At 39.1% G+C, this 144,179-nt stretch overlaps 7 long non-coding RNA genes across 8 annotated transcripts; all 7 read right to left on the bottom strand.

Moving 5' to 3' along the window:
* Positions 1-49,868: 49,868 nt before the first annotated feature.
* On the bottom strand, positions 49,869-60,677 carry LOC119719363. Of its 2 annotated transcripts, none has more exons than XR_005269910.1 (3): positions 60,421-60,677; positions 51,586-51,665; positions 49,869-49,921 (listed from the first exon to the last, which is right to left on the bottom strand). It is a non-coding gene; the product is annotated as an uncharacterized LOC119719363 (long non-coding RNA). The 2 variants fall into 2 exon arrangements; XR_005269913.1 differs by having other exon boundaries at positions 60,429-60,677.
* A 6,720-nt stretch (positions 60,678-67,397) lies between these two features.
* On the bottom strand, positions 67,398-70,845 carry LOC119719356. Its single transcript, XR_005269907.1, has 4 exons — positions 70,776-70,845; positions 70,273-70,335; positions 67,648-67,778; positions 67,398-67,466 (listed from the first exon to the last, which is right to left on the bottom strand). It is a non-coding gene; the product is annotated as an uncharacterized LOC119719356 (long non-coding RNA).
* A 10,906-nt stretch (positions 70,846-81,751) lies between these two features.
* LOC119719352 lies at positions 81,752-87,034 on the bottom strand. The gene is made up of 5 exons (XR_005269905.1): positions 86,909-87,034; positions 86,509-86,588; positions 85,537-85,596; positions 84,200-84,294; positions 81,752-82,521 (listed from the first exon to the last, which is right to left on the bottom strand). It is a non-coding gene; the product is annotated as an uncharacterized LOC119719352 (long non-coding RNA).
* A 3,227-nt stretch (positions 87,035-90,261) lies between these two features.
* Positions 90,262-102,177, bottom strand: LOC119719342. Its single transcript, XR_005269903.1, has 5 exons — positions 102,052-102,177; positions 101,664-101,743; positions 100,691-100,750; positions 99,352-99,446; positions 90,262-90,298 (listed from the first exon to the last, which is right to left on the bottom strand). It is a non-coding gene; the product is annotated as an uncharacterized LOC119719342 (long non-coding RNA).
* Positions 93,326-94,418, bottom strand: LOC119719347. Its single transcript, XR_005269904.1, has 3 exons — positions 94,311-94,418; positions 93,915-93,994; positions 93,326-93,384 (listed from the first exon to the last, which is right to left on the bottom strand). It is a non-coding gene; the product is annotated as an uncharacterized LOC119719347 (long non-coding RNA).
* Positions 102,178-125,993: 23,816 nt separating the features above from the next.
* On the bottom strand, positions 125,994-128,641 carry LOC119719338. The gene is made up of 3 exons (XR_005269902.1): positions 128,604-128,641; positions 126,196-126,335; positions 125,994-126,020 (listed from the first exon to the last, which is right to left on the bottom strand). It is a non-coding gene; the product is annotated as an uncharacterized LOC119719338 (long non-coding RNA).
* Positions 128,642-136,814: 8,173 nt separating this feature from the next.
* On the bottom strand, positions 136,815-140,565 carry LOC119719331. Its single transcript, XR_005269900.1, has 4 exons — positions 140,496-140,565; positions 139,993-140,055; positions 137,362-137,492; positions 136,815-137,181 (listed from the first exon to the last, which is right to left on the bottom strand). It is a non-coding gene; the product is annotated as an uncharacterized LOC119719331 (long non-coding RNA).
* Positions 140,566-144,179: the final 3,614 nt, after the last annotated feature.

Here is a 144,179-nt window from a genome sequence, read left to right as displayed (position 1 = left end):
TCTTCACCCTCTCCTCAAACCATTCTTCTTTTGCTTTTTTGCATTTCCCCTTTATTTCTTTATACTCTGGAGATTTTCTTCTCTTTGTTCGTCTCTGTTCCATCAACTCCAGGATCTCATCTGTCATCCACTTCTGCTTTTTCACTCGTTGCCTCTTCGGAAGAACCTCTTCCATTGCTTCAAGCATACTGTCTCTACCACATTTCCATTTCTCCTCAATGGCCGTTTCTGCTGGTACGTGTTTTTCTCTTTCCACATTAAGAACTGAATTCTTGCTCTGTATAGTACGACTGAACATGCTTCTGATTTCTACATCTCTTAATTTGACAAGGTTTTGGCACTTCTCTTCTACTTATCTTTGGATTTTTCAGTTTCACTGATATTTTCATTACAAGTAACATGTGGTCGGATCCGATGGGTGCACCCTGGTACGTGTGTATTTGTATCGCTGTTTTTATACTTATGGCTTATCATAATTATAATCTGATTACGATTTAAAAAAAAGTTCTTTGAAGACCACATTGACTATAATCTCACAAAACTGGATAAACCTGTTTCCTTTATCTTTCCTTTCACCCAGGCAGTAAATTCAGGCAACGTTCCCCTCCTTCTGTGAACCAACTTTGCAATTCAAATCAGCCATCCTTATCAAAATGTCGGAGTGTTTCACCTGCTTGCAAGTTTCGCCTACCTAGAATTTGTCAATGTCATCCTCTTTATAATCTACTATTGGTGCATAAACCTGTATTATGGCGACATTGAACGGCCTTGCAGCAACTACTGTTTGTAAAACCCTATCTGATATTGGCCAGTAACCTGGTTATATTGCCAACATTATCGCGATAAGTCTATCTGCTGAGCGAGGTGAGGTACACGTTCAATGCCAGAATGTTTCCGTCTGCATCTTGACTCGAGAACTCGCCCATGCATTTGGGACATCTTGCCCGCGACAAAGTGCCTGTGAACTCGGTAACCTTTGAAGTCTGGCGGCATGAAGGGCACGTGAAAACTGATAATTGTAGACCTTTCAGTGACTTCATAAGCTTCTCAGCGACCTGTGATCCATGGACATCATAATAATCTTGTTCTCTCTGGCTCAAGTCGCTCAATGTCCAATAAACGTCGAAGAACTCCAAACCAAGCACCTCGGCGTTTTCAACTCTGAAGAATCCAATATCTGCCCAGTTGTCTCCCCATGAATTCATCAGACGAAGGCATTCGCTGTTGAAACTTGTCAACACGACTGCGTGTCCTTTGAGTTCGGCATTTGGTCTCCTTTTACTGATGTCGAGGTCGCACTTTTTCAGAGTGCCTGTTGGGTTCTTCCGGTAAAACCTTCCGAACTTGGTCCATTCCTCGTCAGTGAGCCGAAACCTTGCCACAACCGGACGCTTAGCTGCTATGGCCTTCTTGACTCCATTGACATCAACCTGTTGACAACGTAATCTGTATCGCGGACAGACTTCCTGTAAAACGCGGAGGGTGTTGGCCCCTTCAACTCCGTACCGGTTTACCATGACGTCTCGAAGCTCATCAAAGTCTGGATACCCACCGTCTCGGCCGCGAATCCTGTGCATGGCGAGATGAAGGACTGCTGCTGAAGCGTTTGCATAGCAGGTGCCACCCACCTGTTGATGTGCTGTGAAACCCGAGTTCTTCTGGTTGATGTAAATATCAAGATCGACAGACACGAGCAAATCGGACAATGAATCCTGGAAACAGATAGCGTTTCGCGCCAAACGGCAGGCATCTTTCAAATGGTCAGGATGATTTACGTGCATAAACAGCTTGGTCTCGTTGTTAGTTATATCAATCTGCCATCCGTGTTTGATGAATATTGCCCTAGTGACAAACTCTGTTGGTATCTTGGAGCTCAGGTCGAACAGGAAATTGGCCCCTTTTTCCCAGCTTTCATCGGCAACGCTGTAAAGTCGCCGGGGTTCAACAGATGATGAGCTGGAAATAAAGCAACTCACTACGGTGACCTTTGCATCTTTGAGCTGCCGTTGAATTCTGCTTATGCAAGATGTATTGCTGCCACCATCTGACGGATAGCCATCAGACATGATAAACAGTAATCTGTGATGGTTTGGGTGTGTTTCCATTGACCCCGATAATATGCCTGCTGCCTCTCTTAATGTTGAATATAATGGTGTGTAACCATAAATGAATGGCTCGACAATCTTCAGTAATTCCCGCGCTCTCTGAGTCGTGAGCTCCCTTTCGTCAATACATCCTCGGATGATATTGGCCGCGTCTTGTACTTTAAATACAGATCTCACACTAACACCTTTCAGCAAAATTTCACTGATCGCTTTTCTGACAACTTCCTCGATGTCTTCAGTAGTAGCCTGGACGAATGAACTAGCGGCGGATGAATACGCACGTTGTACCCCTGAAAAGAAAAAACTTAATACGAATTGGTCGGCACCGCCTCCTACTCGAGGGACTTCCCAGTCACGACAAGCTTTAGGAAGATAATCGTAAACAAACTTTCTTGTAAACTCTTCGTCTGATGTAAGTTTCTCAAGGATTAACTGCGCCTCGTTTTCAGATACTGCCCGCCTTATCGTATCTTTCTCCGCCCATTTTTTTATTGTCCGCGCACCGTGTGACTCCAGTATGCGGAAGACTTCTTCAATGGTCTGGTATTCAGCAGGGCCTCTATCGGCGCCTTCTTCGCTCTGGTGTCTCTGGACCTCCTGAATTGTCCCTAGAATGTCAAATATGTCTTTTCCTTTGCTCGCGCCAAAACCGACTGCAAAAATGCGATTAGCGTTTGATACGTCGTGTTTAACTAGGTCATCAATCACTGTAAATATTGATTGTGCCCACGTCCCGCCCTCTTCATCCACTCCGTCGCCAATGCTGCTCTTCATAGAGCCGGAGACATCTAGCAGAGCTCCGATAAAGGTAGACATTGTGCCCGGCCCTGAAATAAAAATATTAAGATTTTTTTCGGTTTTTTTGATTGGTTATTTGATTCCTTGTGGCAGGGGTTCCGAACCAGTAGGCCGCGATAATATTTCTTGAGGTTGCGAGACTGCACAGGAATAGGTGGGATTCATGTTTTTCGTGGTCGTCGTGGCCTGACTTTCAACACACAGGGTCTCTTTCCAAAAAGGTAAATAACCCCTGCCTGACTTCAGGATTAATATGCAAAATATGGAAAACCACGCAACAGACCACTATGATATGATGTACGTAATATAGGCTATTGGAATTTTAGCGAAGACGCATTTTTATACGTTTTGAGAAGTTAGAAATTCATCTACTTGTTGAACGCACTTTGTATATAAATGTTATGCTCCATCGGAATTTTAGATGTGACCTCATCATTATCGGTATGACACGATAGAGGGAAGTATAATTTACTAAAGAAAATAATATAATTCTTTTCTGAGAAACGCATTCACGTATTTTAATTGTAGGTATATTTAACCCTAAAAGGGCCGGGGGCGGAATCCGCCCCTCCCCTCGACTTTTTCCACGATAGCCTTTAAAAAAAACTTTTTTCGCGACCCGAGCTTTTATAACTTTTTAGCCTCGAGCTTTGCACATCTTTTGACACCAAAAACATAAAAATCGGACGAGGGGTTGTCGCGCAGCGAAAATGTTTCCGGCGCTACGCACCGTGAAAACTGAATTTTCCCAAATACGTCGTGTACACAGACCAGAATTACCATTCATACATATGAATAATTAATTAGCCATAATTCCAAAACCCTTTGACCTTTGGTCATGAAATTTCTTGGGTATGTTTATGAAGAGTTGCTCTATGCATGTACTGAGCATTAAACATTTTCGTCACTCGATGGCTGAGATCTTAGGCCCCCCCCCCCCGGCTGAGAGATGGTCAAAATAACCCGGCCCCTTTAGGGTTAAGCATAACTACTACATACAGTGGGCCGAGTTAAAATAAACCTTGTGGCATATGGACTCAATTCCCGGCCAGATTTAAAACGGACACATTGATTATGGACCCAGTGTGGAGCACCATAAATGACATGGTAAGTAGCACCAGGTGATATCCTACATTATATAACCGACATACAGATCCTTGTCATTTGATCGGTGGAACTCACATCACATGACATTCGTTATTGCTCCCATTCACACCGGGGCTCAAAAAGTTCCATTCCCCCATGTGGAATGGGAAATACTATTGAACAGTTAGGATCATTTTTTTTTCAACTAACGCGGGATTTGTGTGCAAATGCATGCTGGTGTGTGCATTCAGCATTGCGCGTAGTGCGTATTGTTCGAAAGAGCCAGCGCTACAGCGTTGGGCTCAAACATTTCCGTGAAGGTGTAGTTTGGAAGAGAAAAATACATTTTCCACCAATTTTGTATTAAAATAAAAGTTCAAATATATCAAATGACAAGGATCTGTATGTCAGTTATATCAAACAAATATTGGGTGGCCTCCAATTGTGAAATGGGAGGAATATCATCGCTCGGTAAAATTTGGACTTCGCCTCGTGAATGGAAAAATCCAGATTTTACCTTGTGATAATATTCCTCCCATTCCACGCTGAGCCACTCAATATTTGTATACCATAACAATGTTTGTTGAGATGATGCGACGTATGATTTTCACTTACCTACTTTTCGACCAGCGACCCCATCAAATCGTTTTCTTGGGTACGCATTTAATCCAAATCGTCAATATTTTCTGGAGAAAAACGAAAGGAAGCAAAGCTAGGTAAAACGTAGTGTTTCTAAGTTATTTTTCGTGGATGTTAGGTACTTACTTGTCAAGCTTTCTGTGAATTCACGCACGCACAGTACGCTGGTACTCTGAGACCTGTACGCACGAAATGGTAGGAGCCCGGGTTACCCGTATAATCGCATGCGATGCGATAGAGCAAACAGGATAACATTTCTCTCAAGAATTACCATATATTATATGGGTGCAGACCAGTAAATCGGTCCGAAATTGCCTACGCCGGCCAAATCACGATTTGCATGCCCTCAAACCTTCAGTATTTGAGCATGCTGTGGGCCATGAACTTGAGGGTTTGTAAAAAATATGGGTGGAAGCCGTGCACAGGACTGGGAGCTTGCAGTTCTGTGTAATTTGGATGTAATTTGGACCCTAAAGGCGCTCTATTTTGCAATGGAGTGTAGGCATCGTTTTTCAAAATGGCGATGGGCTTCAGGACTATTTTTAGGGGTGATCATCTTCCGATGGAAATTTCTCCTAAAAGTCATCTGTTGACCCCCCGAAAATTGAAAAGAAAATGAAAGATGATGAAATAAGCTTTAATTTGATGTGTGTCTCGAACACCTTGGAGAGTTGTGAGTATTTTCCCCGAATTTTTGAAGTGTGAGCATTTACCATTGGGGTCTATGGAAGTTTATTTACTGGTCTGCTACCATATATATAACACACTTTGGCTTGACATTGTTTTGACCTTTGACCCCATAGCTGTAAGTTAGATGAAGTGCTCACCATGGAAATGCTGTAATGTATCACCAAAGCCAACATGTTAACAGCGCTACTTTCTTAGACAAAGAGGTCATGCACCATTGACATTTCTTTTTAAATATTGAACCAAGGCCAAAATGTTGACAGCGCTACTTTTGTTATTTGAGATTCTTTAAAGTTTGACCTATTTGGACCTTTTACCCCTTAAAGGGAATGTACAACATTTGCTTTTGCTGCACTTTTCAGAAATAAATCGATTCGGAGGATTAGTATGTTATAGTTTTGGCTTGTATATGCTGGAAAAACCAAGACAACAAATCATGTTCTTGTAGTCTGGTTCCCTGACCCTACTTAAGATAAAACGGAGAAATGTAAAGACTTTAGGGAATTGTAAGGTCAAAGAATTAGTCTAGCAGGCTTGTACCCTGGCACAAGTGTGTAATCAATTGCAAAGAAAATACGGAATAACTACATATGAAAAATTAGGAGCAGTTTTTAGAAAAAAAAGCCAGTTTTCTCCAACGTTGGTCGGCCGACCAGAGTTGGAAAAATACAGGTTTTTCTTGAAAATGTCAGCACACCAGGAGCCACCATTTTACAGGATGCTTTAAGACTGTCAATCCCTAGCAATTCAGTAAGGTATTTCGTGATAATTTGATCATTTCTTTTATTGATGTTTGCAAATGTTGTATCTTCCCTTTAACTGTAGATCAGACAAAGAGGTCATGCACCATTGACTTTTTTTTTTATAAATACTAAACCAAGGCCAACATGTTGACAGCGCTACTTTTGTCATTTGAGCTTCTTTGAAATTTGACTTATTTTAACCTTTGACCCCATAACTGTACGTCAGACAATCAGATGTCACCAGGGATATTTTGACTGAGGCCAACATTTTGACAGCGCTACTTTTGTCATTTTAATTGCATTGCATTTCGGTACAGCCCTAGCACGATTTGTAAGTCGTTCGGTAATTATCGTACATGTCCCTAATACAACTTCTTTGAGTGCATTGTTTTAAAAGAAAATTATTTGAAACAGTATTTTTCAAAAAGCGCATATTATCCCCCCAAATGGTTCAATGCGAGATTCCTTTTTACTCTTATTCTTTTCAACAAAACAAATTATTCCAGCGGTTTGTAATTATCACAGTGCTTTTTAGAATCGACTTCCCATCGTAGTGCAGGTTTTATTCTAGTATGATGAATCCATCTGCTTTTTTTCAAAATTTTATTCCCCAGATTTTATAACTTGGACAGGAGAACTGTAAGGCCAAAGAAATAAATAAGTCAGTCTCTGGTCAGTGCGCGTGTCGATTCTAATCAATGTGCGTCAATCTTTTCTTTGTCGAAAATGTTCCGCGGTAGCTCCAACAGCGCCCTCTATTGCCGCACCTTCTCAACTTTTTTTTTTACTAAAAAGCACCAAGGAATGGTAAATTGCACCAAGGCAAATGATTAAAAGCACCAAGGCAAATTATGGAGGACACCGATGCACATGAGGAAAAAGCAAAATAGTACCCCACCTTGTCTGTACAATCCAAGCTTGAAGAAAAAAAAAGAAGCGTCACCGCGTCAATTCCGGAACCTTGGTCTGACCAGAGACCGAATTTTCTTTTTGGGCCTATAAATGGGTGATTTTTTTTTCTTTTTTCTCAGGACATATTTTCGTCAGGATATAAATTCTAATCAATGCCTTGTTTTTATAATACATCTTGATCCAGACAGTGTGTGATCTCAACCTATAAATGAGTTGCTTGTGTAGTCTGCTGGAAATCCCCATGTAGGTTAATACAATGCGGGTATTTCCAAGTAGCCAGCACTCGTTCCGCCAGTGGGAACGAATTCGAATGAGGGCGGTTAGCGCTGCTATTGCGTACCCCTGGAAATCCCCTACTTTTGTCTTGAACCTTTTCAAAGAAATGCCCGCGTCTCTGGTTAACGTGCGGCTGGAAATGCACATTCATACGTGTAGGTTACCATGGGGTATTTCCAAGTAGCCAGGCACTCAGAATGGGACCTCATTCGATTGAGGACAACATGGGAATCTAGACATTGGCGTTGCTATAACTGCGCGTGTCTGGAAATCCCTGCTTTTGTCTCGAGCCTGCGCAGACAAAATGTCAGCGGCTCTAATTACCATGGAGGTATGGAAACACACCCCAGACACTACAACTGAAATGGTGATAACATTTCAGTGACTCAATTTAAGTTTCACAGCAATGTGACTCAACTTCATTCGACTCAACACTGTGACCTTATGGCTCGACTTACTATGAATAACTGATTAAGATCAAAGCATAATTTCTATGGTTGATTGTGGGACTCGCAACCAATAACAATATTCTATTGTTGTCTCTAAGCAACATATATCCAGTTCACTGAATAAGAGCTAGATTTTGGTTGTTCAAAATTTGGAATTTCTCTGCAATTGTTTCATATTTTTATTAGGGTCACTGTGCCATGCAGTATGTTACGTTGGAACTTAACGCTCGAGGTTTGGAAAAACTACTTGATATCAGTGGGGGAAAGGTGAATGCGCGCAACTGTAGGATAAAATGCTTCAGAAAATGTTATTTAATAGTCCCACTAACTGGGTCGCTAGAACTCCTTTTTTGACATATGGGATGTTGGTCTGTCGTACTAGCGACCCACTAAGGAACTATTGTCAATGTAACAATTCATAAAAATCACGCAAAATTACTTAACAAAACTACCTTTGAAAGAACATACTGGCTTCTCCACATGTCAAAGACAAAGTAATGGGGCTTCAATGATACTCACGATTAGTTTTGGGGTTGCAAATCCGTGAAATTCAACCAGACATCATACAGCGATCATTGAATAATGTTTATGGCTTTGATCTATCAACGCATTGTATATGGTAGTCTGGACGTACATAATGTACACTATACAAACACGTACGTGAAGCAGGGGCCGAGACACGTATCGCGACCGCGCGCGGTCTACATGCGGAGTTTGTTTTTGATAAACAAACTCCGCATGTAGATCGCGCGCGGTCGTGTCCCCTATTTATATTTATCGGGTAGTTAATGGGGAATTATAATATCGTACTTACGCGTTCAGAATCAGATGTCAATGTTATTGGTTGGCTGATTGTTCTCCGGTTAACAGTCAGCTATTGCACCGGCACGCATAAAAAGGCCTCGATTGTACAATGAATTTGATCCAGACAGTGTGTGATCCTAAACCTATAGTGAGTTGCCTGTGCTGACAGCGTTGTTACGTGCGGGTGGAAATCCCCTGCCCATTGCATGCTAACTCACTTCTTAAGTTATAGCCCAAAATATGGAGATGTCAAATGTCGATGTCGTTTCCTGCATTATGCACTGTGAACGCTGCCCTCGAAGTAGTCTTCGCTCAAGACGCTAGTGAAAGTGGATCGTGCACAGTGCGCCCTCTGACGGCACAAAAATTAAACCAGCGCGCCTACTCGCAGTGAGAAAAGGTTAAAAAAAAAACACCTTTTTTGCGAGGGCGTACGAGGGCGCTTTTAAAACAATTACTAAATTTCACTATCAATCCCTATAGCATCTTGAGCCAAGACTACCATCGAGTGTTTATCACTATTTTCCCCCATAAGTTTCGGTAACTTAATACAAACTTTTAACACGCTAAATTATTTTACTATCAGCATTGACATTGACAACTTTACACAAAATGACATCGAGCTTCCGATGCTATCAGATAAGGATCCTGATTTTGTTTTTTTATCTCCAGGACAAATTAATCCTTTTTTTCTTTCATGGTTGTCTTGTATTCATTTAAATATAAAAATTTTATTTCCCTATCGTGTGGAGAGAGAAAATGTTTAAAAATGTAAACGGGCTCATGTTGCAAAAACCTTATTTGTATGAGGACAATGTGAAAACCGGACATTCGGCGCTGCTCCCTGCATGCCCCCTTTGTCTCTATATAAATTGGGGGACACTCCTCATTTAGCCTAAGCAGGTCACTTACAATTATGTCTGCGGGGTGCACTAACAAATTTCCTGGGTTAATTTTACCCAAAGGAAGGGTGAAAACTCCACCTTTCCAAACTTAGTTTGTCCTTTACCCAATTGTTCGAGTTAGAATTTCTATTAAATTCAATCAAAACGTGCTGTCATACCAGACTAAATTTAATTTGGTCTTGTATAAATACAAGTTTTGGTTGAATTTAAAAGAAAATCTAACCCAACGATTGGGGTATGGAAGAACAACCCATTTTTTAGGAGTTGCAGTTTTCACCCAACTTCGGGTTAAATTAACCCATGCAACTTTACAGTGTGGGTAACCATGGAGAAATGGAAAAATAGAGAAATGGACATGATTATTACGTTGCTAGGCAACATAATCATAATGCGTGCGTTCGATTACTTCCCCGTGCTTACTCGCGCCTAGCTCCTCGCGTTATGACAGACATGCGCAGTGTAACTAAATAAACGAACGGTTTGGGGTAAGGTTTCGTGCAAGAGCTGGAAAGTTGAACTTTGACATGACACTTAGGTTGCATCTGAATCAACTGTCAAGAGCTAGGTCTAGGTCCACGCCCATTGAAAATACGCGGGGACGGGCTGACAGTAGACGTAGCTGTAGCTCTTGAAGCACACGGCCTGAGGCGCTCAACGGACGTCACGTTGGCAGCCATGCTTATCGCATGGCTTTATGGGATACTGACCCAAGTAACCGGCTCGGTGAGTCGGTTTACTTGGGCCAGGCTCGAGTAAGCGCGAGAAGTCAAGTGAGAGGTAAATCGAACGCTGTCGCGCTTGCACGAGTAAGCGCGGGGGAAGTAATCGAACGCACTCAATGTGATTGGGCATCAGCCTGGTAACCCAAGAATAAGAAATGATATAAAAATATTTAATTGGGTGATCGAGATTAGTGGCTTGCCTACGAGGTATCATCACGGTCAGATTTTTGATCAGCAGTGTAGGAATTACAAAATCCGCAATTCGTTGACTCTTGCGATTGCAACTTTCTAATACGTTCTCGACATAGTACGACAGACTTCTTTTTTTGCAACACGGGGAGACCTATTGGATTAGGAGGCAGATGGTCCACAAGTTTATGGAAAGGAAAAACACAAGCACGCAGCCAACCAGTCAAGCAACCACAGGGAAAAAACACACAAAATAACCATTAACTGCTGTTTACTGTTTGAAACTTGTTGTTGCTTCGCCAAATGTAGGCTAATCTATGGTAGACACGATCTAACTTTTTGAAGCCCATGATGACGCTGAGCAAATGGTTATTAAAACTAGAAACAGTATTGACATAATAACATATGGAGTAGAACGTTATTTTCCCATAAATGTCGACTTCAATTCGGAATCTATTTTTTTTTTTGCGTTGAAAGCATTATGTTGTTTCAGTCGTATTATTTATTTTGTGTTGTTAGACGGTTTTCATCAAATTAAATCTCCTAAAGTTAAACATCACGACAAATCACTGGACGAAATTTCATTTTAATACATCTGATATTTCTCAAGTCATTGCCCGCAAAACCAGAATGTTATTTTTGTTCGATAGTAAGTCATCCTTGTTCAACGCTTTTTCAGTGTGGCGCACCCTGTATTAAAAGAAATTTCAAGTAGACCGTTAGGCACTTTTGTCACCTTGCGGGACCAATGACACAATATTTTGGTTAGCGTGCCTTTTTTCGACTGAACATTTTAATTTACAAAGTTGTAAGGGTAAAATGCCCTTGCAAAATAATGAAACAAACAAACTTCCAATTCAGTAAAACTTGTATTTCTTCATTTTTGCGAGAGGACTGTGTTGCTTTTGTTCCATAGAAAATTACTCACATTCGGTTTATTTTTTTTACTTAAATACCTTCATAGCATTTAATACTAATATTATATTGTGAATAAACAGTAAAGAAACCTTACAACATTGCCTTAATTGCCAATCGTCCGATCAGTGTTCTCTAAAGTTTCCAGGTGTGATTCATTCTTCTGTAGTTGAAAGGAATTCGAGATTGATGGTTGAAGTAAGAAGACGTCTTTTCATAATGAAGAGTTCCTTATCAAATAAGCAAATATACTTGAGTTCCCGTCGTCCTGTCACACGCCATCCCATTACAGTATGCACAAACTTTAATAACAATAGAGAGCGCCATAACTGTCCCAAGGCGGTGAATTTGGCACTAACAATTTCGGCCCCTTAATAGTGCAAGCTCCTGTGGTACAATTACTCCTTTAAACGAAATCCAATTATGAAAAAACAAGACTGATACATTTGCTTTGCCTATGACATAGCTAACATCATCATAACATGTATAACTTTAGAGCTTAATTCTATGCAGTTTCACAAACAATTCCGCAGTAACTTTAAACAACTTTTTCTTTCAGATTTGGAATTTAAATACAATTTCCAGGCGATAACTTTTCACCTAAACTAATAGCAAATACACATGCAGCAGACATTTCATCTAACTCTTCTAACATAACAAATCTTAATTTGTCTGACATTTTCTAGAAATCCAAACTCATAATGAATTATACTAATACTTGTAACCACTGAACATATACTTAGAGAACAGTTAATGTTGGCATCACCTGCATGTCACAATACACAGAGTGACTGAATTGAATTTTAAAAAGAGAGAGTTCTTTTTCTGCGCTTCAATTAAACTGCATGGAATTTGACTCAAATACACTTGATCATATAAACCAAATGTTGATACACAGCCTACGGTTCTTGCAATATATGACTTGCTTACTTACTACTACTGTGTCTTTATATACACTTCCGTTGTGTTGAAAAAGAAATGACATCAACAAATTGTACACACAATGTATGCATAACTTACATTTCTTCTAGATACTTCCACTGAACATGCTCATTGGAAAATCACACTTGTTTAGAGAAATACATTACAAACAATTATTGTCCCCAAAAATACATGTGTACTTTTCCTTTAACAATCACCTCTCTTCAACAAAATCTAATTATGAAACAACAATACAGGTACATTAGTTTTACTTAAAACTACCGCTGGGCGAGTAACTCGATTACTCGAGTACTTGCGATACTTTGACGCTCGTTGCTCTACTCGTGGTTTTTCATCTACTCGAGTACACATCCTGGCACGAGTAGAAGCAGTTACTTAATTTAGGGTTTAGGGTTCACGGCTAAATACGTCTCCTGCAGACAGGGAACCACTCCCTCAACGTCTTTCACCGTGGGATTCCATTTGTCCACAAAACTATATATTCCAATAAATGTCCCAAAATGTCGAACAGTAAGGATATCTCAGTGCTTAAGAATTTGGTGTGACCTGCACGCTATTTGCTTGTAAATAATTACTTCACGTCATGCCAATGTATATCTTGTTTTCTGCTTTTTGGGGGAATTCAATTAATTACTCGCAAGTACTCGACTATTTATGAATAATTTCTTTGTATGTACTAGAGTAGAAAAACCCACTACTCGCCCAGAACTACTTATAACAATAAACGCCATAGTTAACATCATAACATGTATAACTTCTGAGCTTAACTAATGCATTTTCTTAAACAAATCTGCAGAAACTCTAAACAATTTTTCTTTTCAGATTTCGAACTTCAGTACAATTTCCAGGTGATAGCTTTTCATCAAACCAATGAAAAATATACATGGAATATACATTTTTATCTAACTCTTCTGACATAAGAAATCAGATTTTTTTCTGACATTTTCTACAAATCGAAACTCATAATACATTATGCTAAAACTTGTTAACACTGAACACTTTCTTAAAGAACAGTTAATATTGACATCATCTGCATGTCACAATACACATGGTGACTGAATTGATTACAAATGTATTACAAAAGAGAGTCCTTCCTCTGCACTTACATCAAACTGCATGGAATTGCAATTAAGTACACTTGCTCCAATAAACTTAATGTTGATACACAGCCTACGGTACTTGCAATATATGACTTGCTTACTTACTACAACTGTGTCTTTATATACACTTCCGTAGTCTTGAAAAAGAACTGACATTAACAAACTTTACACACAATTTATGCGTAAAACTTACATTTCTACTAGCACGAGTAGAAGCAGGTACTAGCGAGTAGCAATTGAGGGCTTAGGGTTCACGGCTTAATACGTCCCCTGCAGACAGGGAACCACTCCCTCAACGTCTCTCTCCTTGGGATTCCATTTTGTCCACAAAACTATATATTCCAGTAAATGACCCAAAATGCCGAACAGTAGGGATATCTACTTCACGTCATACCAACGTATTCCTGTTTTCTGCTTTTATGGGATTTCGGTAAACTACTCGTAAGTACTCGACTGTTTGTGAGTGATATCTTGTGAGTACTCGAGTAGAAAAATCCATTGCTCGCCCAGAACTACTCACAAAAAATATTCGCCATAGTTAACTTCATGACATGTATAACTTCTGGGCTTAACTTTAAACAATGAAGGTTCACAAACAAATCTGCAGTAACTCTAAACAACTTTTCCTTTACGATTTGGAACTTAATTACAATTTCTAGGTGATAACTTTTCACCTAAACCGATAGCAAATATACATGCAACAGACAGTTCAATCTAACTCTTCAGACATAACAAATCTGAATTTATCAGACATTTTCTACAAATCCAAACCCATAATTCATTAAAATAATAATTGTAACCACTGAACATATTGAAAGAACAATTAATATTGACATCATCTGCACGTCTCAAGCAACACATTACACATAATAACTGAATAGATTATTACAAAAGAGAGTCACTTTTCTGCACTTCCATCAAACTGCATGGAATTGATATTGGTTACACTTGATCCAATATAGCAAATTCTAATGCACAATCTACATTTACTTGCAATATATGGCTTGCTTACTTAATACAACTGTGTTTTCAAAATACACTTTCATAGTCTAAAAAAAGAACAGACATCAAACTTTACATTTAATGTATGCATAACCTGTGCATAACGTCCATTTCTACTATAGATATACTTCCACTGAATATTGTCAAACAAAATTACACTTGCAAATGTTGCCAAGTCTAGAGTAATAAAATACAAGCAATTATGGTCCCAAACAAAATTACATTTTCCCCTTTCTTTTTAAATAACAGTGACTATTAACGTCAATCTTGCAAATTCAACATAATTATGTTTCCATATACAATGCCTTCAATTACCATCATGTCTTCAGACACAAAGGAAAATGTGCTCATTTGAGAATTACAATGTAACTGGACAAATCAATGCGTATTCTATGTAGCAGCACATTAATACAGAACCTTTGTTTACACACATCCATGCTTAAAATCATACGAATCATCAGCATACATGGTACATGTATATATATATTAGCAGCAGATTTCCACCGCACAATTAATCATGGTACACGTAGATGTAAATGCTTTAACAGTCGACATGCTCAAAGTGTAGATTGTGTGGCAATGTTGCAAGAAAAAAAAACACTTGATATCTGGTAAAACTGAGCCACTGAATTATTAGCTTGGTCACCTGATCAATCTCAGATTTAACCTCACACATTATTGTGAACTGTAAAATGGGTCCAAATTTAACCAATGTACTGAATACAATTTTTGTTTTGAAAACTCATTTAAATTCAGTTTCTATTTATTCCAAATCAATAATAATATGTGATCTGTACTCTGTTCGTGATTTGTGATTATATAAACATATTTACAGGTGTTCAATCTGAGCACAAGCAATACAATGCTTCCAGGTTGTTCATGCAATCAGACACATTGATCAAGGATCTGATATTGAGGATACAATCTACCTAACAGCGTACCGTCTGTAAGCTCTCATCAGTCAACGTCTGCTGTTTCCTCGGGGATAAAAGCAGTTTATTCACAGTTCTTATACATGCGCCCTTCCCACTACCGTGGTGGGACCCTCCATGTGGATTGAAAGTCCACCGAACAATAGAGGGCTCTATCATCGTCCTAAGGAGGTAAATCAGTTTAAGCAATTGAACGCGTTTGCCCAATGTTCTTAATCGCGTTAAGTATAGGAGCTTTCCGCTTGCAAGCATGTGAGCAAACAGAGATTTCCATGATGTGCTGCTCTCACAAATCCCTCATACGTCTTGCCGCTCCACCCCAACATGTCTGCTAATATTGTAGCTTTCTTTGTTTTATGTTGTTCATTAGTCTTTTTATGTTTACTTTGACCAGAACATCCTCATTTGTGACTTGATCCTTGTATGTTTTCAGCATATTTCTGTAAAGCCCCACAATGCCAGCGCTTCCAGTCCTTTAATGGATTCTTGATGTATAGTCCAGTAGTCTTAATTTGAGGTTTAAATTTCTAGCTGTAAGTAGAACTTGCATATTCAGAAAGTTCGTTTTCGCTATGCCAATTCTCTTTCTTATCTCTCTTTCACAACGTCCATCTGGTGTGGTTGTATGGCCAAGATTGTTATTTTTGTTTACTTGCTCGATGATACAATCCGTTGATTCGTATTCTAGTATTCTAGGAGTTTGTGTATCTCTGCTTACTACCATATCTTTAGTCTTTCTCAGGTTCATGTGGAGTACTCATGTGTTGCTCGTGCTCGTTCTTTGTTACGATTCATATCAAGAAGTCTTCAGTCTCTGCAACCGATGCAGCATAGCTAGCGGAGGTTATTGATGTTTCTGCCTCCTTTTGTACATCCTGGTAGATCTTGGATCTCTCGAAATATTTGCTCTGTATAAATGTTGAACAGCTTGGGAGATACGACACCCTTACGTACTCCTTTCTTGATAGGAAAGCCTTCGGAGCGACCATCCTCTAACCTCATACATAACATGATGTCTTGTTCCAGTACAGAAACTGTAGGAGATTGGAGTCGTTGCTGTTAATGTTGACGTTTTTCTGCAATTTCACTACTTCTGTTTGGAACACCCGATCAAACAATTTGGTATAATCAAAAGCAGCTGTACACTGGTTTATGAATTGCTAACTGTCTTTGACTGGATAAGCCTTCCCTGGTGCCAATATTAGGTCGAAATCCTGTCTGATTGATGTCTTTGATCATTTTTGTGTAGTAAAACTCGGAGACTCATTAGGGTGATGGTTCTGTAGTCGCCACATTCTGGTACCTTTGCTTTCTTTGGCATGCTAGTAAATGTTGACCTCATTAGGTCTTTTGGTATGTGTCCAGATGAGTGAATGTTGTTGCACAGGTCAGTTAGAGTCTCAATTTTAGAATTACCTTGGGCTTGTAAACATTTCGTTGTGATATTATCCGATCCGAGTGCTTTGTTGCTCTTCATTTTCTAAATCGCATCTTTTATCTCTCCAGCTGTTATCGGCGGGCCTTCTCCATTTTCTCCTTAATGTTTCCTGTTCCTCTTTGTTAGGGTCATCATACAGGTCTTGGATGTACTCTGCCCATCGTTCTTGATTCCTGTTTTCTTGTCGGTGAGTCTCTTGACAATCTGTAGCAGTGACCTCAATTATTGGTTCTTTTCATATAGCTCCAGCTCTTCACCCTCTTCTCAAACCATTCTTCTTTTGCTTCTTTGCATTTCCCCTTTATTTCCTTATCAATTTCTTTATACTCTGGCGATGTTCTTCATTTTGCTCGTCTCTGTTCCATCTACTCAAGGATCTCATCTGTCATCCACTTCTGCTTTTTCACTCGTTGCCTCTTCGGAAGAACCTCTTCCATTGCTTCAAGCATACTGTCTCTACCACCATTCCATTTCTCCTCAATGGCCGTTTCTGCTGGTACGAGTTTTTCTCTTTCCACATTAAGAACTGAATTCTTGATCTGTAATGTACGACTGAACATGCTTCTGATTTCTACATCTCTTAATTTGACAAGGTTTTGGCACTTCTCTTCTACTTATCTTTGGAATTTTTGGTTTCAGTGTTATTTTCATTACAAGTTACATGTGTTCGGATCCGATGGGTGCACCCTGGTACGTCTGTATTTGTATCGCTGTTTTTATACTGATGGCTTATCATCATTATAATCTGATTACGATAAAAAAATATATATCCTGGGCTTGATCACGTGTCTGATGGGAAGTTGTTTGAAGACCACATTGACTATAATCAGCTTATGTTCCTCACAAAACTGGATGAACCTGTTTTCTTTCTCTTTCCTTTCACCCAGGCAGTAAATTCAGGCAACGTTCCCCTCCTTCTGTGAACCAACTCTGCAATTCAAATCAGCCATCCTAATAAAACTGTCGGAGTGTTTCACCTGCTTGCAAGCTTCGCCTGCCTAGAATTGTTCAATGTCTTCCTCTTTATAATCTACTGTTGGTGCATAAACTTGTATTATGGCGACATTGAACGGCCTTGCAGCAACTTCTGTTTGTAAAATCTGATATTGGCCAGTAACCTGGTTATATTCCAACATTATCGCGATAAGTCTATCTGCTGAGTGAGGTGAGGTACACGTTCAATGCCAGAATGTTTCCGTCTGCATCTTGACTCGAGAACTCGCCCATGCATTTGGGACATCTGGCCCGCGACAAAGTGCCTGTGAACTCGGTAACCTTTGAAGTCTGGCGGCATGAAGGGCACGTGAAAACTGATACTTGTAGACCTTTCAGTGACTTCATAAGCTTCTTAGCGACCTGTGATCCATGGACATCGTAATAATCTTTCTCTCTCTGGCTCAAATCGTTCAATGTCCAATAAACGTCGAAGAACTCCAGACCAAGCACCTCATCGTTTTGAACTCTAAAGAATCCAATATCTGCCCAACTATCTCCCCATGAATTCATCAGACGAAGGCATTCGCTGTTGAAACTTGTCAACACGACTGCGTGTCCACTGGGCCTGGCATATGGTCTCCTTTTACTGATGTCGAGGTCGCGCTTTTTCAGAATGCCTGTTGGGTTCTTCCGGTAAAACCTTCGGAACTTGGTCCATTCCTCGTCAGTGAACCGAAACCTTGCCACAACCGGACGCTTTGCTGCTATGGCTTTCTTGGCTCCATTGACATCAACCTGTTGACATCGTAATCTGTATTGCGGACAGACTTCCTGTAAAACGCGGAGGGTGTTGGCCCCTTTAACTCCGTACCGGTTTACCATGACGTCTCGAAGCTCATCAAAGTCTGGATACCCACCGTCTCGGCCGAGAATCCTGAGCATGGCGAGATGAAGGACTGCTGCTGAAGCGTTTGCATAGCAGGTTTCCTCTTCCTGTTCTTGTGCTGTGAAGCCCGAGTTCTTCTTGTTGATGTAAATATCAAGATCGACAGACACGAGCAAATCGGACAATGAATCCTGGAAACAGACAGCGTTTCGCGCCAAGCTACAGGCATCTTTCAAGTGGTCAGGATGATTAACGTGCAAAAACAGCTTGGTCTCGTTGTTAGTTATATCGATCTGCCATCCGTGTTTGATGAAGATTGCCCTTGTGACGAACTCTGTTGGTATCTTGGAGCTCAGATCGAACAGTAATCTGGCCCCTCCCTCCCAGCCTTCATCAACAACGCTGTAAAGTCGCCGGGGTTCAACAGATGATGATCTGCGAATATAGCAACTCACTACGGTGACCTTGGCATCTTGGAGCTGCGATTGCATTCTGGTTATACTGCCATAATCTGTTGGACATCCGTCAGACAGGATAAACAGTAATCTGTGATGGTTTGGGTGTGTGATCACTGACCAGGAAAGTAAGCCTAATGCCTCTCCTAATGCTTCATAAAACGGTGTCCTACCATAAATAAATGGCTCGACAATCTTCAGTAATTCCCGCGCTCTTTCAGTCGTGAGCTCCTTTTCGTCAATACATCCGTGAATTATATTTGCCGCGTCTTGTACTTTAAATACAGATCTCTCACTAACACCTTTCATCAAAATTTCCTTTTGGTCATTGGAGTCATCGTCTGTCATTGAAGTCATAGCCTTTCTGACAATTTCTTTGATGTCTTTAGTAGTAGCTCGGACAAAAAATGTAGCGACGGATGTGTACACATCTTGAAAACTTGCAAATAGGCCTCCCCATCCTTCATTCCAGTCACGACAAGCTGCAGGAAGGTATTCGTCCACGAACGTTCTTCTGAACCGTCCGTCTGATTTAAGTTTCTTAAGGACTAACTGTGCCTCAATTTCAGATGCTCCCCCCCTTAACGTATCTTCGTCCGCCCATTTTCTGATTGTCCGCGCACCGTTTGACTCCAGTATTCGGAAGACCTCTTCAATTGTCTGGTATTTAGCAGGGCCTCTATCGGCGCCTCCTTCGCTCTGGTGTCTCTGGACCTCCCGAATTGTCCCTAGAATGTCTAATATGTTTTGTCCTTTGCTCGCGCCAAAACCGACTGCAAAAACGCCATTATCGTTTGATACGTCGTGTTTAACTAGGTCGTCAATCACTGTAATTATTGATTGTGCCCACGTCCCGCCCTCTTCATCCACTCCGTCGCCAATGCTGTCCTTCATAGAGCCAGAGACATCCAGCAGAGCTCCGATAAAGGTAGACATTATGCCCGGCCCTGAAATAAAAATATGAAGATTTTTCGTTTTCGTGATTGGTTATCTGATTCTTTATGGTTATGGGCGTCGCGAGGGGGGGGGGGGGGGGGGGCGGGGGAGGGGGTTTGCCCCCCCCCCCCCCCGAACCCCCCCTCCCCCAACCCTCAAAAAAAGAAGAAAAAAAAGAGACAAAAAGAGGCGGGAAGTCATAGTGGTGTAAATTTAATGAGTGGGGGGGGGGGGCAAAATGTCCCTGCCCCTCTCTAAACTGAGAAATCAAGAATATGTTGAGGAATACAGGAATTTTCTGGGGGAAAAAAATGTTTTGCCCCCCTCTAGAAAAAAATCCTGGCGACGCCCATGCGTATGGTAGGGGTTCCCAACCGGAAGGTTGCGACCATTTTGTTGAAGATATATAGTGAAACACAAGAGTTCTCGTTCAAAAAAGGCTAATGGCATTCATATTTTGCCGTGGTCGACTTTTAACACACGGGGTCTCCATCAAAAAAGATGAATAACCCCTGCCTGACTTACGGATTAATATATGCAAAATATAGAAAACCACGCAACAGACCACTATGATATGACATACGTAATAGTGGCTATTGGATTTTTGGCGACAACGAATATACGTTTTGAGAAGTTGGAACTTCAACTACTTAATGAATGCACTTTGTATATAAATGTTATGCTCCATCGGAATTTTAGATGTGACCTCATCAACATCGGCATAACATGATAGAGGGAAGTATAATTCACTATAGATAATAATATCTTTCTTTTCTTAATCAAGTTCTTGAGCTGATATCCACAGCAGCTAAAAAAAGGGGAGGAAGAGAAGAGAGGGAAAAAATGCAAAGAGGAGGAAAGGAAAAAGGAAAGAAAGAAAGGACAGCAGGAAAGAAGAAGAAAAAGAAACTAAGAAAGAAAAAGCAAGAAAGGTTGCAAATAACATTTGGTCATTTTGGTACCAGAAACCTGTCACTACGTGGCTCTAATTTCTATAGAAAAAGTGCCCGTTTCAATGAGTACCGTGGAGGATAAAATTTAAGTGATGTAAATAGTCCAAATGCCCAAGGGGCAAAATTGAAAAGGCACCCCGTCGCGCAGCCAACAGTTTATACAGTAGCCAAGACTAAAAAGAAAAAAAGCGGGCCCATGATGAGGAAAAAGGACACACAACAAAAATTGCCGCCAAATATGTGTGCGTATCGCGCGAAACATTTTGTGTTTTTGAGACGGGGAGGAGGTCGAGTTTCACCAGTTGCCTCCCCCTTCGCCCTGCGACTGCGACTGGACGTAGTTAATTGTTCGCATCTGTTGATAAGTTCTGAATGTGACGAATATGATTGATTTTGGTCATTTCTCTTTATTTGATTCCTCTCTCAATACCTGCTATTTCATTCTTACTTCAAAGCGCATATAGGCCTAACAGACGCGAACTGTTTGTATAGGTAAACTACTTTTATAAGGCCACAAACAATTATAAGATTCACGTTCCCAGGGTTTTGTAAACGTGAGGAGGGAGGGAGATTTTATTTTCTATATTTTATTTTTCGCAATGCGAAATTAACAGGAGCCGGGTTATTTTGACCATCTCACAGCTTGGGGGGGGGGGGAAGGGGGGGGGGAGGAATTCCCCGTACCCACCTTCGCTAAATATATATATATATATATATATATATATATATATATATATATATATATATATATATATATATATATATATATATATATTAAGCGTATCCATGCAAATGTTGTATGCCTACATTTTGCAGGGTTCGAAATTAACAAGCCAAATATAGTCGAAACAGCGCTGGCGGGCCAGTCAAAACATTGTTGGTTTACGTGAAGACGTGAAGACGGTATACGGCACCGTCCGTGCGCGCACCCGGGCCGTACCGGTACGCCGAGAGTACAGACAACGAAAACAAACGGGGCGTGATCTAATATTCCGGACCCCTCCGTGACCCTTCTACTGGCATTTTACACGGGGTTGCCCTACACGGGGTTACCCTTTATCTTGCCGTAATTTTTTGACAGAATGATTGCTAACCGTTCTCACCCCCGAGATACGTTATTGTTTGACTTTTTTCTTGGTACTCAACAAGGAAAAAATGATGAGAAATCAGTTGGAATGGGTAAAAACGAATTTTACTTACGACCTATTTTCGCTTTGGTCACCTTCGTTTGGATCACGCTTTAATACAGTTCTTATCAATGGTCAGTTTAGATTTGTTTGTAAATAAAAATAAGTCCTTCACTTGAAAACAATTGTCCGTCCCGAAAGACATTTTATCTCCTGTTTAAGTTTCTACCCATTGACCGAGTGATCAAGTTCCACGAGTCCATACGGAAGTTTTCGGAAGTGAAAGGTCAATTTTAGGCAAAACGATATTTCTTTTCCCATCATGCAAATTTTCAAATTCAACAAATTGAGATGTAAGTAACTATTTCACAAAGGCCTTTTCCGAGGGTGATTTTACACGCTAATTCGAGGGGCCCTGAAGCGCGCCACCAGTGGTCAACTTCAGGCTCTTTACACGCTTTACGTACATTCAAATTGTTGTTTATGAGACACTCAAACGTGCGGGCTGGTGAAAATGCCCGCGGGCTAATTAAGAGTCTGTTTCAGTAGCCCGGCAGGTTAGTGAAAACAAAGTTAAGATCTAACCTTGCTACACTATTAACCCTCGCCTAACTACATGAGCCATTAAAGATTCGATTATGATAAATTATATATCAACGTTGGATCTCCTCTAGCTCTCTAGATCAAAATCGTATAAGCATGCATGATTTTTGCTGAATATGAAAGGAATTGACGCGTTCACACACAGAGTATGTTTCACTTTTATATCACTAAGGTTTTTTTTTTTTTTTTCTCGGGGAGCCGAAACAAATCTTCAATGTTTCACCAACCTTATACACCGGAACTTTGAAGGCCTACTGCTAGCCCGGGAAAAGTAGTATGGTTCACATTTGTTTTACTCAAATTAGCGCAAAGGATGGCCCGACACTCCGCTGGAGCCTTTTGTAGGCTTATTTGAGCATATCTACTACATACAGTGGGCCGAGTTAAAATAAACCTTGTGGCATTTGGACTCAATTCCCGGCCAGAGTTAAAACGGACGTATTGATTATGGACCCGGTGTTGAGCACCACCAGGGCTACAAATGACATGTAAGTAGCACCAGGTGATATCCTACATTATATAACCGACATGCAGATCCTTGTCATTTGATTGGTGGAACTCACATCACATGACATTCGTTATTGCTCCCATTCACGCCTGGGCTCAAAAAGTCCCATTCGCTCATGGGGAATGGGAAATACTATTCAACAGCTAGGATCATTTTTGTTCCACGGACGCGGAATTTGTATGCAAATGCATGCTGCAGGTGTGCGCGTTCAGCATTGCGCGTAGCGCTGAAGGGGTGGTTTGGAAGAGAGAAATACATTTTCCACCGATTTTGTATTGAAATGCAAAAGTGCAAATATGTCAAATGACAAGGATCTATATGTCAGTTATATAAAACAAATATCGAGTGGCTTTAAATTGTGAAATGGGGGGAATATTATTGCTCGGTAAAATCTGGACTTTTCCAGTTGACTCGGCTTCGCCTCGTGAAATGGAAAAGTCCAGATTTTACCTTGTGATAATATTCCTCCCATTCCACGCTGAGCCACTCAATATTTGTATACCATAACAATGTTTGTTGAGATGACGCGACGTATGATTTTCACTTACCTACTTTTCGACCAGCGACCACATCAAATCGTTTCTTGGGTACGAATTTAGTCCAAATCGTCAATATTTTCTGGAAAAAAACACGAAAGGAAGCAAAGCTAGGTTAAACGTAGTGTTTCTAAGTTAGTTTTCGTGGATGTTAGATACTTACTTGTGAAGCTTTCTGTGAATTCACGCACGCACGGTACGCTGGTACTCTGAGACTGGTACGCGCGAAATGGTAGGAGCCCCGGTTACCCGTATAATCGCGTGCGATGCGATGGAGCAAACGGGTTAACTTTTCTCTCAAGAATTACCATACTATATATAAAATACTTTGGCTTGACCTTGTTTTGACCTTTGACCCCATAGTTGTAAGTTAGATGAAGTGTTCACCATGGAAATGCTGAAATGTATGACCAATTAAAAAAAAGCCAACATATGTTAACAGCGCCACTTTCTCAGACGAAGAGGTCACCATGTCCATTTTGAAATGTTTGACGAAGGCCAACGTGTTGACAGCGCGATTTTTGTCATTTAAGCTTCTTTGAAATGTGACATATTTGACTTTTGACCTCATGACCTTTAACCCCTTAACTGTAGATCAGACAAAGAGGTCATGCACAATTGACTTTTTTTTATAAATACTAAACCAAGGCCAACATGTTGACAGCGCTACTTTTGTCATTTGAGCTTCTTTGAAATTTGACTTATTTAACCTTTGACCCCATAATTGTACGTCAGACGAAAATGACACCAGGGACATTTTGACTGAGGCCAACATTTTGACAGCGCTACTTTTGTCATTTTAATTGCATTGCATTTCGGTACAGCCCTAGCACGATTTGTAAGTCGTTCGGTAATTATCGTACATGTCCCTAATACAACTTCTTTGAGTGCATTGTTTTAAAAGAAAATTATTTGAAACAGTATTTTTGAAAAAGCGCATATTATCCCCCCAAATGGTTCAATGCGACATTCCTTTTTACTCTTATTCTTTTCAACAAAACAAATTATTCCAGCGGTTTGCAATTATCACAGTGCTTTTTAGAATCGACTTCCCATCGTAGCGCAGGTTTTATTCTAGTATGATGAATCCATCTGCTTTTTTTTCAAAATTTTATTCCCCAGATTTTATAACTTGGACAGGAGAACTGTAAGGCCAAAGAAATAAATAAGTCAGTCTCTAGTCAGTGCGCGTGTCGATTCTAATCGTGTGCGTCAATCTTTTCTTTGTCCAAAATGTTCCGCGGTTGCTCCAACAGCGCCCTCTATTGCCGCACCTTCTCAACTTTTTTTTACTAAAAAGCACCAAGGAAAAGGAAATTGCACCAAGGCAAATGATTAAAAGCACCAAGGCAAATTATGGAGGACACCGATGCACATGGGGAAAAAGCAAAATAGTACCCCACCTTGTCTGTACAATCCAAGCTTGAAGAAAAAAAGAAGCGTCACCGCGTCAATTCCGGAACCTTGGTCTGACCAGAGACCGAATTTTTTGGGGGGCCTATAAATGGGTGATTTTTTTTCTTTTTTCTCAGGACATATTTTCGTCAGGATAAAAATTCTAATCAATGCCTTGTTTTTATAATACATTTTGATCCATACAGTGTGTGATCTAAACCTATAAATGAGTTGCTTGTGTAGTCTGCTGGAAATCCCCATGTGGGTTACAATGCGGGTATTTCCAAGTAGCCAGCACTCGTTCCGCCAGTGGGAACGAATTCGAATGAGGGCGGTTAGCGCTGCTATTGCGTACCCCTGGAAATCCCCTACTTTTGTCTTGAACATTTTCAAAGAAATGCCCGCGTCTCTGGTTAACGTGCGGCTGGAAATGCACATTCATACGTGTAGGTTACCATGGGGTATTTCCAAGTAGCCAGGCACTCAGAATGGGACCTCATTCGATTGAGGACAACATGGGAATCTAGACATTGGCGTTGCTATAACTGCGTGTGCCTGGAAATCCCCTGCTTTTGTCTCGAGCCTGCGCAGACAAAATGTCAGCGGCTCTAATTACCATGGAGGAATGGAAACACACCCCAGACACTACAACTGAAATGGTGATAACATTTCAGTGACTCAATTTAAGTTTCACAGCAATGTGACTCAACTACATTCGACTCAACACTGTGACCTTATGGCTCGACTTACTATGAATAACTGATTAAGATCAAAGCATAATTTCTATGGTTGATTGTGGGACTCGCAACCAATAACAATATTCTATTGTTGTCTCTAAGCAACATATATCCAGTTCACTGAATAAGAGCTAGATTTTGGTTGTTCATAATTTGGAATTTCTCTGCAATTGTTTCATATTTTTATTAGGGTCACTGTGCCATGCAGTATGTTACGTTGGAACTTAACGCTCGAGGTTTGGAAAAACTACTTGATATCAGTGGGGGAAAGGTGAATGCGCGCAACTGTAGGATAAAATGCTTCAGAAAGTTTATTTAATAGTCCAACTAACTGGGTCGCTAGAAGAACTTTTTTTGACATATGGGATGTTGGTATGTCGTACTAGCGACCCACTAAGGAACTAATGTCAATGTAACAATTTCTAAAAATCACGCAAAATACTTAACAGAACTACCTTTGAAAGCACCTACTGGCTTCTCCACATGTCAAAGACATTGAAGCCCCATTATAATGGGGCTTCAATGACACTCACGAGTATTTTTGGGGTTGCAAATCCGTGAAATTCAACCAGACATCATACAGCGATCATTGAAGAATGTTTATGGCTTTGATCTATCAACGCATTGTATATGGTATTATGGACGTACATCATGTACACATACAAACACGTACGTGAAGCAGGGGCCAGCAGGGGTGCTTATTTACAAAGCACCCGTAAATGTTTGCGTTGCGGGGACCCGTAAGTTGATGTTAAGGGCACGTAAGACTTGCGTTAAGTGGTATTCACGAAGCACCTTAAGAGTTCCCTTAGTGGACCCGCATGTTGCTGACACCCGCAACTAATTGGTTGAACATAACAAAAAACACTGCCAAGACATTTTATCCCATTTCAGAGTTCTTGCTCGTAGAGTCGATTAAAGATTAACTTGTCTTTGTTTTCTTAGCAAACAATCAACACCAATCAAGCATGTCTGTAAGAGTATGTTCTTCCACTCATTTAAAGAAAAAAAAATGAATCACAAACATTTACCAATGCTTTCAGAAGTTATGCATGTGTTACAAACGTAGCCCGTTTCGGGGGCGAAAGGGGGGAGGCTGGACACACCAGATGACGTTAGGGGGCTAACGTCATTCACTTCCGAAAATCGGTCATTCATTTTCGTCTGAATTTGAGAATAGCTCTGAACACGCGTTTCATCCCTTACAGAAATGTCCCATGAACATCCCATGGGATTCCCGTGGGAAACCCATGGGCTCATTAAGAACACCATGTAAGTTAAAATGATCATCATAGGAACCCATGGGAACACCATGGAGATTGCAAGGACAACATGGGAACACCATGGGGATTTTACGAGCTCCATGGGAACACCATGGGAACCCAATGGCGATTTTATGGACACCATGGGAACACCATGGGGATTTTATTGACACCATGGGAACACCATTGGGATTGTATGTCACCATGGGAACACCATGGGGATTTACTGGACACCATGGGAACATTATGGGGATTTTAGACACATGGGTACACCATGAGGATATGGGGATTTTAGATACATGGGTTCACCAAGAGGATTTCATTTCCATTCAATCAATTAAGTGATTGAGCAGCACATTTCGTTTATGCTCGTTCAGATTCGTTTACAAGACTTCCTTTTTGCTTTTAGAGGGCGATTTCAAAAATTAGTCATTTTGTTTCACTTTTAGTTTAATATTATGTGATGTAATCTGCTAAGTTTGAATGAGAAAAACGCACTTTATATTGCACATTCACGAAATTGTATTCCAGAACTCTGCGCGAAAAGGTATGCTCGCGTAAATGAATGCACAGGTAACGTAATTGGCCGTCTGTTTCTCAAAACTGAATGCATGGACAATGAAAACGATTGTACTTTCGTTGAATTGAAATGGGATTAAAGACGTGCATTTAAATTAAGACGAAAATGAACACTTTAGGAAATTGGCCGGGAAAACCTATTATGGGCGCTATTTTGCTTTTGTCGCACAAGGAACTCCTTGTCAAAAGTGCATATGAACAGTACAAACATAACTCCTTCAAAGTTACCCACAAAAAAAAGCTTCGAAAAAAGTAGTGGCGACTGTTAGTGTCAAAACAAGCTGTTTAACATGATAAGCAAGTAAAAAATGGAACTTACTGCAAGAAAATAAAGAAAAATTTGATATATATTTGTACACAAAGCTGTAGAGACACTTCTGCCTTGAATGACATCACGCTTTGGCTCATGAATATGGAACTGTTCTGGGGAGGGGGGGGGTTCATCAGCCAAAAAAAGCTGAAAATAAGTTTTAAAAAATGAATAATTTACGAGGAGCATGAATAAGGCAGTGTTATTTTCAGGTTGTTCCTTTTAGTGTACTTACCCCGCTAGCCTAATAGCCCTAGTTAACAGGTTTGGACATAATGTTCGTCGACATTTAGGTCATTTGATAATTCTATCTTGAAAATGATTATTTGGTAACAGTATATCATCATTGTCAGTAATCAAAGTTAACACTCCTTCTGAGTCAATTTTATGCGCGACGAGGGGTTGTAGTCATTGCATTACGGTAAGAGCGCTACCGCTCACATGGTTTGTCCTCTTGCGAGCGGGCCGTGAAGGAAGCTTAGACCAAGCCAACTCTTGGCTAAAAGTCGCCCACTTTTCTCTCATTTTTGGGGTAAGTTGGATTCTAATTAAGTATTGAGTAGATAATGTAAGGGACATAGAAGAGGTTAGTTGATATGATTATTGTCAAACTGATTTATTTTTTTTATAGTTTTTAGGGTGTTAGTTTTTTGTGAAAATGCCAAAACTTTTCTAGAGTTGAATGACCGTTTTCATACACATTCACTGCACATATACAATTACAATATAATTTTCGTACACATTCACTGCATTATATAATGGCGACATTGAGTTCAGCATTGTGTACATTCAGTACGTAGTATGCGTATGCACAGCACAACGTACGTTGAATCTCGACCACACTGTGGAATAAGACCTATACTCGCTTTATTTTGAAATGTTGTTCGTGTATGTCGCATTGTTTATTGGTGCACGGGACCTTTAATGATAGAAGCCATTTCCTTAAATATGTTCCCCGTGTATGCTATTTGTATTTTTATGTATTTTAATTTATAGCTGAGACTTTGCTGAGACTGTCAAGTCCCAAGCTTTGAAGGTTGAAAGCTGATTCCATGTGGAATGCTCTCAAAAACTCAACAATCAGTTTGTTGGTTTAGACAAGAATGATGTACCTTCAGAGGCTATCGAGGCTCACTTATGGCAGATACATTAACAGTAAAGCAGTTGCAGAAGTTGATTCCAGGACTGTCCCAGTGTAAAGTTGCAATCGCAAAGAAACATGCCACAGAACACGGAAGAGGTACTGAAGTGCTTCCAAGTCATACGCCAACAATGAAGCTAGATACTGCACAGGTAGACCACTTCCTCACGTGTATTACCAGTGGGCACATTGTCCAGGATCTTCCATTTGGAGAAAAGGTTATGAAGCTGTCCACTGAGGAGAGTCTAAAGGTGTCAAATGTTGTCAGAATGATGATCTCTAAAAGAATCATTCAGCACTATGAGCAATACTGTGTTGAAGTTGGATGCAGCCCCCTATTATGCATGCACTTTGCAGGTCAACGCTGAGGGTGATTCTTGGTGAGTGCACAGCATCAATCAGGAAATCTCTCCAAGGAGTGGACTACTTTGTTGTCCAAAGTAAGTTCTATTTTTAATATGCATGCACATTGTAAGTAAACCTACATATATTCAGCAAGTTTGAACTGCTAACTGGTCGATCTTGGCAACGTCAGTGTGGTACTCCAATAATGGTCCTTACCACACTCTGCGTATCGTTAGCTTGACCCCAGAAATGGCATACAAAACAAGAGCTGATATGAAGCGCAGTCAGGCACCGAAAATGTTGTAAGTGCAAACAATCCATTACAAGGGATAAGAGCAAGTACTGGTGGGAGCGAACTGCTCAACAACATGGCAACGAGGTTGAAAGAGGTGAGTCTGCGTCCCGCGTGCCACTCACCCTTGACCTCATATGAAACACAGACACGCCTCTTTTATCTGTTTCCTTTGACTTCATCAAAACAGTACTTCGCCAGTGATTACAAGGTACTTACATTATTTGTTTTATTGGGTACAGATGGTCAACTACTGACTCTTGACCAATGAATACAATAATAGTAACCTACAGTTTGGAGATGGGGTGTAAATGGGGAACCTGGGCAACTTTATGCAAAATTATGTGGAGGGTGTTTGTGTGCATTACCGTCAAATTTGAACAGCGCCCTTATTGGAAGCATGATACCAGCCCCCCCCTCCCCCTTTGATTTTACGAAGGCCAAGTGTCCAGGAAAAGAAAAGAAATTGTCAACACTTTTTTAATGATATAAACAATCTAATGGACCTGACCCCCAGCTGCAAATTTTCCTGGATCCGCCCCTGTGTGGATGCTGCTTTCAATAATTTTCTACATTTTTTTTTATGTACATCAAAGTATTTTTCATAAGTACATGTACCGGTACATGTATTATCCACTTGTAGCCTGACATGGTGCCCTGATTTGTTACTTACCTAGTGGGGCTTCAAATGAAGACTTGTACCTTTGAAAGGAAACATGGTGGCATACTTTTGACTTCAGAATTCACGGGTACCACTTTCAAATAAAGTGTCTTCATTCAATTTTCAGGTATTCCCCCTTGTGAATTGCAGAGAATCGTTGCTTGTTTATGCACCAGCTTCTGAGGATGGTTATTGCATAGAAACTAAATTTCTACCAAATTCCTGTTCCAGGTGCATGTTCAAGACACATCTGCAGTTGCAGATCACTGTATCCGGTGTGCCCGTGGGTGTAGCTCTCTTGCAGAAACCCAACATAAACATGATGCTGCATGCGAAAGATGTGAGGAACTAGCAACTACCATGGCAGGAATTTCTGATGCAGTGAAACATTCTCCTCCATCTTCCAGAGATGTAATCAAAGACTTGACTTTCACAGTTGATATGGCAACCCAGGTTATTACTGCCTACAAGGGCCATCAACTGCGAGACATCAATCAAGACACGGCACGAACTGATGCACTCGCACAAGTAAGCAATGTGTGAATGTTTTTCACACAGGATTGGGCAAAGAAACTTCTACCCAGGAAATACAGAGAGTCACAGACACAATGGTTTGCCAAGCGAGGAATATATCCTGGCACATCACAGCTGTGATACGAAGGAATACTGACAAATGCAGATTTGAAACCCGGACCCTTGTCCATGTGTTCCAACACTGTACACAAGACAGCTCAGTTGTTGCTAGCATAATGAGGCATGCTGTGCAAACCGTCAATGACGATCATCCTAATCTGCAAGGGGTATTCTTCCGCAGTGACAATGCAACCTGTTACCACAGTGCAGTTACCCTTCAAACAGTTCCTCTAATCTGCAGTCGATATGATTTCTCAGAACCTTAAGGTGGAAAGGGACCTTGTGACAGGCTGCAATCATCAACGCTCTCGTTGGTATCTTCATTAATGAAGGCAATGACGTGGAGACAGCTGATGAACAGTTCCAAAAAAACTGTAGAAAGTAATGGCGGCGTATCTAGTGTTCAGGTGTTTCTCTGTGAGACCCAAGGGAAGCTAGGTCACTAGCACCAAAACCATAGAAAACATTACTCAGTTCACCAACTTTGAATAGAAAGAGGATGGCGTTCATGCCTGGAGAGGCTATGGCATTGAACCTACAACAATCAAACCTTCTGATCAGTTCAATAAAGTTGAACCTCCGTCCCTGACAATTCGAAGGAATAGTGGACCTTCCAAGCAGTCGGACATGTTCAAAGAAGTGCATGAGAGACAAAGACAGGTTTTGAAGATTTGATACGGGTCCCGAGACTATACAGAAAAGAACGGACCCATAATGAGAAAATAAGGACCCACATCAATCATTTCTGCCAAAAACGTGTGCATATTGCTTGGATTTTTCCACATAATTAATGTTTCAAAATAACCTTAGTGAAATTGAAAGGAAAATATATGTTATTCCTTGGAACAATGACTGCGATATTTTCCCATCATATTCACCGTACAGGTTATTACCAACATAAAGGTGCAGAGTCTCTCATTATGTTAGTTGATTAAAATTGCCTTTCTTATCGAGGTAAATTTATTAAAGTGACGTAACACATGGATGTGAAAAATGCGGCCGGTGCGCATTACTGAGAAGAAAACGGGTCATTATTTCCTTTTTAAATGAGTTCAAACCAACTTAGCATTTATATAGTACAGGCAACATAAGGTTTGACCTCAAACAAATTGCAACAGAATTTTTTTCACCACAGTGCATTTCTATAAGGTCCCTAAAATGACATACTAAAAGTCTTAAAAAATCGAGATGGTGGAAATATGCCTAATTTGCATAAATCCAAAATGGCCGCATATGTTAGGACTTTCGCATTGATTTGGTCATATTTCTCATACTAGGTGGATTTTAGAGGTACTTTAAACAACAGTTTTAGTCCTTTTACATTGATTTACTCATTATTCAAGCCCTAGGTAAATTCCAAGATCCCTATGTTTCCGAAATTTTCCAAATGCCGTATAATTTGCATAAATGCCGTATATCAATTTGCCTAATTAAAGTTAAAATAATGGATGCCATGTGTGGATATGTACCAATTGAGTGTTCCCTGATAATCCAAGTCAAGTTTCACACCACAGTGCATTGCTAAAAGGTCCCTAAAAAGTTGTTAAAAATCCAAGTGGTGGAAATATGCCTAATTTGCATAAATTCAAAAGGCCGCTAATTACATGATTTTCATATAATTTGGCCATAATAGTATATAGGCCGTTATGTACTTTTGCTTTTTGTTGTTTAAGAAGTAATTTGTGCCATATTTGGAAAGAGTTTACCTCCCTAAGCCGGAAATGCATTGGAGACTTTTTTCCCAGCTACCGTGTGGCGGACATCTTGGATTTCAAAATGGCCGCCATTTCGAGCCTAATTTGTATCATAACTTCGGACTTGATTGTCACATGAAGATTATTTTGATGGCAAACCCCATGTTTTTGATACTAAGGAACCTGATTACATTATTGTTTATGGTGTACTCCAAATGGATGGCAGCCATCTTGGATATTTCAAATATATGGCCGCCATTTTCGGCTTATTTGCATAATAAATTTGGACTCGAATGGCGTACAAAGTCAATTTCGGTGGCAAACTTCATACATTTGATACCAAGTAATCTTAATGACCCATTGCTGATGATCTATCCCAGATGGATGGCAGCCATCTTGGATTTTTTTTCAAAATAGCCGCCATCTTGGATCTTATTTATAATAACATTGCACCTGAATGTCCTATGAAGTCCATGTATTTGAATGAACTCAAGTAAATCACTGTGGACGGGATACTTACAGTTGATGGCAGCCATCTTTGATATTTCATAATTGCCGCCATTCTGAACTATTTGCATTATAAATTTGGACTTCAGTGTCCTATGAAGTCGCTATTGGTGGAGGCAAATCCCATAAATTTGATACCAAGGAATCCAATTAGCACATTTAGGCATCCCAAATGGATGGCAGCCATATTGGATATTCAAAAATAGCGGCCATCTTTGATTTCATTTGAATAATAAGGTGGCACCTGAATGTCGTATGAAGTCCATTTTGGTGGCAAACTGCATATGTTCTTGATACCAAGGAACCCAAGTTAATCATTGTTGATGGGGTACTCCACTGGGAGTATACCCCATCAACAATGATTTTCGTGGGTTCCTTGGTATCAAAAACATGGGGTTTGCCACCAAACTGAACTTCATATGACAATCAGGTCCGAAGTTAGATACAAATTAGGCCCGAAATGGCGGCCATTTTGAATTCCAAGATGACCACCACATGGTAGATAGAAAAAAATGTTACCAATGGATTTCCAGCTTAGGAAGGTAAAGTCTATCCAAATAATTATGAGAAAAATTCCTTCTTTAGCAAAGAAAAATGCAGTGGCCAAAAATATGACATAATATGCTATCTAGTAATAACTCTCGTCCTAAGTTGCTTTTCGGGGTACTTTAAACAACATTTTGTCATTTGACATTGGGGCCATTCAGTGTCAAATCAACCCCCAAAACTGTTCAATTTGAAACCCCAACCTCTTCAAATTGGATCATATTTAGTTTATGGGGTAATTTCGGCTGAAAAGCCGATATTGTAAGTTTTAGCACCATCGGACAAACAGTTTTCGCGCTACCGCCCAGGCAATTTTGGTCAAAATGGACATTGCTGCCATTTTTAAATGACCATATTTCTATCTGTGAGCCAAATTTGTTAATCTTAATTTCTTTTGAAAGGTTACATCATGAGAAATCCAAATTTACCATTGTTTTTTTCACGTCGGGGTTATTTTAAGTATTATGACATTTTGACCTTTAATTTGACCTTGAATTTGACTAGTGGATCACCCGACATTGAGACAAACTTGGATGAAAATTAAACCCCAAGATGTTCGCTACAAAATATCAAAAAATTGGGAAAGATATTTTTGTTCGGTTTTTGGCTCATCTCAAAGTTGGCATACGCGTTGCAAAATGTGATATCCCTATGCAGTGTACTAGTGGATTTAAAGTAGGGATTTTTGGGTGTCACAAGACTGTTAAAATTATTCCTTTTATTTTCTGAGTTAATTCATCAATCACTAATTTTTTTACGGCCGTAAAGTGTTATGTAACTTCGGAGGTGGGTGCTGGGTGAATTATGCAAATCGTAATTCCTTTTTCCTTTGTTGCATACCAATTCCGGGCTTGCACCCGTGTGGGAGGGGTATAAAACCATCGCCCACGTATTTTCGGATTGAGGTTTGCGGTTTTTTGGTTTATTTCTTTCCCGTAATATATAATTTGATTTTTGTGATTTGTAACTCCTGTGTTGAATCCTCTGTTCTCTTGAGTTATTCCTTGATTTTTGGTCTGAGTAGAGCGGCGCAAGGGTTAGCTCTGCGACACAGGGATATCACATCATTCCAACACTTTTACCAACTTTGACAAGAGCTAGAAACCTTAACAAAAAATATTATACCCCATAGGAAACATTGGATCTCAAAAGGTACCTCGGACTGGAATGATGATGAAATCAATGTCAAAGGACAAATTGTTTTTCAAAGTACTCCAAAAAGCAATGCAGGACAAGAGTTATGGCCAAATCAAAAATCATGTAATTAGTGGCCCTTTTGAATTTATGCAAATTAGGCATATTTCCACCACTTGGATTTCTTTCCTTTTTTAAGGAACCTTATAGCAATGCACCATGGTGTGATATTAATTTATGTACATGACTGGACTTGGATTATCAGGGAAAATTTTATTGTGACATGTCCACACATGACAGCCATAATTTTAACTTTAATCTATGCAAATTAATAAATGGCATTTATGCAAATTATTATCGGCATATCGCAAATTTGGGAAACATAGGGATATTGAAACTTACCAAGGTCTAGAATAATGAGTAAATTCGCCTGATGATCGCCACGCAGTGTGCGTGTGCGTGAAACGAATGGTAGCAGAATAGACTGAACCTATATGTTATATATAGATTCATATATATATATCATATTGCAGATAGTATATATATATTACAGCATAATAATTGAATATAAATCATCTACAGATCTTTTCTGAGGTCAATGGGCATCTCAATAATAAATTAAGATCAACTCTCTGTGTTTAGTATTAAATATATTGTTGCAGCATCACTAAATATTCCATTATAAAGTAGCAAAAAAGTGGTACCGGGTGTGGTTAAGAAACACATTAGAAAACTACTTTCCACCACTCGGATTTCTTAAGACTTTTAATATGTTATAGAGGAGATTTTTCTGAGTAATAACCTTTTTAAATGGTTTCTGTTGCAATTTGTTTGAGGCTACCCCTTAATTTTTCACATAATGCCTGTACTAATAGCGATGTCTAGGTAATTAGAATAGCATATAAACAACATCCAGGACTATTCGATCACGCTTATTGTGTTTCTTGCCTAGCAACCAGAGTTGTAATGACTGGAGTCAATGACTCGACTCGAGTCCGACTCGAGTCACATTTTTTGGTGACTCGACTCGACTCGAGTCCCTAAGGGCAAATGACTCGACTCGAATCGAGTCACTGCGAGCAAATGACTCGACTCGAGTCCCTCATCAGAATGAATCGACTCGACTCAAGGAAGACTAATAAGACTCGAGTCCCAAAAATAAAGCAAAACTTATAAATTGCAAACAATATTTGCAATGACTTACGCCTGTGGCGGTTTTTATTTACGTCACGTTAGAATGTTCGCGAATAGTGTATATATATATACATACGTGGTTTGATCAGTTTTCCATCAATTGAATGGCGATCAGCTGGCACCCCCACTTTATTTTTATAAAGAGTCAAATGTGGTGTCGCCACAAGTACTAGCCTGAATGTAAAATTAAAAAAGCCCCCCAAAATGACTTTCACTGTGTATTTATTGTATAGTGTTCAAATTGTGACTCGAATTGACTCGAGCTAAATACGTGACTCGACTCGACTCGACTATACTCTGTGACTCGAATCGACTCGAATCGACTCGACCTTCTTCACCTAATGACTCGACTCGACTCGAGTCACTTCTTTAAAATTACTCGACTCGACTCGAGTCACAAAAATCAGTGACTCGTTACAACTCTGCTAGCAACTGCATCCTCCCTTAGCAACAAACCTTTTTATGACCAGGTGTTTGTGGTTAGTTTTTAAGAAGTGTTACCTTTTGGATTTTCAAATTGGCTATTATTTATGTTATCTGGAGATGGACCTTGACACCAGAATCAAAGACGTGACGTCACGCAAGAACATTAAAAATATGGCTGATGCCCAGCATTGAGGAATCTGCCAATGTTTAAGAATAATTTCCTTTTAAATGAGTTCACATAAATAGAGAAATTTCGCGAAGAGTCGGTATGGGTCCCGAAAACTTTACAGAAAAGAGCGGGCCCAGAAAAAAAGCAAAAAGGACCTCAAAATTAGTTCTGCAAAATGTTTGCGTATCGCACACGTATATGACAATCACCGCCAGCCAACCATACGCCAAGCCAATTTGAATACCCCAAGGTGTAACCTTTCCAAAAAAAAAAATACCCACCAATCACTCGGTCATTTTTTTCAAATAAATGACCCCTGGCTCTTGGACTATTAGGTTTTATAAGTAGACACACACTTGAACAGGCTTTAATAATACAACAGACTTGCAACTAAGGATGCATATGCACTAAAAAATTATTTGTCCATGATGATAAGACTTACCTGTGACGGCAACAGCTAGGGAGGCTTGCAACCGCAAATCAGGAAACGATTGTTAAACTGTACAATAAAACAATGCAAATAAATGTAATTTTACAAACAGCGTCAACAATTAAAACAAAATTAACAATCATTTTGATCCAGACAGTGTTTGATTCTTAACCCTAATGGGCTGACTTGGTAGATTTATTTTAGTTTTACTTAAACAGGGTAGATAGTCTGGTTCCATTGTCCTTGGACTCCAAATATGGGGACAGGTAGCTATGGCGGTGAATCTTGCACATGAATCTTGCCTCCTGAATTAAAAATCACAACGGTAACGTAATATAATATGGCACAACCAGTCTATTGCAAAACTGACAAAGCCGCTTCACGAATGTACAGTTTCAGAAGTGATGAGCTTCGTTAATTGCTAAATTCTAACGTTTCTCTGTTAAACATTAACCCTAAAGGGGCCGGGTTATTTTGACCATCTCTCAGCAGGGAGAGGGGGGGGGTGTATTCCCTCCCCCAAGATCTCGGCCATCGAGTGACGAAAAATTTTGAAACTCGGTACATGCATAGAGCAACTCTTCATGAACGTACCCAAGAAATTTCATATTTCAAATTCATATGTATGAATGGCAATTCTGGTCTGTGTACACAACGTATATGGGAAAATTCAGTTTTCACGGCGCGTGCGCCGGAAATATACGTTCGCTGCGCGACAACCCCTCGTCCGATTTTTATGTTTTTGGTGTCAGAAGATGCGCAAGGCTTGAGGCTAAAAAGTCATAAAAGCTTGGCTCGTGAACAATTTTTTTTAAAGGCTATCGCTGAAAGAGTCGCGGGGGCAGATTCCGCACCGGCCCCTTTAGGGTTAATATAAAGAGAGAATTTACTGTTAAGTATTTAAAACCCATGCATTTGAATGCTTGAAAGCAACCTCGTCTCCCAGGCTGTCGATCAGTACGCGCCCACCACTACTTGCTTTCTCACCCTGGTATTTGATGCTAAAATGTTACAATCTTATCCCGCCAATATGTAATATCATAGTTCATATTAATATGAGCAAATTGAAAATAAAAAGGATGGATGAAAACTGCCACTGCATGATGTCCTGTCATTTGTACCAGAAGGCAGAATAAAAGTAGGGCGCCCTAAGACAACATCGATGCGAACTGTGGAGAAGGAAAGAATGTCACTGGGATGGACATCCTGGAACAAAGCTTAGCCAATCGCCAAAGACAGGGTGCACTGGAGAGAGATCATTGCTGCCTTATTGGCCACTGGGCCCGAAGAGGATAGGTAAGGAAAGGTAAGGAAATGAAAAGAGTATTTTTGGAGAAGGCGTGGACATTGAAAAATGATCGTGAAAACACGTAATACACGTTGGAAATAACTACACCAACTACGAGAGATAAATCCATTACTAACCAATTGCGGTATCGAATCAGGACACAGGAAAAAAAATTCCTATCCAGGTCTTACTTTTGGAAACGAGGTTGGAAATAAAGTAAGCACCGAAGACGAGGTTGGCTTGAAAGTTACTTTCATGGAGACACTGTTGATTTTGCATACTTTTTGTGGCAAGACAAGAGTGTTTTTTTTTATAAATCGTGTGTTGAATCACCGTCCATGCACAAAGCTAAAAGTCAACCAGTGATTGGAAAATAAACAATCATGATGCGCGTGCAGAGGTGATCCAATCAATGGTTGCTATAGCTACTGGTCCCCATAACTATATACGGTTGGGGGGGGGGGGCAGTCTAACTTGGCAGACAGCATCGTTGCGTGTGGCAAGCAAAAACCCTGCACACTTTAAGCAACATCGCTGACGATCCTGCACAAGCAAATATCCGCGTCTCTGGTTACCATGGAGATATGGAAACATACGACAGGCACGTATGTTTCAGCCCCATAGACCGTGCGTGAATTTAGTTGTCTTCTCACGCATGCGCAATGGTTTCCTCCGCGTCGTCGGCTTGCAAACAGCGGAAGCAGACGACGCACTGAACGATTGTCCGGTTTTCATGTCCTAAAGTGTATCCTTTTCAAACGTACTTAAAAGATGATTCAAACCAAAAATTATCAGTAGACCAAGTGAACAAAGATATAAATTGTCTCTACAGTGTGGTAACGGCGCTAAAAACCTTTTCAAATATATATAAAAAAAAACAATAATTATGGACAAAAAACGTACAAAATGAAAAGGAAAAACATCGTTCGCTTTTGAGTTTGGTTTACAAATCTGGACAATTTGCCGGGTTTACCTTAGATCAACCGTAGTACCATCGGAAAGGATGATAGACTATTATCATTTTACAGGTGATTTAATGTAAGAAGGAAACCTGTAGCTTATAAAAATCGTCATTTTTCGAGTAAACCCATTTTGAAAGCTTCGTACACAAATACACTGATCCCAGTGCCCTCTATGATCGTACTTAACTGCATTTCAGGGCCGGGAACCAGTCAGTTGTAAATCGTTTCAGTTAAATGTATACATTTCCAACGCGTCGAAAGATTACAAACGGAGCGCCGCGGCGCGTGGCGCCTGGCTAGCCATGTTTACGGGCCAGATTCCAGGGTCTGTGTACAGGTACGTGCACACTAACGTTACATTCAACGAAAAAAACGTATAACGTGAGACCTTACTTTTCTCATTGAAACGGTTTCCGACTTAAATGATATTTATACATCGCACTTTCCTTGGCTTCCTTTACCATTTTTCAGTGAAGACAAGTTTACAATTACTCGGCAAAAATCGAAAAATTATCCCCTAAACTGTCGCCTGTTTTGAATTTGTGACCCAATACTTTCGTACTACACGACACGGAAAAACAAAAAAAATGCATCAAATACTCTCTGTTTTTTTCCGCTAAGGTTTGCAAAAGTGACTTTGATTTCCTTAAATTCCTGTCCACGTGGAAAGAAAACTTTATCAAAGTACTTCGAGCGTGATGTTGACCGAAACTTCAGTGGGTCAAACTGCGACTGCAGGCATCCGTGTTTGCTGATTATCAGTATTTCATATTTTGAGTGCGCATGCGCGCAAACTAAATGAGCGGCTGAAACATACGTGCAGGGACTACAAATTGCCGAGTAGCCAGGTGCTGGTAGAGAGTGGGACCTCATTCGAATGAGGACAATATGAGAATCTAGACATGGGCGCTGCCATTGCATGTGCCTGGAAATCCCCTGCTTTTGTTTCGAGCCAGCTCAAACAAAATGTCTGCGTCTCTGCAAGGTTACCTTGGAGATATGGAAACATACCCTGGACACTTTACATTTGAATGTAGCCAGGCACTGGTACAGAGTAGGACCTAATTCCAACGAGGAAATAGAAACATGTCCCAAGCACTACAACTGAAATGGCTGCAAAATGTCAGTGATCCTTATTTAGCAGCGATGTGTACGTGACTGAATTTCACTCGACTCGACACTGGTGACATTATGGCTGGAATTATAACTGATTAAGATCAATGCATATTTTTTTTATGTTTAATGAGGGACTCGCTACCATTCACAATATTCATTGGTGTATGGGTCATTCTATAAATTTGGGGTCCAAAGTGTGACATTTTTCCCGTCCCTGTTACCTTGGTACTTTGTAAATTGCCATTCAAGCATCATTAAAAGTGACTTCAAATGATTGTTTATTTGTTGGGTAGGTAGTTTGCTATTCACAATCACTCTTGGAGGATGACTGCATTAAGGAGTGCATCAGAATTATACAATCATAGATGTCAGATGTAACAGGGACGGGAAAAAAAGTGGACCCCAAATTTATAGAATGACCCGTATGTCAATAACATCCCCATTTCATCAACCGAAACGTGCCTTGCGCTTAAATCGAACTGTACAATCGAATTTGGCAAAGTTGGTTTTGCTTTTGGCTTTGCTTTTTTTTCAGGGTGTATATACGGACGGGTTATACCTGATAAGTTGTATTTCCTACTTGCGAATAACAAGTCGTACGTTATAGGTCGTACATCGGGCCAAAAAAAAGTCTCCGGTTTCTGGTATGCGCGCGCGTCGCCGTAGCCATGCACGTCGGCAAATTGAAAAAAAAAAATTCAATAAAAGATGTCTCAAAACCGCCAAACTCACTGGTTTGACTGGAATCTTGCTGCTGCACAATTTTAACGTGTTGTTAGATTGGGTTATGGTCAAGAATAAGCTTTGTGTGGCCTCTCTGGACACCCATATCTTTGCACTAAGTTTAGTCGGGCACCATTTGCAGTCATCAGCCGACATTTGAAGCAGAAAAATCAGGTTAAAAAAAAAAAAAAAGCCGCGTCGCCGCACCACTTTTTTGGGCAAGCTCCATACCAGAAACCGGAGACTTTTTTGGGGGGGCCTTAGCATACGTAAGACAGATTTTCCATCATGTCCCTAATACAGTTTCTTAGAAGTGCATTTTATAAAGGGAAATTCTTTCTAACGCTATTTTTGAAAAAGCACATTATCCCCAATGTAACATTCTTTTGCACTCACATTCTTTTCAACAAAACAAATTATTCCACTGTTTCTTTTTCAGTTATTCCATTGTTTTTTCCCCATAATTTACTTCCCGTCGTAGCTAGCACGGATTTTGTTTTAGTTGATGATGAATCCATGTGCTTCCTTTTAAATGTTAATTCCCCTGCTTTTATAGACAAAAGGACAGGAGAACTGTAACGGATGAATTGTTTTCTCAGCACATATTTTGTCAGTATTTCAATTCTAGAAGAAGTTCAACATTTGCTTTCTAATTTGTGTTTGCCCGCCATATAAACTCACTGGTTAGTTGAGGTAGTGGAACATTTTTGAATTGATCGTACTTACGCGTTCAGATGTCGATGTTAATGTTCAGATGTCGATGTTAAGGTTAAGCTGACTGTTCTCCGGTTGACACACAGCTTTTGCACTTCTACACATCAAAGCCTCCACTGTACAATGAATTTGATCCAGGCAGTGTGTGATCCTAAACCTATATGAGTTGCCTGTGTAGACAGCGTTGTTGCGTGCGGCTGGAAACCCCTGCCCATTTTACGCCAACTCACTCCTTAAAGGGAATGTACATCATTGGCTTTTGTTGTAATTTTCAGAAATGAACTATTAGATGGGTTAGTGTAATGAATCAAATATTTTTACACTAACATGTTTGAAGTTTTGTGTTCGAAAATGCCGGAAAAACCAAGAAAAAACAAAAATGTGCAAGCAGTCTGGTTCCCTGACTCCACTAAAGATGGAATAGATCAATATTTATAGATGCCGGAAAATTGTAAAGTAAGGGAACCTGTCTAGCCTGCCTGCACCCGTTCATGAACAGCAAACTAAATTTGTACTGAAAATAATGGTAAATTTGGATCAGTAGTTGAAAAAAAGTTCCGACCACCGTTGGAAATGTATACAAAAATACTATTTTCTCGAAAATGACTTCACACCAGGTGCCATAATTTTACAGGATGCTTTATACTGTCATTTACCAACATCCTAGTAAAGTACTTCGTAAAAACGTGGTAGTTTTATTTTTCGATGTTTGCATATGTTGTATATTCCCTTTAAAGCCCTAATACGGAGATCTCAAATGTCGATGTCGTTTCATCGAATGCTTTGTGAACGCAGCCCTCTATGTTAATGAATGTTTGGTGGTTCTCCAGCTAAAAAAAATAAGCATCTGTTCATGTCGACTTTGCATTGTGAAATCGATCATGAACATTGTGTAAAACGACATATACCACAATGCAACTGGAACTTCCCCACCCTTTATGAAAAATGGCGATGACATTAATGTCACCTCTGTCGTACAATGCATAATGGCTTTTGAAAATAAAGTAGGAAATGTAGCGTGAACTACCCGATCTATTCGCTCTTTTTCACATTTTCGCCATGGGCATGCAGAGCCTCGATCTGGCAACTTTACACAATAAATATAGCCGGTTCAGTGATTCCTGTGTCGGGGTTCAGATCACTGAACCGGCTATTTGTATTGTGTAAAGTTGCCAGATCGAGGCTGTGCATGCCCAATGGCGGAGTGTGAAAAGAGCGAATTGTGCGCTTTATTTATTGGCCTCTGTCGAATTCTCTGTCAAATTCGCAGGGTATATTTTATGATTGAGAACGTTTTTGCAGTGTTAAGAAGCCTACCTCTGTGCAGGATGGATCCTGAATTTGTAAAGGGGGTTGGCGGAGTGTTGCAGTCTACACAGATGGCCCGAAGCAATACATCGAGTTTTTATGATGAACGTTATTTTCATGAATCTTAGCACTGTATTGGGATTTTTACGAGCCTAATATCTGAACGAAATGATGTTGGTCAGCCAACCACCAACAAGAACCCCCATAATCCACTATTGCGTTATTCAGCATTTTTTTTTCACTTTTGAAACCTGGCACAATTGGTTTCGGTAGAAACAAAACCCCCAAAAAATTGGCCTACAAAATTATTCTTCAGAATGGGCAATAAAGAACTGTTTTTTTGCGGATATAAGTGCAGAATTCAACAATATCAAACTATTCTTTATTATTGCCTCTTTTTCCCATGAAAACCAGCTTTCACTGACGCAAAATTTTGAGAAGAGATTAAATTACTATTTTTCCCCGTTAAGTTTCGATAATTTAACTCAAACTTTTAATAGGCTAAATCATTTCACTCTCAGCACTGAAATTAACAACTTCATACCAAAAGCGGACAACGTGCTTGCTGAATGTTAGCCTATATGTAATTATCATAACGACATATATCTTAATGACATAAAATCCATGGTTGTTCATGTTGTAAACACATAATTCGTATAAGAGACACTATGGAAACCTTCAGCGCTGCTTTTGCCTGCGCCTGGTAATCCATAATTATGTCTGTGTGGTGGGTAACCATAGAGATATGGAAACAAACCGAGACGCGATCATTACGTTACACGTTCACATGGAAATCCCCCGCCCGCCCCGGCCGCCCTTGTGTTACCGAGGGAAAAAAATATTAAAATAACTGTGTATAATGCGTTAAATGTTACTCAACCACAGTGGCGTCGCCAAGGGGGGGAGGGGGGGGGGGGCAGGGGGACATGTGCCCCCCTGGAAAACCTAGTGCCCCCCGAGTCCCCCCCCCCCCCATCAAATGCTGGTGCCCCCCTATCCTCTGCAAACTTCTGCGCGTTGTTAAAATCATTACCTCAAAATTAGCAATTTCTTGAGATATCTTCAGATCGAATTTAGCATCAAATGTGGCACCATTTTGCATCTAGCCCATCCTCCGTATGCGAACATTTTCCAAAGGGGAGGGGGCACCCCCTCTCCTTAGACCCCTCCCCCAGGACGGCGATCCGTATCCACCTAAGTGCGCCCCCCATCAAATATTGGTGCCCCCCCCCCCTGTGCCCCCCAGACTGAAAAGTCTGGTGACGCCACTGCTCAACCAGGCCGGAAAAGGGAGTATGGCTTTGTATTAGGTAAAACGCCGGGATTTACAACTGCTCAGAACCAGGCCGAGTTGGTAGTGACACACCCAGGATTTGGTTGGGGTGGGGGGGGGAGTTAAATTTGTCCACAAAAATGTGCCTAAATGTTTGGCCGCAGAAACAAATGGTGTTTTTTTGTGTGGGGCAGACTATTTTGACGTTGGTGGCGCCACTTACACCCCTATTATACTACTCAAAAAAGGCCACATACATATCACCAAGGTCAAATCGTGGAACTTAAAAAAGAAAATTACAACAACAACAACAACAACAACAACAACAACAAATGACAACCGCTGGGGGAGGGGGGTTTAAGCCCCCCGAGTTCTTCCCCCCCCCCTGTTGTTTTTGGTTTGTTTTAATTTAAAGATTGAATTACAGTTGTAAAATTGCTGAACCCAAGCGAACACAATAATAATATTACTAGGATTTTAAACGGTACAATGGCTTGCACATCCTCAAGACCACTCCCCCTTCTTTCTATGTGGGGGTTATGATAAAAAAAAAAACCTACAAAACTGCACACAGGCCTCCACACACGGATTGTGCACGAAGAGAACGCCCCTTTTACCTTTTCATGACCAATTTTGTTTACGCTTTCTTTTCAAGTATGCACGAGACAAGGGTTTGAAAACACAATAAAAGAACATTGGTGACTATTACAGACAGACGTTTTAAATGAATTCATGGGCGCTGGTACATTCTTTTGCATTCAAGAGTGAATTTATTTTGCCACGGAGCTATATCATTAACAGTACGTTTACGAAAGAGGAATCATCAAATGATGAAAAGGGATAAGAAATAATAGTACGTTCAATTAAAAGCAAATAATTTCAAAGCCCTTTTTGAAGAATTAGATCTTCTTTTAAACAAATTCCATAAAAAACGCTGAGCTTTTGTAGCACAGATGGCTGATTATTTTACAAAACTAAATTGCCGTTTTTAATTGAGTTAGCAATAATAATTTTCAAAGGAACAGTATGCATTCAGATTAAGTCAACAGCGACAAAAAATGAAATCACATGTTAACATCGTTCCTGCTATGCGTTATTAAGCTCCATATGGCAATGGTCCCAACTGTAGTTGGGACAACGTGATATAGTTGGTGCGTAACAGGGTCATTGCATTTAAATGGTGATATACTTTGAACGTATTGAGCAATTTCAGTAATTTTGTTATCTAAACGTAGTTTATGAAATTGGGGTTCTGGTCATTATTATTTTTGGTGCTACATTTTTTTAACATATGAAATATATTTTTGGGGGTTTGGGTTCCCCTTTGTTTTACTCACCCAGTATTTGTGTGTTTTGTCACGGTGCTGTTAATACTGAACGTTTACTGGAATGCAAATAAAACGATCGCCCCCAAATTATGCCAGCTTTATGAACATGTATTGTAATCTGTATAACCTAACAAATAATTTAGTGCCTAAACATGTCATTTTGATTTGAAATTACAATACACAAGTGTTCTTACTAATTAGAAAGGAACCGTCTCGTTTTTCTCTCAGCATTGTGTTCCTCCCAATCAGTTCCAAAAAAGATTCCTCGGATGCAAACGTTTACATATTTCTGCGCTGCTTAAACGATACATGCAGGAAGAATCAGGCCCAGATTACCCAAATAGGCACAGTACTGTGCTTAGGGCCTTCGAAAAATTGGGGCCTACGAAAACATGGAGGGCCTACGAAAACTTGGTGGCCTACGAAAGCTTGGGGCCTACGAAAATACCGCATTGTGCCATAATAGGCCTACTCACGCACACACCCACGGGAAAGAGATTTTTTCATTAACAGACGCAGCTGCATGTACAGCATGTATGCACTGGCCCTACGTATACAATGTACGTGTAAAGTTTGTCGTTCTGAAGCACGCCGCCAACCATGGGCGTCGATCTGTGGGGAAGGGGGGGGGGGACATGTCGTTTCCCAACAATGTTAGTCCCTGAATAAAAAAAAGTTGCGTACATTTGATTCTAAGCTCAAAACAGCTGATCTTATGACTCCAAACTCGAAAAAAGATGTTTAAATGATGATCTTGTGCTAATACTATGGCAATCGTCAGAAATCGTTAGAATTTGTTTCAGGGGCCCATAAGTGGGCTCCGAACCCACGCCATTTTAGGCTTCGCACTCGCATTAGTGCTGATCAAGATTCACATGTACGTACCACCCCCACTTTTGAGAAGCGAATGACACCCTCGGGAATCGGTGTCAACAGGCTGCTGAAGATAGGACCTATCCAGTTTGGCCAGGCTTGATTTGTACAGTGTTTTGTATTGAATTATATTAACATGAATTTTGTGTGCGCAGTGCCTAGGGTGGAGCAGGGCCAACGAAACACCTTTGCCACATAAGGTCACAAAATGCCCCTTCGAGATGAAAATACAACTGCCCTCAAACGCACATGAAAACATTATGATCGCGTTTAAAAAATGATCTCCTCTCTTGTGATGCAAAAGTGCTCCCCCCCAAAAAAGCCAAAAAAAAACTGAACAAAAAACACAAATACCGCTCGCGCATTAACAAGATTGTGAACCTTCTCAAGATGGAAAATCCCTCAAAAACACGAATGACCCCTCTCACAATAAACAATTGTGCCCCTCTCAAAATGGAAAACTGGCCTGTAAAATGTAATGCAAACATTTTTAAAATATATCAAGTATATCAATGCTGGTAGCACATTTTGCTCTGGGTAACATGTATTCCTTGCTATGTAAACGAATATAGATCCACAGTTTTCTCCTCTTTCACACCGGTCGAAGGTGCCTTTTTTCTGAACAGATGCCTCTTTTTGGTGATGCCCCCACTATTAAAAACGTTCCGCCGCCGCCGATAAGAAGTATTACATGTGCTGCACTGGCCGTCATTGCACTCGCGTGGTCACGATTCTCATCATGCCACCGGCTGACGTTAATGTGACATTGTATTATAATGGCATCATTCCCTACACTTAGCGTAAGTACACAAAAGACGAATTTTGGCAAGCTAGCTAAGGTAGCTGAATTAGAATCAGACAAACACATTTCCCTCCAAAATATTTTGTAAACGGGTCAGTAGTTTGATATAAATATAATAAGGTAGGGAAATTTGCTAGAATTTCACTCAATCAGCGCGATATGTCAGTGCCTGCCGAAAGACGCGCGACGCGAAACAATTGAGACAGAATATGATGAGACAGCAAAAAGGACGAGCATGGTGAGGTTAATTGCTCGTAGTGACTCTGAATAGTCATCTGCTTGGTACGTAAGAATGATTGTAGAAAAGAGTTACAATACAGCATTCATGTGTACAGCACGATGCTGATGCATCTTTTGTTCAGCTATGAAACACAAAGTAACTCTCTGTTTTAAACGCAAATAGAAAAGCACCTACTGAAACAGCCTAGTTGTTAAGTTGTCTGACAGCGGACCCAGGGTTAGGGGTTCGAACCCACTTGGTGTCAGTTTTTGGTTTTCGATGCCCGCGCTTCTGTCATTTAAGAGTATTATTTTCCCGTCGTCATTTACCAACAGCAGTTAGCTCGGTCGGTCGGTAAGCTGACTCACAAGTTGGGACTGTCTGCGAAGTCCAGGTTGGCATCTGCGTATAGGTACGGGGTTCTTTTGCTGACTCGGCAGCAAGGCTTAGGGTGCCACCTCGTTTCCTCCCTTTATGGTGCCTGACTTTCGAGTTACATGGATGGACAGGGAAGGAGGTGTGGTGGGCCGGGTACCGAGTCCCGGAAGAGTTCTATATTGGAAGTCGGTAAGGGGCTCATTGAGTTAGGGTCATAAGTCCGACTCCTGAAGACTTGGCTATCGCCACATAACTTTTTGTTTTATTTTCTTTCTTTTCTATCGGAGGACAATTGCAACTTAAATGCAATGATTAATTTGCAATGATTAATTTGTTTTTTTGAAAGCTTGTACTGTAATCGTTTGAAACTAATTTTTGAAATTGCTCGTTTATACAAAATTCAACCCATAATGTTTTTGATTTCATTGTCGCAAAACTGCATGTACATGCTCAGTAGCTTTGCGCATACCTTGTTCAGGCCTGCTCCCTGATCCCAGAATGCAGGGGGGAGGAGGTTCTTTAATTCCTATATAGTGGACTTTTTTATGTGCGAAGCCCTGAAGTTGTGGGATCTGGGGACGTTTAAAGAGCCCCGGGAAATTTGTGGATTGCAGATGCTCTGTGGCGCAAATATCAAAATTGTAGCTCGACTCTATCGAAATATGCCCTCGTTATTTAGAGTTGTCACTAATAAGAATCAGCTCAATTCGTAACTGGCTGCGAGCGAGCACGTGCTTTTGTTTTGCACAGCTGCAGCTGTTAACCACCGTACATGAAGCGACTTCACGCCGCGGCAGCTTGTGCCGACATGATAGAATGTACAATCTTTTGCCATGGATTGCAGAACCTGATTTTAGCTTCGCGGAGTTTTGAGCAGCAGTGTTTATTATTTACATTCTCCACTTTGTTCTTATTCCCTCTTCCTTTCCCCTTCCTTCTCCATTCTTTGGAACACTGATGCCTGGATGCTACGAAACACATAATCTGGGCTTGGGAAGAATGAGTATTATAACCATCACCAGGACTAATCATATCCATGCACCACCGATACCCCAAAACCCAAGAATTACCAAAAAAACAAACATTACAGCGAGGAATAAAATAAACCTGAACACATTTTTTTTTTAAAAGATAACACAGTGGGAATAATATTAAGTCCGTGCTCGAGTTCATAATTCGTGTTATTAAAATAATGAGAAGAATGTATCTTCAAAATTTATTTGTATGCGTTCTGTTGACAATTCAAATGTGCCGATCGTTAAATATTCCTGTAATAACGGATGGATTTAGATTCTTTTTGTGTGATATTTGATTTCAATATCGCTCTTAAAATTCATAATCATGAGCAGCCTTCAGTCGTGAACAGTACTGTAACGGAATCCATGGAACACAAAATGGCTGGAACACGGACCCAGCATTGTTAACAAACAATTAGACAATCTTATCAGAAATTAAGAAACCATAGTTAATGTCCAATATGTTTTACTTATTCCGAATAAAGCCTTGCAGTCGGGTAGCATTTGTCGATCTGCATGGAGATAATAAAAGAAAACAATACACTTTATTTTGTTTTTAAAAACAACAATGGAAACGTTTCAGAGGACCCGTTTAGCCACTAAAATTGTAATGACTGTAAGTATGCATTTAAATGGCGTAAAGAAATGAGGGTTTGCAACACTAGATCTACTTGAGAAAAGATGGGAAAAGACCACTAAATCGATAATGATGGACTTACAATGTTTTAATTCATTCAAGTCCGTTGTCAGTAGTTCTGGTGTTTTGAACTTGAATTACGACGCTCTTGGTGCTACGCCAAGAGGGTTCAATTTAAAACAATATCCCAATGTTTGATGACATACCCCGTAGCGTCCTGGACATTGGGCATTAGATGTGCAAGCTGAAACATAAACCAACATGGATTCAATTCAATAATTCACTTCAATAAAACATTTTTTTCCACTCAGTGGAGGCATCATCACAAAAAGCCGAAGCTTGTGGTGGATGTGCCCAACAACACAAGATAAAACAAGACAAACAACACTAATTATAGAATTTACAAATAATGACAATAGTTTAATGTGAAGCAGCTAAACAAAGCAGACAAGACAATATATAAGCAATAGCGGCTAAATCGGCTTACTGTAGTAATGAATCAAGCACACTGAGAAGGATGTGCTCAACAATACAAAACAAAACAAGACAAACAACACTAATTATAGAATTTACAAATAATGACAATAGCTAAATATGTATAAGCATTTACACGACAATAAACAACATTCCAATAACGGCTGAATCAACTTAACGATATAATAAATCAGGCACTCTGAGAATTAAGTATGAACGATTTCAGTGTATATTTGAATGTATTATTTGAAGGGCAATTAGTTATAGAAGGTGAAAGGTAGTTTCAGGTTTGGGTCCAGAAAAATACTTTTACTTTTTGTCAGACACAAAAACTACTCTCGCTCAAATAACGACATGGATGTAACTGGTACAATCAGAAAAAAAATATGAAATTTCAAAATAAGTTATTCTTACTCGGCATAATTTTAAAGAACAAAGACTGGGCTTTCCAATAGTGATCCAATGTTCTATTTGCTTTTGTCAATTCAGAGATATAATCAATTTAGTGCGATACACAAAAATCGATTTTGTGCCAATTTTATGCATGGGCAGAGTTGTTTCGCCACTGTGGCACAAACTCGATTTTTGTGTTCCGCAGTAAACTGGAGTTATCTCTGATTGACAAAGCAAATGAGATGAAACAAATAGTATTGGAAAGCCTGGTCTTTTTTTTCTTTAATGTGATGCTCAAAACGACTTACTTATGTTGAGATTTGATATTGAAAAAAAAAACGTTTACGATTGTACCATTTTTTTTTTGACAGGCTGTATTTGTGTGGATAACATGTTGAAGGGAACTTTAAAGTCCATGTTCATCCAGGATAAATTGCCGTTATAACCTGAAACTACACTCAACAAAAAAAGAAAGTCCCCCCCCCCTTCCAATACTTTTTTTTGTCTAACTCAAAAACTACTGAGTACCTCTCGCTCAAATAACGACTAATCAGTACAGACATTCCTTAGCAATCCAGCCATACTCTTTATTTGGCCCAAAATAGAGATAATGTGTACGGATTTATGCAATGTATGACAAATGATACGTGCAAGTTGTGGTTCAAACTCACCTTGCACGCATACAACATTGCAACTTTTTTGGGGGTACCATTGGTCATTAATTGCATATTTTGAACATTAATTACGACTGTTGTAGGCAAAAAACTTGGCTGGAAATGAATTTCTGTACTGATCGGTTGTAATTTGAGCAAGATGTGCCCAGTAGTTTTTGAGTTAGACAAACAAATATTAAGGTAGGACTTTCTGTTTTGGTTGAGTGTATTTCTTGTTTTATACAACAAAGAAAAAAGAAAATCGAATCAAAATATATTTACTTTAAACATATACGATAGGCTTAAGGGGCTGTGCTAATTTGGTTATAAGACGACTTCTATGTCGGAACCGTTGAAGGATAATGGAACACTGAACAAATTAACTTACCCTCCGTCTGTGTGAAACACAAGGCACATCCAACGACCATCAGGAGAAGCAGGCACATGTAAACCTTCATTCTGGCTAATCTAGAAAGTGAGGGAGAAAATGACAGACAGTAAGAAACTCTCAATGATGTGGTTGTATTGCCATGCTAGATGTAAACCAATGCGAGCCTTAAACAAAAAAAGTATGTCATATCTTTTTCCCCCGCTGATTAATTCGGCTCAGAAGCAGCAGTAAAAGTACACATAACACGTACATCACTCTCGTTTATGCAATGTAAAGTCATACCAAGGTACATCCCATGACAGATTACCGTAACCCATAAACAAATTTAATAACCAGGACGTTTTTCTTTCCAAGCTACTGACATATCATATCTGGCCACGTTTATCCAAAGCTTACATTTCAGGTTGAAACGGACTTGAAAACCAAAGCAAAGTCAGGAGGCGGAAATGCACTGGATGCTTTCAACTTGCTGTCTACTGAACGAATGCGCCACAACAGCTGCACCGAGTACACTTCTTTGTAGTAGCTGCAGGGTTCAAGTGTCACATGACCGTCATCTATTGCCAGTTTTGTTGAAACACTTACTTTTAAATGAAATACCACGAGATTCCAGGGGCGTTTTTCGTGTTTGTACACATCATGCACATCGTAAACGCAAACAAGAAAAACAAAAACCCAACTCCCCTGGCCCATCCCCCACCATCCTCACCCCAAAAAGAAGATACCTACAGATCTATCAAGGTATGCTCAGATTACAAAGTTTGAACGAGATTGCTAATTTTGTTCATAGCTATACATACAACTGTCCGTGAATATCAAAAACATGTAAGAAAGTAACAGGTGAAATTAATCGAAGAACGATCCATGGACAAACAAGAAAGTAGAGGGGGATTGTTAACTAAAATGGCATAGGCCTACTCCATGTAAAGTTAACTTTTGAATTTTAACCATTTCCCCAAAGGTAAGTTTTAAAAAGTAGGAAAAAGAAAGGTACGGCTAAAAGGAAGAACTTGTGTAACAATAAATCGTTCTTCTAGCTTTATTATTAATAACATTGATAAATTGATCTCAAAATGAAGCCAGTCCAAGCATTTCCGGGGCTGTGCATTCAGAAAAAAAACAGAATCAGCATCTGTGGAGATCAGTATAGACATCACTGCAGTCGTTGGAGTTTATGCAACATAAGGTAATCTAAAAATAAATGTTTTATTGCTTTTTGTCTATGCATGGGCATAATAAAATTCTGCTCTGAGCTAAAGATGATGGTTATACACTATTCTGAGCATTACTTTTCTGCATTTTCTGCATTAAAATATGATAATAAAACTGAGGTCCGGTTGCATCAGTGGCGAACGTAATCAAAAAATGGCCCAGGATATTACATGTAGCATTGAAGGATAAGTGTGATTTAGAACAAAACTATAGCCTTCAGAGCTGATCCCTTGGGAAGTTCTATTTGGGAAAATAGAACGCCCCCGTTGATCACAGACATGACCTTCTTCGTGGCCTATAGCGTATGCACAGAATTGGGTCCAAGCAACATTTTGGGTTTTTTTTTAATTTAATAAGTGCAACTGCACAATAAGCTTAATTAGGCCGTCTAGCTTGCACGAAAGTCTTGCATGAAATCGATCAAAACGATCCCTGCCAGAGCTGAAAAGTGCGACGCCAAAAAAATGCGACGCTGATGGCACACATGCACATTCTTTAAACTTACACCTTAAAACTAGATTCATAAATACCTCAGACAGTTAAGCTATTCCTATTGGTCGAGAGCCCGTCACGTGGCCGGTCTTAAACGGATGATAAAGACATGGCTAGCTGGTCTTAAACACTTTTCCAGTGTCACAATAAAATGTGGACTCCTAAAAATCATGTTCCTCTTACCGTTTCATTGGTTGAACGTTCACAATCCTCACGTAGGCATGCGCAACACTATGATGCGAGTCAGAATTTTATAATTCTAACTTCAAAACGCAACGCCCCAGGTGCGTTCTGCATGACATCGCGCAGAACATGCTACGCGCGCGTCAATCTCCATAAAAGGGTTGTTTACATCTTACTCGCCAGCTGAACACTCCATTATTTTGCTAGAGGGATGTTTCAAAAAGCATGAAGTGAACTTGTTGAACAAAATCGGGATTTTTTGAACGAATTATTTGATATTTTTTACGGATAAGGTATTTATGAATGGGAATCAATATGTGCTCGGTCGGTATTTATCACTCTGTTTACGACCACTTAGAGTCTGGGTGCTGATAATTACCCTCGCCTTCGGCTCGGGTAATTATCAGCACCCAGACTCTAAGCGGTATTAAACAGAGTGATAAAAACCTCTCGAGCACACATTTATTCCCTTATTTATAGCAATTTGTGGAACATACCACGTGACTTTAATAACACTGCACATATTTTGCCTCCCATTACCAACTTTTCATAATATGTTGTTACAAACAATTTTGCTTACTACATATTTTATTAGTTTGCTTTTTTTTAACAATACAAATTTGGTCCTTATATTTTGTGGGAAACTAATGGGCCGTATTTTGGTCAATTTTCAGGGACAGACAGACCGACCACCAAGTGACATGAAGAAGCTCATGTAAGAGCTTAAACACGAAGCCTCTCTTGGGTATTGCTAGGGGTGCCCATTAGAATGATATGACGTCATCATGACTTGTTTTGTATTTAGCGTCCCCCACAGAAGGTCTTATTATTATTGTTTTTATTATAGAGAAAATGCTTCAGTTGGTAGGTTATAATTATTCATTAGTCCTCTTTGGAAATCCTGCAAGTATGTCAAAGGCAACATTAGCAGGTAGCCCCATAAATGTGGCCAATTTACTGGACTACCTCCGTAAACATAGGCCACACGTCCACCATGTACAAAAAATGTGGAACTTTGTCAAATTTTGATTTTCACTTTTAGGCTTAATTTGTAGTTTCACGAAAATTAGACATCTGAAAAAAGGCAGCACTTTATGATTAGCCTATAAAGAGGGTGAGTATGCTTCTAAAGCAAAAATGACAACAAACTAAGCCTGAATGTGAATATCAAAATTTGACAAAGTTCGACATGTTTTTGTACATGGTGGAAGTGTGGCCTTTATTTACGGAGGTAGTCCAGTAAATTGGCCACATTTATGGGGCTAATAAGTAGGGTACTCATTTCAGCCCAAAAGTTGCTGATTACAGTATCCTGTCAATTTGTGTCCTTCAATCTCTTGAAATTTAGTACATGTAGATGATAACGCACAACAATGTCCACATTTTGGACAAGGGTAACTGTTCGGAGGAAATTCCGTTTGTTCTAATTGTAAAGAGTGTTGGACTGTATTCCTAAGAATAAATGGTTGAACACTACACGGTTTCGGACTCGACTCCTGTGTTTTATTCTGACATGATATACACCGTCTCTTTTCGAGAAGCGAAATGCTAGGTTATAGTTATGGAGGGCGCCATCTGTTGGCGGAACATGTGTACATATTCAATGAGGATATGTTACGCTAATATTGACGCTTCTTTCCATATTTAATTCGCCTAACTTTGACCTTCCAGTAACACCGCGCCGGAAGTGATAGGTCAAAGTAGCACGAACATGTTAAACAACGGTTTGAATCACAAAAGTGTGAACATGATTCATCTTTTAGTACATGAACTATAATTGAAACAACTCAAATTGTTTGTGTTGAAATCTTATGATACATGGTGACTTTATTATAATACAATACACATTGTATGTGCATTGTTGTATCAAGTGTGTGCGATTAAACTTACGAACACTGTGAACGGGCGACACTTCTTGCTTATCTCGTCTACATTAGGGCGACACGTACGCCTTATCGGGGCGACATATTGGTGTCGCCCTATTGTTGAAATATCCCCAAGGAGAAGGAATTTTATAACCGCTAACCATCTAGATCGGTCCAAAACATAATTAAACGGAAGGGTTACGTGTGACCCAGTTTGACCGAGTTAATGGCGGACACGCCTATAGCAACAGTTGTTTAGTCACCTGACCATGGGCGTCAGCAGGCCTTTTTCTAGAGGGGGGCATTTGCCCGCTCCCAACCCATTAAATTAACAAAAATATGACTTCGCACCTCTTTTTCCCCCCTTTTTTCCCTTCTCTTTTATCTATTTGTTTTGCTTGTCCGGGGGTGGGGATGAGAAGGGGGGGGGGGGTTCCCCTCGTGATGCCCATGCACCTGACCCAAAGTCGTTATCTCATTGGTCAGTACTCACCTTTGGATTGACAGGCCGGTTCGCAGTTCGTTTGACTCTTGCCACTGCAGACTAGTCTGCCACAGACCTCAGTGATTATTACGCGCACTTCCCAAAATTAGGAAAAAAAACTCACAACTCTCCAAGGTGTTTGAGACACACAAAAAATTATAGCCTATTTCATCATCTTTCATTTTCTGTTCAATTTTTTTGGAGGTTAAGCGACTTTTCGGAGAGAATTTCATCAAAAGTTGATTATCGTTTAAAGCAACCCTCAAGCCCATCGCCATTTTGGAAATGGACGCTTATATGTTCCATGGCACAATAGAGCCATTTTTAGGGCCTAATTCCTCCGAATTTCACAGAAATACGAGCTCGCAGTCCTTTACACGGCTTCCTCCAAGTTCTTCTATTATTTTTGTTAAACAAATTATCAAGTTCATGGCCCTCCTAATGCTCTTATACCGGAGAAATATGAGGGCATTAAAATTGTGGTTGGGCCGGCGAAGGCAGTTCCGGGCCTTTTTACAGGCCGGCATCCCTAATGGCTTTGGAGTTTATGCAACATGCTCATCTAAACATGGCTTTTTTTGTCTTTCCATGGGCAAAAAAAAAGGTCTCCTCTGAGGTTACAAACAAAAATTATCAAGATGTGAGCTTTTAATGTTCGTGTTATTTTTTAGGTTCCCACCGAAACAAAATATAGGCCTATACATTATTTGCTATTTTTCTTGCCATGCAAGGGGCATTGCTCTTATACCCGTGGCCGTGTCGGTGGCGTCACTTTCACCTCTGGAAGCCTCCTGGGGGCAGGCGGCGCGATTCACGGCTGGGAAGGGCCCACATCCCGCTCTTCGTACTTTGAGATTCTTGGAGTCCGACCTACCGTCCAACTCATCGCTACATCACCGTCCTCTGACCTCCGACCCGCAGCCTCATCCTATCTTTGGCATTCGCTACCGTATCGTCTCACATTGGGCCAGTGTAAAACCAAAGTGCACTTTCATGCGATTCTCTTAGTTTCAATTTCTTATACAATGTTCATGTTGCCAATACCATGTGCGACTATGTTATTAATAAATCCAGAGAAAATCGCGATAAAAGATGATGATAAGCTGTGTAGCGCAAGCGCGCCTTAATTGCTAGTGTGAAAGTTACTATAAGCTTTCAGCTGGCGGAAATTATTTCGAATGCAATTTATATCAATTTTATGATCATAACTACGCAGACAAGAGGCAATAATTCATTATTTATAGTATACGTTGTAAAATCTCGCGCAACAGACGGGCATGATTTGTATTTACCAAATGTGTGTGTGGGTATGTATTTTTGTATTCGATAGGGGACGTTGAATGTCCACAATTCCTGAAGGTCCACAATTGACGATCGTGCACAAAACATACGGGAAGACTTCCTAAATAGAAAGGTACAGACACACTTGGGCCAAGTCCTCTGGAGTTTTTGTGTACAAACCTTACGGGACGTGTTGAGAAAAAGTACAAACAATAGGAACAAAAGAAGGAAACAAAAGCAGGTCCTGAGGATAAAATATGGGTGTACAAGCATTACAAAAGAGGTCCACATAAACCACGTAGCAGCGACGGTTTCCCTCTGTCTGCAAACCAGGTTTAGAGGCCTTTGTGGGCTAGGTTTATCAGTGGCAAAATGAGAAACACTGAAAGGAATCAAAGCAAAAAATGATTTGAAATAGTGTTCACAGTGTAAGTAAAATGAGTTTTTTTTGCACAAGGGTTTTTCATACACGGAAACAAAGGAATCCCCACACTTCGTATATAACGTAATTAAACATGTGTGCTGTGCGTGTGAGTTTGTATCTGCATTCAGTAGGAACAATAGGTTGAACAATAGAGGACAATAGGGTCCACAATTGACGATCGTGTACTAAACCTATATGGGGTGTCTTCCTAAAAAGTACAAACAAAAGAGTCACAATTAATAGGGGGTCTTATTGCAGGTAAATGCAGACCTGATAGAGTGAAAGTTTGTTCCTACATTCAATAGGGGACGTTGAACAAAAGAGGACTATAGGGTCCCGAATTTCCAAGAGGTCCCCAATTTGGATTCGTGTACAAAACATATGGGTGGTCTTCCTAAAAAGTTTGAAGTACAAACAAAAGAGATATATACAGGGGGTCCCCGTTGCAGGCAAATACTTATATCCTTATGGAGACATTTCTTTGTTCTCGTGTACTAAAGATTTCGAGTTTGAAAGTTCAGTTTCAAAATGCTCTTATTTTAACCAGAATTAATTTCCTTGGCTGAAATTTGGAATTAATATCCCTGTACTAAAACTCAGTACCATTTGCGACGGAGCAACGTACCTTGGAAATTTATTTTTGAGTAAATCCATATACAGTCGAGTCTTGTTAATACAAACTCGTTCGGACCTAGCCAAATTGTTTGTTATATCAGTATTTTGTATTAAGAGGAACATCAGTCCCATTCATTGTGCACATAAATGCACAGTCGGGACTAAGGCTTGTTTGTTATAACCAGAATGTTGTATTAAGAGAGTTTGTACTAACGAGATTCGACTGGTATCTGTTTCGTGAAAACCGTATGGAGACGTATTCATCTATAGAAATGGCCCCGTGGAGACGTATACAATATTTTGTTCCCTATTGTGTGCATGTCTCCAGAGGGCACGGTGTATCAGATCAGACTTGTGTGTGCGTGTGTTTGTATCCTGGGGGGGGGGGGGGGGGGGGGGGGGTTCGGCCTCGCTTTTTCCGCAAGGCCTCGGTGGTGTCGGTGCGCGATTCCCCTGACAATTATTTTGCTAGATATAGCAGGGAAAGTAGAAGTCTCTTAAATCAGCTCTTGTCCGTTACCATGACTGTGGTTTAGCACGTTGCAAGTAAAGTTTTAACATCGCTTCCATAAACGTGATATTTTCTTTTGTTTGTAGGGAATGTGTTCTCATTATCTCAAAGCATGGCTTGTTATTCTCTAGAGCAGACACAAGGTACTGATCAAGAATTCATTCTTTGAGGCTTCCTTACAGCTTCCCATTGCTTTCATAGCCCAAGGAACACCAAAATATTATATCTAGGATGTGAACCGGTATAATGACGGCAAAGGTTTGCACATCCTCAAATCCAGACGGACTTCTACTGTACTTGGTGGGGTCCACAGTGCCCCCCCCCCCCAAAAAAAATTCCCATTCCCAGTGCCCCCATGTCCCCCCCCCCCCCCACATAAAACAAATCAGCCATATCCCGCTTGCCGAGGAAGCGTCGTTTTAAAGTATTTGTTTGAGCTATTTTGACTTTCCTGAATCTCACGGCTGTATGAAATGTGAATACATTGATACGAAGACAGAGCGCCCTTTAGCGTCACCCCGCTTTTCGAATTAGAAGCTCTTGCGGTGGCCTGAAAATTTGGGGGAAATGTTGTTGTTGGGTCCACCCTTGGTGCCCCTCATGACATGCTGGTGCCCCCCCCCCCCCAGCCCTCCGATGAAAAAAAACCTGGCTACGCCGCTGGGGGCGAATGATAAAAGGAAAATAACGCCGAGAGGGTAGTCGTGATGACGAAATACCGACTTATACAGACGGGCTTCACTACTGGCCTATCAGTATCACAGAACCGTTTGCAAGTTTTGTTGAAACACGTACATCTATAAATTATATACAGACGCTTTATTTAAAGACTACGTGGCTCTAGGGGCGTTGTTTATGTTTGTACCAATTACGCACATCGTAATTGCACCCCCCCCCCCTTCCAAGTTCGCCCGTGGACCATAACTCATAAATTAGAATTAATACACGCATGCGCATATGTGATTATCAGATGCAGGCAATTTGAAGGATGTCAAAGCCGCTGAAAAAAAGTGACAAATTAGAAGTAAATTCCTATGTTCCTATGTTCCTCAGTACCGATGTTCCCCGAACAAACATGAAAACAGCACATTGGTTAGCTGCAGAAATGCTAATTATAAAAAAGGAGTTATTTATCATCCTTTGCAAAGGGGCTTCAAACAGTGAAACTTGTTACTGTAAGTCTACTGTGCAATTGTCTTTGTCACAAAGTGTGATTTATAATTTTAAATAATGTTTCAATTTTTGTATTTATCATTGTGTTTATTCAAGTAATTAATTATGGGATTTTCACTTATACATTTATTTTAGCACAAGTTAATTTAATTCTCCTCCATCCAGAATTGAGGCTACCCAGAGTGTAAAGCAGAGCTAAATCTTTCTTATGCAAATGACAGTATGCAAATTAATGCTTTGGTTGAGTAATTTTGTTAGGTCTTGGATACCATGTGCATTCCCCAGGGCACTGCCATTCTAGACTTCACTGTGTACAGTCCTGTGGGAGTACATGTACATGTACCTGTACATACAGTGGTACTGTGTGTACCAGGGCGTGGCCCATGATTTAAAATCCAGTTTATCCTGCAAACTGGCTTTTTTCCCTGTGGGGAACTTCATGAGGTCAAGGTCAGAGGTCCTTAGTGGACAACTGAGTTCACGAATCCTGTGTGGATTGAACTCACGATTGCCGAATTGATTCCTGTGTGGGGCGAGTCGGCTAGAGTCGACTAACCGATTCCTGTGTGGACTGTCGGTGCACGACGCTTACCTACCTACCTGCTGACAAGGTGATCTGAACCTATAGCAGCCAGGCTGACCGGATCCCATCGACTTCCAAGTACATGTGGGATTGGGGAGACACGGAGCCAAGAACAGACCAACTGTTGGAACTGATCTTCTGTGGACAATTGCACGCGACCACAGCTAAGTATTCAATGCATTGACACGGACCTTTTGAACACCTGGTGTGGTACTTCTGAGGTACTTCAAAAGCAGTCACCTTAATACCGGTATTTGGAGGGTTAAAAAGATCAGTCTCGTGATCTCAAGATTAAGTATATTTTTTTTTTGTAAATATTTTTTCTTTTTTATTAAGTAGGTAGTTATTAACTTATTGGTGTAACTGTTGGCTTAAAATAAATCAAATATTAATTATTATTTTGATCATACAAATTCTGCCTTCCTGCGTTTGATTTTCTGTCCTGCTAATTTGTCAAGTACATCCACTTCTGTCCTCCATGGGAAAAACAGACTCATGGTGTGACAGTCTTTCATTTGAGTATCTCTCATTTTAACAATTTGTGATGCTCATAAAGGTTTACAATAGAACTAACATGGATAAAATACCTGTTCATGTTGAATATAAAAGGTATTTCCATCCAATTCATTTGTACTCTTGTATATCTAGTACAGTGCTTTCGCGATTGAAAGGGTGGGACCTAAGTGAGAGAATTCTTAGCTCGCCCGGATTTGCCTCTCTGTGGCCCGCCAAAAAATGTCGGGGTTTAATAAATATGCGAAGATTCCACTTTTGATAACTGTGGTATTCATGGCCATCAATTTTGTATGTTATATATCATGGAAGATTATTTTTTGTGTTAGGTTGTGTGACAAGGCGATCCATACATAATGCAAGATCATTTGTAATGAAAAATAAGGCATGCTTTGCACTATGCATCACATGCGTGTATTGTCTAGCTTTCTAGTTATCAAAGTTATTCGCTTCCAATCTTAAAATAACGTTTCGTCATGCACGCATCCCGCCATGAATGAGAAACCTTGAGCCCGTTAAAATGGCAGTAATGCATACAAGTGCATCTGCCTGAATAAACCACAATTTAAGAGCGTTTACATTTCTTAAAATGTAAATTTGGCATCATGCCATATCGTCAATACACGGGAATATGCAGGGAGATACGCGTGTTTGTGGGAGCATGTGCCACAGCTTTATACGAAACAACGGGGTCTCCTCGATGTTCCCCAATACCTATTTTCCCTAGTACCGATGTTCCCCGAAATTCTTAGGATTAAGGTTATGGTTAGTGTCGGGGTTAGGGTAAGGGTTAGGGTTAGGGTTTCGGGTAAGGATTGCAGGTAAGGATTTTGGGGAACATCGGTATTGGGGAACATAGGTATGCACCCGGAAACACCAAGTACTGAGAATGTATCCTGATAATCCTGGACCGCCGGCTGCAGCGATTGAAAGGGTGGGACCTCCGTGAGAGAATTCTTAGCTCGCCCGGAATTGCCTCTCTGTGGCCCGCCAAAAAAAGCTTCAGGCAGGGACTTAATAAATATGCCAAGATTCCACTTTTCATAATTATAGTATTCATGGCCATCAATTTTGTATCCATAGGGTTATGTATCATGCAAGATTATTTTTGTGTTATGTTGTGCGACAAGGCGATCCATACATATGCAAGGTCATTTATAATGAAAAATAAAGCATGCTTTGCACTATATGCATCACATGCGTGTTCATTTGTCTAGCTTTCTAACTATCAAAGTGATTCACTTCAAATCTTACAATAACGTTTCGTCATGCACGCATCCCGCCACGAATGAGCAACCTGGGAAGGTAACAAACTCGCTGTGGAGGAGGTGTGGCGTCCCCCCCCCCCCCCCCCCCCCCACAGCAGCATACGAGTCTGGCCCAATCGCTGAAGAAAGAGAACAGGCACTCTGTTCCTGTTAACACAGGTTCGTCCCTTTACTTTGAAGGTGCAGTGAAACTAATTTGAAACATTCTAATTCGTCCTAATTTCGATAAATTCGCCTCATATTGTGGCGATCGGCTTTTAATTGCCGGACTAAAGCAATTTCGTTTATTGTCAATCATTCTTTTAATGTTTTGGTCATTTCAATTCAGACAGTACCCTCTTTGCATTTTCCAGCCCACTTAAGGCCTGTACATTTTTGGGTATTTCAGAGTTCTCTTGTCGCTCGTCTGTGAGACTTGATCCTGGGAAATATGGCTGTCAACACTTGAGTTCAGAGTGGCCGAGACATTAAGGTATCAAACTCGACGGATGCCATTATCATTGTGGCCTTTGAAGGAGAACAATTCGATTATCTGGCTGTTGCCGACATCCGCGCGTCGAAGCGCCCTACTGCTAGTGGCATCATACTTACATTCATGAGAACAGAAGAAATTCTGCATTGCCGAGAGGATAGAGAAGATATTCAAAAACTATAAAGAAATGATGCAAACCAATCTATATTCTAAGGATCAAACATTCTTGTGTACAGAGCCACGGTCGAACGTCTGATATTGTCCTTAAATGGAAATTGTATGCAACCCCGCGCGGCAGCCAATCGGAGTCGACTTTCAAAACTGGGACGTCACTTCGGTCAGATGTGTGGACTAAGATGTTGATTGGTAAATTTGGATGCCAGAATTTTGTAACACAAGAACGAGTTACCGATCGAAGACCCGATATTTACTAATATTTCTTTTCTATTTATAACAAAATATTGATGCTAGATAAAAAGATCAGCAAAAGCTGTTTTACATCATCCACACAAGGTTTTCTCCTCTCTGTAAAAACCGGTTTAGAGGCATTTTCGGGTTAGGTTTATCCTTCGCAAAATGAAGAGAAACACTCAAGGGATTCATTGTTAAAATATGGGTTTAAAGAGGTCAAAGTGTGAGTATGATGAGTATTTCTTCTTAGGTTTTTCTTAACTACACGAAAACAAAGGAATGTCTTCACTAGCTATTTAACGTAAACACGTAAGCGTTTGCCTAATTTTGATTCATACTCATGCGAGTACTTGGTAGTAAATGCAAATGCCAGTTTTTATTCATGCAAACTATGGTATCATTTGTACTTTCTGAACTTCGTTAATATTAATTTCCGCGATTAACATTTATAAATGCAGTCATTTTTGCGCATAATGTGCTTGTATATTTTCAAGGTAGCCCCAACCAAGCCTTGTAATATGACAAGTAAATATTTGAAATCTGAAGCATTTGCTCCTTTTTATTCATATGAAAAAAGTAAACGCTAATAGTGAGGCAACAGCTAAAATGTAAAAAGTAATTATTTTCAGCTTTCAGCAAATGCTTTTTAGTAAAAGCGTTTGCCTAATTTTCATGCATACAGATGCGAGTAATTTATGCTTAAAACTTGGTAGTACCAGCAAATACCGTGATATATTCATACGAACATGGTATCATTTGTACTATATGAACTTTGTTAATATCAATTTTTGAAAATTAACATAAATAAATGCAATACTTTTTTTTGCGCAGATTTATTTGCTTTTTAATTTCAAGGTTGCCCCAACCCAGCCTTGACAGCAAAGTGCATATTTGAAATCTGAAGCATTTATCCTGTTCTTATATTCATACGAAATGAAGTAAATGATTGTTAAAATTATTTCTTTCTTTCTGGTAAGGAAACCAAGGATTCCTCAAAGTGCATGTCCCAGGCACTGAGGCTTGCAAGCCTGCAGAAACTTGTAGAGAGGAGACAATGAGAAAAAATAACAGTTTTAACTTGTCAGACCCAGAGGGATAGGCCAGGGAAACGGAATCAAGTAGGGACAATGGGTGGCACGTTTCTTGGTGGAACAATAATATTGCCATCGTACGCAAAATTAAGGGCACACAATGACAAAACATACACTCGTTACAAAAAGGGCACTCGTTACAAAATATCAAGGCGGGGGAAATACCACCTTACCCCCCACCCCCCCCCCCCCCCCCCAGCCGCTTGCTATGCCACTGTATAGCCCATCAGATTCAAAAGCATAATCAGAATAGATGAACATCAAAATATAGTCCAATATTACGTCGTTGGAATCCGGGCATTTTAACAATATAAAGTGCGCCACCAAGAGTTTGCCACAGAGAGTCCATTTGTTAGTGTACGGTCGACAAAACAAGGCTCATTTGAACGAGTGTCACAACTTGAGCTAATTTGTTATAGATTGGGGCATAGTGCGCTGCTGCGTTAAAAAAAATACCAAATTGATAATAAGAAAAGAAAACAAAAGGACAAACAGATACTCGAATCATATACGTTAACGAACTGAACTGCTGACTGGATAAACTTATAATGTCAAATATCCCGCACTGCAACCTCGTCCCCAGAGCTTACTTTATTCCAACCATGGGATGAGACCTTGATTCCTGTATTCTAATTCTATAGCCACATTAGCAGCAATATTTCTATCGTGTACATGGTGTTGTTAATTCCATCGTTTATTACGTGTTTTAACCTTCAATTGTGACATTTTAACTTGAGAAACAACAAATGCTGATTTAACGCACAGCCAGGCACCAGACTATTCCTAATTACCATATGTGTGCACGATTTTGGAACATGCAAATGATCCAGTGATAGGTAATGGTAGGGGCGTACTGCTCGACTCCCTTGGCAGCCTGCGCTGCCAATTTGTCGAGCATAATTCTCCCCAAATTAGTGCACTGGGAAAAATGAATTATCCGTGGCAAACTCTAGGCGGCGCACTGCATTGTGAATCGCCCGAATTCATGCAACATATGTTTTTCTAAAAATACATGTTTTATTGCTTTTCTGTATTTGCATCATTGCATGCATGGGGAAAATAAAATGTTTTACTGCGCCATAGAACGATGGCTACACTGTTCGGAGCATTACTTTTCGGGCATTAAAATATGAGAGGAAAACTGAATGGACTGGGACATGGCTTCACGTGAATTGTTATGATAAACGCGATATATATTTTTTTCTGTAAGAAACGTGTTCTCATTCTCTCAAAGCATGGCCTGCTATTGGTTGAGCTTCCCATTGCTTTCATAGCCCAAGGGAACATCATAATATTATATCTAGGATTTTAACCGGTATAATGGCGGCAAAGGCTCGCACATCCTCAAAATCAGACGCACTTCTTTACTAGGTGGGAGTCATGATACAATGACAAATAATGCACACAGGCCTCCACACACGGATTGTGTACAAAGAGGGCGTCCCTTTTACTTGTTCATGACCAATTTTGTTTCTACTTTGTTTCAAGTATGGAAGAAATGAGGCAGGGGTTTGAAAACACAATCAAATAACATGGATGACTATGACAGACAGACGTCTAGAGAATTCATTCATGGACACTGATAAATTATTTTGCGTGCAAGAGTCAATTTATTTTGCCAAGAAGCTGTATCATTCACAGTACGTTTACGAAAGAGAAAGCATCGAAGGATGAAAAAGGATGAGAGATAGCCTACGTTCAATTAATAACGAATGATTTCAAAGTCCTGTTTGAAGAATTGGATCTTCTTTTACAGTGAACAAACACCTGTTATGAGAATAAATTCCATCAAGGACAGCCTATCTGTGTTTTGTAACAAAGATGTACATAATTTATGGCTGAGTATTTTACACAACAAAATGGCAGGTTTTAAAAGATAAGGCAACAATCATTTTTAAAGGAATAGTATGACTTTATATTAGTCAACAGCGAGAAAAATAAGATCGCATGTGAACATCTTCCTGTATTATAGAACCAGTTTAGCTTGTGTGCACCCTTGAACTTTACGGTAATGGCCCCATCTAGAGTTGTGACAGTTGGGGCGTAAAATAAAATTGGATTTTACCCATTATCACGGATAATGATAACCATGCACCAATGTAATACCCAAAATACCAAGAAGACCAAAAACATTACATAAACGAGTATTCCAATCTAACCTTAAAGCTGAAACATTTGTGGCTAACCCTCAGTGTCTTTTTGATTTGAAATCACGACAAAGAAGTGTGCCAATTTAGAAAGTAACCTTCTCATGTTTTTTCTCGGCTTGTGTTCCGCCCTTTCCACAAAAAAAAAATCCTTGGATGCAAACGTTTCCATATCCCAGCGCTGCTTACACGATACAAGCAGGAAGAATATTAATGGATATTTTAAAAGTGGATTTTACCCATCATCACGGATAATGATAACCACGCAACACCGATACCCCAAAAGCCCAAGAACAAAAACATTACAGACAGGAACAAACGTATATTGTTTTAAGACACAAAACAGTGGAAATAATAATTAAGTCCGTATTCGAGCTCACTTCTCGTGCCATTTACAGAACGCATACAAATCTTAAAGAATGTATCTTTAAGATTTGTATGCGTTCTGTAAAAAAAAATCAAATGTGCCGATCGTTTAATATATGTCGGTATTCACGGATCGATTATATATATTTTCGTTTCATTTTGATATCAAAAGTGCTCTTTAAATTCAGAGTGAGCAGCCTTTACACACAAACAAAATATCCTAGGATGCATAAAATGTTCCCATATCCAAGCGCTGCTTCAACGATACATGCAGGATTAATATTCATGGATATTTTAAAAGTGGATTTTACCTATCATCACAGATAATGACAACCACGCACCCCAAAAGAACAAAAACATTACAGACATGAACAAACTAAGATAACGAACATAGATTTTTTTTAAACACATCACATGGAGATAATTATTAAGTCCGTGCTCGAGCTCATAATTTGTGTCATTTAAATGACGACAAGAGTGTAGACTTTTATAAGTTCTGTAAACAATTCAAATGTGCCGATCGGTTAATATATGTCTGTATTGACGGATCGAATAAAGATATTTTTTGTTTCATTTTGATTTCAGTATCACTCTTTAAATTCACATTGAGCAGACTTCAGACGTGAACAGCACTGTCACGGAATCAATGGAAAAAAACTGGCTGGAACACGGACCCAGTATTGTTAACAAAAATGAGACAATCTTACCAGGAAAAGAAAAATGAATTAATGTCAAATCTTTTTATTGAATCAGAATAAAGCCTTGCTGTCGGTTAACCACTGACGATCTGCATGGAGATAATAAAAGAAAAAAACACCATGATTTCTTCAAGGACTAACGATGGACTTACGAGGACCAAACGTTTAGACACTAGCATTTAAATGTCGTAAAGAGAGAGGTTTTGCAACGCTAGACCTACTTTAGAGAAAAGATGGGAAAAGTTCATCAATTGATAACGATGGGCTTACCATGGTTTAATTCATTCATGTTGATTGTCAGAATTCCTAGCGTCCTTTTCCCACCCACCAGCAAAAGCCCTGATCGTGACCGGGAGGTTTAGAACAATACATTGGATCACATTCGGCATCAGTTGTGCAAGCTGAAACAGAAACCAACATGGAAGTGAATGACTCGTAGAGAAATATTTGTGTGGATAATCTGTTGAAGGAAGCTTTAAAGAGACTGTCCATGTTTAACGTTTACAGGCATCCAGGATAAATTACCATAAAGTAAAAGCCTGCAACTATTTCGTTTTATACCACAAAGAAAAGGGACTTACATGGCTCAGGAGGTGCCATTCAAGATATTGAGATGCTGTGATAACCTTTCACGGGATGACAACATCCTACACGTATTTTTTTGTCAACGTCCTGGGATGTTTTATCACGAGATGATGACATCGTAAAAATAAGATGTTGACATCCTCAGATAATGTATCTAGGGATAAAGACATCCCAAAAGAATAGGATGTCGAGAACCTGAGAACATTTATCACGAGATGACAACATCCTGAAAGTAGGATTGCTTCCCATAACTCCACTAAACAGCATTGGAAGGTATCTGGGGATGTCGACACCCTACTTTCAGGATGTCGTCATCCCGTGATATTATTGTCTCACGATGTCGGGATCCTACTTTCAGGATTGTGCTACCCGTGATAGATCTATCCGAGGATGTTGGCATCCCTCTTAAAACATGTCGTTATAGACGTCATCCCGTGATAAACTATCTCAGGATGTCGACGTTTTACGTGTACGATGTTGTCATCCCGTGATAAATTATGACATGATCTCAACATCTAGGATGGCACTTTTGGAGTTCGGTAGGGACTAGTTCCGAATTTCAGATATCGCTATTTCTCAGAATTATGATCTTGGAAAGATATAACTTTGGAATATCGGATTTCGGCAAATTTCAACCCCCACCCCCCCCCCCCCCAAAAAAGTCGCTCAATTTAAAACCCGTCTTTTTCAACCAGTTTTATTTGAAAATTTATACATTTAGTCCCCAACAACTCTTCCATAAGTTTAGCAATAGCGTTGGCATGACAAATAATTTGGTTCAACTTCAAATGGTATTCATTTATTCAAATTCGTCGAAGACAGCTTTAATATCACAAGGTTTACCACAAATTTAATTTCCTCAATGGACACACATGATTGATTCACATATTTGCATTCTTTTTTTTCTGTGCTATTTGCTTTCAGATTTCAACGTGTTCTGAGTGAACAAAAATTAACCAAAACTAGGCTGAATTAAACATGTACAAAGGCTATGGGATTGGGGGAAAACTAAAAGCTTTTTTTAAGCGGAAAAGCCAATAATAAACGGGCCCATTCCAAGATTAACAACGCAAATAAACAACAAAACATCTTGTTTTCATTTCCAATGAAGATTTGTTTAGATTCACTTCTCGATTTTCAGATTTTTTTGTTTTTACTGTATTCCGATTCAAAACAATGCAAACGATTGTTAATTTTTTAAATTAAGGCAAACAGAATAAAACTGATCTAACAAGCAGCAAACGCCAAGAACAACACTCATTGAAAGGAGAATTGTACACTCAGTGTGTGAATAATCAATGTTGATATTTATAAATGAACCATTTGACGGTAACAATTGATTGCCTATAAACGAAGTAGAACCACGGATCCTACACACAAGGATAAACGACTATTCTGAGCTCTAGTACAAAATGCACTGAGCGGACTTGCCTTAATTGGTTAGACGCATGATAATAGGCATTAATACCCTTTGGCTTGTAATCGCAAATTGCAAAGGTGTGCCATTTTGTCGGTTATTTTGCATGACATCTAAAACGGAAATATTCATGAAACTGTAAGCAAAACTACTCCTTAATATTTGTTGCAAAATTGTTAAAAATAAATGCTTCAGGATATAACAAATGGTATTGTGCAGTTTTTGTCGCCATAGATGAAGTATTTACCCGGAAAAAAAACCCCGTCAAATTTCGAGGAGAACACCGTTTACCCGAATTCCGTTTTTTAAAGAGGCTTTCATTTAAAAAATTATTTAAGGATGTGGTCCCGACCCGATGAAATAAAAGCGACATTTCATAGTTCATTTTAAAGCTAAAGATATTGTTGCTCGGCGTTAACATGGTTACGTTATCACTTATCAGAATTCAATAATAAAGACAAAAAACGCAGAATCATGAATATTCATAAATATAATGAGCTGGCTTGACAGACTACGACACCAAATCGGGCGCAGAGCCCTGCAAATCTGAGAGCCGCCGCGCGCAGGGGTCTTTGTTGACAAGTATTCATGGTATTTTCCACCTGTACGGGCCGTTATAACGCGTCTAACCAGGCGTTTGGCAGAGTCGTTAATCCTTGTGTGTAGGGTCCGTGGTAGAACAAACGCAAAATGTTCTTAATGAAAAAATGTTCTGCATGAAAATGAACAAAACTTCGTTGACATTTCCAACAAAAACAACGGCATATTCTCTGGGACAGCATGCAATTGCAACCCAAACGCGTGTGAGCAATAATATTGTGATTCATGTCGTTAAGTGCCAACCTGCGTCAAGTTTTTATTACAAACTTATTATGAAAGACCACAGAACTTACTCTTCGCCTTCTTCACTATTCCGCGAGATTCCAGGTCTTGCATCAACTTCTCGGCAAGAAATTCTGCAAGACATTAACAATGTTATTGGTGCTGAATTCATGAATTGCATCTGCACAGATATTGAATAAAAAGAAATTAAGAGTTGAAGTTTCATAGCGTTGAACATTTGCAAAGACACCGAACATTTTTGTTAACACTAATAAATAAGGCTTGGAACATGCAAGTTTCGTACGTTTAGGGGAAAAATCAGTCAAACGTGTTTTCTCCTCTATCATGGAAACTTAAACGTTCATTTTAATGTGCGTATAGACTATCATAATTATCAAAACTCGAATCAAGCTATATTTACTCCAAGCATGACATAATACGACAGGCCCAAAGGGCTGTGCGAATGTGGTAAAAACTTATAAGAATACTTCTATGTCGGAACGGTAGGAATAATGGAACATTGAACAAATATATCGGGATATTCTGGAACATGAAACAAATATACGGTACTTACTCTCTGCAAAACACAAGGCACATCCAACGACCATCAGGAGAAGCAGGCACATGTAAACCTTCATTCTGGCTGATCTAGAAAGTGAGGTAGAAAATGAATGACAGTAAGATACTTGCAATGATATGGTTGTAACCCCCCCCCCCCTCCCCTCACACACACACGCAGATTAATTCGACTGTTGCGCGATTTGTACTTTTCATGCAATTGACACAGGAGCAGCAGTAAAAGTATATCACGGTCGTAAGTCATATCAACGTGTATATTCGTGACAAATTATCGTTAAAAATGAAAACATTCAATTACCAGGACGTTTTTACTTTCAAAGCAACTGACATATCAAATCTGGCCACGTTTATCCAAAGCTTACATTTTAGGTTGAAACGAAACTTGAAACCAAACCAAAGGCAGGAGGCGGAAATCCACTGGATGCTTTCAACTTGATGTCTACTGAACGAATGCGCCACAACAACGCCGAGAACACTTCTTAGTAGTAGCTGGGTTCCAGTGTCAGAGAAGAGTCATCTACAGTTATGCTGAAACACGTACATCTATACAGACGTTTAATTTAAAGACCATGTAACTCTTGTAGCGTTGCTCATGTTTGAACACATCGTGCACATCGTAAACGCAAAAAAGGGGAAAACAAACACCCCCCCCCCCCCTCAGAAAAAGAAGTTCGCTCGTGGAGCCATAAAATAGAACTAACACACGCATGCGCACAGGCGATTATCGGATGTAAGAAATAAATATCATTGGTAAATAATAGAAGTAAATGGTGGACGCTTTCGGTCAGGAGTTTATGTTTATACCAGGTTTTATCTACATCCCGGCCTTGACCCGTTTCGGAGAAAATGGGGTTTCTTTTATTTTAAAGGGTTCTGTCTGCATTTTGAATACACCCTACTATAGCTTAACATTTTGGTATCAACCCGGAATTTCAAGGAAAGCTCACGCAACTTGATCTTATCAAGGTATGGTCTATCAGACATAATGTACGAAGGTGATTGCTAATTGTGTTCATAGTTGAAGCATGGCCATTTTTTAACTAAAATTGCTTGTAACTTGATACTGTTGATGTCGTCGGGTATTTTGTTAATATGCACACCACTGTACAGTCTGTTATCAGGGTTGATGCTTCAAGTTCAAGCAGCTGTGAATATTTTGAAGAGAATTGTTTTAAGGAAAAGGAAAGAAAGAAATTAAAGCTCGAACAATTCTAAAACGGTGAGCAGGTGGTGACCAGCCACGCAGCAGAAAAATGTCCTACTTTTGATCATAAATAACTCTGTTGTTTACCAATGGAATTAAACCAAAATTTTAGAATATTAAAAAAAAAAACATGACATATTTTATTAGGCAAATTTCATTAGCTTTGTGCAAGAGGATGAGATTTAAACGCCATACGAAAAAAAAATACTCATTTTCAGAATCTGCCACTTTCGACTTGGCGACCTCCAATGTCGACACAGCGCTTGCGGTGGCGGAAGACGCGAGCTGCGGCCGGAAGCTTTTGAAGGAAAGCAGGATCATTCCTGATGACATTGAAAACCTCCTCGATCGTTGGCGCAACACACGATCGAGGAGATGAGCAATGACTTTGGCTTGACCCTGCATTCCTCCAGAAGCCTTCGGCCGCACCACGTGCGTTCCCGAATCCACCACTGTCTCCAGCGCCAGTCATTCTGAAAGTAAGGGTTTTTTTTTAGTCTGGCGATTAAATCTCACCCTCTTGCACAGAGCCGATGAAACTCGCTTCATAAAATTTGTCATGCCATAATCTGAAAGTGTGGTTGAATTCCATTGGTAAACAACAGCGTTATTTAGGATTAAATTTATGAAATTTTGTTGACACGCAGGTAGCTGTCTACTTTATTTGAACTGTGTTGCTGCCTAAACCAACGGAGATTATACGTGGCAGACATGGTTTAACGTTTTGATGCGCATTCTTGTGTTGCAAATAGCTACTCAAAATGGAATCAGTATCAGTAGACTTCAATATGGAGATTGACGGAGCCTCTAACGTCCTTGGAGTTTATGAAACATATGCTTGTCTAAAAATAAATGTTTTACGATTTTTTGTCTCTGCAGGGGCATAATAAAATTCTGCTCTCAGCTAACAAAAGAATGGTTCTTGGTTCTTGTCTAGACTGTACAAAATATGGTTTTTGTTTTTGCATTATGATGTCAGAGGAAAATTGGTGAGGTATGATATCAATCAATGAGACGGGAATAGAAATAAGATAATAGATTAGAATGTCAGTGAATGTTTTGTGTGATTTAATACAAACACTAGCCTTCCGAGGTAATCCCAAGAAGATTGCGGTTCTATTTTGGAAAATTGAACGCACCCTGAAAAAACTTACTCTGTACCCCAAGACTGTTTATATTCTGCCTATTTTATAGAAATTTTCGATTAATTAAACAAAATCAAATTCAAATGTTTCCGTTTGGGAATATATTTTCATAAGAGCAAAGGCAGAGGTAAAATATTTTATTTCGAATAATTCTTGTATCTAAAGTAACGGTGCACCAATGATTCTGTTCTTGGCTAAGAACAGAATTGCATTATCAGCAAGCAAAGACAAAATAGCAATACACTATTTATTTTCGATGAACATATGCTGCATAAATTCCAGTAGAGGCCCGTCAATGAAGTCTATTATCCATACAGATTCTGCCTTGGAGAAGTTGTATGTGCAACACCAGCAATAGCTAGCTATTGAGCAAAACGTATCAATGTTATCAGCATTCACGAGTATAAAGCTGTCAGGAGAATTCAATGAAATCATGTTCAGCAAAGATTTGTGGCCAATTTACCCTTTCATTTATAATAGGCCTTCCCGATGTTGCGGAAAGTATGCTGTCATGGTGACGAGAATGTAAATTAGTTTATGTAGTTGTACTGTAAGTGCAATGATAAAGAATGTAGCTTGAAAACGGAAGTCTTTTACCATCGTCAAAGAAATATTCAAATGTTCGTTGGGGGTAGCTTAAATCTGGTCATGATCCCCCCCCCCCCCCCCGCAGGCTATTTCATTGTATAGCTCAGATTCAAATAGAGAATAACAGCTTCTGCAACAAATGTTTGTCTAAAAATACATGTTTTATTGGTTTTTTGTCTTTGCATGGACATAATACAATGCTGTTATGAGCTAAGGAAAGAATGATGGTTACACTGTTGGGAACAGTACTTTTCTGCATTTAAATATGAGAGGAAAATTGAGGTACAACTGCAATCAGTTATGGCGCACGTAATCAAAAAATGGAAGAGGACGTAGTCTTGAATGCCACGTGTGATTTAGTCCAAACGAGCCTTCCGAGGTTTCCTTGTTTATCTTGTGTTCTAAAATCCATGTTTATCTTGTATTGTTTAGGCATGGATCAGGCGAGTGCCAACACTGAAAAAAAGGCCTGGGTTAATTTTACCCAAGAAAGGGTGAAAACTGCAACTACCCATTGTTCTATAACCAATTGTTTGGGTTAGAATTTATGTTAAATTCAACCAAAAGTTGTAGTCATTCAAGACCAAATTCAATTTGGTCTAATTTAGCAGAAATTCTAACCGAAACAAGTTTGCAGTTTTCAGCCTTTCTTTAGTAAAATTAACCCAGGCAACTTTTCAGTGAACCTCCCCCCTTCACCTCTGCTTAACTTCCCATCAAAATGACCTTGCTACGCAACTGCTATATACATGTATGTGCAGCACCAGAAATGCGTTGACTGGCTTCTTTTTTTTTAGATCAATTTATCAATGTTATTAACATTCATGAGTATAAAGCAGGAAGAACAATACATTGAAATCATTTTCAGCAAAGATTCGTGGACAATTCACCCTTTCATTTATAATATGCCTTCCTGGTGTTGCGGATAGTCTTTCATCATGGTGACGAGAACGTAAAATAGTTGAAGAAGTTGTACAAGCAGTGCGAGGATGTAACCTGGAAGGGAAGTCCTTTACCATCGTCCAAAAATATTCCAATGTTCGGTGGGGGCGCTTGACTCAAGTCATGATGACGATGTCAGTCGAGAGGGTGCCCCAATGGGCCCTTTAAGGTTTGACAAATTGAAAACCATTTGCCAAAATTGCAATCACAATGCCCCTAAACATTCTTTGAACGGTAACAAATTAATCTGCAAAGGTTTTAAATGATGACTTCGTAGAGACGGCAAGTCCATTTTTGGAGAGATTTGAAAAGGATCATATTTTACCTGTTGGATTCACATCCATCATGCAGTGCCCAGTACCGATGATTGTTACACAATAATTCCTGATGTTATCGGTTTTTTTTTTTTTTATATACGCATCCGAATACTGTGATGACATTAAACCAAAATTTAAATGTCAATTAATTCATACAAATAAACGTTCGTGTATAGTTGTTATTTTCAAACACAATATTTTGCCTTTTACTGCCTTTGGTCAAATGATAAAATAATTCAATTGAGACATATTAATTTCATATTGTAATTGGTATCTCTAGAAATAAGCAGAATTTGTGGGTGAGGCGTTATGCAACGAATACAGACTGCTCTGACGCGGGGAAGGGTAAACTCTATGATCAAGGGAGCGTTCTATTTTTCCAGATATACTCTTCAAGGGATCACCTCGGAAGGCTAGTTTTGTACTATATCACACTTAGCACTCAATACTAATATCCTAGTCCATTTTGTGATTACGTTGGCCATAATTTATCGCAATCTTGACACAGTTTTCCTCTCATATTTTCATGCAGACAAGTAATGTTCCCAACAGTGTAGCCATCATTCTTTCCGTAGCCTAGAGCAGAATTGTATTATGCAAATACCAAAAAAAAGCAATAAAATATTTATTTTTAGACAAACATATGTTGCATTAGCTCCAACGACGTTATTTTGTATTTGAATCTCAGCTATACAGTGGCAGATCCAGCAAGTGGGGGGAGGGAATCACGACCAGGTTTTGAATTTGAATAGTAGACCTAACACATAATGACGTCACGCTTTGTTTACATGTGCGCTTTCTTATGGGGGCAAGCTGGGGACGATTGGCTGGCGTCCCCTGCCACCTGACTCCCATAGGAAAGCGCACAAAAGTCATGTAAACAAAGCATGAAGTTATTATGTCTATTGGATTTGTGATTAATCAGACATCTATAGAAAATAAGCAGAATGTGTGGGTGATGTGTTATATAACGAATACAGACTATATATGACTTGAAGCATGCATGGCGGATGAGATAAATTATAAAGTTTGCGAGTAACACCATGTGGAAAGAAATCTCTTCTTGGAAGAAGTGTGGTTCTGAAAAGAACCGGTTGGTTGAGTGTAGAATAGTATACAAATAACGAATGTTTGTGAGTGCGATGGTAAGAATAATTTCATGAGGTGACAGCTTGAATGTTCTATTCCACGAGGCGAAGCCGAGTGGAATAGAACATTCAATCTGTCACCGAATGAAATTATTCTTTCCATCGCACGAACGTAAAACATTCGTTATTTGTTTTATACAACACCTGAATAAATTCTCGTCATTTGATTGGTAAATTATAAACTACAATTTATTTCGATTTTAAAGATGTTGAACTACCCCTTCACGAAAATGTTTGAACCCAACGCTGTAGCGCTGGCTCTTTGGAACAATACGCGCTACGCTGAACGCGCACACCAGCATGCATTTTGCACGCAAATACCGCGTCATGGAACAAGCGCAAAGTGAAACGGTATAACGCATGGGTATAACGCATGGTCGCACCGTGCATTATACCGAATAATAATATGTCACGTGATCTACAATTCACCAATCAGATGACGGGGATTTATTCAGGTGTTGTATAATGTAGAATACAGACTACTCGGACGTGGGGAAGACTGCAAACTGTGATCAAGGGGGCGTTCTATTTTCCCAAATAGAACTCTTCAAGGGATCACTGCCCCTGGCTGGGCGAGTTAATTTTGAACTAAATCATAATTAGCATTCAATACTATTAACCCAGTCCATTTTCTGATTACGTTCGCCATAGTTGATTGCAATCGTACCTCATTTTGTCCTCTTGTATTTGAATTCAGAAAGTAATGTTGCAATCAGTGTAGCCATCATTCTGTCCTTAGCTCAGAGCAGAATTTCATTATTCCCATTCAAGACAATATAGCAATACAATATTTGTTTTTAGATAAACACAATTATGTTGCATGAATTCCAACGACTTCAATGATGTCTGTACTGATATGGATTGACGCTGGTTCTGTTTTTCAATCTGAGCTATACACTGGCGTAGCCAGCGGGAAGGGGGGGGGGAATTTAACACCCCCCCCCTTTTATAACGAGAGCTCTCTTTTTTTCACGAGTGCCCTTTTCACGAGCGCCCATTTGTTCATGAGTGCCCTTTTTTTGAACGTCGGCAATTGTGCCGCCAAGAAAAGCGCAACCTGTTTGCCTGATGGTGCCCATGATCGTCCGCTTTGAACAGCGCCCCCATAAGAAGATGGTGTCCAGTCTCTCTCCGTCCCACTCCCTTTTTTATTTTACGGAGGCCGAGTGATTGGTGAAATATGTCTAATTTTCAGCATGGATGAGGCGAGTGCCCCTTTTCACTTCACCCCTCCCCCATCAAAATGACCTTGCTACATATGGTGCTGCATAAGAGTTTTTTGAACGAATTTTCAAAAGTTTTTAAAAAAGAACTATACTTTTAAGTCTCCATTTGTTCTTAAAGCTAAAATGTGTTTTATGGGGGTCACTAGGCAGTGGTGGGTTATGGGGATGGTTGGGATGATTAACCATCATCTTCCGTCTGGAAAAATGCCAACTGGGTAGAAAATCCCAATGTTCCTGAGAATCGTGAGATAACAATCTCGTTATACAATCTCTAGTAACGTGTTTTAGGTCTTTGGTCCTATTTATTACTTGTCATCCGCTAACCCCCTTTACAAATCCAGGATCCGCCATGCATGGTGGGTTTTATACACCATACAAACTGTATCTGTCAGAAAATATGACGTGAGAATTTGCCTATAAGTAGGCCTCAAGTAGGCCGAAGTAGGCATATAGGTTCAACTATTCGTACTCGTGCATTTTTTTTCTAAAAAAACATTGGGTTTATTGAACAAAAACTATTGCGTTATTCCGCAAAACTATTGCGTTATTTCGCAAATTAGTATTGCGTTATTTCACAATAATTATTAAGGAAATTTCGCAATAACTATTGCGTTATTTCGCAAAAAGTATTGCGTTATTTCGCAATAAGTATTGCGTTATTTCGCAATACTATTGCGTTATTTCGCAATACATTTATTGCGTTATTTCGCAAAACATTTATTGCGTTATTTCGCAAAACTATTGCGTTATTTCGCAACTATTGCGTTATTTCGCAATACTATTGCGAAATAATGGAATACTATTGCGTTATTTCGCAAAACTATTGCGTTATTTCGCAATTCTATTGCGTTATTTCGCAAAACATTTATTGCGTTATTTCGCCAATAGTACTGCGTTGTTTCGCAATACTATTGCGTTATTTCGCAAAAGTATTGCGTTATTTCGCAATACTATTGCGTTATTTCGCAATACTATTGCGTTAATTCGCAAAAGTATTGCGTTATTTCGCAATAAAAATATTTTTTTTACTTTCAAAACCTGGCACGAACGGGCTTCCGTATGGAGGTTCCAAACAGGGTAGGCGGTAATAAAATAAAATGCGGGTTTTTTTCCTCAAGTCGGGCGCCCAAAATAGGGTCTTTCGGAAATGAAAACCAAAGAATAAAAAAGAAAAGAATCCTCTATCAGGCGAACGAGAAAAAGATGATCTTTTTCGAATTCCAAAAAAAGTTACTTCCGTTCTGAGGAACTCTTCCCATAGTATTGCGTTATTTCGCAATAAGTATTGCGTTATTTCGCAATACTATTGCGTTATTTCGCAATACATTTATTGCGTTATTTCGCAAAACATTTATTGCGTTATTTCGCAAAACTATTGCGTTATTTCGCAACTATTGCGTTATTTCGCAATACTATTGCGAAATAATGGAATACTATTGCGTTATTTCGCAAAACTATTGCGTTATTTCGCAATTCTATTGCGTTATTTCGCAAAACATTTATTGCGTTATTTCGCCAATAGTACTGCGTTGTTTCGCAATACTATTGCGTTATTTCGCAAAAGTATTGCGTTATTTCGCAATACTATTGCGTTATTTCGCAATACTATTGCGTTAATTCGCAAAAGTATTGCGTTATTTCGCAATAAAAATATTTTTTTTACTTTCAAAACCTGGCACGAACGGGCTTCCGTATGGAGGTTCCAAACAGGGTAGGCGGTAATAAAATAAAATGCGGGTTTTTTTCCTCAAGTCGGGCGCCCAAAATAGGGTCTTTCGGAAATGAAAACCAAAGATTAAAAAAGAATCCCTATCGGGCGAACAAGTGAAAAAAAAGATCTTTAGCAAATTTCACTAAAGCTACTTCCGGTCTGATGAAGTCTCGATTCAAAACATTCCAAATCGTTTGTTTGTGTGCAAAGAACGTTTACGGGCAATCTGAGTGAAGTTTTGGTGAATGCGGCTTTTAAAATTTATAAAACACTTTTTTGTTGCTTGTCGCTAGGGGCGTCCTTTCGAATGATGACATCGTCATGCTTTTGTTTCTGTAAAAGCGGGCCCATTTTGTATTATAGTAAAATGCTTCCCTTAAAGGTTATAACACACTTGTAGCATGTACATTTTGGAATCAGAGTTCATGTTCACACCAAGTTTCAGTTCCTGCGTTTTCCTATTAAAAGCAAACTTGCGGATAATTATTAGCTGGAAAAATACGTCAGACAAAGAACGCAGAAAAAAGAGCTAGCACCAAATCTTGCTGATATCTAAAGAGCCACCAGGTTCTGTCTGATGGGTTGATCAGCCGTGTAAGAATCACAAACGGCGCAGTTGATTTGCTCTTTGCAAATGTAAGTAGGTACAAATAACTAAAATCGCTTGTAATTTGATACTGATGATGTCATCGTGCATTGTTGTGATATGCACACCTCATTATTATCAGGGTTGAAGTTTCAAGTTCAAACACCTGTAAAAAGTTTTTGAAAAAGATTCTTGGTGAATTATTTATTGTCCAAAAAAGAAAAGAAAGAGAGAAAACTCGAACAATTCTAAAACGGTGAGCAGCTGGTGACCGGTCATACGCAAACAAGACTGTTTGGTAGCTGTTTACTTTATTTGAACGTGTTGCTGCCTCGGCCATAGCGCCAATGGAGGTTAATAAGCGACAGATACAGTCTAAATTTTTGAAGCGCATTTCTGGTGCTGCACATGGCTTCTCACAATTTGAATCAGTATCTATAAACTTCAATATGGTGTTTGTCAGAGCCTCTATAACGTCCATAGAGTCTATATGCAACATATGCTACGACAGTATCTAAACAAAAATACATGCTTCAAGGCTTTACAAAAAAATCTAACATAATGCACGCCCTACACAAATATTGTTTGGACACCATCTTTTTCGGGGGCGCTGTTCAAAGCGTGGCGCTTTTCTTGATGGAACAGTTGCCGTCGCTCAAAAAATTAGGGGCACTCACTGAAAAAGGTGCTTGTGAAAAAAGGCACTCGTTACAAAATATCGGGGGTACCCCCTTACCCTCCCCCTACCACTTCCTACGCCACTGTATAGCTCAGACTCAAAAACGTTATCATGAGAATCGATGGACATCAGAATAGACGTCAACATAATGTTTATCTAAAAAATAAATGTTTTATTGCTTTTCTGTCTTTGCATGGGTATAATAAAATTCTGCACTGAGCTAAGGAAAGAATGATGGCTACACTGTTGGGAGCTTTACTTTTCTGCATTAAAGTATGAAAGGAAAATGAGGTACGATTGCAATCAATTATGACGAACGTAATCAGAAAATAGACTGGGTCGTTGCTTTAATAAATGTGAATTTGTTTCAATAAACGTGATATTTTTTTCCTGTATAGAAGATGTGTTCTCATGCTCTCTATTTTTGCTTGAGCTTCCCATTGCTTTCATAACCCAAGGGAACACTATAATATTATATCTAGGATTTAAACCGGTATAACGACGGCAAAGGTTCGCACACATCCTCAAAATCAGACGCACTAATTTACTAGGTGTGGGTCATGGTAAAAGGACAATAATGCACACAGGCCTTTACAGACAGATTGGGTATAAAGAGGGCGTCCCTTATACCTTTTCATGACCAATTTTGTTTACACTTTTTCAAGTTTGCAAGTAAAGATGAAAGGGTTTGAAAACACAATCAAATAACAAGGATGACACTAACAATTTTTTTGTATGCAAGAGTCAATTTATTTTGCTATATCATTCACACTACGTTGACGAAACAGGAAACATCTAAAGGGATTAGAAATAGCCTGCATTCAATTAATATCGAATAATTTCAAAGCCCTGTTTAACAAATAAGATATTCTTTTAAAGTGAACAAACACCTGTTATGAGAATAAATTCCATCAAGAACAGCCTATCTGAGATTTGTAACAAAGAGGTACAGTATGGCTGAGTATTTTACACAACCAAATTGCACTATTTACATTGATATAGCAATTATCATTTTCAAAGGAATAGTATTCTTTCGGATTTCGTCTTGAGCAACAAAGTAAAATCACACGTAAACCTCTTCCCTGTATTATAGAACCATTGCTTTTACGCCCCAACTTTGGTAATGGTACTATAGTTGACATATGGCTATTTATGATGGTATTGCTATACGTTTATACTGGAATGCATATATCGAACCCAAAATGTAGTGACTCAGCTTTCTTAACAAGCTTTTAATCTAACTTATAGGCTAAATGTATTGAAAAATTGAACAAAGGAATTAACTGGAGTGGGGCTTGGACCTGCGACCTCCGGATTACCGATAACTGTTGGTGCTCTACCAACTGAGCTATCCAGCCCTATGTTGGCGGCTCCCCAATTAGTCAATATCTTTGTTCGAGGGGCGCTAGTCAGAAGCCATAAACCAGTATGCCATACAGCCAGGGATCACACCCAAAGTTACGATACACACCTGGGAAATGGCACACGGGGATCACTCGGAGAGGAAACGGCTTTTTATATTACGAATTTTTAAATGAAGAAAGATTGGTGGCTAACCCTAAGAAAGTGTTCCGCCTTTTCCAAAACAAAAATCCTCGGATGCAAACGTTTCTACATATCCCAGCGTTGCTTATGCGATACATGCAGGAAGAATATGAACGAATATTTTAAAAGTGGATTTAACCTATCATCACGGAAGATGATAACCACGCACCAGTAATAGACCTATACCCAAAAACCCAAGAACAAAAACATTTCGGACAGAAACAAACTAGAAGTTAACGTATATATTTTTTTTTGACATAACAAATAGTTGACATCATTTTTATTAAGTCCATGCTCGAGCTTATAATTCGTGTCACTTAAATGAGAGAAGAGAAGAATTTATCTTCAGGATTTGTATGCGTTCTGCGAAAAATTCAAATGTGCCGATAGTTAAATATATTCATGGATCGATAATATATATTTTTGTTTCATTTTGGTTTTAATATCACTCTTAAAATGTACAGTGAGCAGCTTTTCCAAAAAAACAGTACTGTTACGGAATCAACGGGGGGAAAGCTGGAACACGGACCTAGTGTTGTTACAACAAAATTGAGACAATCTTGTTGTAACAAGAAGATCTGAGCCGAATGAATATCAAATATTTATATTTAATCAAAATAAAGACTTGCTGTCGGTCATTCACTGACGAACTGCATGGAGAAAATAAAAGGGAAAAAACAACAACATGATTTATACAAGGACTTACGATAGAGACGTTTCAGAGGACCAAACGTTTAGACTTACTAACGATTGTTATGTATGCATTTAATGTCTTAAAGGGAATATACACCATTTGCTTTTGCTGTAATTTTCAGAAATGTATGGACTTTGGGGGTTATTACTTTATAGCAAATATTGTGAAACCGACTTGATTGACATTTTGGGTTCGTAGATGCTGGAAAATCAAGAAAAACAATAATTTTCGTGCAGTCTGTTTCCCTGACCCCACCTCACTTGAAACGGAGCAATTTATAGATGTCGGGTAATTGTAAGGTCTGGAAATCAGTCTAGCTGGCTTGCACCCGTTCACAGGTGTGCAATCGATTTCAAAGAAAATGCGAACGAACTAAACATGATAAATTAGGAGCAGTATTTGAAAAAGCCAGTTTTTTTCCAACGCTGGTCGGCCGACCAGCGTTGGAAATCAATACAGAAATAGCACTTTTCTTGAAAATGACCACACAACAGGTGCCATGATTTTACAGGATGCTTTAGACTGGCATTCATTTACACTCCATTAATGTTTTTTCGTGATCATTTGGTATTTTTTTGGTGGTTTTTTAATGTTTTCAAATGTTGTATATTCCCTTTAAGGGTGCAAACCTGCAAATTGACTCTCATAGACCTCATTGATAACTACACGTACTTATGAAAAATATTGATAAAAACATACTCACATCTATCCAAGGTGTTTGCGACACCTATCAAATTAAAGCTCATTTCAGAGTCTTTCATTTTCCGCTCACATTTTTGTTAAGTTATCCCATGACATTAGGGAGACAATTCCATCCAAAGATGATCACCCCGAAAAGTTTGCCTGTGGCCCACGGCCATTTTTGAAAAATGCTGGCTGCGCCCCATTGCCAAATTGAGCAATTTTAAGGCCCAATTTCAGGCGGATTTCACAGAAATATACGAGTTCATACTCCTGTGCACAGCTTCCACCCATCTTTTCTAAAAATCCTTCAAGTGCATGGCCGACACATGTATCTAATAGCAAAGAATTTGAGAGCACACTGCAAAAACTGCAGTGTTAAATTTACACTACTGGTAGCTATATAGGACCATCTGGTGTTAAATTGTACTGGTGTTGTCCTATATAGATACCGAATGGTGCTAAATTAACACTACAGTTTTTGCAGTGAACAAATGTGATTTGGCCCGCGCAGGAAATTCTGGGCCTATTTACAGGCCAGGTCTGCATCCGCGCAAAGAAAGAGTTTTCGCAACACTAGACATATACTTGAAAAACAAGTGCGAGTGCAAAATAAGGTCTGGCCGTCTTGCATGAAAAGTCTTGCCGGCCACGCCGGCGCAATTTCACCGTGCAATGGACGGTAACGTGACCGGTGACCGCCGGTTGAGCGTACAAGCCCGGGCCGCCGACCAATGCCCGAAAATCGCGCTATGCTATGATAGTGTGCCCCCCAAAATTGGCCCAACCCCCTAAGCTTCCCATAAGACATAGGGTGCTGCAATATAGCGTGCAATAAACAACCTGACATACCACGTGACTATTACAGTACCACAGATATTTCGCCTCCATTTACACAATTTTCATAAGCATCTTTACGAATTGTTACAAACTATCGATAATGATGGGCTTACCATGGTTTAAGTCATTCATGTTGATTGTCAGTAATCCACGCACCGGCCAAACCAACATGTCCTTAAACGAGAACAATCGGCCTCAGATGTGCAATCTGAAACAGAAAACCAACATGGTAGTGAATGACTCGTAGAGAAGAATTCGTGTGGATAACCTGTTGAAGGGAGCTTCAAAGAACACTGTCCATGTTTACACTCGTCCAAGACAAATTACCATGTAGGTAAAAGCCTCAAACTATTTCTTTTTATACCACAAAGAAAAGGGGACCAGTTCCAAATTTCAGATATCGTTGTTTCTCAGAAGAATGATGTTGAAGAAATGTAAATCTAGAATATCGGAGTCCGGCCAATTTCAACACCCCCCCCCCCCTCACTCTTAAAAAAGATGGTTCAATTTCAAACAGGCCCTTTCAGTTAGTTTTATTTGAAAATTAATACATTTAGTCCCAGAAACAAACATATTTGCTTCTCTAAGTTAAACAATGGATGGCATGACAAATAATTTCGTTCAACTTCAAATGGCATTCTTTTCTTCAAATTCGTCAACGACAGTTTATTACGAAGTTTGCCAAGAGTTAAATTTTCTCAATGGACACACATAATTCATTCAAATGTCGGCCTGCAATTTTTTTTTGCCCTTTGCTTTCAGATTTCAACATGTTCCGAGTGAACAGAAATTAACCAAAATAATAAAAGGACCAGTTCAAAGAATTACAAGGCAATGAAGAATAAAATATGAATATTTTTTTGTCTTCAGGTTCAAAACAATGCAAACTTTAAGTAAGGCAAACGACAGGATAGACTTGATTTAATTAGCGGCAAACGCCAAGAACAACACCCTGTGAATAGAGAATCGTACACTCAGTGTGTGAATAATCAATCTTGATATTTGCGAATAAACTCTTGACAGTATAAATTGATTGCCTATAAACGGAGTAGAAAAAATACTTAATCTTATGTTCTTAATTCGATGATTGTATTCGATGTTTGTCAGATATTTCATTGGAAGTAGACGGCACAGAGTGGAAATGTCGCCTTGAATGCATTTTTAAAAAAAAACGAATACTGTGTGCACTGTGCACAAAAACGACATTTTAATGTTTTCAATGCAATTAGAGAACCCTTTTGATTTAGCAGGGAAAGTATTGTGAATATGAGAGCTTCTGTATGAAAATGAACAAAACTTTGTTGATATTTGCAAGATTTACAACAGCGTTCCCCAGGACAGCATTCAAACCAAACACGTCTTTTCAATAGTAAGCTTCGATTCATGTCGTTAAGTGCCAACCTGCGTCAAGTTATCATGAAAAAATATTGCTCAAGACCACTGAACTTACATGTCTTCTTCACTATCTCGCGAGATTGCAGTTCTTGCATCAACTCCTCAGCAAGAAGGTCTGCATGACATTAAACAGGGGATTTTGGTGCTGAATTCATGCAGTGCACTCAAATGTAACATGAATTGCACACGACCTTATCTTCACATTATCTTGAATTAAAAATAACCGATTCAAGTGTCATAGTGTAAAAAAGTGAAGGAAAAAAAGTATCAATATTTTTTTTATTAAAAATCCTTGGAACATGCAAGTCTCATACGTTTAGGGGGAAATGCACAACAGCCGAAAGTGGTCATCCTACGGCCCTCTTTAAGGCAAAAAAAAAGTCTCCGGTTTCTGGTATGCGCGCGCGTCACCGTAGCCATGCGCGTCGGCAAAATGAAAAAGGTTTTTTTCAATAAAAGATGATGTCTCAAAACCGCCAAATTCACTGGTTTGACTGGAATCCTGCTACTGCACAATTTTAACGTGTTTTTAGATGGGGTTATGATCGAGAATAAGCTTTATGTGGCTTCTCTGGACTCCCATGTATTTGCACCAAGTCTAGTTGGGCACCATTTGCAGTCATCAGCCGACATTTGAGGCAAAAAAATCAGGTAAAAAAAACAAAAGAAGCCGCGTCGCCGCACCACTTTTTGGGCAAGCTCCATACCAGAAACCGGAGACATATTTTTTTTGGCTTAAAGTCGGTGTGTAAGCTAAGTTTTTTTTCTCTAAATTTTAATAAGATGGAACATCATCAGAAATTAAGCAAAGGGATTTGAGAAATGTTGACAGTGGGTGTTCTTTCCTCTACGAAGAAACTTAAACTTTTATTTTAATGTGGGTAGGCCTACAGACTATAATAATTAATCCAAAATTGAATCAAAATATATTTACTCCAAGCATTATATCCACGGGGCTGTGCGAATGTGGCTACAAGGATACTGCTATATATGTCGGAACCGTAGGGATAATGAAACATTAACTTACCGTCCGTGTCTGCGAAACACAAGGCACATCCAACGACCATCAGGAGAAGCAGGCACATGTAAACCTTCATTCTGGCTAATCTAGAAAGTGAGGGAGAAAACGAATGACAGTAAGAAACTTGCAGTGATGGTCGTATCGCCATGTGAGACGTACACCAGTGCGAACCTTTTACATAAAATTGTGTCATCCCACGCCCCCCCCCCCCCCCACCGCAGATTAACTCGGCTGTTGCGCGGTTTGTACTTTCAATGAAGTTCGCACAGAAGCAGCAGTGTAAGTCGTATCAATGTACATCCGTGACAGATCATCGTTAATCACGAACACATCTAATAATGCCAGGGCTTTTTTTCTTTCCAAGCAACTGACATAACGAATGTGGCCACATTTATCCAAAGCTTACATTTCAGGTTCAAACAGACTTGAAAACCAAAGCAAAGTCAGGAGGCGGAAATGCACTGGATGCTTTTAACTTGATGTCTACTGAACGAATGCTCCACAACAGCGCCGAGTACACGTCTTTGTAGTAGCTGGGTTCAAATGTCACAGACCCGTCATCTATTGGCAGTTTGTTGAAACACGTACATCTATACAGATGTTTAAGATCAAAGACCACGTGACTCTAGTGGCGTTGTTCATGTTTGTACACATCATGCACATCGTATACGCAAAAAAGGTAAACACCCCGCTCCTCCCCCGGTGGACCATTAGTCATAAAATGGATTTATTACACGCATGCGCATAAGCGATTGTCGGATGCAATTAGTAATGATCATTGGTTATACACGGTATAGAACGAACATTATATAGAACGAACATTATAAGTATTTTTTTTGGGGGGGTGCTATTTTTAAATTTGGTCATTTTCTGGCAATTTGAAGGATGTAGACCTAAGCCATGGAATCAACAGGTATCTTTAAACTGTCAAAAATTATGGATGAAAAGGGTGACAAAAAAGGAAGTTTTCGGTCATGATTTCAAGTGCATACCAGGTTTTTGTCTTCATCCCTTGACCCGTTTCGAGGAAAATTATTTTTCTTTTGTTTAATATAATATATGATTGTTTTATTGGCTTTGCTTATATTAAAATACATGCCTTAACTGGGAAATTTGAATTGGGTTTTGTTTAATCAGATATCTGTTGAAAATAGTCAGAATATGTGCGGCTGAGGCGTTATAAAAGAAGAACACAGACTATACTTTGCCTCGGCCATAGCGCCAATGGAGGTTAATAAGCGACAGACACAGTCTAAATTTTTGAAGCGTATTTCTGGTGCTGCACATGGCTTCTCACAATTTGAGTCAGTATCTATAAACTTCAATATGGTGCTTGACAGAGCCTCTCACGTCCATAGAGTCTATGCAACATATGCTACGACAATATCTAAAAAAAATTAATATAATGCACGCCCTACGCAAATATTGTTTGGACACCATCTTTTTTGGGGGGCGCTGTTTAAAGCGTGGCGCTTTTCTTGGTGGAACAGTTGCCGTCGCTCAAAAAATTAGGGGCACTCACTGAAAAAGGTGCTTGTGAAAAAAGGGCACTCGTTACAAAATATTGGGGGATACCCCCTTACCCTCCCCCACCACTTCCTACGCCACTGTATAGCTCAGACTCAAAAACGTTTACCATGAGAATCCATGGACATCAATAGACGTCGACATATGTTTATCTAAAAATAAATGTTTTATTGCTTTTCTGTCTTTGCATGGGTATAATAAAATTCTGCACTGAGCTAAGGAAAGAATGATGGCTACACTGTTGGGAGCTTTACTTTTCTGCATTAAAGTATGAGAGGAAAATGAGGTACGATTGCAATCAATTATGGCGAACGTAATCAGAAAATAGACTGGGTCGTTGCTTTTAATAAATGTGAATTTGTTTCAGTAAACGTGATATTTTTTTCCTGTTTGTATAGAAGATGTGTTCTCATGCTCTCTATTTTTGCTTGAGCTTCCCATTGCTTTCCCAACCCAAGGGAACACTATAATATTATATCTAGGATTTAGACCGGTATAACGACGGCAAAGGTTCGCACACATCCTCAAAATCAGACGCACTAATTTACTAGGTGTGGGTCATGGTAAAAGGACAATAATGCACACAGGCCTTTACAGACAGATTGGGTATAAAGAGGGCGTCCCTTTTACCTTTTCAAGACCAATTTTGTGTACACTTTTTCAAGTTTGCAAGTAAAGATGAAAGGGTTTGAAAACACAATTAAATAACAAGGATGGCTATTACAGACATGCGTTTTGAATGCATTCAAGGGCACTGACAATTTTTGTTTGTATGCAAGAGTCCATTTATTTTGCTATATCATTCACACTACGTTGACGAAACAGGAAACATCTAAAGGGATGAGAAATAGCCTGCATTCAATTAATATCGAATAATTTTAAAGCCCTGTTTAACAAATAAGATATTCTTTTAAAGTGAACAAACACCTGTTATTAGAATAAATTCCATCAAGAACAGCCTATCTGAGATTTGTAACAGAGAGGTACAATATGGCTGAGTATTTAACACAACCAAATTGCACTATTTACATTAATATAGCAATTATCATTTTCAAAGGAATAGTATTCTTTCAGATTTCGTCTTGAGCAACAAAGTAAAATCACACGTAAACCTCTTCCCTGTATTATAGAACCATTGCTTTTACGCCCCAACTTTGGTAATGGTACTATAGTTGACATATGGCTATTTATGATGGTATTGCTATACGTTTATACTGGAATGCATATATCGAACCCAAAATGTAGTGACTCAGCTTTCTTAACAAGCTTTTAATCTAACTTATAGGCTAAATGTATTGAAAAATTGAACAAAGGAATTAACTGGAGTGGGGCTTGGACCTGCGACCTCCGGATTACCGATAACTGTTGGTGCTCTACCAACTGAGCTATCCAGCCCTATGTTGGCGGCTCCCCAATTAGTCAATATCTTTGTTCGAGGGGCGCTAGTCAGAAGCCATAAACCAGTATGCCATACAGCCAGGGATCACACCCAAAGTTACGATACACACCTGGGAAATGGCAAACGGGGATCACTCGGAGAGGATACGGCTTTTTTTATTACAAATTTTTAAATGAAAAAAGATTAAGGTGGCTAACCCTCAATGTCTTTTTTGATTTGAAATCAATACAAACAAGTTTGCCAACTCAGAAAGTGTTCCGCCTTTTCCAAAAAAAAAATCCTCGGATACAAACGTTTCTACATATCCCAGCGTTGCTTATGCGATACATGCAGGAAGAATATGAACGAATATTTTAAAAGTGGATTTAACCTATCATCACGGAAGATGATAACCACGCACCACTAATAGACCTATACCCAAAAACCCAAGAACTAAAACATTTTGGACAGAAACAAACTAGAAGTTAACGTATATTTTTTTTGACATAACATAGTTGACATAATTTTTAATAAGTCCGTGCTCGAGCTCATAATTCGTGTCACTTAAATGAGGGAAGAGAAGAATTTATCTTCAGGATTTGTGTGCGTTCTGCGAAAATCAAATGTGCTGATAGTTAAATATATTCACGGATCGATAATATATATTTTTGTTTCATTTTGGTTTTAATATCACTCTTAAAATTCACAGTGAGCAGCCTTTACACGTAAACAGTACTGTTACGGAATCAACGGGGGGAAAGCTGGAACACGGACCTAGTGTTGTTACAACAAAATTGAGACAATCTTATCAGGAAAGAAGAGAGCTGAAAGAATATCAAATATTTATATTTCATCAAAATAAAGCCTTGCTGTCGGTTATTCACTGACGATCTGCATGGAGAAAATAAATGGGAAAAAAACACCAACATGATTTATACAAGGACTTACGATGGAGACGTTTCAGAGGACCAAACGTTTAGAATTTACTTACGATTGTTATGTATGCATTCAATGTTATAAAGGGGATATACAACATTTGCTTTCGCTGTAATTTTCAGAAATTGATGAATTTTGGGAGTTATTATTTTATAGCAAATATTGTTAAACCGACTTGTTTGACATTTTGGGTTCGTAGATGCTGAAAAAATCAAGAATATCAATAATTTTCGTGCAGTCTGTTTCCCTGACCCCACCTAACTTGAAACGGAGCAATTTATAGACGTTGGCGAATTGTAAGGTCGGGAAATCAGTCTAGCTGGCTTGCACCCGTTCACAGGTGTGCAATCGATTTCAAAGAAAATGCGAACAAACTAAACATGATAAATTAGGAGCAGTATTTGACAAAGCCGTTTTTTTCCAACGCTGGCCGACCAGCGTTGGAAATCGATATAGAAATAACACTTTTCTTGAAAATGACAGCACAACAGGTGCCATGATTTTACAGGATGCTTTAGACTGGCATTCATTTACACTCCATTAATGTTTTTTCGTGATCATTCGGTATTTGTTTTGGTGGTTTTTTAATGTTTTCAAATGTTGTATATTCCCTTTAAGGGTGCAAACCTACAAATTGACTCTCATAGACCTCAGTGATAACTACACGTACTTATGAAAACTATTGATAAAAAAATACTCACATCTATCCAAGGTGTTTGCAACACCTATCAAATTAAAGCTCATTCCAGAATCGTTCATTTTCCACTCAATTTTTGTAAAGTTATCCCATGAATTTAGGAAGACAATTCCATCCAAATATGATCACCCCAAAATTTGCCTGTGGCTCATCGCCATTTTCAAAAATGTTGCCTGCGGCCCATTGCAAATTTGAGCAATTGTAAGGCCCAATTTCATGCGGATTTCACAGAAATATACGAGTTCATACTCCTGTGCACAGCTTCCACCCACCTTTTCTAAAAATCCTTCAAGTGCATGGCCCACACATGTATCTAATAGCAAAGAATTTGAGAGCACACTGCAAAAACTGCAGTGTTAAATTTACACCATTGGTAGCTATATAGGACCATCTGGTGTTAAATTTTACTGGTGTTGTCCTATATAGATACCGAATGGTGTTAAATTAACACTACAGTTTTTGCAGTGAACAAACATGTGATTTGGCCCGCGCAGGCAATTCTGGGCCTATTTACAGGCCAGGTCTGCATCCACGCAAAGAAAGAGTTTTCACAACACTAAACATATACTTGAAAAACAAGTGCGAGTGCAAAATAAGGTCTGGCCGTCTTGCATGAAAAGTCTTGCCGGCCACGCCGGCGCAATTTCACCGTGCAATGGACGGTAACGTGACCGGTGACCGCCGGTTGAGCGTACAAGCCCGGGCCGCCAACCAATGCGTGAAAATCGCGCTGTGCTATGATAGTGTGCCCCCCAAAATTGGCCCAACCCCCTAAGCTTTCCATAAGACATAGGGTGCTGCAATATAGCGTGCTATACACAACGTGACATACCACGTGACTATTACAGTACTACAGATATTCCGCCTCCATTGAAACAATTTTCATAAACATCTTTACGAATTGTTACAAACTATCGATAATGATGGGCTTACCATGGTTTAATTCATTCAGAAAGATCTCGGCACCAGCGCATAACGCATATGCAAATACAACCGGGACCAGTCTCTGTGCAAGCTGAAACAGAAACCAACATAGTAGTGAATGACTCGTAGAGAAGAATTTGCGTGGATAACCTGTTGAAGGAAGCTTCACAGAGACTGTCCATGTTGCACTCGTCCAGGATAAATTACCATGTAGTGAAAGCCTCAAACTATTTCTTTTTATACCACAAAATAAAGGGGACCAGTTCAAAATTTCAGATATCGTTATTTCTCAGAAGAATTATGTTGAAGAAAGGTTACTGTAGAATATCGGAGTCGGCACACCCCCCTCCACACTTATTTTTTTTTTAAAACCCGGCCCTTTCAGTTAGTTTTATTTGAAAATTAATACATTTAGTCCCAGAAAAAACATATTTGTTTCTCTAAGTTAAACAATAGATGGCATGACAAATAATTTCGTTCAACTTGAAATGGCATTCTTTTCTTCAAATTCGTCAACGACAGTTTATTACGAGGTTTGCCAAGAATTACATTTTCTCAATGGACACACATAATTCATTCACATGTCGGCCTGCAATTTTTTTGGCCCTTTGCTTTCAGATTTCAACATGTTCCGAGTGAACAGAAATTAACCAAAATAATAAAAGGACCAGTTCAAAGAATTACAAGGCAATGAAGAATAAAACATCTTGTTTTCATTTCCATTGAAGATTCATTACATTCACTTTTTGACTTTCAGATTTTTTATTTTTTTTGTCTTCAGGTTCAAAACAATGCAAATTTTAAGTAAGGCAAACGACAGGATAGACTTGATTTAATTAGCGGCAAACGCCAAGAACAACACCCTGTGAATAGAGAATCGTACACTCAGTGTGTGAATAATCAATGTTGATATTTGCGAATAAACTCTTGACAGTATAAATTGATTGCCTATAAACGGAGTAGAAAAAATACTTAATCTTATGTTCTTAATTCGATGATTGTATTCGATGATTGTCAGATATTTCATTGAAAGTAGACGGTACAGAGTGGAAATGTCGCCTTGAATGCATTTTGAAAAAAAATGAATACTGTGTGCACTGTGCACAAAAACGACATTTTAATGTTTTCAATGCAATTAGAGAACCTTTTTGATTTAGCAAGGAAATTGTCGTGAATATGAGAGCTTCTGCATGAAAATGAACAAAACTTTGTTGATATTTGCAAGATTTACAACAGCGTTCCCCGGGACAGCATTCAAACCAAACACGTCTTTTCAATAGTAAGCTTTGATTCATGTCGTTAAGTGCCAACCTGCGTCAACTTATCATGAAAAAATATTGCTCAAGACCACTGAACTTACATGACTTCTTCACTATCTCGCGAGATTGCAGTTCTTGCATCAACTCCTCAGCAAGAAGGTCTGCATGACATTAAAAAGGGGATTTTGGTGCTGAATTCATGCAGTGCACTCAAATATAACATGAATTGCGCACGACCTTATCTTCAAACGGTTCAACTGTCATAGTGTAAAAAAAATGAAAAAAAGTGGAGAAAAAATGTATCAATTTTTTTTGTTTGTTAAAAATCCTTGGAACATGCAAGTTTCATACGTTTAGGGGGAAATCCACAACAGCCGAAAGTGGTCATCCTACAGCCCTCTTTAAAGTCGGTGTGTAAGCTAAGTTTGTTTACTCTAAATTGTAATAAGATGGAACATCATCAGAAATTAAGCAAAGGGATTTGAGAAATGTTGACAGTGGGTGTTCTTTCCTCTACGAAGAAACTTAAACTTTCATTTTAATGTGGGTAGGCCTACAGACTATAATAATTAATCCAAAATTGAATAAAATATATTACTCCAAGCATTATATCCACGGGGCTGTGCAAATGTGGCTATAAGGATACTGCTATATATGTCGGAACCGTAGGGATAATGGAACATTAACTTACCGTCCGTGTCTGCGAAACACAAGGCACATCCAACGACCATCAGGAGAAGCAGGCACATGTAAACCTTCATTCTGGCTAATCTAGAAAGTGAGGGAGAAAACGAATGACAGTAAGAAACTTGCAGTGGTGGTCGTATCGCCATGTGAGACGTACACCAGTGCGAACCTTTTACATAAAATTGTGTCAACCCCCCCCCCCCCCCCACCGCAGATTAACTCGGCTGTTGCGCGGTTTGTACTTTCAATGAAGTTCGCACAGAAGCAGCAGTGTAAGTCGTATCAATGTACATCCGTGACAGATCATCGTTAATCACGAACACATCTAATAATGCCAGGGCTTTTTTTTCTTTCCAAGCAACTGACCTAACGAATCTGGCCACGTTTATCCAAAGCTTACATTTGAGTTTGAAACAGACTTGAAAACCAAAGCAAAGTCAGGAGGCGGAAATGCACTGGATGCTTTTAACTTGATGTCTACTGAACGAATGCTCCACAACAGCGCCGAGTACACGTCTTTGTATAGTAGCTGTGTTCAAATGTCACATACCCGTCATCTATTGACAGTTTTGTTGAAACTCGTACATCTATACAGACGTTTAAAAGAAAAGACCACATGACTTTAGTGGCGTTGTTCGTGTTTGTACACATCATGCACATCGTATACGCAAAAAGGTAAACACCCCGCCCCTCCCCCGGTGGAACATTAGTCATAAAATGGAATTATTAAACGCATGCGCATAGGCGATTATCGGATGGAATTAGTAACGATCATTGGTTATACACGGTATAGAACGGACATTATATAGAACGAACATTATTAGTATGTGGGTATTTGGGGGTGCTATTTTTAAATTTGGTCATTTTCTGGCAATTTGAAGGATGTAGACCTAAGCCATGGAATCAACAGGTATCTTTAAACTGTCGAAAATTATGGATGAAAAGGGTAACAAAAAAGGAAGTTTTCGTTCATGATTTCAAGTGCATACCAGGTTTTATTCTACATCCCTTGACCCGTTTCGAGGAAAATTATTTTTCTTTTGTTTTAATATAATATATGATTGTTTTATTCGCATTGCTCACATGAAAATACATGCTTTAACTGGAACATTTGAATTGGGTTTTGCTTAATCAGATATCTGTTGAAAATAGTCAGAATATGTGCGGCTGGGGCGTTATAAAAGAAGAACACAGACTATACTTTGCCTCGGCCATAGCGCCAATGGATGTTAATAAGCGACAGACACAGTCTAAATTTTTGAAGCTCATTGCTGGTGCTGCACATGGCTTCTCACAATTTGAGTCAGTATCTATAAACTTCAATATGGTGCTTGACAGAGCCTCTCACGTCCATAGAGTCTATGCAACATATGCTACGACAATATCTAAAAAAAATTAATATAATGCACGCCCTACGCAAATATTGTTTGGACACCATCTTTTTTCAGGGGCGCTGTTCAAAGCGTGGCGCTTTTCTTGGTGGAACAGTTACCGTCGTTCAAAAACTTAGGGGCACTCACTGAAAAAGGTGCTTGTGAAAAAAGGGCACTCGTTACAAAATATCGGGGGTACCCCCTTACCCTCCCCCACCACTTCCTACGCCACTGTATAGCTCAGACTCAAAAACGTTATCATGAGAATCGATGGACATCCGAATAGACGTCAACATATGTTTATCTAAAGATAAATGTTTTATTGCTTTTCTGTCTTTGCATGGGTATAATAAAATTCTGCACTGAGCTAAGGAAAGAATGATGGCTACACTGTTCAGAGCATTACTTTTCTGCATTAAAATATGAGAGGAAAATGAGGTACGATTGCAATCAATTATGGCGAACGTAATCAGAAAATAGACTGGGTCGTTGCTTTAACAAACGTGAATTTGTTTCAATAAACGTGATATTTTTTCCTGTTTGTGTAGAAGATGTGTTCTCATGCTCTCAAAGCATGACCTATTTTTGCTTGAGCTTCCCATTGCTTTTGCAACCCAAGGGAACACCATAATATTATATCTAGGATTTAAACCGGTATAACGACGGCAAAGGTTCGCACACATCCTCAAAATCAGACGCACTAATTTACTAGGTGTGGGTCATGGTAAAAGGACAATAATGCACACAGGCCTTTACAGACAAATTGGGTATAAAGAGGGCGTCCCTTTTACCTTTTTATGACCAATTTTGTTTACATTTTTTGAAGTTTGCAAGTAAAGAGGAAAGGGTTTGAAAACACAATCAAATAACAAGGATGGCTATTACAGACATGCGTTTTGAATGCATTCAAGGGCACTGACAATTTTTGTTTGTATGCAAGAGTCAATTTATTTTGCTATATCATTCACACTACGTTGACGAAACAGGAAACATCTAAAGGGATGAGAAATAGCCTGCATTCAATTAATATCGAATAATTTTAAAGCCCTGTTTAACAAATAAGATATTCTTTTAAAGTGAACAAACACCTGTTATTAGAATAAATTCCATCAAGAACAGCCTATCTGAGATTTGTAACAGAGAGGTACAATATGGCTGAGTATTTAACACAACCAAATTGCACTATTTACATTGATATAGCAATTATCATTTTCAAAGGAATAGTATTCTTTCAGATTTAGGTCTTGAGCAACAAAGTAAAATCACACGTAAACCTCTTCCCTGTATTATAGAACCATTGCTTTTACGCCCCAACTTTGGTAATGGTACTATAGTTGACATATGGCTATTTATGATGGTATTGCTATACGTTTATACTGGAATGCAAATATCGAACCCAAAATGTAGTGACCCAGCTTTCTTAACAAGCTTTTCATCTAACTTATAGGCTAAATGTATTGAAAAATTGAACAAAGGAATTGACTGGAGTGGGGCTTGGACCTGCGACCTCCGGATTACCGATAACTGTTGGTGCTCTACCAACTGAGCTATCCAGCCCTATGTTGGCGGCTCCCCAATTAGTCAATATCTTTGTTCGAGGGGCGCTAGTCAGAAGCCATAAACCAGTATGCCATACAGCCAGGGATCACACCCAAAGTTACGATACACACCTGGGAAATGGCAAACGGGGATCACTCGGAGAGGATACGGCTTTTTTTATTACAAATTTTTATATGAAGAAAGATTGGTGGCTAACCCTAAGAAAGTGATTCGCCTTTTCCAAAACAAAAATCCTCGGATGCAAACGTTTCTACATATCCCAGCGTTGCTTATGCGATACATGCAGGAAGAATATGAACGAATATTTTAAAAGTGGATTTAACCTATCATCACGGAAAATGATAACCACGCACCACTAATAGACCTATACCCAAAAACCCAAGAATAAAAACATTTCGGACAGAAACAAACTAGAAGTTAACGTGTTTTTTTTTTGACATAACATAGTTGACATAATTTTTAAGTCCGTGCTCGAGCTCATAATTCGTGTCACTTCAATGAGAGAAGAGAAGAATTTATCTTCAGGATTTGTATGCGTTCTGCGAAAAATTCAAATGTGCCGATAGTTAAATATATTCATGGATCGATAATATATATTTTTGTTTCATTTTGGTTTTAATATCACTCTTAAAATGTACGGTGAGCAGCTTTTACAAAAAAACAGTACTGTAACGGAATCAACGGGGGGAAAGCTGGAACACGCACCTAGTGTTGTTACAACAAAATTGAGACAATCTTGTTGTAACAAGAAGATCTGAGCCGAATGAATATCAAATATTTACATTTAATCAAAATAAAGACTTGCTGTCGGTCATTCACTGATGATCTGCATGGAGAAAATAAAAGGGAAAAAACAACAACATGATTTATACAAGGACTTACGATAGAGACGTTTCAGAGGACCAAACGTTTAGACTTACTAACGATTGTTATGTATGCATTTAATGTCTTAAAGGGAATATACACCATTTGCTTTTGCTGTAATTTTCAGAAATTTATGGACTTTGGGGGTTATTACTTTATAGCAAATATTGTTAAACCGACTTGATTGACATTTTGGGTTCGTAGATGCTGAAAAATCAAGAAAAACAATAATTTTCGTGCAGTCTGTTTCCCTGACCCCACCTAACTTGAAACGGAGCAATTTATAGATGTCGGGTAATTGTAAGGTCTGGAAATCAGTCTAGCTGGCTTGCACCCGTTCACAGGTGTGCAATCGATTTCAAAGAAAATGCGAACGAACTAAACATGATAAATTAGGAGCAGTATTTGAAAAAGCCAGTTTTTTTCCAACGCTGGTCGGCCGACCAGCGTTGGAAATCAATACAGAAATAGCAATTTTCTTGAAAATGACCACACAACCGGTGCCATGATTTTACAGGATGCTTTAGACTGGCATTCACTTACACTCCATTAAGGTTTTTTCGTGATAATTTGGTAGTTTTTTTGTGGTTTTTTATGTTTTCAAATGTTGTATATTCCCTTTAAGGGTGCAAACCTGCAAATTGACTCTCATAGACCTCATTGATAACTACACGTACTTATGAAAAATATTGATAAAAACATACTCACATCTATCCAAGGTGTTTGCGACACCTATCAAATTAAAGCTCATTTCAGAGTCTTTCATTTTCCGCTCACATTTTTGTTAAGTTATCCCATGACATTAGGGAGACAATTCCATCCAAAGATGATCACCCCGAAAAGTTTGCCTGTGGCCCACGGCCATTTTTGAAAAATGCTGGCTGCGCCCCATTGCCAAATTGAGCAATTTTAAGGCCCAATTTCATGCGGATTTCACAGAAATATACGAGTTCATACTCCTGTGCACAGCTTCCACCCATCTTTTCTAAAAATCCTTCAAGTGCATGGCCGACACATGTATCTAATAGCAAAGAATTTGAGAGCACACTGCAAAAACTGCAGTGTTAAATTTACACCATTGGTAGCTATATAGGACCATATGGTGTTATATTTTACTGGTGTTGTCCTATATAGATACCGAATGGTGTTAAATTAACACTACAGTTTTTGCAGTGAACAAACATGTGATTTGGCCCGCGCAGGCAATTCTGGGCCTATTTACAGGCCAGTTCTGCATCCGCGCAAAGAAAGAGTTTTCGCAACACTAAACATATACTTGAAAAACAAGTGCGAGTGCAAAATAAGGTCTGGCCGTCTTGCATGAAAAGTCTTGCCGGCCACGCCGGCGCAATTTCACCGTGCAATGGACGGTAACGTGACCGGTGACCGCCGGTTGAGCGTACAAGCCCGGGCCGCCGACCAATGCCCTAAAATCGCGCTGTGCTATGATAGTGTGCCCCCCAAAAAAATTGGCCCGACCCCCTAAGCTTCCCATAAGACATAGGGTGCTGCAATATAGCGTGCAATAAACAACCTGACATACCACGTGACTATTACAGTACCACAGATATTTCGCCTCCATTTACACAATTTTCATAAGCATCTTTACGAATTGTTACAAACTATCGATAATGATGGGCTTACCATGGTTTAAGTCATTCATGTTGATTGTCAGTAATCCACGCACCGGCCAAACCAACATGTCCTTAAACGAGAACAATCGGCCTCAGATGTGCAATCTGAAACAGAAAACCAACATGGTAGTGAATGACTCGTAGAGAAGAATTCGTGTGGATAACCTGTTGAAGGGAGCTTCAAAGAACACTGTCCATGTTTACACTCGTCCAAGACAAATTACCATGTAGGTAAAAGCCTCAAACTATTTCTTTTTATACCACAAAGAAAAGGGGACCAGTTCCAAATTTCAGATATCGTTGTTTCTCAGAAGAATGATGTTGAAGAAATGTAACTCTAGAATATCGGAGTCCGGCCAATTTCAACACCCCCCCCCCCCGCCTCACTCTTAAAAAAGATGGTTCAATTTCAAACCAGGCCCTTTCAGTTAGTTTTATTTGAAAATTAATACATTTAGTCCCAGAAACAAACATATTTGCTTCTCTAAGTTAAACAATGGATGGCATGACAAATAATTTCGTTCAACTTCAAATGGCATTCTTTTCTTCAAATTCGTCAACGACAGTTTATTACGAAGTTTGCCAAGAGTTAAATTTTCTCAATGGACACACATAATTCATTCAAATGTCGGCCTGCAATTTTTTTTGCCCTTTGCTTTCAGATTTCAACATGTTCCGAGTGAACAGAAATTAACCAAAATAATAAAAGGACCAGTTCAAAGAATTACAAGGCAATGAAGAATAAAATATGAATATTTTTTTGTCTTCAGGTTCAAAACAATGCAAATTTTAAGTAAGGCAAACGACAGGATAGACTTGATTTAATTAGCGGCAAATGCCAAGAACAACACCCTGTGAATAGAGAATCGTACACTCAGTGTGTGAATAATCAATGTTGATATTTGCGAATAAACTCTTGACAGTATAAATTGATTGCCTATAAACGGAGTAGAAAAAATACTTAATCTTATGTTCTTAATTCGATGATTGTATTCGATGTTTGTCAGATATTTCATTGGAAGTAGACGGCACAGAGTGGAAATGTCGCCTTGAATGCATTTTAAAAAAAAACGAATACTGTGTGCACTGTGCACAAAAACGACATTTTAATGTTTTCAATGCAATTAGAGAACCCTTTTGATTTAGCAAGGAAATTGTCGTGAATATGAGAGCTTCTGCATGGAAATGAACAAAACTTTGTTGATATTTGCAAGATTTACAACAGCGTTCGCCGGGACAGCATTCAAACCAAACACGTCTTTTCAATAGTAAGCTTCGATTCATGTCGTTAAGTGCCAACCTGCGTCAAGTTATCATGAAAAAATATTGCTCAAGACCACTGAACTTACATGTCTTCTTCACTATCTCGCGAGATTGCAGTTCTTGCATCAACTCCTCAGCAAGAAGGTCTGCATGACATTAAACAGGGGATTTTGGTGCTGAATTCATGCAGTGCACTCAAATGTAACATGAATTGCACACGACCTTATCTTCACATTATATTGAATTAAAAATAACCGATTCAAGTGTCATAGTGTAAAAAAGTGAAGGAAAAAAAGTATCAATTTTTTTTTTATTAAAAATCCTTGGAACATGCAAGTCTCATACGTTTAGGGGGAAATGCACAACAGCCGAAAGTGGTCATCCTACGGCCCTCTTTAAGGCAAAAAAAAAGTCTCCGGTTTCTGGTATGCGCGCGCGTCACCGTAGCCATGCGCGTCGGCAAAATGAAAAAGGTTTTTTTTTCAATGAAAGATGATGTCTCAAAACCGCCAAATTCACTGGTTTGACTGGAATCCTGCTACTGCACAATTTGAACGTGTTTTTAGATGGGGTTATGATCGAGAATAAGCTTTATGTGGCTTCTCTGGACTCCCATGTATTTGCACCAAGTCTAGTTGGGCACCATTTGCAGTCATCAGCCGACATTTGAGGCAAAAACATCAGGTAAAAAAAACAAAAGAAGCCGCGTCGCCGCACCACTTTTTGGGCAAGCTCCATACCAGAAACCGGAGACATATTTTTTTTGGCTTAAAGTCGGTGTGTAAGCTAAGTTTTTTTTCTCTAAATTTTAATAAGATGGAACATCATCAGAAATTAAGCAAAGGGATTTGAGAAATGTTGACAGTGGGTGTTCTTTCCTCTACGAAGAAATTTAAACTTTCATTTTAATGTGGGTAGGCCTACAGACTATAATAATTAATCCAAAATTGAATCAAAATATATTACTCCAAGCATTATATCCACGGGGCTGTGCGAATGTGGCTACAAGGATACTGCTATATATGTCGGAACCGTAGGGATAATGAAACATTAACTTACCGTCCGTGTCTGCGAAACACAAGGCACATCCGACGACCATCAGGAGAAGCAGGCACATGTAAACCTTCATTCTGGCTAATCTAGAAAGTGAGGGAGAAAACGAATGACAGTAAGAAACTTGCAGTGATGGTCGTATCGCCATGTGAGACGTACACCAGTGCGAACCTTTTACATAAAATTGTGTCACCCCCCCCCCCACCGCAGATTAACTCGGCTGTTGCGCGGTTTGTACTTTCAATGAAGTTCGCACAGAAGCAGCAGTGTAAGTCGTATCAATGTACATCCGTGACAGATCATCGTTAATCACGAACACATCTAATAATGCCAGGGCTTTTTTCTTTCCAAGCAACTGACATAACGAATCTGGCCACGTTTATCCAAAGCTTACATTTGAGGTTCAAACAGACTTGAAAACCAAAGCAAAGTCAGGAGGCGGAAATGCACTGGATGCTTTTAACTTGATGTCTACTGAACGAATGCTCCACAACAGCGCCGAGTACACGTCTTTGTAGTAGCTGGGTTCAAATGTCACAGACCCGTCATCTATTGGCAGTTTGTTGAAACACGTACATCTATACAGATGTTTAAGATCAAAGACCACGTGACTCTAGTGGCGTTGTTCATGTTTGTACACATCATGCACATCGTATACGCAAAAAAAGGTAAACACCCCGCTCCTCCCCCGGTGGACCATTAGTCATAAAATGGATTTATTACACGCATGCGCATAAGCGATTGTCGGATGCAATTAGTAATGATCATTGGTTATACACGGTATAGAACGAACATTAGATAGAACGAACATTATAAGTATTTTTTTTGGGGGGGGGGTGCTATTTTTAAATTTGGTCATTTTCTGGCAATTTGAAGGATGTAGACCTAAGCCATGGAATCAACAGGTATCTTTAAACTGACAAAAATTATGGATGAAAAGGGTGACAAAAAAGGAAGTTTTCGGTCATGATTTCAAGTGCATACCAGGTTTTTATCTTCATCCCTTGACCCGTTTCGAGGAAAATTATTTTTCTTTTGTTTTAATATAATATATGATTGTTTTATTGGCTTTGCTTATATGAAAATACATGCCTTAACTGGGAAATTTGAATTGGATTTTGTTTAATCAGATATCTGTTGAAAATAGTCAGAATATGTGCGGCTGAGGCGTTATAAAAGAAGAACACAGACTATACTTTGCCTCGGCCATAGCGCCAATGGAGGTTGATAAGCGACAGACACAGTCTAAATTTTTGAAGCGCATTTCTGGTGCTGCACATGGATTCTCACAATTTGAGTCAGTATCTATAAACTTCAATATGGTGCTTGACAGAGCCTCTCACGTCCATAGAATCTATGCAACATATGCTACGACAATATCTTTAAAAAAAAATATATAATCCACGCCCTACGCAAATATTGTTTGGACACCATCTTTTTTGGGGGGCGCTGTTTAAAGCGTGGCGCTTTTACTTTTTCGTGACCAATTTTGTTTATACCTTTTCAAGTATGCAAGTAAAGAGGAAAGGGTTTGAAAACACAATCAAATAACAAGGATGACTTTTACAGACATGCAGTGGCGTCGCCAGGAATATTTCAGTGGGGGGGGGGGGGGGCGCTGGGGGGGCTGGAACATTTCATGGGGGGGGGGAGGGCGTCATGTAGGGGCGTCAATCGCTTCTCAAAAGTGGAGGGGGGGGACATACCTTGATCAGAACTGATTCCAGCGCGTAGCGCGAAGCCCTTACGGCGTGGATTCTAGATGTTCTGTGGTGTGATCTGAAGCAATTTCTTACCACTTTCCTCCATGCTTTAACTAATATTTTCTTAGCAAAAGATAATAATTTGAACATCGTTTTCGAGGTTGGAGTCATTGAATCAGCTATCGGTATTCTGAGCTCCGAAAAATGTTGGATTCTAAATGCTCTGTGGTGCTATCTGAGGCAATTTCTGACCACTTTAACCAATATTTTCTAAGCAAAAGATACATTGTAGAACATAATAGGGCCCTGTAAATGAGACGTGAGTTCAAAAATCTGGAGGGGGGGGGGCATTTGATATTGTGTCCCCCACCCTTCAAAAAGTAGGGGGGGGGGACCAGTCCCCCTGTCCCCCAGGATTGACGCCCATGGCGTCATATAGATCAATGATAATTTTTTTTAGAAACTCAAAATCTTAGTGGGGGGCGACTGGGGGGGGGGGGAGGGGGCGACAAGGTTTCATGGGGGGCTGTCCCCCCCACGCCCCCCCCCCCACCCCCAACCCCGTGGCTACGCCACTGATTTCAAGGAATTTTAATTGGTCTATTATTATTATTTAGCTTATATGAATGGAGGAAAAAGTTTGTGCGTGGCCGATTCGCGTGATATCGCTGACTGAAACTGTGTGACCCACGGACCACCCGTCTTTAATACGTGTTCCGTGGTGTGAGCGAGCAGTGCTGCAGTGGGTGTTTAAACGCATTTTAGATTATCATTATGCGCTATGTCACGCCGGTTGTCAGCTTACGGTCCGCGGTCGCCGGTCGAAGGGTCGTTTCTCAGTGGTCATCATGTGGATCATTCGCGACTATTTAGATTTAGTTCAATGATAATTTTTTAAGAACTCAAAATCTCAGTGGGGGGGGGGGGGCGACTGGGGGGCGACAAGGTTTCATGGGGGTCGCCCCCCCCCCCCCCCCGTGACTACGCCACTGCTGCTCACCATTTTGGAATTGTTCGAGTTTTCTCTCTTTGTTTTCTTATCCGGACAGTATTAAATTCACCGCCAATCTTCTTCATATACTGAGGTGTATATGCATATTACAATGATGCCTGCAATGATATCATCAGTATCAAATTACAAGCGATTTTAGTTAAAGAATGACCACGTTCTTTTACTATTATGTAGGCCTACTTATGAAGCCCGGGAAGGGACAGGGTGGAAATTTTTTTTGGCATTTGCTAATTCGTTCGCACGAATTACTAATTCGTTCGCACGAATTACTGGAGTTTGCTAATTCGTGCGAACGAATTACTGGAGTTTGTTAATTCGTTCGCACGAATTACTAATTCGTTCCCTCGAATTACGAATAGGAATTCGTGCGAACGAATTACTAATTCGTTCGAACGAATTACTAATTCGTTCCCACGAATTAGTAATTCGTGCGAACGAATTAGGAATTCGTGCGAACGAATTAGCAAATGCCAAAAACAAAATCCACCCTGTCCCCTCCCGGGCTTCATACCTACTTCCATTTGCTTAGAGCAAGTAAACTGCGGCGTTTGTGATTCTTACACGGTTGACCAACCCTCGGACGGAACCTCTTGGCTCCTTAGATATCAGCAAGATTTGGTGCCAGTTCTTCTTTCTGCGATCTTTGTCTGTCGTTTTTGTTCTAGATAATAATAATCCTTAAAGCTATAGTCCATCATTTGCAGCCATCTGAAAAAGTAACCGGCGTATTATTGTTGAAAAAATACTTGGTTGACAGATAGCAAGTGGACTAAACTTCCTGTGAAATAATTCTTTCTGGCAAGCTGTCATTTTGAAGTAATCAACGAAAGAAGGCCTTTCCAACGGTTAAGACGCACCGTAGGAAAATTTAAATTAGTAGTTCCTTTTGTTATTCGGCGCGTCGCGTATAGCTGCAATTCAAAACAATTCAAAACATGATTCAGCAACTTTTGATTTGAAATTGAAATCCTAGAATGCTGTTTTTCTCGGAATATACAGCTGAAGCTAAGCTGAAACTTCATCAGGTTAGTTGTTTAGCATTCTTCATTAGATTTTGAACACTTTTGTTGCTTCAAACGAACAAAATGCACAAATTAAAAATGATGGACAATATCTTTAACTGTTCTTTCAATAGGAAAACACATGAACTGAAACTCGGTGTGAACATGAACCCTGATTCCAAAATGAACATACTACAAGTGTGACCTTTACTTTCGAGGTTTGTGGAACTGCTATGATAAATGAATTGAACTTTGGAAGGGGAGTATTTTACTATAATAAAAAAAAATGGCCGCTTTTACACAAACGAAATCATGATGACGTCATCATTCAAAAGGACGTCCTTAGTGACAAGCAAACTAAACGGGCTTTTTGAATTTGAAAAGCCGCATTTCCCAAAATTTCGCTCAGATTGCCCAGAAACATTCTTTGCACATACACACAAAACATTGAAATGTTCTATATGAAGAGTTCCTCAGAACGGAAGTAACTTTTTTGGAATTCGGAAAAACTCATCTTTTTCTCGTTCGCCTGATAGAGGATTCTTTTTTTTGTTATTCTTTGGTTCTCATTTCTTAAAGACCCTATTTTTGGCTCTCGACTTGAGGAAAAAAACCCGCATTTTGTTTTATTACCGCCTACGAGCCCTGTCTGGAACCCCACTTACAAAAAAAAAATTTAATTAAAGAACAAAAACTGTACATAACATTCAGATAATCAGGTTCTGTGTTTTTTTAAATCTATGCAAGATAATAAATTATCCGAATTCGACTAGAAACACGGGGTGCAGCAATCAATGTAATCCCAGAAGAAGATGCGAAGGTGTTGTGTCTCATATCAGGCATCTATAGTTTACCTTTTGTGTCATGAAACAGCCAAAACGTCAGTTAGCTGCATGCTGCTGATATAATGCAAGTTAATATATACAGGCCTATATATTTTGAAAATCTAGTTTTCTAATTATACAGGCTAACCATGAGCCATTCTTTCGTTAGATAGGAACAGAATTTATTATGCCCATGCATAGACAAAAAAGCCTCAAACCATTTATTTTTAGATATTATCTAAGCATATGGTGCATAAACTCCAGGGACGTCAGAGGCTCCGTCAAAAGCCATATTGAAGTCTACCGATACTGATTCTATTTTCGATTTGGTGCCAGTTCTTCTTTCTGCGATCTTTGTCTGTCGTTTTCGTTCTAGATAATAATTATCCGCAACTCTTCTTTCAATAGGAAAACACATGAACTGAAACTCGGTGTGAACATGAAACCTGACTGCAAAATGTGCATACTACAAGTGTGACCTTTACTTTCGGGGTTTGTGGAACTGCAATGATAAATGAATTGAACTTGGGAAGGGGAGCATGTTACTATACTAAAAAACAAAATGGCCGCTCTTACACAAACGAAATCATGATGACGTCATCATTTGAAAGGACGCCCCTAGTGACAAGCAAAAGAACCGTGCTTTTGAATTTGAAAAGCCGCATTTCCCAAAATTTCGTTCTTATTGCCCAGAAACTTTCTTTGCACATACACACAAAACATTAAAATGTTCTAGATAAAGATTTCCTATGAACGGAAGTAACTTTTTTGGAATTCGAAAATGATCATCTTTTTCTCGTTCGCCTGATAGAGGATTCTTTTCTTTTTTATTCTTTTGTTCTCATTTCTGAAAGACCCTATTTTGGGCTCGCGACTTGAGGAAAAAAAACCCGCATTTTGTTTTATTACCGCCTACGAGCCCTGTCTGGAACCCCACTTACAAAAAAAAATAAAATTAAAGAACAAAAACTGGACATAACATTCAGATAATCAGGTTCTGTGTGATATGAAATCTATGCAAGATAATAAATTATCCGAATTCGACTAGAAACACGGCGTGCAGCAATCAATGTAATCCCAGAAGAAGATGCGAAGGTGTTGTGTCTCATATCAGGCATCTATAGTTTACATTTTGTGTCATGAAACAGCCAAAACGTCAGTGAGCTGCATGCTGCTGATATAATGCAAGTTAATATATACAGACCTATATATTTTGCCAAAGACGGTTTCATGAGGAGCTCACGATATTCTCACTGCAATCAACGAAATAGACAATACGCACTTTGCACCATTTAATTTAGTCATCTTAACTGGTGCAACTGCAATGCTTTTCACAATGCTATCACATCATCAATTCGGAAGATAAATGTCAAAATATCAACAAAATGTTAGTGTAATATTTTTTTCCCTTCCCCCCTTGTTCTACTGCCTTTACTCATATGAAAATAAATGCCTGAACTGGGACATCTAATGTTCATTTTGTTTAATTAATCAGATATCTCTAGAAAATAGGCAGAATATCTTGTTTTCTAATTATACAGGCTAACCATGAACCATTCTTTCGTTAGATAGGAACATAATTCATTATTCTGTTGCATAGACAAAAAAGCCATCAACCACTTATTTTTTAGATATTATCTAAGCATATGTTGCATAAACTCCAGGGACGTCAGAGGCTCCGTCAAAAGCCATATTAAAGTCTACCGATACTGATTCTATTTTCGAGTAGGCTTGTGCAGCGCCTGAATTGCGCTTCAACACGTTAGACCATGTCTGCCACACGTAAACCTCCATTGGTAGAGGCAGCAACAAGGTTCAAATAAAGTTAAAAGCTACCAAATACTTGTTTTCGCTTAACCGGTCACCACCTGCTCACCATTTTAGAATTGTTCGAGTTTTCTCTCTTTGTTTTCTTATCTGGACAGTATTAAATTCACCGCCAATCTTCTTCATATACTGAGGTGTATATGCATATAACAATGATGCCTGCGATGACATCATCAGTATCAAATTACAACGTTCTTTTACTATTATGTAGGCCTACTTACATTTGCTACGAGCAAATAAACTGCGCCGTTTGTGATTCTTACACGGTTGACAAACCCTCGGACGGAACCTCTTGGCTCTTTAGATATCAGCAAGATTTGGTGCCAGTTCTTCTTTCTGCGATCTTTCTCTGTCGTTTTCGTTCTAGATAATAATTATCCGCAAGTGTTTTGTAATAGGAAAACACATGAACTGAAACTCGGTGTGAACATGAACCCTGATTCCAAAATTAACATACTACAAGTGCGACCTTTACTTTCGGGGTTTCTGGAACTGCTAGGATAAATGAATTGAACTGGGGAAGGGGAGCGAGTTACAATAATAAAAAAAAATGGCCGCTTCTACACAAACGAAATCATGATGTCGTCATCATTCGAAAGGACGCCCCTAGTGACAAGCAAAAGAAACGTGCTTTTTGAATTTGAAAAGCCGCATTTCCCAAAATTTCGCTCAGATTGCCCAGAAACATTCTTTGCACATACACACAAAACATTGAAATGTTCTATATGAAGAGTTCCTCAGAACGGAAGTAACTTTTTTGGAATTCGGAAAAACTCATCCTTTTCTTGTTCGCCTGATAGAGGATTCTTTTCTTTTTTATTCTTTTGTTCTCATTTCTGTTAGACCATATTTTGGGCTCGCGACTTGAGGGAAAAAAACCCGCATTTTGTTTTATTACCGCCTACGAGCCCTGTCTGGAACCCCACTTACAAAAAAAATAAAATTAAAGAACAAAAACTGGACATTACATTCAGATAATCAGGTTCTGTGTTATTTGAAATCTATGCGGCCAAGATAATATATTATCCGAATTCGACTAGAAACACGGCGTACAGCAATCAATGTAATCCCAGAAGAAGATGCGAGGGTGTTGTGTCTCATATCAGGCATCTATAGTTTACCTTTTTTGTTATGCAACAGCCAAAACGTCAGTGAGCTGCATGCTGCTGATATAATGCAAGTTAATATATACAGACCTATATATTTTGCCAAAGACGGTTTCATGAGGAGCTCACGATATTCTCATTACAATCCACGAAATAGACAATACGCACTTGGCACCATTTCATTTAGTCATCTAAACTGGTGCAACTGCAATGCTTTTCACAATGCTATCACATCATCAATTCGGAAGATAAATGTCAAAATATAACTAAAATGTTTGTGTAATATTTTTTTTCCTTTCCCCCCTTGTTCTACTGCCTTTGCTCATATGAAAATAAATGCCTGAACTGGGACATCTAAATGTTCATTTTGTTTTATTAATCAGATATCTCTAGAAAATAGGCAGAATATCTAGTTTTCTAATTATACAGGCTAACCATGAACCATTCTTTCGTTAGATAGGAACAGAATTTATTATGCACATGCAAAGACAAAAAAAAAAGGCTAGTGCCTGTATTAAATCACACAAAACATTAACCAACGTTCTAATCTATTATCTTATTTCTATTCCCGTCTTATTGATTGAAATCATACCTCACCAATTTGCCTCTGACATCATAATGCAAAAACAAAAACCATATTTTGTACAGTCTAGCCAAGAACCAAGAACCATTCTTTTGTTAGCTGATAACAAATTTTATTATGCCCGTGCAGACAAAAAAAACAGTTAAACATTTTTTTTAGACAAGCATATGTTTCATAAACTCCAGAGACGTCAGAGGCTCCGTCAAACTCCACATTGAGGTCTAACGATACCGATTTTATTTTTGAATAGCTATTTGCAGCGCAAGAATACGCTTCAAAACGTTAGACCATGTTCGCATGAACCTTCATTGGTTTACGCAGTAACAAAGTTCAAATAAAGTAGACAGCTACCTACGTGTCAACAAAATTTCATAAATTTAATCCTGAATAACTCTGTTGTTTACCAATGGATTTAAACCACAATTTCAGATTATGGCATGACAAATTATGAAGCGAGTTTCATCAGCTTTGTGCAAGAGGGTGAGATTTAAACGCCGTACTAAAAAAAACCCCTCACTTTCAGAATGACGATATAGCGCTGGAGACGGTGGCGGATTCGGGAACGCGCGTGCTGCGGCCGAAAGCTTATGGAGGAATGCGGGGTCAACCCTAATGTCATTGCACATCTCCTCGATCGTGTGTTGCGCCAACGATCGAGGAGGTTTTCAATGACATCAGGAATGATCCTGCTTTCCTTCAAAAGCTTCCGGCCGCAGCTCGCGTCTTCCGCCACCGTAAGCGCTGTGTCGACATTGGAGGTCGCCAAGTCGAAAGTGGCAGATTCTGAAAATGAGTATTTTTTTTTCGTATGGCGTTTAAATTTCATTCTCTTGCACAAAGCTGATGAAATTTGCCTAATAAAATATGTCATGCTTTTTTTTTTAATATTCCAAAATGTTGGTTTAATTCCATTGGTAAACAACAGAGTTATTTAGGATCAAAAGTAGGACATTTTTCTGCTGCGCGGCTGGTCACCACCTGCTCACCGTTTTAGAATTGTTCGAGTTTTAATTTCTTTCTTTCCTTTTCATTAAAATAATTATTTTCAAAATTTTCACAGCTGCTTGAACTTGAAGCATCAACCCTGATAACAGACTGCACAGTGGTGTGCATATTAACAAAATACCCGACGAAATCAACAGTATCAAGTTACAAGTAATTTTATTTAAAAAATGGCCATGTTTCAACTATGAACACAATTAGCAATCACCTTCGTACATTATGTCATTATGTCATGTTTTACCGATATTTACTTAATCGCCTGTACGCATGCGTGTGTTAGTTCTATTTTATGGCTCCACGAGAGAACTTCTCTTTTTTTTGGGGGGGGGGGTGTTTGTTTTCCCCTTTTCTGCGTTAATAATGTACATGATGTGTCGAAACATGAGCAACGCTATAAGAGATACACGGTCTTTAAGCGTCTGTAGATGTACGTGTTTCAACATAACTGTAGATGACTCTTCTCTGACACTTGAACCCAGCTACTACAAAAAAGTGTACTCGGCGATGTTGTGGCGCATTCGTTCAGTAGTCATCAAGTTGAAAGCATCCAGTGCATTTCCGCCTCCTGACTTTGCTTTGGTTTTCAAGTCTGTGTCAACCTGAAATGTAAGCTTTGGATAAACGTGGCCAGATTCGATATGTCAGTAGCTTTGAAAGTAAAAACGTCCTAGTAATTGACTGGTTTCATTTTTAACGATGATTTGTCACGAATATACACGTTGATATGACTTACGGCAGTGATATACTTTTACTGCTGCTCCTGTGTCAATTGCATGGAAAGAACAAATTGCGCAACGGCCGAATTAATCTGCGTGTGGGGGCAGGGGCACAACCACAGCATTGCCAGTTTCTTACAGTCATTCGTTTTCTCCCTCACTTTATAGATTAGCCAGAATGAAGGTTCACGTGTGCCTGCTTCTGCTGATGGTCGTTGGATGTGCCTTGTGTTTTGCAGAGGGTAAGTGCCGTAAATTTGTTCCATGTTCCATTATCCCTACCGTTCCGACATAGAAGATTCTCATAAGTTATATCCACATTCGCACAGCCCTTTGGGCCTGTCGTACATATGTCTTGCTAGAAGTAAATATATTTTGATGATAATTATGAAAGTCTATACGCACATTAAAATGAACGTTGAAGTTTCCATGGTAGAGGAAAAACACGTTTGACTGTTGTGGATGTTTCCCCTAAACTTACGAAACTTGCATGTTCCAAGGCATACTTATAAGTGTTAAAAAAAATGTTCGGTGTCTTTACAAAATGTTCAACGCTATGACACTTCAACTGTTAATTCCGTTTTGTTTCAATATCTGTGCAGATGCAATTCATGAATTCAGCACCAATAACCCTTTTAATGTCTTGCAGACTTTCTTGCCGAGAAGTTGATGCAAGACCTGGAATCTCGCCGGGTAGTGAAGAAGAAATGTAAGTTCTGTGGTATTTCATAATAATGTTGTAATAATAACTTGACGCAGGTTGGCACTATATACGACATGAATCAAAGCTTATAGACACAATAGACCGGTCGTGATCATCGTGTTAGGATCGGTCCATGACGCCAGGCTATAATACAAAACACGTGATTCCAAAATTAACATATTGTGATACGTCACTAGATATCGATATTGATGGCATTTCGCTCAAAACTTTTTGAACTGGAGTGCACTGTGTAAGAAAACTACTTTTTAAAACTGTAATAAGGCCTGCAAGTGCAAACAAGCAAATGTTTTTGTTACAGGGCATTATATTCTCTCAAATTTCGTTCGGGAAGGAAATTTGAAATTTAGAAAAAAGCACGTTTACACCATTTTTAAGTGCAATTCAGGAATTCAGCACCAAAACCCCTTTTTCATGTCATGCAGACTTTCTTGCTGAGGAGTTAATGCAAGGACTGGAATCACGCGGGATGTAAATTCATTGATAGTCATGGGCTCCGCCAGAATTTGTTTCTACAGGGGAGCAAAGCATATTTCCCCCCAAAATCCCTGTTCTTTCCCAACATATTCTCAATTCATTGTGTTTGAGGATGGGTGGGAGGGGGGGGGGAGGGCATTTGCCCACCCCAACCATTCAATTAACAGCAACATGACTTTGCACCTTCTTCATGCCATGGCTATTGCTAATCTTAGGGAAGCAAATGACTGTTCTTGGGGACTAAATGTACTAATTTTCATATAAAACTGGTGGAAAAATTAAATTAAACGAGCTATATTGATTTGTTTTTTTTTGGGGGGGGGAGGGGGATTGAAATTGGCTGGCATTAAATTTTCCAGAGTTATAACTTTTCAAGATCATTATTCTTTGAAACAAATTAGATATCTGAATTTGAGAACCAATCCCTCATTTTCTTTATGGTATAAAAAGAAATTGTTTCAGGCTTTTAATTTGGAATTTTTTCCCCTGGAAACGGGCATACACGGACCTCTTTTCAAAAGCTTCCTTGAACAGGTTGTCCACACGAATCATTCACCTCCATTTTGTTTTCTGTTTCAGCTTGCCAAACTCGCAGAGATTGTCCACAATTCGGCACTGATTGTAAAAATGGCGAATGCACTGTGGCAACGCGGCCGGGTGGAAAAGGCCCAAGAGCGTCATAATTTAAGTTCAGAACATCAGAAATACTGACAATCAACATGAATGAATTTTTGCTTTATTCGGATTAAACAAAGGGGGTTCACATTAGTTAAGTTTTCTTCTTTCCCGATCATAAGGACAGTCTCATTATTCTTTCTTAACAAAAATACTGGGTCTGTGTTCCAGCCTGTTTTCCTATTATTTCCGTAAACGTTCTGTTCACGTCTGAAGGCTCCTCTTCATGATGTTGAATTTTAGAGCAACATTGAAATCAACATGAAACAAAAAAATTATAAAATCGATTTGTAAAAACAGACTTATCAAACGTTCGGCACATTCGAATCTGAATATAAATTCTTCTCGTCATCTAAATGACAAGAATTATGAGCTCGAGCACGGACTTATATTCTCTCCACTGTGTTATGTTTATTAATCTGTGTTCAAGTTTATTGCTTCTTAATGTTTATGTTCTTCTTGGTTTTTTTGTTATCGGTAGTGCGTGGTTGTCCGTGTGATGCATGGGTAAAACTCGCTTTTAAAATAACCATTAATATTTTTCCTGCATGTATCGTTTAAGCAGCGCTGGGACATGGAAACGTTTGCATCTGGGGATTTTTAGGGGGAGTCAGGTTGGCGTAGCGGTACTTTCCTCGCCTTCCACCGCTGTGACCCGGGTTCGAATCCCGCCTGGGCCAATATGTGGATTGGATTTTCAGTCCCTACCTGATTCCGTGGGTTTCCTCAGAATACTCTTCTGGGCTTTTCCTCCCACCTCTAAAGCTGTTATTTCTTCACATTGTCTTCTCTTTACTGGGACTCATGGGAGATCAGTGGATTCCACAGAATGGGCTACCCAGTTAAAATGAGAAATAGATAAATACATTTTGGAAAGGGCGGAACACAAGTCCCAGAGAAAACACGAGAAGGTTACTTTCTAAGTTGGCACATAGTTATGTTAAATCAATTTCCGATCAAAAGTCATTGAGATTTAGCCACCAAATGTTACTTTTTAGGTAAGATTAAAATGCCTGATCAGAAAACTGCACACTTGGGTGTGATCGTTAAATTTGCATTCAAGTACGTACAGTAACGGCAACGCAGCAATACAATCACAAATAGCCATTATGTTATGCACTAACTGTATCACGTCGTCCCATAGTTGGGACCATAGTTGGGACCATGGCCATAGTTGGCGCGTAAAACCTGTAATGGTTCTGTAATACAGAACAGATGTTCACAAGTGATTTTTATTTTTGTCGCTGAGGACGTAATCTGAAGGTTTAACTTTTCCTTCTTAAAACCGGCAATTTTGTTGTGTACATTTATGTACATCTCTGTTACAAAACTCAAATAGGCTGTTCTTGATGGAGTTTATTCCCACAACAGGTGATTGTTAACGGCAAATGAAGATCCAATTCTTTGAAACAAAACTGCGACTTTGAAACCATTCGTTATTAATTGGACGTATTACTTCTGATCCCTGTTCCACCTTTGATGATTCCTCTTTCGTAAACGTACTGCTAATGATATAGTTCAGTGGCAAAATAAATTGACTCTTGCATGAAAAACAATTGATCAGTGCTCATGAATTCATTCATAACGCCTGTCTGCCATCAAGTCATCCTTGTTATTTGATTGTGTTGTCAAATACTTGCCTCATTTCATGCATACTTGAAAAGTACAAACAAAATGGTCATGAAAAGGTAAAAAGGACGCCCTCTTTATACCCAATCCGTCTTTAAAGGCCTGTGTGCATTATTGTCCTTGTATCATGACCCCCACCTAGTAAAGATCAAGTGCGTCTGATTTTGAGGATGTGCGAGCCTTTGCCGCCATTATACCGGTTTAAATCCTAGATAAAATATTATGGGGTTTCCTTGTTTTATGAAAGCAATTGGAAGCTCTAACAATATTAGACGACGCGTTTGCAATTGTACAACTTTACTTCAATCTTAAAACAAGATACAAATATTACAAACCGGTTATGAAATGTATTATTGTTTTTTTTTTTAAAATAGAGCACCACGTTAAACCACAGACATGGAAACGGACATGAGCTGATTCAAGAGATTCCTATATCCATATGGGCTATATATCTAGCGAAATCATCGTCAGGGGAATCGTGCCACTGCCACCGCCGCAGTGACCGCCGAGGCCTTGCCGTAAAAGCGGGGCCCGATCCAACTCGGGCTCTGGTTCTGAGCATGAGGGCAAGCAGTTGAATACGACCCATGAGCTGACCAGTGTGACCGGAGTTTTCGTCCTCCGTACAAACTGTCCGGGGCCACAAAATTAATATCATAGGAATGATTATCCGACCGTAGAGGATGTACTTTCCACTTTATGATCCCCCCCCCCCCCCGACTCACACCTGAGGTCAATACAAACCATGACCAGCAGTTGCCCGAGATTTTACAGCTGATACTTTTAATAATGAATTATTGCCACTGGTCTCCGTAGTTACTTAGGATTGAGCGGTCATGATTGATATTGTTGTTTGCTAGAGATCAATTTTATATGGGCACCGTGCGCCAACTAAGAGGGCGCGGTTTTAACACTTTTGAGAGCCTCATGGACGGGACACAATGAGTTTGTTTCTGCATTCACTAGGGGATGTTGAACAATAGAGGATAATAGGGTCCCCAATTCCCGAAGGCCCACAATTTGGCGATCGTGTACAAAACACATGGGAGCTCTTCCTAAAAAGTAAGAGTACAAACAAAAGAGGGAAAAAGGGGGTCCCGATTGCAGGCAAATACACACTTGTGCCGCGCCTGCCTGCATGTGCTGCATAGCTATATAATAAAAAGACACTATAAACTCATTATTTTACCTATAATGGAAAGACACGAAAGCCATGTTTTGATGAGCATGTTGCATAAACCCAAAGCCGTTAGGGCTGCAGGCTTGTAAATAGGCCCGAAATTGCCTACGCCAGCCAAATCTAAATCAAGCCTTCATATTCTCCAGTATTAGATCATTGTAAGGGTCATGAACTTGGGAATTTGTGGAAAGAAGAAGAAAAAAGAAGAAGAAGGGTGGAAGCCGTGCAGAGGACTGCGATCTCGTATTTCTGTGAAATTCGGGTGAAATTAGGCCCTAAAATGGGTCTATTTTGCAATGGAGAATAGGTGTCAATTCTCAAAATGGCTGTTGGCTTCAAGGTTACTTGAAGGAGTGATCATCTGTGGATGCACTTTTCTCTGAAAAGTAGATTAACCCTCCAAAAATTGAACGGAAAATGAACGATGATGAAATAAACTTTAATTTCGTGAATGTCTCAAACACCAGCCCTTGGATAGTTGTGAGTATTTTTAATAATTCTGGGAATGTGCGCTATAATCACTGAGGTCTGTGGCAGTCTATTTATACTAGTCTGCAACCTTGAAGCTTATCGATACATTTTCAATTTTTAGTAATCATTTGCGCAACATCGAAAATGCTCTCCAAAAGTTAGATCATGTCTCCCAGAATGATATCAGCCTACATTTGCCGAGGCAGCAACAAAGTTTGAATAGAGTAAACAGCAGTAGACCGTGAGTTTGTGTGTCTTAGATTGTTTGTGTGTTTGTGTGTTTGATTTTTCTTTTCATAAATTGGTAAATAATATAAATGCAAATAAATCACGACGACCAATTCATTGCAAACCTTTTCAGCGAAGATTTGTGAAACATTCGCCTCCACATTTCCAATAGGTCTTCCCTCGTTGCAAAAAGTCTGTCGTCCTATGTCGAGAACATAACAAATTTTATTAACTTGCGTTACTCGATTTCTGAAGGGAAACTCTTCTGTCTAAAACAACCAGTCTACCTTTGGGTTCAGAGGTCCTTATTTTCTTTATTTTAACTTATTTTATTAAACTAAAATTAGCATTTGCAGTTTAATACATGATTAATCCATACATCGCAAAAAAACGTTCTTTTGAAAGATTGAAAGTGTTTCCAAGGAACTATTACGTTGATTCATTTTAATGCAGTTAACCTAAAGAATCGACACAAGATATCTACTTCCCAGTAACCTGGAAGATATTTTTTACAAACCCTCAAGTTCCTGGCCAATAGCACGCCCAAATACTGAAGATTTTGAGGACTTCCAAATCGTGATTTGGCCGGCGTAGGCAATTTCGGACCGATTTACTGGTCTGCAACCATCGGGCATACAGGTTGCGCTTTTCTTGGCGGCACAATTGCCGACGTTAAAAAAAGGGGGCACTCATGAACAAATGGGCGCTCGTAATAAAGAGCTCTCGTTGTAAAAAGGGAGGTGTTGTGTTAAATACCCCCTTCCCGCTGGCTGCACCGGTGTATAGCTCAGATTGAAGAAAAAAAACAGAACCAGCGTCGATTCACATCAGCATAGACATCAATGAAGTCGTTGGAATTCATGCAACATAATTATGTTTATCTAAAATAAATATTGTATTGTCTTGAATGGGAATAATGAAATTCTGCTCTGAGCTAAGGACAGAATGATGGCTACACTGTTTGCAACATTACTTTCAGAATTAAAATACGAGAGGACAACATGAGGTACGATTGCAATCAATTATGGCGAACGTAATCAGAAAATGGACTGGGTTAATAGTATTGAATGCTAATTATGATTAAGTACAAAAATTAATGATGAAAAAAGAAAAGAATCCTCTATCAGGCGAACAAGAAAAAGATGATCTTTTTCGAATTCCAAAGAGAGGTTACTTTCGTTCTGAGGAACTCTTCATCTAGAACATTCTAATGTGTTGTGTGTATGTGCAAAGAATGTTTCTGGGCAATCTGAGCGAAATTTTGGGAAATGCGGCTTTTCAAATTTAAAAAGCACGTTTATTTTGCTTGTCACTAGGGGCGTCCTTTCGAAAGATGAAGTCATCATGATTTCGTTTGTGTAAAAGCAGCCATTTCTTTTCTTTATTATAGTAACATGCTCCCCTTCCCAAGTTCAATTCATTTATCATAGCAGTTCCAGAAACTCCGAAAGTAAGGGTCGCACTTGTAGTATGTTCATTTTGGAATCAGTGTTCATGTTCACACCGAGTTTCCGTTCATGAGTTTTTCAACAGTTGCGGAAAATTATTATCTAGAACGAAAACGACAGACATAGATCGCAGAAAGAAGAACTGGCACCAAATCTTGCTGATATCTAAAGAGCGAAGAGGTTCCGTCCGAGGGTTGGTCAACCGTGTAAGAACACTCGAACAATTCTAAAATGGTGAGCAGGTGGTGACCGGTTAAGCGAAAACAAGTATTTGGTAGCCTTTAACTTTATTTGAACCTTGTTGCAGCCTCTACCAAGGGAGGTTTACACGTGTCAGGCATGGTCTAGCGTGTTGAAGCGCAATTCAGGCGCTGCACATGCCCACTCGAAAATAGAATCAGTATCGGTATACTTCAATATGGCTTTTGACGGAGCCTCTGACGTCCCTGGAGTTTATGCAACATATGCTTAGATAATATCTAAAAATAAATGGTTGATGGCTTTTTTGTCTATGCATGGGCATAATAAATTCTGTTCCTATTTAACGAAAGAATGGTTCATGGTTAGCCTGTATAATTAGAAAACTAGATATTCTGCTTATTTTCTAGAGATATCTGATTAATAAAACAAAATGAACATTTAGATGTCCCAGTTCAGGCATTTATTTTCATATGAGCAAAGGCAGTAGAACAAGGGGGGAAAGGGAAAAAAATATTACACCAACATTTTGTTTATATTTTGACATTTATGTTCCGAATTGATGATGTGATAGCATTGTGAAAAGCATTGCAGTTGCACCAGTTTAGATGACTAAATTAAATGGTGCCAAGTGCGTATTGTCTTTTCGTTGATTGTAATGAGAATATCGTGAGCTCCTCATGAAACCATCTTTGGCAAAATATATAGGTCTGTATATATTAACTTGCATATCAGCAGCATGCAGCTCACTGACGTTTTGGCTGTTGCATAACACAAAAGGTAAACTATAGATGCCTGATATGAGACACAACACCCTCGCATCTTCTTCTGGGATTACATTGATTGCTGCACGCCGTGTTTCTAGTCGAATTCGGATAATTTATTATCTTGCATAGATTTCAAATAACACAGAACCTGATTGTATGAATGTTATGTCCAGTTTTTGTTCTTTAATTTTTTTTTTTTTGTAAGTGGGGTTCCAGACAGGGCTAGTAGGCGGTAATAAAACAAAATGCGGGGTTTTTTTTCCTCAAGTCGCGAGCCCAAAATAGGGTCTTTCAGAAATGAGAACCAAAGAATAAAAAAGAAAAGAATCCTCTATCAGGCGAACGAGAAAAAGATGATCTTTTTCGAATTCCAAAAAAAGTTACTTCCGTTCTGAGGAACTCTTCCCATAGAACATTCCAATGTTTTGTGTGTATGTGCAAAGAATGTTTCTGGGCAATCAGAGCGAAATTTAGGGAAAAGCGGCTTTTCAAATTCAAAAAGCACGTTTCTTTTGCCTGTCACTAGGGGCGTCCTTTCGAATAATGACGTCATCATGATTTCGTTTGTGTAAAAGCGGCCATTTTTTTTTTTTCTAGTAACATGCTCCCCTTCCCAAGTTCAATTCATTTATCATTGCAGTTCCACAAACCCCAAAAGTAAAGGTCACACTTGTAGTATGCACATTTTGGAGTCAGGGTTCATGTTCACACCGAGTTTCAGTTCATGTGTTTTCCTATTGAAAGAACAGTTAAGGATTATTATTACCAAAAAAAAAGCAAGACAAAGAAAGCAGAAAGAAGAACTGGCACCAAATCTTGCTGATATCTTAAGAGGCAAGAGGTTCCGTCCGAGGGTTTGTCAACCGTGTAAGAATCACAAACGGCGCAGTTTATTTGCTCTTAGCAAATGTAAGTAGGCCTACATAATAGTAAAAGAACGTGGTCATTCTTTAACTAAAATCGCTTGTAATTTGATACTGATGATGTCATCGCAGGCATCATTGTAATATGCATATACACCTCAGTATATGAAGAAGATTGGCGGTGAATTTAATACTGTCCGGATAAGAAAACAAAGAGAGAAAACTCGAACAATTCTCAAATGGTGAGCAGGTGGTGACCGGTTAAGCGAAAACAAGTATTTGGTAGCCTTTAACTTTATTTGAACCTTGTTGCAGCCTCTACCAAGGGAGGTTTACACGTGTCAGGCATGGTCTAGCGTGTTGAAGCGCAATTCAGGCGCTGCACATGCCCACTCGAAAATAGAATCAGTATCGGTATACTTCAATATGGCTTTTGACGGAGCCTCTGACGTCCCTGGAGTTTATGCAACATATGCTTAGATAATATCTAAAAATAAATGGTTGATGGCTTTTTTGTCTATGCATGGGCATAATAAATTCTGTTCCTATTTAACGAAAGAATGGTTCATGGTTAGCCTGTATAATTAGAAAACTAGATATTCTGCCTATTTTCTAGAGATATCTGATTAATAAAACAAAATGAACATTTAGATGTCCCAGTTCAGGCATTTATTTTCATATGAGCAAAGGCAGTAGAACAAGGGGGGAAAGGGAAAAAATATTACACCAACATTTTGTTTATATTTTGACATTTATGTTCCGAATTGATGATGTGATAGCATTGTGAAAAGCATTGCAGTTGCACCAGTTTAGATGACTAAATTAAATGGTGCCAAGTGCGTATTGTCTTTTCGTTGATTGTAATGAGAATATCGTGAGCTCCTCATGAAACCATCTTTGGCAAAATATATAGGCCTGTATATATTAACTTGCATATCAGCAGCATGCAGCTCACTGACGTTTTGGCTGTTGCATAACACAAAAGGTAAACTATAGATGCCTGATATGAGACACAACACCCTCGCATCTTCTTCTGGGATTACATTGATTGCTGCACGCCGTGTTTCTAGTCGAATTCGGATAATTTATTATCTTGCATAGATTTCAAATAACACAGAACCTGATTGTCTGAATGTTATGTCCAGTTTTTGTTCTTTAATTTTTTTTTTTTGTAAGTGGGGTTCCAGACAGGGCTAGTAGGCGGTAATAAAACAAAATGCGGGGTTTTTTTTCCTCAAATCGCGAGCCCAAAATAGGGTCTTTCAGAAATGAGAACCAAAGAATAAAAAAGAAAAGAATCCTCTATCAGGCGAACGAGAAAAAGATGATCTTTTTCGAATTCCAAAAAAAGTTACTTCCGTTCTGAGGAACTCTTCCCATAGAACATTCCAATGTTTTGTGTGTATGTGCAAGGAATGTTTCTGGGCAATCAGAGCGAAATTTAGGGAAAAGCGGCTTTTCAAATTCAAAAAGCACGTTTCTTTTGCCTGTCACTAGGGGCGTCCTTTCGAATGATGACGTCATCATGATTTCGGTTGTGTAGAAGCGGCCAATTTCTTTTATATTAGTAACTCGCTCCCCTTCCCCAGTTCAATTAATTTATCATAGCAGTTCCAGAAACCCCGAAAGTAAAGGTCGCACTTGTAGTATGTTCATTTTGGAATCAGTTTCATGTTCACACCGAGTTTCAGTTCATGTGTTTTCCTGTTGAAAGAACAGTTGCGGATAATTATTATCTAGAACGAAAACGACAGACAAAGATCGCAGAAAGAAGAACTGGCACCAAATCTTGCTGATATCTAAGGAGCCAAGAGGTTCCGTCCGACGGTTGGTCAACCGTGTAAGAATCACAAACGGCGCAGTTTATGCTCTTAGCAAATGTAAGTAGGCCTACATAATAGTAAAACAACGTGGTCATTCTTTAACTAAAATCGCTTGTAATTTGATACTGATGATGTCATCGCAGGTATCATTGTAATATGCATATAAACCTCAGTATATGAAGAAGATTGGCGGTGAATTTAATAATGTCCGGATAAGAAAACAAAGAGAGAAAACTCGAACAATTCTAAAATGGTGAGCAGGTGGTGACCGGTTAAGCGAAAACACGTATTTGGTAGCTTTTAACTTTATTTGAACCTTGTTGCAGCCTCTACCAATGGAGGTTTACACGTGGCAGACATGGTCTAACGTGTTGAAGCGCAATTCAGGCGCTGCACATGCCTACTCGAAAATAGAATCAGTATCGGTAGACTTCAATATGGCTTTTGACGGAGCCTCTGACGTGCCTGGAGTTTATGCAACATATGCTTAGATACTATCTAAAAATAAATGATTTGATGGCTCTTTTTTTTTTGCCTGGGAATAATAAAATTCTGCTCTTTAGCTATAACGAAAGAGTAGTTCATGGCTGGACTGTAGAAAATACGATTTTTGTTCTTGCATCGGATGTGAAAGGAAAATTGGTGAGGTATGATTTCAATCAATTAAGACGGGAAAAGAAATATAGAAAGAAGATAATGGATTTGGAATGTCAGAGAATATTTTGTGTGATTTCATACGAAACGAAGTGATCCCATTATGATTGGGCTTCTATTTCGGAAAATTGAAAGCACCCTGAAAAGGAGTACCCCAAGTCGAAACAGTATGCTTTTTTTATAACGCCTCACCGGATATTCTGCCTATTTTCTAGAGATATCTGATTAATAAAAACAAATCAAAGTTAGATGTCCCATGGCCCACTTCCGGCATTTATTTTCATATGAGCCAAGGCAGTAAAAGTAAAAAAAAAAAAAAAAAAAAAAAAATGAAATATATATATATTTAAAACAAAAGGTAATTTGATACTGATGATGTCACCGTGTATCAGTGTAATATGCACACCTCGGTATATCAGGGTTGAAGTTTCACGTTCAAGCAGCTGTGACAACTTTTGAAGAATCTTCGCATTGAATTATTGTCCAGAAAAGGAAAGAAAGAAAGAAAGAAATTAAAATTCGAACAATTCTAGAACGGTGAGCTGGTGGTGACCAGTCACGTGAAAACAAGTGTTTGGTAGCTGTTTACTGTATTTGAACTTGTTGCTGCGTCGGCCATAGCGCCGATGGAATTTTATACGTGACTAACATGGTCTAACTTTTTGAAGCGCATTTCTGGTGTTGCACTATAGCTTCTCACAAAAACAATTAATCAGTAGTTACATGTATAGACTTCAGTATGGAGTTTGACGGAGCCTCTAACGTCCATACAGTCTATGCAACATATGCTAAACATTCTAACATAATACACACAGCACTAGTACGCAAATATTGTTTGGACGCCATCTCCTTTCGCGGGCGCTGTTCAAAGCGGACGATCATGGGCGCAATTGGACAATAGGTGGCGCTTTTCGTGATGGAACAATTGCCGTCTTTCGAAAAATTATAGGCACTCACTGAAAAAAAAGGCGCTCGTGAAAGAAAACCCGGCACTCGTGAAAAAGAGGCACCCGTTACAAAATATTGGGGGCGTGGGATACCCACTTACCCTCCCCCTATCGCTTGCTATGCCACTATATAGCTCAGACTCAAAAACGTTATCATGAGAATCGATGGACATCAGAAGAGACATCAACATGTGTTTATAAATCGAAAAATAAATGTTTGATTGCTTTTCTGTCTTAACATGGGGAAAATAAAATGCTGCACTGAGCTAAGGAAAGAATGATGGCTACACTGTTCGGAGCATTACTTTTCTGCATTAAAATATGAGAGGAAAAACTGAGGTACGATTACCATCAATCAGAAAATGGACTGGGACGTTGCTTCACGTGAATTTGTTATGATAAACGTGATATATATTTGTTTCTGTAGGAAACGTGTTCTCATTCTCTCAAAGCATGGCCTGCTATTGGTTGAGCTTCCCATTGCTTTCCCAACCCAAGGGAACACCATACTATTATATCCAGGCTTTGAACCGGTATAATGACAGCAAAGGCTTGCACATCCTCAAAATCAGACGCACTTCTTTACTAGGTGGGAGTCATGATACAATGACAAATAATGCACACAGGCCTCCACACACGGATTGTGTACAAAGAGGGCGTCCCTTTTACTTGTTCATGACCAATTTTGTTTCTATTTGTTTTCAAGTATGGAAGAAACGAGGCAGGGGTTTGAAAACACAATCAAATAACATGGATGACTATGACAGACAGACGTCTAGAGAATTCATTCATGGACACTGATAAATTATTTTGCGTTCAAGAGTCAATTTATTTTGCCAAGAAGCTGTATCATTCACTGTACGTTTACGAAAGAGAAAGCATCGAAGGATGAAAAAGGATTAGAGATAGCCTACGTTCAATTAATAACGAATGATTTCAAAGTCCTGTTTGAAGAATTGGATCTTCTTTTACAGTGAACAAACACCTGTTATGAGAATAAATTCCATCAAGGACAGCCTATCTGCGTTTTGTAACAAAGATGTACATAATTTATGGCTGAGTATTTTACACAACAAAATGGCAGGTTTTAATAGAAAATGCAACAATCATTTTTAAAGGAAAAGTATAACTTTATATTAGTCAACAACGATAAAAATAAGACCGCGTGTGAACATCTTCCTGTATTATAGAACCAGTATAGCCTTTGTGCACCCTTGAACTTTACGGTAATGGCCCCATCTAGAGTTGTGAGAGTTGGGGCGTAAAATAAAAGTGGATTTTACCCATTATCACGGATAATGATAACCATGCACCAATGAAATACCCAAAATACCAAAAAGATCAAAAACATTACAAAAACAAGTATTCCAATCTAACCTAAATGCTGAAACATTTGTGGCTAACCCTCAATGTCTTTTTGATTTGAAATCACGACGAAGAAATATGCAAATTAGAAAGTAACCTTCTCATGTTTTGTCTGGGCTTGTGTTCCGCCCTTTCCAAAAAATAAATCCTCGGATGTAAACGTTTCCATATCCCAGTCCTGCTTACACGATACAAGCAGGAAGAATATTAATGGATATTTTAAGAGTGGATTTTACCCATCATCACGGATAATGATAACCACGCAAGACCGATACCCCAAAAGCCCATGAACAAAATTATTACAGACAGGAACAAACGTATATTGTTTTCAGACACCAAACAGTGGAAATAATAATTAAGTCCGTATTCGAGCTCACTTTTCGTGCCATTTACATGACGAGAAGAATTTATCTTTAAGATTTGTATGCGTTCTGTAAAAAAAAAAAAATCAAATGTGTTGATCGTTGATGTCGGTATTCACGGATCGATTATATATATTTTTGTTTCATTTTGATTTCAAAAGTGCTTTTTAAATTCAGAGTGATCAGCCTTTACACACACACACAATATCCCAGGATGCATAAAATGTTCCCATATCCAAGCGCTGCTTCAACGATACATGCAGGATTAATATTTATGGATATTTTAAAAGTGGATTTTACCCATCATCACAGATAATGACAACCACGCACCCAAAAAGAACAAAAACATTACAGACATGAACAAACTAAGATTACAAACATAGATTTTTTTTAAAACACATCACATGGAGATAATTATTAAGTCCGTGCTCGAGCTCATAATTTGTGTCATTTAAATGACGAGAAGAGTTTAGATTTTTATAAGTTCTGTGAACAATTCAAATGTGCCGATCGGTTAAATTATGTCTGTATTGTCGGATCGAATATTAGATATTTTTTATTTCATTTTGATTTCAGTATCACTCTTTAAATTCACATTGAGCAGACTTCAGACGTGAACAGCACTGTCACGGAATCAATGGAAAAAAACTGGCTGGAACACGGACCCAGTATTGTTAACAAAAATTAGACAATCTTACCAGGAAAGAAGAAAAATGAATTAATGTCAAATCTTTTTTATTGAAACAGAATAAAGCCGTGCTGTCGGTTAACCACTGACGATCTGCATGGAGATAATAAAAGGAAAAAACACCATGATTTCTTCAAGGACTGATGATGGACTTACGAGGACCAAACGTTTAGACACTAGCATTTCGTAAAGAGAGAGGTTTTGCAACGCTAGACCTACTTTAGAGAAAAGATGGGAAAAGTTCATCAATTGATAACGATGGGCTTACCATGGTTTAATTCATTCATGTTGATTTTCAGAATTCCTAGCGTCTTTTACCAATGAGCTCTCTGCAAACGCCCGGAGAGAAACGGACACGTTTAGCACAATAATACTGTGGAAAACCACATTCGGCCTGAGTTGTGCAAGCTGAAACAGAAACCAACATGAAAGTGAATGACTAGTAGAGAAATATTTGTGTGGATGATCTGTTGAAGGAGGCTTTAAAGAGACTGTCCATGTTTAATGTTTACAGGCATCCAGGATAAATTACCATAAAGTAAAAGCCTGCAACTATTTCTTTTTATACCACAAAGAAAAGGGACTTACATGGCTCTGGAGGTGCCATTCAAGATATTGAGATGATGTGATAACCTTTCACGGGATGACGACATCCTACGCGTATTTTTTTGTCAACGTCCTGAGATGTTTTATCACGAGATGACGACATCGTAAAAATAGGATGTCGACATCCTCAGATAATGTATCTAGGGATGAAGACATCCCAAAAGAATAGGATGTCGAGAACCTGAGAACATTTATCACGAGATGACGACATCCTGAAAGAAGGATTGCTTTCCCATAACTCCACTAAAAAGCATTGGAAGGTATCTGGGGATGTCGACACCCTACTTTCAGGATGTCGTCATCCCGTGATATTATTGTCAAACGATGTCGGGATTCTACTTTCAGGATTGTGCTACCCGTGATAGATCTATCCGAGGATGTTGGCATCCCTCTTAAAATTTTACGTGTACGATGTTGTCATCCCGTGATAAATTATGACAGGATCTCAACATCTAGGATGGCACCTCTGGAGTTCCGTAGGGACTAGTTCCAAATTTCAGATATCGCTATTTCTCAGAATTATGATCTTGGAAAGATATAACTATGGAATATCGGATTTCGGCAAATTTTAACCCCCCCCCCAAAAAAAAAAGGTCGTTCAATTTAAAACCCGTCTTATTCAACCAGTTTTATTTGAAAATTAATACATTTAGTCTAATTTAGCTATTTGCTTTCAGATTTCAACATGTTCGGAGTGAACAGAAATTAACCAAAACTAGGCTGAATTAAATATGTACAAAGTCTATTGCATTGGGGAGAAAACGCTTTTCAAGCGGAAAAGCCAATAATAAACGGGCCCGTTCAAAGATTAACAACGCAAATTAACAACAAAACATCTTGTTTTCATTTCCATTGAAGTTTCATTAGATTCACTTTTTGATTTTCAGATTTTTTGTTTTACTGTCTTCCGATTCAAAACAATGCAAACGATTGTTTATTTTTTTTTAAATTAAGGCAAACAGAATAAAACTGATCTAACAAGCAGCAAACGCCAAGAACAACGCTCATTGAAAGGAGAATTGTACACTCAGTGTGTGAATAATCAATGTTGATATTTATAAATGAACCATTTGACGGTAACAATTGATTGCCTATAAACGAAGTAGAACCACGGATCCTACACACAAGGATAAACGACTATTCTGAGCTCTAGTACAAAATGCACTGAGCGGACTTGCCTTAATTGGTTAGACGCATGATAATAGGCATTAATACCCTTTGGCTTGTAATCGCAAATTGCAAAGGTGTGCCATTTTGTCGGTTATTTTGCATGACATCTAAAACGGAAATATTCATGAAACTGTAAGCAAAACTACTCCTTAAGATATATTTGTTGCAAAATTGTTAAAAATAAATGCTTCAGGATATAACAGATGGTATTGTGCAGTTTTTGTCGCCATAGATGAAGTATTTACCCGGAAAAAAAACCCCGTCAAATTTCGAGGAGAACACCGTTTACCCGAATTCCGTTTTTTAAAGAGGCTTTCATTTAAAAAATTATTTAAGGATGTGGTCCCGACCCGATGAAATAAAAGCGACATTTCATAGTTCATTTTAAAGCTAAAGATATTGTTGCTCGGCGTTAACATGGTTACGTTATCACTTATCAGAATTCAATAATAAAGACAAAAAACGCAGAATCATGAATATTCAAAAATATGATTAGCTGGCTTGACAGACTACGACACCAAATCGGGCGCAGAGCCCTGCAAATCTGAGAGCCGCCGCGCGCAGGGGTCTTTGTTGACAAGTATTCATGGTATTTTCCACCTGTATGGGCCGTTATCACGCGTCTAACCAGGCGTTTGGCAGAGTCGTTAATCCTTGTGTGTAGGGTCCGTGGTAGAACAAACGCAAAATGTTCTTGATGAAAAAATGTTCTGCATGAACATGAACAAAACTTCGTTGACATTTCCAACAAAAACAACGGCATTCTCCGGGACAGCATGCAATTGCAACCCAAACGCATGTGAGCAATAATATTGTGCCTAAGTTTTGATTCATGTCGTTAAGTGCCAACCTTTGTCAAGTTATTATTACAAACTTATTATGAAAGACCACAGAACTTACACTTCCCCTTCTTCACTATTCCGCGAGATTCCAGGTCTTGCATCGACTTCTCGGCAAGAAATTCTGCAAGACATTAACAATGTTATTGGTGCTGAATTCATAAATTGCATCTGCACAGATATTGAATAAAAAGAAATTAAGAGTTGAAGTTTCATAGCGTTGAACATTTGTAGAGACACCGAACATTTTTTTAACACTAATAAATAAGGCTTGGAACATGCAAGTTTCGTACGTTTAGGGGGAGAATCAGTCAAACGTGTTTTCTCCTCTATTATGGAAACTTAAACGTTCATTTTAATGTGCGTATAGACTATCATAATTATCAAAACTCGAATCAAACTATATTTACTCCAAGCATGACATATGTACGACATGCCCAAAGGGCTGTGCGAATGTGGTAAAAACTTATAAGAATACTTCTATGTCGGAACGGTAGGGATAATGGAACATTGAACAAATATATCGGGATATTCTGGAACATGAAACAAATATACGGTACTTACTCTCTGCAAAACACAAGGCACATCCAACGACCATCAGGAGAAGCAGGCACATGTAAACCTTCATTCTGGCTAATCTAGAAAGTGAGGGAGAAAATGAATGACAGTAAGATACTTGCAATGATATGGTTGTAACCCCGCCCCCCCCCCCCCCCCCACACACACACACACACGCAGATTAATTCGGCTGTTGCGCGATTTGTACTCTCATGAAATTGTCGCATTGTCATATCAATGTGTATATTTGTGACAAATTATCGTTAACAATGAAAACATTCAATTACCAGGACGGTTTTTTTTACTTTCAAAGCAACTGACATATCAAATCTGGCTACGTTTATCCAAAGCTTACATTTTAGGTTGAAACGAAACTTGAAACCAAAGCAAAGTCAGGAGGCGAAATGCACTGGATGCTTTCAACTTGATGTCTACTGAACGAATGCGCCACAACAACGCCGAGAACACGTCTTTGTATATAGTAGCTGGGTTCAAGTGTCAGAGAAGAGTCATCTACAGCTATGCTGAAACACGTACATCTATACAGACGTTTAAATTAAAGACCATGTAACTCTAGTGGCGTTTCTCATGTTTGAACACATCATGCACATCAAAAACGCAAAAAAGGGAAAAACAAACACCCCCCCCCCCCAGAAAAGGAAGTTCGCTCGTGGAGCCATACAATAGAACTAACACACGCATGCGCACAGGCGATTATCCGATGTAAGAAATAAATATCATCGGTACAACATGACAGAACGGGGGGAAAGGGGGGTGCGTGAGGTCCTATTTTTAAATTCGGTCTTTTTTTCTGGCAGTTTTAAGGATGTAAACCTTGCAACAGGTGTCGATAAACTGTCAAAATGGATGAAAAAAAGGTGAAGCAAATAATAGAAGTAAATGGTGGACGCTTTCGGTCAGGAGTTTATGTTTATGCCAGGTTTTATCTACATCTCAGCCTTGACCCGTTTCGGAGAAAATGGGGTTTGTTTTAATTTGAAGGGTTCTGTCTGCATTTTGAATACGCCCTACTATAGCTTAACATTCTGATATCAACCCGGAATTTCAAGGAAAGCTCACGCAACTTGATCTTATCAAGGTATGGTCTTTTTTTAACTAAAATTACTTGTAACTTGATACTGTTGATGTCGTCGTGTATTTTGTTAATATGCACACTACTGTAAAGTCTGTTATCAGGGTTGATGCTTCAAGTTCAAGCAACTGTGAATATTTTGAAGAGAATTATTTTAAGGAAAAGGAAAAAAAGAAATTAAAACTCGAACAATTCTAAAACGGTGAGCAGGTGGTGACCAGCCACGCAGCAGAAAAATGTCCTACTTTTGATCCTAAATAACTATTTTGTTTACCAATGAAATTAAACCAAAATTTTGGAATATTAAAAAAAAGTATGACAAATTTAGTTGTGCGAATTTCATCAGCTCTGTGCAAGAGGATGAGATTTAAACGCTATACGAAAACATATACTCATTTTCAGAATCTGCCACTTTCGACTTGGCCACCTCCTATGTCGACACAGCGCTTACGGTGGCGGAAGACGCGAGCTGCGGCCGGAAGCTTTTGAAGGAAAGCAGGATCATTCCTGATGTCATTGAAAACCTCCTCGATCGTTGGCGCAACACACGATCGAGGAGATGTGCAATGGCATTAGGGTTGACCCTGCATTCCTTCTGAAGCTTCCGACCGCAGCACGCGCTCTCCCGAATCCGCCACCGCCTCCAGCGCTGTATCGCCATTCTGAAAGTGAGGATGTTTTTTCAGTACGGCGTTTAAATCTCACCCTCTTGCACAAAGCTGATGAAACTCGCTTCATAATTTGTAATGCCATAATCTGGAATTGTGGTTTAAATCCATTGGTAAACAACAGAATTATTCAGGATCAAATTCATGAAATTTTGTTGACACGTAGGTAGCTGTTTACTTTGTTTGAACTTTGTTGCTGCCTAAACCAATGGAGGTTTATACGTGGCAGACATGGTCCAACGTTTGGAAGCGCATTCTTGTGCTGCAAATAGCTACTCAAAAATAAAATCGGTATCGATAGACTTCAATATGGAAATTGACGGAGCCTCTAACGTCCTTGGAGTTTATGAAACATATGCTTGTCTAAAAATAAATGTTTTACGAATTTTTGTCTCTGCAGGGGCATTATAAAATTGTGCTCTCAGCTAACTAAAGAATGGTTCTTGGTTCTTGGCCAGACTGTACAAAATATGGTTTTTGTTTTTGCATTATGATGTCAGAGGCAGAAAGGCAGAAGTAAAATATTTTATTTCGAATAATTCTTGTATCTAAAGTAACGATGACTGAACCTATCCCTTTAGACACGAACAGTTTGATGATGTTGCATTGTGTACCTTGCGGCATGGATAAGCTAAATATCTGCTCTGCTTGAGGTCCAAGCCTCAGTATCGAAATATTGGAATAACCATAGACGACAAAATCTCCATCACAGACACAGCCGGATCTGAACAACTGTGTTCCGAAATGCAAAAAAAAATGACGCATAGCTTTTTTGTCAATGCATGGCCATAATAAATTCTGTTCCTAACTAACGAAAGAATGGTTCTTGGTTAGCCTGTATAATTAGAAAACTAGATATTCTGCTTATTTTCTAGAGATATCTGATTAATAAAACAAAATAGACATTCAGATATCCCAGTTCAGGCATTTATTTTCATATGAGCAAAGGCAGTAGAACAAGGGGGAAAGGGGAAAAAATATTACACCAACATTTTGTTTATATTTTGACATTTATCTTCACAATTGATGATGTGATAGCATTGTGAAAAGCATTGCAGTTGCACCAGTTTAGATGACTAAATTAAATGGTGCCAAGTGCGTTTTGTCTATTTCGTTGATTGCAATGAGAATATCGTGAGCTACTCATGAAACCGTCTTTGGCAAAATATATAGGTCTGTATATATTAACTTGCATATCAGCAGCATGCAGCTCACTGACGTTTTGGCTGTTTCATAACACAAAGGTAAACTATAGATGCCTGATATGAGACACAACACCCTCGCATCTTCTTCTGGGATTACATTGATTGCTGCACGCCGTGTTTCTAGTCGAATTCGGATAATTATATCAATCTTCCATGGATTTCGAATAACAAAGAACTTGGTTGTCTGAATGTTATGTCCAGTTTTTTTTCTTTAATTTTTTTTTTTTTGTAAGTGGGGTTCCAGACAGGGCTCGTAGGCGGTAATAAACCAAAATGCGGGGTTTTTTCCTCAAGTCGCGAGCCCAAAATAGGGTCTTTCAGAAATGAGATCAAAAGAATAGAAAAGAAAAGAATCCTCTATCAGGCGGTAATAAACCAAAATGCGGGTTTTTTTCCTCAAGTCGCGAGCCCAAAATAGGGTCTTTCAGAAATGAGAACAAAAGAATAAAAAAGAAAAGAATCCTCTATCAGGCGAACGAGAAAAAGATGATCATTTTCGAATTCCAAAAAAGTTACTTCCGTTCTGAGGAACTCTTCATAGGGAACATTCCAATGTTTTGTGTGTATGTGCAAAGAATGTTTAAGGGAAATCTGAGCGAAATTTTGGGAAATGCGGCTTTTCAAATTCAAAAAGCACGTTTCATTTGCTTGTCGCTAGGGGCGTCCTTTCGAATGATGTCGTCATCATGATTTCGTTTGTGTAAAAGCAGCAATTTTTTTTTATAATAGCAACATTCTGCCCTTCCCCAGTTCAATTCATTTATCATAGCAGTTCCAGAAACCCCGAAAGTAAAGGTCGCACTTGTAGGATGTTCATTTTGGAGTCAGGGTTCATGTTCACACCGAGTTTCAGTTCATGTGTTTTCCTATTGAAAGAACAGTTGCGGATAATTATTATCTAGAACGGAAACGACAAAGATCGCAGAAAGAAGAACTGGCACCAAATCTTGCTGATATCTAAAGAGCGAAGAGGTTCCGTCCGAGGGTTGGTCAACCGTGTAAGAATCACAAACGTCGCAGTTTATATGCTCTTAGCAAATGTAAGTAGGCCTACATAATAGTAAAAGAACGTGGTCACTCTTTAACTACAATCGCTTGTAATTTGATACTGATGATGTCATCGCAGACATCATTGTAATATGCATATACACCTCAGTATATGAAGAAGATTGGCGGTGAATTTAATACTGTCCGGATCAGAAAACAAAGAGAGAAAACTCGAACAATTCTCAAATGGTGAGCAGGTGGTGACCGGTTAAGCGAAAACAAGTATTTGGTAATTTCTAACTTTATTTGAACCTTGTTGCTGCCTCTACATTGCAATGGAGGTTTACACGTGGCAGACATGGTCTAACGTGTTGAAGCGCAATTCAGGCGCTGCACATGCCTACTCGAAAATAGAATCAGTATCGGGAGACTTCAATATGGCTTTTGACGGAGCCTCTGACGTCCCTGGAGTTTATGCAACATATGCTTAGATACTATCTAAAAATAAATGGTTAATGGCTCTTTCGTTTTTGCCTGGGAATAATAAAATTCTGCTCTTTAGCTATAACGAAAGAGTAGTTCATGGCTGGACTGTAGAAAATATGATTTTTGTTTTTGCATCGGATGTGAAAGGAAAATTCGTGAGGTATGATTTCAATCAATTAAGACGGGAAAAGAAATATAGAAAGAAGATAATGGATTTGGAATGTCAGTAAATATTTTGTGTGATTTCATACAAAACGAGGTGATCTCATTAAGATTGGGCTTCTATTTCGGAAAATTGAACGCACCCTGAAAAGGAGTACCCCAAGTCGAAACAGTATTATTTTTTTTGTAACGCCTCACCGGATATTCTGCCTATTTTCTAGAGATATTTGATAAATAAAAAAAATCAAAGTTAGATGTCCCATGGCCCAGTTCAGGCATTTATTTTCATATGAGCCAAGGCAGTAAAAGTTAAAAAAAATAAAAAAATATATTTAAAAGATAAGGTAATTTGATACTGATGATGTTATCGTGTATCAGTGTAATATGCACACATCAGTATATCAGGGTTGAAGTTTCACGTTCAAGCAGCTGTGAAAAAATTTGGAAGAATCTTTGCATTGAATTATTGTCCGGAAAAGGAAAGAAAGAAAGAAAGAAATTAAAATTCGAACAATTCTAGAACGGTGAGCTGGTGGTGACCAGTCACGTAAATACAAGTGTTTGGTAGCTGTTTACTGTGTTTAAACTTGTTGATGCGTCGGCCATAGCGCCGATGGAATTTTATATGTGACAAACATGGTCTAACTTTTTGAAGCGCATTTCTGGTGTTGCACTATAGCTTCTCACAAAACCAATTAATCAGTATTTACATGTATAGACTTCAATATGGAGTTTGACGGAGCCTCTAACGTCCATACAGTCTATGCAACATATGCTAAGATAATATCTAAAAACACATGCTTTAAGGCTTTTTTTGTTTATAAAATTCTAACATAATACACACAGCACTAGTACGCAAATATTGTTTGGACGCCATCTCCTTTCGCGGGCCGCCATTGGACAAAAGGTGGCGCTTTTCGTGATGGAACAATTGCCGTCGTTCGAAAAATTATAGGCACTCACTGAAAAAAAAGGCGCTCGTGAAAGAAAACCCGGCACTCGTGAAAAAGGGGCACCCGTTACAAAATATTGGGGGCGGGGGATACCCCCTTACCCTCCCCCTACCGCTTGCTATGCCACTATATAGCTCAGACTTAAAAACGTTATCATGAGAATCGATGGACATCTGAAGAGACATCAACATGTGTTTATAAATCGAAAAATAAATGTTTGATTGCTTTTCTGTCTTAACATGGGGAAAATAAAATGCTGCACTGAGCTAAGGAAAGAATGATGGCTACACTGTTCGGAGCATTACTTTTCTGCATTAAAATATGAGAGGAAAACTGAGGTACGATTACCATCAATCAGAAAATGGACTGGGACGTTGCTTCACGTGAATTTGTTATGATAAACGTGATATATATTTTTTTTTCTGTAGGAAACGTGTTCTCATTCTCTCAAAGCATGGCCTGCTATTGGTTGAGCTTCCCATTGCTTTCCCAACCCAAGGGAACACCATACTATTATATCTAGGCTTTGAACCGGTATAATGGCGGCAAAGGCTCGCACATCCTCAAAATCAGACGCACTTCTTTACTAGGTGAAAGTCATGATACAAGGACAATAATGCACACAGGCCTCCACACACGGATTGTGTACAAAGAGGGCGTCCCTTTTACTTGTTCATGACCAATTTTGTTTCAACTTTTTTCAAGTATGGAAGAAACGAGGCAGGGGTTTGAAAACGCAATCAAATAACATGGATGACTATGACAGACAGACGTCTAGAGAATTAATTCATGGACACTGATAAATTATTTTGCGTGCAAGAGTCAATTTATTTTGCCAAGAAGCTGTATCATTCACAGTACGTTTACGAAAGAGAAAGCATCGAAGGATGAAAAAGAATGAGAGATAGCATACGTTCAATTAATAACGAATGATTTCAAAGTCCTGTTTGAAGAATTGGATCTCCTTTTACAGTGAACAAACACCTGTTATGAGAATAAATTCCATCAAGGACAGCCTATCTGCGTTTTGTATAACAAAGATGTACATAATTTATGGCTGAGTATTTTACACAACAAAATGGCAGGTTTTAAAAGATAAGGCAACAATCATTTTTAAAGGAATAGTATGACTTTATATTAGTCAACAGCGAGAAAAATAAGATCGCATGTGAACATCTTCCTGTATTATAGAACCAGTTTAGCTTTTGTGCACCCTTGAACTTTACGGTAATGGCCCCATCTAGAGTTGTGACAGTTGGGGCGTAAAATAAAAGTGGATTTTACCCATTATCACTGATAATGATAACCATGCACCAATGAAATACCCAAAATACCAAGAAGACCAAAAACATTACAAAAACAAGTATTCCAATCTAACCTAAAAGCTGAAACATTTTTGTGGCTAACCCTCAATGTCTTTTTGATTTGAAATCACGACGAAGAAGTGTGCCAATTTAGAAAGTAGCCTTCTCATGTTTTGTCTGGGCTTGTGGTCCGCCCTTTCCAAAAAAAAAATAAAATCCTTGGATGCAAACGTTTCCATATCCCAGTCCTGCTTACACGATACAAGCAGGAAGAATATTAATGGATAATTTAAAAGTGGATTTTACCCATCATCACGGATAATGATAACCACGCAACACCGATACCCCAAAAGCCCAAGAACAAAAACATTACAGACAGGAACAAACGTATATTGTTTTAAGACACAAAACAGTGGAAATAATAATTAAGTCCGTATTCGAGCTCACTTTTCGTGCCATTTACAGAACGCATACAAATCTTAAAGAATGTATCTTTAAGATTTGTATGCGTTCTGTAAAAAAAAATCAAATGTGCCGATCGTTTAATATATGTCGGTATTCACGGATCGATTATATATATTTTCGTTTCATTTTGATATCAAAAGTGCTCTTTAAATTCAGAGTGAGCAGCCTTTACACACAAACAAAATATCCTAGGATGCATAAAATGTTCCCATATCCAAGCGCTGCTTCAACGATACATGTAGGATTAATATTCATGGATATTTTAAAAGTGGATTTTACCTATCATCACAGATAATGACAACCACGCACCCCAAAAGAACAAAATCATTACAGACATGAACAAACTAAGAGAACGAACATAGATTTTTTTTAAAACACATCACATGGAGATAATTATTAAGTCCGTGCTCGAGCTCATAATTTGTGTCATTTAAATGACGAGAAGAGTGTAGACTTTTATAAGTTCTGTAAACAATTCAAATGTGCCGATCGGTTAATATATGTCTGTATTGACGGATCGAATAAAGATATTTTTTGTTTCATTTTGATTTCAGTATCACTCTTTAAATTCACATTGAGCAGACTTCAGACGTGAACAGCACTGTCACGGAATCAATGGAAAAAAACTGGCTGGAACACGGACCCAGTATTGTTAACAAAAATGAGACAATCTTACCAGGAAAGAAGAAAAATGAATTAATGTCAAATCTTTTTATTGAATCAGAATAAAGCCTTGCTGTCGGTTAACCACTGACGATCTGCATGGAGATAATAAAAGAAAAAAACACCATGATTTCTTCAAGGACTAACGATGGACTTACGAGGACCAATCGTTTAGACACTAGCATTTAAATGTCGTAAAGAGAGAGGTTTTGCAACGCTAGACCTACTTTATAGAAAAGATTGGAAAGTTCATCAATTGATAACGATGGGCTTACCATGGTTTAATTCATTCATGTTGATTGTCAGAATTCCTAGCGTCCTTTTCCCACCCACCAGCAAAAGCCCTGATCGTGACCGGGAGGTTTAGAACAATACATTGGATCACATTCGGCATCAGTTGTGCAAGCTGAAACAGAAACCAACATGGAAGTGAATGACTCGTAGAGAAATATTTGTGTGGATAATCTGTTGAAGGAAGCTTTAAAGAGACTGTCCATGTTTAACGTTTACAGGCATCCAGGATAAATTACCATAAAGTAAAAGCCTGCAACTATTTCGTTTTATACCACAAAGAAAAGGGACTTACATGGCTCAGGAGGTGCCATTCAAGATATTGAGATGCTCTGATAACCTTTCACGGGATGACGACATCCTACACGTATTTTTTTGTCAACGTCCTGGGATGATTTATCACGAGATGATGACATCGTAAAAATAGGATGTCGACATCCTCAGATAATGTATCTAGGGATAAAGACATCCCAAAAGAATAGGATGTCGAGAACCTAGGAAAATTTATCACGAGATGACGACATCCTGAAAGTAGGATTGCTTTCCCATAACTCCACTAAACAGCATTGGAAGGTATCTAGGGATGTCGACAACCTATACTTTCAGGATGTCGTAATCCCGTGATATTATTGTCTCACGATGTCGGGATCCTACTTTCAGGATTGTGCTACCCGTGATAGATCTATCCGAGGATGTTGGCATCCCTCTTAAAACATGTCGTTATAGACGTCATCCCGTGATAAACTATCTCAGGATGTCGACGTTTTACGTGTACGATGTTGTCATCCCGTGATAAATTATGACAGTATCTCAACATCTAGGATGGCACTTTTGGAGTTCGGTAGGGACTAGTTCCGAATTTCAGATATCGCTATTTCTCAGAATTATGATCTTGGAAAGATATAACTTTGGAATATCGGATTTCGGCAAATTTCAACCCCCACCCCCCAAAAAAAGTCGTTCAATTTAAAACCCGTCTTTTTCAACCAGTTTTATTTGAAAATTAATACATTTAGTCCCCAACAAACTCTTCCCTAAGTTTAGCAATAGCGTTGGCATGACAAATAATTTGGTTCAACTTCAAATGGTATTCATTTATTCAAATTCGTCGAAGACAGCTTTAATATCACAAGGTTTACCACGAATTTAATTTCTACAATGGACACACATGATTGATTCACATATTTGCATTCTTTTTTTTCTGTGCTATTTGCTTTCAGATTTCAACATGTTCTGAGTGAACAAAAATTAACCAAAACTAGGCTGAATTAAACATGTACAAAGGCTATGGGATTGGGGGAAAACTAAAAGCTTTTTTTAAGCGGAAAAGCCAATAATAAACGGGCCCATTCCAAGATTAACAACGCAAATAAACAACAAAACATCTTGTTTTCATTTCCAATGAAGATTTATTTAGATTCACTTTTCGATTTTCAGATTTTTTTTGTTTTTACTGTCTTCCGATTCAAAACAATGCAAACGATTGTTTATTTTTTTAAATTAAGGCAAACAACAGAATAAAACTGATCTAACATGCAGCAAACGCCAAGAACAACGCTCATTGAAAGGAGAATTGTACACTCAGTGTGTGAATAATCAATGTTGATATTTATAAATGAACCATTTGACGGTAACAATTGATTGCCTATAAACGAAGTAGAACCACGGATCCTACACACAAGGATAAACGACTATTCTGAGCTCTAGTACAAAATGCACTGAGCGGACTTGCCTTAATTGGTTAGACGCATGATAATAGGCATTAATACCCTTTGGCTTGTAATCGCGAATTGCCCAGGCGTGCCATTTTGTCGGTTATTTTGCATGACATCTAAAACGGAAATATTCATGAAACTGTAAGCAAAACTACTCCTTAAGATATATTTGTTGCAAAATTGTTAAAAAATAAATACTTCAGGATATAACAGATGGTATTGTGCAGTTTTTGTCGCCATAGATGAAGTATTTACCCGGGAAAAAAACCCGTCAAATTTCGAGGAGAACACCGTTTACCCGAATTCCGTTTTTTAAAGAGGCTTTCATTTAAAAAATTATTTAAGGATGTGGTCCCGACCCGATGAAATAAAAGCGACATTTCATAGTTCATTTTAAAGCTAAAGATATTGTTGCTCGGCGTTAACATGGTTACGTTATCACTTATCAGAATTCAATAATAAAGACCAAAAACGCAGACTCATGAATATTCAAAAATATAATGAGCTGGCTTGACAGACTTCGACACCAAATCGGGCGCAGAGCCCTGCAAATCTGAGAGCCGCCGCGAGCAGGGGTCTTTGTTGACAAGTATTCATGGTATTTACCACCAGTACGGGCCGTTATAACGCGTCTAACCAGGCGTTTGGCAGAGTCGTTAATCCTTGTGTGTAGGGTCCGTGGTAGAACAAACGCAAAATGTTCTTAATGAAAAAATGTTCTGCATGAAAATGAACAAAACTTCGTTGACATTTCCAACAAAAACAACGGCATATTCTCCGGGACAGCATGCAATTGCAACCCAAACGCGTGTGAGCAATAATATTGTGATTCATGTCGTTAAGTGCCAACCTGCGTCAAGTTATTATTACAAACTTATTATGAAAGACCACAGAACTTACTCTTCGCCTTCTTCACTATTCCGCGAGATTCCAGGTCTTGCATCAACTTCTCGGCAAGAAAGTCTGCAAGACATTAACAATGTTATTGGTACTGAATTCATGAATTGCATCTGCACAGATATTGAATAAAAAGAAATTAAGAGTTGAAGTTTCATAGCGTTGAACATTTGCAAAGACACCGAACATTTTTGTTAACACTAATAAATAAGGCTTGGAACATGCAAGTTTCGTACGTTTAGGGGAAAAATCAGTCAAACGTGTTTTCTCTTCTATCATGGAAACTTAAACGTTCATTTTAATGTGCGTATAGACTATCATAATTATCAAAACTCGAATCAAGCTATATTTACTCCAAGCATGACATAATACGACAGGCCCAAAGGGCTGTGCGAATGTGGTAAAAACTTATAAGAATACTTCTATGTCGGAACGGTAGGGATAATGGAACATTGAACAAATATATCGGGATATTCTGGAACATGAAACAAATATACGGTACTTACTCTCTGCAAAACACAAGGCACATCCAACGACCATCAGGAGAAGCAGGCACATGTAAACCTTCATTCTGGCTGATCTAGAAAGTGAGGTAGAAAATGAATGACAGTAAGATACTTGCAATGATATGGTTGTAACCCCCCCCCCCTCCCCTCCCCTCACACACACACACACACACGCACCCACACACACGCAGATTAATTCGACTGTTGCGCGATTTGTACTTTTCATGCAATTGACACAGGAGCAGCAGTAAAAGTATATCACTGCCGTAAGTCATATCAACGTGTATATTCGTGACAAATTATCGTTAACAATGAAAACATTCAATTACCAGGACGTTTTTACTTTCAAAGCAACTGACATATCAAATCTGGCCACGTTTATCCAAAGCTTACATTTTAGGTTGAAACGAAACTTGAAACCAAACCAAAGGCAGGAGGCGGAAATCCACTGGATGCTTTCAACTTGATGTCTACTGAACGAATGCGCCACAACAACGCCGAGAACACTTCTTAGTAGTAGCTGGGTTCAAGTGTCAGAGAAGAGTCATCTACAGTTATGCTGAAACACGTACATCTATACAGACGTTTAATTTAAAGACCATGTAACTCTTGTAGCGTTGCTCATGTTTGAACACATCGTGCACATCGTAAACGCAAAAAAGGGGAAAACAAACACCCCCCCCCCAGAAAAAGAAGTTCGCTCGTGGAGCCATAAAATAGAACTAACACACGCATGCGCACAGGCGATTATCGGATGTAAGAAATAAATATCATTGGTAAATAATAGAAGTAAATGGTGGACGCTTTCGGTCAGGAGTTTATGTTTATACCAGGTTTTATCTACATCCCGGCCTTGACCCGTTTCGGAGAAAATGGGGTTTCTTTTATTTTAAAGGGTTCTGTCTGCATTTTGAATACACCCTACTATAGCTTAACATTCTGGTATCAACCCGGAATTTCAAGGAAAGCTCACGCAACTTGATCTTATCAAGGTATGGTCTATCAGACATAATGTACGAAGGTGATTGCTAATTGTGTTCATAGTTGAAGCATGGCCATTTTGAACTAAAATTGCTTGTAACTTGATACTGTTGATGTCGTCGGGTATTTTGTTAATATGCACACCACTGTACAGTCTGTTATCAGGGTTGATGCTTCAAGTTCAAGCAGCTGTGAATATTTTGAAGAGAATTGTTTTAAGGAAAAGAAAAGAAAGAAATTAAAGCTCGAACAATTCTAAAACGGTGAGCAGGTGGTGACCAGCCACGCAGCAGAAAAATGTCCTACTTTTGATCATAAATAACTCTGTTGTTTACCAATGGAATTAAACCAAAATTTTAGAATATTAAAAAAAAAAACATGACATATTTTATTAGGCAAATTTCATTAGCTTTGTGCAAGAGGATGAGATTTTAACACCATACGAAAAAAAAAATACTCATTTTCAGAATCTGCCACTTTCGACTTGGCGACCTCCAATGTCGACACAGCGCTTACGGTGGCGGAAGACGCGAGCTGCGGCCGGAAGCTTTTGAAGGAAAGCAGGATCATTCCTGATGTCATTGAAAACCTCCTCGATCGTTGGCGCAACACACGATCGAGGAGATGAGCAATGACTTTGGCTTGACCCTGCATTCCTCCAGAAGCCTTCGGCCGCACCACGTGCGTTCCCGAATCCACCACTGTCTCCAGCGCCAGTCATTCTGAAAGTAAGGGGTTTTTTTTAGTCTGGCGATTAAATCTCACCCTCTTGCACAGAGCCGATGAAACTCGCTTCATAAAATTTGTCATGCCATAATCTGAAAGTGTGGTTGAATTCCATTGGTAAACAACAGCGTTATTTAGGATTAAATTTATGAAATTTTGTTGACACGCAGGTAGCTGTCTACTTTATTTGAACTGTGTTGCTGCCTAAACCAACGGAGATTATACGTGGCAGACATGGTTTAACGTTTTGATGCGCATTCTTGCAAATAGCTACTCAAAATGGAATCAGTATCAGTAGACTTCAATATGGAGATTGACGGAGCCTCTAACGTCCTTGGAGTTTATGAAACATATGCTTGTCTAAAAATAAATGTTTTACGATTTTTTGTCTCTGCAGGGGCATAATAAAATTCTGCTCTCAGCTAACAAAAGAATGGTTCTTGGTTCTTGTCTAGACTGTACAAAATATGGTTTTTGTTTTTGCATTATGATGTCAGAGGAAAATTGGTGAGGTGTGATTTCAATCAATGAGACGGGAAAAGAAATAAAATAATAGATTAGAATGTCAGTGAATGTTTTGTGTGATTTAATACAAACACTAGCCTCCCGAGGTAATCACAAGAAGATTGCGGTTCTATTTTGGAAAACTGAACGCACCCTGAAAAAACTTACTATGTACCCCAAGACTGTTTATATTCTGCCTATTTTATAGAAATTTTCGATTAATTAAACGAAATCAAATTCAAATGTCTCTCTTTGGGAATACATTTTCATATGAGCAAAGGCAGAGGTAAAATATTTTATTTCGAATAATTCTTGTATCTAAAGTTATGGTGCACCAATGATTCTGTTCTTTGCTAAGAACAGAATTGCATTATCAGCAAGCAAAGACAAAATAGCAATACACTATTTATTTTCGATGAACATATGCTGCATAAACTCCAGGAGAGGCCCGTCAATGAAGTCTATTATCCATACAGATTCTGCCTTTGTTGTATGTGCAGCACCCGCAATAGCTAGCTATTGAGAACAACGTATCAATGTTATCAGCATTCACGAGTATAAAGCTGTCAGGAGAATTCAATGAAATCATGTTCAGCAAAGATTTGTGGCCAATTTACCCTTTCATTTATAATAGGCCTTCCCGATGTTGCGGAAAGTATGCTGTCATGGTGACGAGAATGTAAATTAGTTTATGTAGTTGTACTGGAAGTGCAATGATAAAGAATGTAGCTTGAAAACGGAAGTCTTTTACCATCGTCAAAGAAATATTCAAATGTTTGGTGGGGGTAGCCTAAACCTGGTCATGATCACCACCCCCCCCCCCCCCCCTCGCTGGCTATGTCACTGCATAGCTCAGAATCAAAATAGAGAATAATAGCTTCTGCGACATATGTTTGTCTAAAAATACATGTTTTATTGCTTTTTTTGTCTATGCATGGGCATAATAAAATTCTGTTATGAGCTAAGGAAGGAATGATGGCTACACTGTTGGGAACAGTACTTTTCTGCATTTAAATATGAGAGGAAAACTGAGGTACGATTGCAATCAGTTATGGCGCACGTAATCACAAAATGGACGAGGACGTAGTATTGAATGCCACATGTGATTTAGTCCAAACGAGCCTTCCGAGGCTCACTTGTTTTCTCGAGCGTCCCTGCTGCCAAGAAAAGCGCCACCTATTGTCTGATGGTGCCCATCGTCCGCTTTGAACAGCGCCCCCCCCCCCCCACATTTTTGATTTTTCGGAAGCCGGCTGACCGTTTTATATAAAATCCATGTTTATCTTGTATTCTAAAATCCATGTTTATCTTGTATTGTATAGGCATTGGTCAGGCGAGTGCCAACACTGAAAAAATGCCTGGGTTAATTTTACCCAAGAAAGGGTGAAAACTGCAACTACCCATTGTTCTATAACCAATTGTTTGGGTTAGAATTTATGTTAAATTCAACCAAAAGTTGTAGTCATTCAAGAC

This window comes from Patiria miniata, unplaced genomic scaffold (genome assembly GCF_015706575.1).
Source record: "Patiria miniata isolate m_02_andy unplaced genomic scaffold, ASM1570657v1 HiC_scaffold_13, whole genome shotgun sequence".
NCBI classification, from domain to species: Eukaryota; Metazoa; Echinodermata; class Asteroidea; order Valvatida; family Asterinidae; genus Patiria; species Patiria miniata.
The sequence above is the reverse complement of the archived record's forward strand: the minus strand, read 5'-3'. Positions and strand labels throughout refer to the sequence as shown.